The sequence below is a fragment of the Mytilus californianus genome, unplaced genomic scaffold (assembly GCF_021869535.1).
Source record: "Mytilus californianus isolate M0D057914Y unplaced genomic scaffold, xbMytCali1.0.p SCAF_34, whole genome shotgun sequence".
Taxonomy (NCBI): domain Eukaryota; kingdom Metazoa; phylum Mollusca; class Bivalvia; order Mytilida; family Mytilidae; genus Mytilus; species Mytilus californianus.
In genome coordinates this window covers 1,750,548-1,894,726 of record NW_026262684.1, presented here as the reverse complement: position 1 = coordinate 1,894,726, position 144,179 = coordinate 1,750,548, and the positions used below count along the sequence as shown (strand labels likewise).

The following is a 144,179-nucleotide window of genomic DNA, read 5'->3' as shown; positions in this document are numbered from 1 at the left end:
TTGAGAATAAGATTCTGGTTGATTTAACGAACAAAAACAATTAAGATTCTTTTTGAAAAATGTGCATGGCTCTTAAAAGGGCCGTTTTAAACAGATCTGTTGCATAAATTATCTTCAGACTGTACGAATTGTTAGGATAACTCCGTTTTTTTCTTCAAGTGACCGTACTGGCAACTGCCCTGCACTACAGTCTACATGTATACAATAATATAATTATTTCTCCTTTGACTTCATCATGTTCATTAACTGTTACTGGTCTACTGTTCTTTTGAGAAAAGTAAAGTGAACGGCTTTCATTTTCCACATTGTTCTATAAACTGTTTCGGTATCTTAACTTTGTCCGTGTGATGAATTTTTCATCATTTTCATGTCCTGAACTCGGCACTGGAACTCGGGTCATATAAGTTAATCTATAGAAACATTTCACATATAATCCGCTCCAATCAATTGTACGCTAAATGTCAGTGTTTTTGGCATAATTTGAGCAGAAAATTCGTGAAACTGTAGTCTATAATGTTGTTTTTCAACACACATGTTTACATTCATGGAGGCTGCCATTTTTTTCTACCAGACTATATATATAACCGCTGATTTGATTGGATAACTCTATATCCGGGATTTCCGATCGGCCAATCAGATAGTCGTTATCATTAATACACGGAATGTGTTCAAATTTGAAACTAAAAATATTGTACGAGTATGTATCCTGTCCAGCATTGTCCAGCTGTGGTTACATTAATCATGTTAATAATAATTAATACTCAACAACCTTCGATAAATAAAGAAATAGACATTAAAGGCAGAACATTTAGGTATGACATTAGCTGTTGAACCAAGAATTTACGATGAGACGATGTGCTGATGTAGGGCAGACGTACAGCAGATACAGGTAATTTTTAAGAGATTTTACATTTGATTTTTACATCATGAATATTTTTAATTAAAATTAAAAAGAAAAGATATATACCCCCTTTAGTTTTATTCATGGGCTCTGTTAGTTCACACTTTGAGGATGACCATTTGGTGTTCTGAAAGAATTATAGTTATCTCGTACCATTGTAAACTCGTACCAATGTCAACTCGTACCACTAAAAAAAACTCGTACCAATGCAAACTCGTACCACTACTAACTCGTACCACGGTAAATTCATACCATTGTAAACTCGTACCAACTTATTTAAATGCATTCAAATGGTGTTTAATGATGAATATATACTTTAATTTCACTCAATACCTCTTAAGTCTGTAAAATGTATATAATTTGAAATTACAATGACCAATTTGTAGCTAATTTTCCTTGTCTAATTGGATAGAGAAAACCGTGGCAGATTGGCTTTGTTGTCTCCCTTGAATAGACTCTTTTTTAAACTTTTACTGACAACTATTTGACTTAATTTTTAATCATTCCAAATCAGTAACATTGAATAGTATTTTTCTATTGGTTCTAAAAGGAATTTTATTTAATGAAAGAATTTATTTATTGTGTTTTAAAGGTTTAAAATTGTTTATGACCAACAGTTAGAAAGTATGAAATTTATTTTTATACAATATTCAGCACATTTTAGCAGAATATGATCATGCTAATATGATTAAACAAGTTGATTAGTTAATAATCAACCAATAATCACACAATCAAAGGAATTTAATATATGTATAAGCATGGTAATTAAGAATTACATTCGTATTTTTGTCTAAGTTTTCATTAAAATCTGGTATAAAATTCAAAGATATTTTAATTTTTTGTATAAAGCTTTAAAAAAAAAAATAATCATAAAAACATTCGTATTTTTGTCTAAGTTTTCATTAAAATCTGGTATAAAATTCAAAGATATTTTAATTTTTTGTATAAAGCTTAAAAAAAAAATATTCATAAAAACATTCGTATTTTTGTCTAAGTTTTCATTAAAATCTAGTATAAAATTCAAGTAATTCAACTTTTTTTATTTAGTTTACCAAAAAAAAAATCATAAAACATTCGTATTTTTGAATATTTTTAATGGTACGAGTTCTGATTGGTACGACTTCCCAGTGGTACGAGTTTACGTTGGTACGAATTAACTTTTTTGGTACGAGTTTACGTGGTACGAGTTAACAATGGTACGAGTTAACTTGCTTCCTTCTGAAAAGGGGGAGGTGGGAATGTAATAATAATTTTATTATTCAATATTAAATTACATTGTGTGCCTTCACAATCAAGGAAAGATGTTTACAGTTTACTACACAATCTCAGGCACATTCAACTTAATTTTGTCATGTTCTGATTTGGATGGACATGCAACACAAAAAATCCCTAAAGGTTAATATTGTGTTTTAGAGTCTTTATACTTAACTGAAAGAAGCTTCTTAATTATATATGTACATTGTATGATAAATATCAGTAATATATGATGCATACAGGTCATGACCAGAATTAAAAATGATTAATAAAATGTTTTTACATTTTTTTTAGGTTGTCCATATATTAAAAGGGATTGATCATGGTGAAGGTACAAAGCTGCAAAAATGATGACTGTGCATCGATCAATATCCACTCAATAATATGAAAACACGATGAAAACAAACGAACCAGCAGCAGAAAAGAAATTTGAGTATAAGATTATTGAAAGGTACTTATTGAATTATTTTTTCATCCTTCCCACACTTGAAATAAAAATACATTAATCATGTTAATCATTCACATCTATAAGCTGTAAACACATCTCAAAAACATTGATCTGATCATCATGCACAATGGTTAATCATGGCTATTATGTGAACAAAATGAGGTGTCTGGTATGCTTCAACCAGATAGTAAACCAACAACAAACACAACACAAAGGGAAAGATAATATGAGGCTAAATAAAAATATATGCGTGGTTCCAATTACCTTACCTACCTTTTTGTTTAGTCTTAACAATAGCCTACCCTAAAGATTTTTTTGTCATTTTTCAGTAAGTACTGTTTAAGTCAAAATGTTGCTCCCATAGACATGATAGACTCAATGTAAAAAAAAACCATAAAATAAAAAAAATTCTAACTACCCTAATTTTTTTTTAAATATAACTGGAACCACACATACTATTTTATTTGGCTTTGAGAGACACCTGATCCATGAACAATAAAAGTCTATTTTGATAAAAAGAGATGTGTGTTATAAGTCAAAGAGACAGCAACCCAACAACTATAGCCAAAGATATCTAGAGAACACATAGTCTTCAACAATAGACATACATGTGTCTAAATTGCTCTTAGTGTATAAATGTTGTGAATAAATTACACACAAACACAAATAAAATATATATGCCAGTAACATATATTTTTGAATAATTGCAGACATGATAGACTCAATGTAAAAAAAAACCATAAAATAAAAAAAATTCTTACCTACCTACCCTAATTTTTTTTAAATGTAACTGGAACCACACATACTATTTTATTTGGCTTTGAGAGACACCTGATCCATGAACAATAGAAGTCTATTTTGATAAAAAGAGATGTGTGTTATAAGTCTAAGAGACAGCAACCCAACAACTATAGCCAAAGATATCTAGAGAACACATAGTCTTCAACAATAGACATACATGTGTCTAAATTGCTCTTAGTGTATAAATGTTGTGAATAAATTACACACAAACACAAATAAAATATATATGCCAGTAACATATATTTTTGAATAATTGCAGACTGGAGCATGGTATTGTAATGTTATTTTAATTCAAAATTCTATGCATGTTATGATGTATGATTTTTTTTCTTTCAGATTAATCGATGAAGACTTAATGGAACAGGATTGGAATGCAGAAACTTTGGACTTAATTCATGAATAATATCAATGGATGATGAAGAAAACTGACCAAACTGACAAAGTATTTCGTATGCATGTAAACTGGACATTTTTGTTTGGTTAATGCACAATAAACAAATTTGTAAAATTGAAAATTAAAACCATTTGTGAAAGATTTCAAGAGGACCAAAAGTTACCATGGACTTATGAATGATTTAACCAGAAAAATGATTTACATGTACAATTAAGTAAATACATCTTTGACTAAAAAATGATAATTTATCAACGTTAATATTTTAAAGAGGTTGATCTTTTCGTTTAAAAGGTCTTAAATGTGGATGATGTATAAACTGTTGTAATTTCTTTAATTGTTGACTTGCATTAAAATGGTTATTGTCTTATTTCAAGTTTTCTTATTAATTCATTCAAAAATAAGCAGTGCATGCAAAATGATATCTAACATTTCAGTGGAATTGTCAATTTCCATTGAAATATCACTGGTTTTCTTTGGTTGATTGTTACAATTTCCAATGGAATTACCACTGGTATCCCAGTAGAAAACAATAAATGTCCAGTGGGAAAACAATGGTATTCCAACGAAGTTTTCACTGGTATTCCAATGGAATTTCCACTGTATTCCACTCGAGTATTCACCGGAATCCCACTGGATATTCCACTGATATCCCAATGGAAAACAATGAATGTCCAATGAAAATCCCGACCAAATTTCCCAGTGGTAATACAGTGGTATTCCAATGGAACTCTGATGAAACTCCACTGGTATTTTCAGTGAAATCCCACTTTACATTTTCAGTAGGGTATTCAGTGGAAAAAAATATTCCGATGGAATCCCATTAGAATTTCATCCAAAACATCTGGAATATTTTTCACACTGTAATTCCAATGGAAAATCAGTGAAATTTCCAATGAAACTTCCAAAGATTTTCCAATTAATTTCCAGTGGAATATTATTGTTTATATTTCAGTGGAGTTTTGATTTAATGCAAATATTCCAGTGGAATTTTGGACTTAGAAATTTAAAGGAATATATACTTCTAATTTAAATTTTTCAAATAATTAAGTGCATGATTATTATATAAAGGATTTAATTTGTAGCATATAATTTGCTGGCCTGATAAGAAATTAAATATTATAATCATGATAATATAAGGGATGTATTATGAATATTTCATAAACCTACATATATACATGTATATGAAACATTTGTTCAAAAAATGTTACATGGTTAAATGTAATATGAAATCACTTGCCTAGTAACAAATGAAAATAATCATTTGGTCTGAAAGACCCCCCCCCCCCCCCCCCCACACCCATATAAAATAAGTAAAATGGTAGCTCCTCAGATGTAGGGTGAATATAATGCATCACCATATAGCCTATGAGTATGACACATTGAAAGGATACATTTTAACTATTAAGAAATAAAATTAAATGTGCAATAATCAGATAATATAAATAAAGAAATGAATATTTTATATCAAATTGGGTTGAGAATAAGATTCTGGTTGATTTAACGAACAAAAACAATTAAGATTCTTTTTGAAAAATGTGCATGGCTCTTAAAAGGGCCGTTTTAAACAGATCTGTTGCAGAAATTATCTTCAGACTGTACGAATTGTTAGGATAACTCCGTTTTTTTCTTCAAGTGACCGTACTGGCAACTGCCCTGCACTACAGTCTACATGTATACAATAATATAATTATTTCTCCTTTGACTTCATCATGTTCATTAACTGTTACTGGTCTACTGTTCTTTTGAGAAAAGTAAAGTGAACGGCTTTCATTTTCCACATTGTTCTATAAACTGTTTCGGTATCTTAACTTTGTCCGTGTGATGAATTTTTCATCATTTTCATGTCCTGAACTCGGCACTGGAACTCGGGTCATATAAGTTAATCTATAGAAACATTTCACATATAATCCGCTCCAATCAATTGTACGCTAAATGTCAGTGTTTTTGGCATAATTTGAGCAGAAAATTCGTGAAACTGTAGTCTATAATGTTGTTTTTCAACACACATGTTTACATTCATGGAGGCTGCCATTTTTTTCTACCAGACTATATATATAACCGCTGATTTGATTGGATAACTCTATATCCGGGATTTCCGATCGGCCAATCAGATAGTCGTTATCATTAATACACGGAATGTGTTCAAATTTGAAACTAAAAATATTGTACGAGTATGTATCCTGTCCAGCATTGTCCAGCTGTGGTTACATTAATCATGTTAATAATAATTAATACTCAACAACCTTCGATAAATAAAGAAATAGACATTAAAGGCAGAACATTTAGGTATGACATTAGCTGTTGAACCAAGAATTTACGATGAGACGATGTGCTGATGTAGGGCAGACGTACAGCAGATACAGGTAATTTTTAAGAGATTTTACATTTGATTTTTACATCATGAATATTTTTAATTAAAATTAAAAAGAAAAGATATATACCCCCTTTAGTTTTATTCATGGGCTCTGTTAGTTCACACTTTGAGGATGACCATTTGGTGTTCTGAAAAGGGGGAGGTGGGAATGTAATAATAATTTTATTATTCAATATTAAATTACATTGTGTGCCTTCACAATCAAGGAAAGATGTTTACAGTTTACTACACAATCTCAGGCACATTCAACTTAATTTTGTCATGTTCTGATTTGGATGGACATGCAACACAAAAAATCCCTAAAGGTTAATATTGTGTTTTAGAGTCTTTATACTTAACTGAAAGAAGCTTCTTAATTATATATGTACATTGTATGATAAATATCAGTAATATATGATGCATACAGGTCATGACCAGAATTAAAAATGATTAATAAAATGTTTTTACATTTTTTTTAGGTTGTCCATATATTAAAAGGGATTGATCATGGTGAAGGTACAAAGCTGCAAAAATGATGACTGTGCATCGATCAATATCCACTCAATAATATGAAAACACGATGAAAACAAACGAACCAGCAGCAGAAAAGAAATTTGAGTATAAGATTATTGAAAGGTACTTATTGAATTATTTTTTCATCCTTCCCACACTTGAAATAAAAATACATTAATCATGTTAATCATTCACATCTATAAGCTGTAAACACATCTCAAAAACATTGATCTGATCATCATGCACAATGGTTAATCATGGCTATTATGTGAACAAAATGAGGTGTCTGGTATGCTTCAACCAGATAGTAAACCAACAACAAACACAACACAAAGGGAAAGATAATATGAGGCTAAATAAAAATATATGCGTGGTTCCAATTACCTTACCTACCTTTTTGTTTAGTCTTAACAATAGCCTACCCTAAAGATTTTTTTGTCATTTTTCAGTAAGTACTGTTTAAGTCAAAATGTTGCTCCCATAGACATGATAGACTCAATGTAAAAAAAAACCATAAAATAAAAAAAATTCTAACTACCCTAATTTTTTTTTAAATATAACTGGAACCACACATACTATTTTATTTGGCTTTGAGAGACACCTGATCCATGAACAATAAAAGTCTATTTTGATAAAAAGAGATGTGTGTTATAAGTCAAAGAGACAGCAACCCAACAACTATAGCCAAAGATATCTAGAGAACACATAGTCTTCAACAATAGACATACATGTGTCTAAATTGCTCTTAGTGTATAAATGTTGTGAATAAATTACACACAAACACAAATAAAATATATATGCCAGTAACATATATTTTTGAATAATTGCAGACATGATAGACTCAATGTAAAAAAAAACCATAAAATAAAAAAAATTCTTACCTACCTACCCTAATTTTTTTTAAATGTAACTGGAACCACACATACTATTTTATTTGGCTTTGAGAGACACCTGATCCATGAACAATAGAAGTCTATTTTGATAAAAAGAGATGTGTGTTATAAGTCTAAGAGACAGCAACCCAACAACTATAGCCAAAGATATCTAGAGAACACATAGTCTTCAACAATAGACATACATGTGTCTAAATTGCTCTTAGTGTATAAATGTTGTGAATAAATTACACACAAACACAAATAAAATATATATGCCAGTAACATATATTTTTGAATAATTGCAGACTGGAGCATGGTATTGTAATGTTATTTTAATTCAAAATTCTATGCATGTTATGATGTATGATTTTTTTTCTTTCAGATTAATCGATGAAGACTTAATGGAACAGGATTGGAATGCAGAAACTTTGGACTTAATTCATGAATAATATCAATGGATGATGAAGAAAACTGACCAAACTGACAAAGTATTTCGTATGCATGTAAACTGGACATTTTTGTTTGGTTAATGCACAATAAACAAATTTGTAAAATTGAAAATTAAAACCATTTGTGAAAGATTTCAAGAGGACCAAAAGTTACCATGGACTTATGAATGATTTAACCAGAAAAATGATTTACATGTACAATTAAGTAAATACATCTTTGACTAAAAAATGATAATTTATCAACGTTAATATTTTAAAGAGGTTGATCTTTTCGTTTAAAAGGTCTTAAATGTGGATGATGTATAAACTGTTGTAATTTCTTTAATTGTTGACTTGCATTAAAATGGTTATTGTCTTATTTCAAGTTTTCTTATTAATTCATTCAAAAATAAGCAGTGCATGCAAAATGATATCTAACATTTCAGTGGAATTGTCAATTTCCATTGAAATATCACTGGTTTTCTTTGGTTGATTGTTACAATTTCCAATGGAATTACCACTGGTATCCCAGTAGAAAACAATAAATGTCCAGTGGGAAAACAATGGTATTCCAACGAAGTTTTCACTGGTATTCCAATGGAATTTCCACTGTATTCCACTCGAGTATTCACCGGAATCCCACTGGATATTCCACTGATATCCCAATGGAAAACAATGAATGTCCAATGAAAATCCCGACCAAATTTCCCAGTGGTAATACAGTGGTATTCCAATGGAACTCTGATGAAACTCCACTGGTATTTTCAGTGAAATCCCACTTTACATTTTCAGTAGGGTTGTGATAAGTCTGATAAATCAAATGAGTATTCTATTGCTTTAAATACATAAAATGTCATATATTAAGGCATTTAAAATGTATTTTTTTGCAATATTTTAATTTTTAAAGCCCCAAATGTTGATAGTTGAAATTTTTCAATTTTAACGTCAAAATTTAACACGCGAAGTTATATATAGAATTTATCATATTGTCTATAATATATATCCTATTGCCATGAAACTTTGTCAGCAGTCTCATAATTTATTAAGCTTTGGTCATACCAAGTTTTATTAAGATTGGTCAAATTTTTCTATCCTATTAGGTCCGAGTACACAGTTATCGTCCTTTGATTTTCGTTGTCCACGAATAAAGTCCCTAGTGTGGACAGTGTGTTGCTTGCCAATTTTTTTAGTACCCCTTCCAAATGTATTTCTTAATGTTTTATGCCTCAAATAGCAAGTAGGGGGATGAAATTACACTGTAAAAAAATTTGGGTCATGAATTGTAAAGTAAAGTAGTGATTTGGTCCAGCTGAAAAAGGTTAAAAATTAGCACTTCGGAAGCTGTCAAAAGATTTCAAGACCCCCTTAACATAGAATTGTCCATATTTTGAGTTAGAGCCGATGAAGTTTTCTATAATTTTGATATAATTTGTCCCAAAAGTAGTACAACACACTGTAAAAATATTATTGAGAAAGCGCAGGTGGGATTTTTTTTATTTTCATTTATTGTCTAAAAGAAATGCACTACGAAATAACTGTGTACTCGGACCTAAGAGGCGAAATCAGTAAATATTGAATCTGTACTTTGGCAACTTCCCTGAATGATTTAATGGTGTCAATTTGTCAAATAGCATGAAACTAAAGGATTTAAACTTTTATTTGATAGAAATTCTGCAAAAATTACTCATTTTGGCATTATATGGTCAAAATAAGCATTTCAAAGCTTTTTCAATTTTGATGCATAAGTGGCATTCTGACTTTCTATGTGACAGAATTTCCTGTGTCAATATTTGTGTTTCTATGCTTTAACCCAGTTGTATTACTCATTTGTGAACTCTGAATCTACAGAAAATAAGATTATCTCAGACAATATGTGCAAAATGTGTTGTATAAATGACCCTCGTCTAACGGCCTGTTTGGATCAAGTTAAATGTGAGGACCTTGGTACATAAAAGTTGAAGTCCATAATAAAGATTTCACTAAATTTGTATTAAAAGCACTTCACAATGTCTTTTGTACCTGTTTCATTTCACATAGTATCTTTCTTTTCTTATGTTAAATAGCAAGTGGTTCAAATATAAGCCTGTTGAGGCTAAAATTGCATGCAAATTTTTCACTAAAAAGTGAAAAATCTTTGTATCAGACCATACTGTCTGCAAAAAGGTTGAATGCAGGAGTCCTTTTATGCTCAGATTTATTGTATCATGTAACCTGAGTATAGAAATTATAAAAAAGACACAAATTTTTATTTCCTATAGCTTCAGTATGCATTTTTAAATGTAAATATGTGCTACGGCCTAAATTGACCCTAAATTATTTTCAGTCTTACTTGGCTTAAGACCCTTTTATACTAATATGGTATGCTATTTGTAATTTTTCTTTCCATTTAAAGTACATTTAATACATATGTAAGGATTATTTATAACCAAAAAACTCCACAAATTTAAAATTGCTGGAAAATAATACATCTTCATGTAAGGCCCCCCTTCATTGGAAAACCTCCATTTTTTGGCACAGGCTCATATAAATTTGACTTTTAAATAATTGTGATAAGTCTGATAAATCAAATGAGTATTCTATTGCTTTAAATACATAAAATGTCATATATTAAGGCATTTAAAATGTATTTTTTTGCAATATTTTAATTTTTAAAGCCCCAAATGTTGATAGTTGAAATTTTTCAATTTTAACGTCAAAATTTAACACGCGAAGTTATATATAGAATTTATCATATTGTCTATAATATATATCCTATTGCCATGAAACTTTGTCAGCAGTCTCATAATTTATTAAGCTTTGGTCATACCAAGTTTTATTAAGATTGGTCAAATTTTTCTATCCTATTAGGTCCGAGTACACAGTTATCGTCCTTTGATTTTCGTTGTCCACGAATAAAGTCCCTAGTGTGGACAGTGTGTTGCTTGCCAATTTTTTTAGTACCCCTTCCAAATGTATTTCTTAATGTTTTATGCCTCAAATAGCAAGTAGGGGGATGAAATTACACTGTAAAAAAATTTGGGTCATGAATTGTAAAGTAAAGTAGTGATTTGGTCCAGCTGAAAAAGGTTAAAAATTAGCACTTCGGAAGCTGTCAAAAGATTTCAAGACCCCCTTAACATAGAATTGTCCATATTTTGAGTTAGAGCCGATGAAGTTTTCTATAATTTTGATATAATTTGTCCCAAAAGTAGTACAACACACTGTAAAAATATTATTGAGAAAGCGCAGGTGGGATTTTTTTTATTTTCATTTATTGTCTAAAAGAAATGCACTACGAAATAACTGTGTACTCGGACCTAAGAGGCGAAATCAGTAAATATTGAATCTGTACTTTGGCAACTTCCCTGAATGATTTAATGGTGTCAATTTGTCAAATAGCATGAAACTAAAGGATTTAAACTTTTATTTGATAGAAATTCTGCAAAAATTACTCATTTTGGCATTATATGGTCAAAATAAGCATTTCAAAGCTTTTTCAATTTTGATGCATAAGTGGCATTCTGACTTTCTATGTGACAGAATTTCCTGTGTCAATATTTGTGTTTCTATGCTTTAACCCAGTTGTATTACTCATTTGTGAACTCTGAATCTACAGAAAATAAGATTATCTCAGACAATATGTGCAAAATGTGTTGTATAAATGACCCTCGTCTAACGGCCTGTTTGGATCAAGTTAAATGTGAGGACCTTGGTACATAAAAGTTGAAGTCCATAATAAAGATTTCACTAAATTTGTATTAAAAGCACTTCACAATGTCTTTTGTACCTGTTTCATTTCACATAGTATCTTTCTTTTCTTATGTTAAATAGCAAGTGGTTCAAATATAAGCCTGTTGAGGCTAAAATTGCATGCAAATTTTTCACTAAAAAGTGAAAAATCTTTGTATCAGACCATACTGTCTGCAAAAAGGTTGAATGCAGGAGTCCTTTTATGCTCAGATTTATTGTATCATGTAACCTGAGTATAGAAATTATAAAAAAGACACAAATTTTTATTTCCTATAGCTTCAGTATGCATTTTTAAATGTAAATATGTGCTACGGCCTAAATTGACCCTAAATTATTTTCAGTCTTACTTGGCTTAAGACCCTTTTATACTAATATGGTATGCTATTTGTAATTTTTCTTTCCATTTAAAGTACATTTAATACATATGTAAGGATTATTTATAACCAAAAAACTCCACAAATTTAAAATTGCTGGAAAATAATACATCTTCATGTAAGGCCCCCCTTCATTGGAAAACCTCCATTTTTTGGCACAGGCTCATATAAATTTGACTTTTAAATAATTGTGATAAGTCTGATAAATCAAATGAGTATTCTATTGCTTTAAATACATAAAATGTCATATATTAAGGCATTTAAAATGTATTTTTTTGCAATATTTTAATTTTTAAAGCCCCAAATGTTGATAGTTGAAATTTTTCAATTTTAACGTCAAAATTTAACACGCGAAGTTATATATAGAATTTATCATATTGTCTATAATATATATCCTATTGCCATGAAACTTTGTCAGCAGTCTCATAATTTATTAAGCTTTGGTCATACCAAGTTTTATTAAGATTGGTCAAATTTTTCTATCCTATTAGGTCCGAGTACACAGTTATCGTCCTTTGATTTTCGTTGTCCACGAATAAAGTCCCTAGTGTGGACAGTGTGTTGCTTGCCAATTTTTTTAGTACCCCTTCCAAATGTATTTCTTAATGTTTTATGCCTCAAATAGCAAGTAGGGGGATGAAATTACACTGTAAAAAAATTTGGGTCATGAATTGTAAAGTAAAGTAGTGATTTGGTCCAGCTGAAAAAGGTTAAAAATTAGCACTTCGGAAGCTGTCAAAAGATTTCAAGACCCCCTTAACATAGAATTGTCCATATTTTGAGTTAGAGCCGATGAAGTTTTCTATAATTTTGATATAATTTGTCCCAAAAGTAGTACAACACACTGTAAAAATATTATTGAGAAAGCGCAGGTGGGATTTTTTTTATTTTCATTTATTGTCTAAAAGAAATGCACTACGAAATAACTGTGTACTCGGACCTAAGAGGCGAAATCAGTAAATATTGAATCTGTACTTTGGCAACTTCCCTGAATGATTTAATGGTGTCAATTTGTCAAATAGCATGAAACTAAAGGATTTAAACTTTTATTTGATAGAAATTCTGCAAAAATTACTCATTTTGGCATTATATGGTCAAAATAAGCATTTCAAAGCTTTTTCAATTTTGATGCATAAGTGGCATTCTGACTTTCTATGTGACAGAATTTCCTGTGTCAATATTTGTGTTTCTATGCTTTAACCCAGTTGTATTACTCATTTGTGAACTCTGAATCTACAGAAAATAAGATTATCTCAGACAATATGTGCAAAATGTGTTGTATAAATGACCCTCGTCTAACGGCCTGTTTGGATCAAGTTAAATGTGAGGACCTTGGTACATAAAAGTTGAAGTCCATAATAAAGATTTCACTAAATTTGTATTAAAAGCACTTCACAATGTCTTTTGTACCTGTTTCATTTCACATAGTATCTTTCTTTTCTTATGTTAAATAGCAAGTGGTTCAAATATAAGCCTGTTGAGGCTAAAATTGCATGCAAATTTTTCACTAAAAAGTGAAAAATCTTTGTATCAGACCATACTGTCTGCAAAAAGGTTGAATGCAGGAGTCCTTTTATGCTCAGATTTATTGTATCATGTAACCTGAGTATAGAAATTATAAAAAAGACACAAATTTTTATTTCCTATAGCTTCAGTATGCATTTTTAAATGTAAATATGTGCTACGGCCTAAATTGACCCTAAATTATTTTCAGTCTTACTTGGCTTAAGACCCTTTTATACTAATATGGTATGCTATTTGTAATTTTTCTTTCCATTTAAAGTACATTTAATACATATGTAAGGATTATTTATAACCAAAAAACTCCACAAATTTAAAATTGCTGGAAAATAATACATCTTCATGTAAGGCCCCCCTTCATTGGAAAACCTCCATTTTTTGGCACAGGCTCATATAAATTTGACTTTTAAATAATTGTGATAAGTCTGATAAATCAAATGAGTAATCTATTGCTTTAAATACATAAAATGTCATATATTAAGGCATTTAAAATGTATTTTTTTGCAATATTTTAATTTTTAAAGCCCCAAATGTTGATAGTTGAAATTTTTCAATTTTAACGTCAAAATTTAACACGCGAAGTTATATATAGAATTTATCATATTGTCTATAATATATATCCTATTGCCATGAAACTTTGTCAGCAGTCTCATAATTTATTAAGCTTTGGTCATACCAAGTTTTATTAAGATTGGTCAAATTTTTCTATCCTATTAGGTCCGAGTACACAGTTATCGTCCTTTGATTTTCGTTGTCCACGAATAAAGTCCCTAGTGTGGACAGTGTGTTGCTTGCCAATTTTTTTAGTACCCCTTCCAAATGTATTTCTTAATGTTTTATGCCTCAAATAGCAAGTAGGGGGATGAAATTACACTGTAAAAAAATTTGGGTCATGAATTGTAAAGTAAAGTAGTGATTTGGTCCAGCTGAAAAAGGTTAAAAATTAGCACTTCGGAAGCTGTCAAAAGATTTCAAGACCCCCTTAACATAGAATTGTCCATATTTTGAGTTAGAGCCGATGAAGTTTTCTATAATTTTGATATAATTTGTCCCAAAAGTAGTACAACACACTGTAAAAATATTATTGAGAAAGCGCAGGTGGGATTTTTTTTATTTTCATTTATTGTCTAAAAGAAATGCACTACGAAATAACTGTGTACTCGGACCTAAGAGGCGAAATCAGTAAATATTGAATCTGTACTTTGGCAACTTCCCTGAATGATTTAATGGTGTCAATTTGTCAAATAGCATGAAACTAAAGGATTTAAACTTTTATTTGATAGAAATTCTGCAAAAATTACTCATTTTGGCATTATATGGTCAAAATAAGCATTTCAAAGCTTTTTCAATTTTGATGCATAAGTGGCATTCTGACTTTCTATGTGACAGAATTTCCTGTGTCAATATTTGTGTTTCTATGCTTTAACCCAGTTGTATTACTCATTTGTGAACTCTGAATCTACAGAAAATAAGATTATCTCAGACAATATGTGCAAAATGTGTTGTATAAATGACCCTCGTCTAACGGCCTGTTTGGATCAAGTTAAATGTGAGGACCTTGGTACATAAAAGTTGAAGTCCATAATAAAGATTTCACTAAATTTGTATTAAAAGCACTTCACAATGTCTTTTGTACCTGTTTCATTTCACATAGTATCTTTCTTTTCTTATGTTAAATAGCAAGTGGTTCAAATATAAGCCTGTTGAGGCTAAAATTGCATGCAAATTTTTCACTAAAAAGTGAAAAATCTTTGTATCAGACCATACTGTCTGCAAAAAGGTTGAATGCAGGAGTCCTTTTATGCTCAGATTTATTGTATCATGTAACCTGAGTATAGAAATTATAAAAAAGACACAAATTTTTATTTCCTATAGCTTCAGTATGCATTTTTAAATGTAAATATGTGCTACGGCCTAAATTGACCCTAAATTATTTTCAGTCTTACTTGGCTTAAGACCCTTTTATACTAATATGGTATGCTATTTGTAATTTTTCTTTCCATTTAAAGTACATTTAATACATATGTAAGGATTATTTATAACCAAAAAACTCCACAAATTTAAAATTGCTGGAAAATAATACATCTTCATGTAAGGCCCCCCTTCATTGGAAAACCTCCATTTTTTGGCACAGGCTCATATAAATTTGACTTTTAAATAATTGTGATAAGTCTGATAAATCAAATGAGTATTCTATTGCTTTAAATACATAAAATGTCATATATTAAGGCATTTAAAATGTATTTTTTTGCAATATTTTAATTTTTAAAGCCCCAAATGTTGATAGTTGAAATTTTTCAATTTTAACGTCAAAATTTAACACGCGAAGTTATATATAGAATTTATCATATTGTCTATAATATATATCCTATTGCCATGAAACTTTGTCAGCAGTCTCATAATTTATTAAGCTTTGGTCATACCAAGTTTTATTAAGATTGGTCAAATTTTTCTATCCTATTAGGTCCGAGTACACAGTTATCGTCCTTTGATTTTCGTTGTCCACGAATAAAGTCCCTAGTGTGGACAGTGTGTTGCTTGCCAATTTTTTTAGTACCCCTTCCAAATGTATTTCTTAATGTTTTATGCCTCAAATAGCAAGTAGGGGGATGAAATTACACTGTAAAAAAATTTGGGTCATGAATTGTAAAGTAAAGTAGTGATTTGGTCCAGCTGAAAAAGGTTAAAAATTAGCACTTCGGAAGCTGTCAAAAGATTTCAAGACCCCCTTAACATAGAATTGTCCATATTTTGAGTTAGAGCCGATGAAGTTTTCTATAATTTTGATATAATTTGTCCCAAAAGTAGTACAACACACTGTAAAAATATTATTGAGAAAGCGCAGGTGGGATTTTTTTTATTTTCATTTATTGTCTAAAAGAAATGCACTACGAAATAACTGTGTACTCGGACCTAAGAGGCGAAATCAGTAAATATTGAATCTGTACTTTGGCAACTTCCCTGAATGATTTAATGGTGTCAATTTGTCAAATAGCATGAAACTAAAGGATTTAAACTTTTATTTGATAGAAATTCTGCAAAAATTACTCATTTTGGCATTATATGGTCAAAATAAGCATTTCAAAGCTTTTTCAATTTTGATGCATAAGTGGCATTCTGACTTTCTATGTGACAGAATTTCCTGTGTCAATATTTGTGTTTCTATGCTTTAACCCAGTTGTATTACTCATTTGTGAACTCTGAATCTACAGAAAATAAGATTATCTCAGACAATATGTGCAAAATGTGTTGTATAAATGACCCTCGTCTAACGGCCTGTTTGGATCAAGTTAAATGTGAGGACCTTGGTACATAAAAGTTGAAGTCCATAATAAAGATTTCACTAAATTTGTATTAAAAGCACTTCACAATGTCTTTTGTACCTGTTTCATTTCACATAGTATCTTTCTTTTCTTATGTTAAATAGCAAGTGGTTCAAATATAAGCCTGTTGAGGCTAAAATTGCATGCAAATTTTTCACTAAAAAGTGAAAAATCTTTGTATCAGACCATACTGTCTGCAAAAAGGTTGAATGCAGGAGTCCTTTTATGCTCAGATTTATTGTATCATGTAACCTGAGTATAGAAATTATAAAAAAGACACAAATTTTTATTTCCTATAGCTTCAGTATGCATTTTTAAATGTAAATATGTGCTACGGCCTAAATTGACCCTAAATTATTTTCAGTCTTACTTGGCTTAAGACCCTTTTATACTAATATGGTATGCTATTTGTAATTTTTCTTTCCATTTAAAGTACATTTAATACATATGTAAGGATTATTTATAACCAAAAAACTCCACAAATTTAAAATTGCTGGAAAATAATACATCTTCATGTAAGGCCCCCCTTCATTGGAAAACCTCCATTTTTTGGCACAGGCTCATATAAATTTGACTTTTAAATAATTGTGATAAGTCTGATAAATCAAATGAGTATTCTATTGCTTTAAATACATAAAATGTCATATATTAAGGCATTTAAAATGTATTTTTTTGCAATATTTTAATTTTTAAAGCCCCAAATGTTGATAGTTGAAATTTTTCAATTTTAACGTCAAAATTTAACACGCGAAGTTATATATAGAATTTATCATATTGTCTATAATATATATCCTATTGCCATGAAACTTTGTCAGCAGTCTCATAATTTATTAAGCTTTGGTCATACCAAGTTTTATTAAGATTGGTCAAATTTTTCTATCCTATTAGGTCCGAGTACACAGTTATCGTCCTTTGATTTTCGTTGTCCACGAATAAAGTCCCTAGTGTGGACAGTGTGTTGCTTGCCAATTTTTTTAGTACCCCTTCCAAATGTATTTCTTAATGTTTTATGCCTCAAATAGCAAGTAGGGGGATGAAATTACACTGTAAAAAAATTTGGGTCATGAATTGTAAAGTAAAGTAGTGATTTGGTCCAGCTGAAAAAGGTTAAAAATTAGCACTTCGGAAGCTGTCAAAAGATTTCAAGACCCCCTTAACATAGAATTGTCCATATTTTGAGTTAGAGCCGATGAAGTTTTCTATAATTTTGATATAATTTGTCCCAAAAGTAGTACAACACACTGTAAAAATATTATTGAGAAAGCGCAGGTGGGATTTTTTTTATTTTCATTTATTGTCTAAAAGAAATGCACTACGAAATAACTGTGTACTCGGACCTAAGAGGCGAAATCAGTAAATATTGAATCTGTACTTTGGCAACTTCCCTGAATGATTTAATGGTGTCAATTTGTCAAATAGCATGAAACTAAAGGATTTAAACTTTTATTTGATAGAAATTCTGCAAAAATTACTCATTTTGGCATTATATGGTCAAAATAAGCATTTCAAAGCTTTTTCAATTTTGATGCATAAGTGGCATTCTGACTTTCTATGTGACAGAATTTCCTGTGTCAATATTTGTGTTTCTATGCTTTAACCCAGTTGTATTACTCATTTGTGAACTCTGAATCTACAGAAAATAAGATTATCTCAGACAATATGTGCAAAATGTGTTGTATAAATGACCCTCGTCTAACGGCCTGTTTGGATCAAGTTAAATGTGAGGACCTTGGTACATAAAAGTTGAAGTCCATAATAAAGATTTCACTAAATTTGTATTAAAAGCACTTCACAATGTCTTTTGTACCTGTTTCATTTCACATAGTATCTTTCTTTTCTTATGTTAAATAGCAAGTGGTTCAAATATAAGCCTGTTGAGGCTAAAATTGCATGCAAATTTTTCACTAAAAAGTGAAAAATCTTTGTATCAGACCATACTGTCTGCAAAAAGGTTGAATGCAGGAGTCCTTTTATGCTCAGATTTATTGTATCATGTAACCTGAGTATAGAAATTATAAAAAAGACACAAATTTTTATTTCCTATAGCTTCAGTATGCATTTTTAAATGTAAATATGTGCTACGGCCTAAATTGACCCTAAATTATTTTCAGTCTTACTTGGCTTAAGACCCTTTTATACTAATATGGTATGCTATTTGTAATTTTTCTTTCCATTTAAAGTACATTTAATACATATGTAAGGATTATTTATAACCAAAAAACTCCACAAATTTAAAATTGCTGGAAAATAATACATCTTCATGTAAGGCCCCCCTTCATTGGAAAACCTCCATTTTTTGGCACAGGCTCATATAAATTTGACTTTTAAATAATTGTGATAAGTCTGATAAATCAAATGAGTATTCTATTGCTTTAAATACATAAAATGTCATATATTAAGGCATTTAAAATGTATTTTTTTGCAATATTTTAATTTTTAAAGCCCCAAATGTTGATAGTTGAAATTTTTCAATTTTAACGTCAAAATTTAACACGCGAAGTTATATATAGAATTTATCATATTGTCTATAATATATATCCTATTGCCATGAAACTTTGTCAGCAGTCTCATAATTTATTAAGCTTTGGTCATACCAAGTTTTATTAAGATTGGTCAAATTTTTCTATCCTATTAGGTCCGAGTACACAGTTATCGTCCTTTGATTTTCGTTGTCCACGAATAAAGTCCCTAGTGTGGACAGTGTGTTGCTTGCCAATTTTTTTAGTACCCCTTCCAAATGTATTTCTTAATGTTTTATGCCTCAAATAGCAAGTAGGGGGATGAAATTACACTGTAAAAAAATTTGGGTCATGAATTGTAAAGTAAAGTAGTGATTTGGTCCAGCTGAAAAAGGTTAAAAATTAGCACTTCGGAAGCTGTCAAAAGATTTCAAGACCCCCTTAACATAGAATTGTCCATATTTTGAGTTAGAGCCGATGAAGTTTTCTATAATTTTGATATAATTTGTCCCAAAAGTAGTACAACACACTGTAAAAATATTATTGAGAAAGCGCAGGTGGGATTTTTTTTATTTTCATTTATTGTCTAAAAGAAATGCACTACGAAATAACTGTGTACTCGGACCTAAGAGGCGAAATCAGTAAATATTGAATCTGTACTTTGGCAACTTCCCTGAATGATTTAATGGTGTCAATTTGTCAAATAGCATGAAACTAAAGGATTTAAACTTTTATTTGATAGAAATTCTGCAAAAATTACTCATTTTGGCATTATATGGTCAAAATAAGCATTTCAAAGCTTTTTCAATTTTGATGCATAAGTGGCATTCTGACTTTCTATGTGACAGAATTTCCTGTGTCAATATTTGTGTTTCTATGCTTTAACCCAGTTGTATTACTCATTTGTGAACTCTGAATCTACAGAAAATAAGATTATCTCAGACAATATGTGCAAAATGTGTTGTATAAATGACCCTCGTCTAACGGCCTGTTTGGATCAAGTTAAATGTGAGGACCTTGGTACATAAAAGTTGAAGTCCATAATAAAGATTTCACTAAATTTGTATTAAAAGCACTTCACAATGTCTTTTGTACCTGTTTCATTTCACATAGTATCTTTCTTTTCTTATGTTAAATAGCAAGTGGTTCAAATATAAGCCTGTTGAGGCTAAAATTGCATGCAAATTTTTCACTAAAAAGTGAAAAATCTTTGTATCAGACCATACTGTCTGCAAAAAGGTTGAATGCAGGAGTCCTTTTATGCTCAGATTTATTGTATCATGTAACCTGAGTATAGAAATTATAAAAAAGACACAAATTTTTATTTCCTATAGCTTCAGTATGCATTTTTAAATGTAAATATGTGCTACGGCCTAAATTGACCCTAAATTATTTTCAGTCTTACTTGGCTTAAGACCCTTTTATACTAATATGGTATGCTATTTGTAATTTTTCTTTCCATTTAAAGTACATTTAATACATATGTAAGGATTATTTATAACCAAAAAACTCCACAAATTTAAAATTGCTGGAAAATAATACATCTTCATGTAAGGCCCCCCTTCATTGGAAAACCTCCATTTTTTGGCACAGGCTCATATAAATTTGACTTTTAAATAATTGTGATAAGTCTGATAAATCAAATGAGTATTCTATTGCTTTAAATACATAAAATGTCATATATTAAGGCATTTAAAATGTATTTTTTTGCAATATTTTAATTTTTAAAGCCCCAAATGTTGATAGTTGAAATTTTTCAATTTTAACGTCAAAATTTAACACGCGAAGTTATATATAGAATTTATCATATTGTCTATAATATATATCCTATTGCCATGAAACTTTGTCAGCAGTCTCATAATTTATTAAGCTTTGGTCATACCAAGTTTTATTAAGATTGGTCAAATTTTTCTATCCTATTAGGTCCGAGTACACAGTTATCGTCCTTTGATTTTCGTTGTCCACGAATAAAGTCCCTAGTGTGGACAGTGTGTTGCTTGCCAATTTTTTTAGTACCCCTTCCAAATGTATTTCTTAATGTTTTATGCCTCAAATAGCAAGTAGGGGGATGAAATTACACTGTAAAAAAATTTGGGTCATGAATTGTAAAGTAAAGTAGTGATTTGGTCCAGCTGAAAAAGGTTAAAAATTAGCACTTCGGAAGCTGTCAAAAGATTTCAAGACCCCCTTAACATAGAATTGTCCATATTTTGAGTTAGAGCCGATGAAGTTTTCTATAATTTTGATATAATTTGTCCCAAAAGTAGTACAACACACTGTAAAAATATTATTGAGAAAGCGCAGGTGGGATTTTTTTTATTTTCATTTATTGTCTAAAAGAAATGCACTACGAAATAACTGTGTACTCGGACCTAAGAGGCGAAATCAGTAAATATTGAATCTGTACTTTGGCAACTTCCCTGAATGATTTAATGGTGTCAATTTGTCAAATAGCATGAAACTAAAGGATTTAAACTTTTATTTGATAGAAATTCTGCAAAAATTACTCATTTTGGCATTATATGGTCAAAATAAGCATTTCAAAGCTTTTTCAATTTTGATGCATAAGTGGCATTCTGACTTTCTATGTGACAGAATTTCCTGTGTCAATATTTGTGTTTCTATGCTTTAACCCAGTTGTATTACTCATTTGTGAACTCTGAATCTACAGAAAATAAGATTATCTCAGACAATATGTGCAAAATGTGTTGTATAAATGACCCTCGTCTAACGGCCTGTTTGGATCAAGTTAAATGTGAGGACCTTGGTACATAAAAGTTGAAGTCCATAATAAAGATTTCACTAAATTTGTATTAAAAGCACTTCACAATGTCTTTTGTACCTGTTTCATTTCACATAGTATCTTTCTTTTCTTATGTTAAATAGCAAGTGGTTCAAATATAAGCCTGTTGAGGCTAAAATTGCATGCAAATTTTTCACTAAAAAGTGAAAAATCTTTGTATCAGACCATACTGTCTGCAAAAAGGTTGAATGCAGGAGTCCTTTTATGCTCAGATTTATTGTATCATGTAACCTGAGTATAGAAATTATAAAAAAGACACAAATTTTTATTTCCTATAGCTTCAGTATGCATTTTTAAATGTAAATATGTGCTACGGCCTAAATTGACCCTAAATTATTTTCAGTCTTACTTGGCTTAAGACCCTTTTATACTAATATGGTATGCTATTTGTAATTTTTCTTTCCATTTAAAGTACATTTAATACATATGTAAGGATTATTTATAACCAAAAAACTCCACAAATTTAAAATTGCTGGAAAATAATACATCTTCATGTAAGGCCCCCCTTCATTGGAAAACCTCCATTTTTTGGCACAGGCTCATATAAATTTGACTTTTAAATAATTGTGATAAGTCTGATAAATCAAATGAGTATTCTATTGCTTTAAATACATAAAATGTCATATATTAAGGCATTTAAAATGTATTTTTTTGCAATATTTTAATTTTTAAAGCCCCAAATGTTGATAGTTGAAATTTTTCAATTTTAACGTCAAAATTTAACACGCGAAGTTATATATAGAATTTATCATATTGTCTATAATATATATCCTATTGCCATGAAACTTTGTCAGCAGTCTCATAATTTATTAAGCTTTGGTCATACCAAGTTTTATTAAGATTGGTCAAATTTTTCTATCCTATTAGGTCCGAGTACACAGTTATCGTCCTTTGATTTTCGTTGTCCACGAATAAAGTCCCTAGTGTGGACAGTGTGTTGCTTGCCAATTTTTTTAGTACCCCTTCCAAATGTATTTCTTAATGTTTTATGCCTCAAATAGCAAGTAGGGGGATGAAATTACACTGTAAAAAAATTTGGGTCATGAATTGTAAAGTAAAGTAGTGATTTGGTCCAGCTGAAAAAGGTTAAAAATTAGCACTTCGGAAGCTGTCAAAAGATTTCAAGACCCCCTTAACATAGAATTGTCCATATTTTGAGTTAGAGCCGATGAAGTTTTCTATAATTTTGATATAATTTGTCCCAAAAGTAGTACAACACACTGTAAAAATATTATTGAGAAAGCGCAGGTGGGATTTTTTTTATTTTCATTTATTGTCTAAAAGAAATGCACTACGAAATAACTGTGTACTCGGACCAATTAATGTGTTGTTCGGTCACTCGGTGAATATTTTTCTCTATTTGAATTCTTCGATTAGTTATTCTATAAATACTGAACCATGGACAAAACGTTATCGTCAGATATCGAACCATGGACAATAGGTAATCGTCAAATATCGAATCATGGACAATACGTAATCGTCAGATACAAAACTATTAACAATACATAATCGTCAGATAATAAACGAATAACAATACGTTAATGTCAATACCGAATTTTTTGTAACAACATTATCCTCAATACCGAATATTAGTAATCGTCAGAAACAAAAGTATTTAAAACAATTGAAATTCTCAGATTACGAACCATTTCACGATATGTAATCGTCAAAACCGAAGATTTTAAAAATACGCAGTAATCAGATACTGACCATGTGAAAATAAGGATCCGAACCATTTGACAATTATAGTTATACTTAATAGTCAGATTTCCAAACCATTCGACAATTTGTAATGATCAAAATGCAAATACTTTTTTTATAATTAATGGTCAAATCCAAATATTTAAACTATAACTAATCGTCAATAACCTTGTTAATTCTATTTTGCAATACTTAATCAGAAGATACCATACCATTGATAGTTGGCAATAGTCAGATATGATCTAACCATATGTCAAAAGGTGATAGTCAAATACGGAGAAAATTTGACATTATGTAGTCTCTAGACTTCCCAACGGTTTGCCAATACTGAAAACATTTAAAAAAACGCAATAGTTTAAGAGGTATATACTCAGAAATCACTATATTTGATTTAGATCACAAATGAAATAAACACATGTTATTTTATACAGGTCAAAACAAAATTTAGTAATTTACAAATACACGGGTTTAAGCATTCCCGATGAAGAAAAGCGATTCAAAGTTATAAAGTTTTATTTTTAGTATTTGTTATTTACGAAGTCTTTAATGTTAATATGTCTGGTTTCTCTGCATTCAAAATAGCACAAAAATTTGCACATGTGTATGTATTGTTACCAGTACTACAGTATGCGAATGAATGTAAATAGCGAACAACTAATTTATAATTATTGTTCGCCTGTATATACCCAGTTATGGAAAAGTCTAGTCTTTATACCAGTTTGAAATCATACCAATGTAAGTTCACGCATGAAGGAGTTTTCAATTATAATGTACCACAAGCAGAAACCCCGTTTGAATTTCCGAGCAAATTTTGACTTATATATATAGAAATTATCCCTTATATCTGGATTTCAAGTTGGATTACAGTACCGTAAATTTGTAAAAGGCCTTTGAAGGATATGCAAAGTAATTTTCAACTAAGTCACACACATATGATTACATCATGACATGTTGAGGTCAAAGTGAGCTTGTATACATGTATAATCATTTTTTGTCTATGTTATTCATATCCAGAAAAGCCACGATGGATGACAACTAGCACATTCAATTTAAGAAAAGAATGATGAAATACATGCATGCATGACATGTATGTTGGATATTTTACGAGAAAGATCTCATACATTACATGTGATAACAAACATCCAACTTCTGATAAAAAAAATATGATGTTTTAATGATAAACGTACCATGGGGAGAAAATATTAATAGTAAAGGTAAGGAAATGTAGCGAAGCATTAAAAACCTTATTCGAAAACAAACAGAGACTACTACACGTATCAAAGGAAAAAAATACAGGCAAAAGTTAAATAATAGTAAACGAATCTACAGAGAATTATTGAAAAATACGAATCAAACCAAATTCGAAGTGAAATCTTATATTCAGAAAGATCATCCAGTTTTCCCCTCAAATAATGGCGCTTCCTGTAACTCTCGACATGTAAGAGGGTCTGAAAGGGGGGGGGGGGTTCTACATTTCTCTATTGTTTTATTTTATGGACCACTTTTCTGTACTCTTTATTTATTTTGCCCATGATTCTATAATTTGTTATAATTTAGTACCTCATCATCTCTGTTTTAATTTGTTTGCCTATGTTTCTCTTATCTTTAATTTTACCCGTTATTCTGCATGTTTTGCCTATTACATGTATTCTCTGCCTCATCATCTCTGTTTTAATTTGTTTGCCTGTGTTTCTCTTATCTCTAATTTTACGAAAAATTTAGACTGCAACTGGAAAATATGATACGTGCTAAAGGATCAGAGTATGTGGTATCCTACAGATCCTCATCAGTTTTTTTTTACCTGCAAAATGCGCGATGTAGTACACAGGTTCAACGTCTATATTCCGACTTGAAGTTTCTGTGTATTCATACCACCCACACAACCAAATCGGCACTCCTCATCAGCTATGTTCAAGTCAACCGTTATAGATATTGAATGTAGTAAAAATGTTATATAACAATACAAGTTTAAACTTAATAAAAGTTAAACTGATAAAAATATATGAACTAAACTGCGACCCAAACGCACACAATTTGTAACGTGTTATGTTCATTAACTAGCACTTGGTCGGTAACACTGCTGGAAGACTCGAAGTCCCAGTGGGTATCATTCAGCTTATTAGTCGGTTCTTTGGTAATGACACGGTATTTAAAATATTTGTAAAATTTGCCGTTATTAAATTAGGAAATTATGAAGAAACTAAGGTTCCAACTCGCTTAGGCAAAGTTGACCGTAAATGAATTTTGCTGTTATTAGAAGTTTTTGTCATTTAGTTCATAACGTTGCTATGTATTTATGCATCCCTAGCTTTCAAACGGTAAGGTTTGAGCGTTCTTAATGAACTTTAAGGTTAATTAATTTATAAACTGATAAAGTGTTATTTTCTTCATCTGCAAAGCAATCTCAAAAAAGGGCGGTGGGGGCGGGGTTGTTACATAGTTTTTCATTGTTCGTTTTGTTTAGATTTTTTTATTAACTTTTTTTTCTCACTTGTATATACTATTTTCATTCCAAATTGTACTAAACGTATGCATATTTCTAATCCAAAGGACAGTCAAAATGTATGAAAATGTGCAACAAATAACATCATAACCCGATTAAAGATGAACGTCATGAAATTTCCGAAGGCAGGTATAAATAGTCATGAATTTTCCAAATGCAATTAATTTCTGATGCAACATTTTTTTAAATTACAGCATCGCCGGAAAATTCTGATGTAACATATTTTTGAATTTCAGAATCGCCAGAAAATGAAGTTTACTTGAATGTCGTTGTAAAAATGCAGATTGCTCGACATACATGTGCAGTATATATTATTTAACAAATCGTTTTGTTCAAATAGATGTTCAAAGACATTTAAAAGAGCAACACAACGGTGGCTCAATAGAATGAAATGTCTGTAAAGCTTCTTTCAAGCGCAGAAGCTTGTATAAAGCACACCCCTTAAAATGTTCTACAAAGGGAAGTGAATGTGATGGCGGTACAAATAATTTATGAAATTTCATCATGTTTTCACATTTAAGGATGTTAAATTGGAATCACCAGCTAGCAAATGTAGATAATTAGAAAATGACGAACAAGTAAGTAGGCTTATTGGCTTTGAATTGAAATGCGAGTACACTCAGATCTTTAATTAGTGTCTAATTTTTGCGGGATGTATAGATACGCTGCCACGTCTGGTCTATGTTTTCGTTAGATATTTTCTGCTTTGTATCGATCTGATGAGTCTATTAAAGTATTTAATGCTTCATTTTGTAATTTTATTGGGGTAGTGAAAGCGTTGTCTCAGGTTTAAGGGGGGGAGGGGGGGGGGGGGGGTATGGCGCTAGAAAACTTGTTTAACTCCGCCACATTCTATATCAGCGTGTCCAAAGTCGGGAGCCAGTAGTTCAGTGGTTGTCGTTAGTTCATGTCTGTCATATTTATTTTTCGTAAATTGTTTTGTTATAAATTAGACCGTTAGTTTTCTCAATTGAATTGTTTCATAATTTTCTTGTCGGTTCCTTTTATAGCCGACTATACGGTATGGTTTTTTTTACTCATTGTTGAAGGCCGTACGGTTGCCTATAATTGCTTAAATCCACTTCATTTGAACTTTGGTGGATAGTTGTCTCATTGACAATCATACCGCATCTCCTTATTTTTACATTAGATAATTTCACCGCGTCATACGTTATTAAATGTTCTATGTAGAATAAATTTGTAAAATTTAGACACTCATTGGAAAGGGGATAGGAACATAAGGGACCGACCATTTAACTTGAGGGGGTTATGGTTTGCCTAAAAAAAATATTCTGATCCCCAATTTGATGAAAAAAAAATATTGTGATCAAGCAGATGACAAAAAAAAAATATTGTGATCAAGCAGTTGACAAAAAAAAAAAAATATTCTGAATCCAGATTTTCTCCATAACTTATAGTGTTAAATTTTGAAAAAAAAATTCTGACTCGGACAAATAACCATAACCCCCCCCTTAAAGTTAAATGGCTGCTCTCTAACACCATGTCTGTTTGCCAAAACTAAAGAAATCTAAATCAAAATTGAACATAACCTTCAAGTTGGTTTACAGAAAACTTGAATATTTTAAAGGGGCACTAGCTATCAAATTCATGTTCACCGATTTGACTCAAATTCTCATATTTGTTATATAACAATGTAAAACATTTATCCTAGTTATAAAAAATCTGAAATAAACAATTTACAGGGCATAGGGTCGATAATATGTAGCTTCGTTTTGTGTGTTTTTTTAGTCTAGACGCCATCTAATTAACTGTCGAGTTAACCTCCCGAAAACCACCGATGCCCATATAAGGATATAAATATAAATAAAGATAAAAATAGATGGCGCAACTTGTGCAATTGGATTCTTCTAGGTCTATTTAATTTCATTTATAGATTAAAAATATATGTTAATCATCATTTTTACCTGTATAAGAATTATTTTTTTGAGGATCGAATCAGTCAATTAAATGAATTACCTTTGTTTACTTTCAATGTTGACATTATTTTCCTTTAAATAATCAAACATGCACACAATTCATGCGTTATCCAACTCTATCTAAGGGGTTAAATTGAAGTTCACATAAATACGGATTCAATGAGGTCGAATTATTCACTTGCAAGTGAATGATTCATCATCAATATTTATTTGCTTATTTTGACAAAATTAGACAATACTGGCTGCTAAAAGCGAATTATTATTTCACCATTCCACTTTCATTAATGATTAAACAAAAAAATCATATTTTATAATTTTTTTATATCTCGTAGCTTGTGCTCCTTTAATGTAGAATTGTTTGTCATCTTGTGTATTTACCATTTTAAGGGGCCTCGGTGGCCGTGTGATCTAAATAGTTATTTCTGTAATCGCTAACCAGTCAGCACTGATGTTGGGAGTTCGAACCCTGCTCGTGCGACTGCACTCCAATCTTGATTGACTAGGATTGTCAGTTATCCTATCGAAGGTCAATTGTTTTCTCTGGGTACTCCGGTTTCCTCCACCAATGAAAACTGGCTGCCACGAAATAGCCCAAGTGCGCTTAAAATGGCGTTAAAACACCAATAGGCAATCATTATTTACCATTTTGTACAGCCATTACTAGCTTTGATTTTTCTTTTCACTTAATAATAAAATTTACAAATGTAATGTGTAATTCAATGCATTACTTTGCAAAAGTAATTGTAATATAATGCATTACTTTGATAAAGGCATGTAATTGTAATTGTAATTTAATGCATGGTTTTGTCAAAGTAATTGTAATATAATGCATTACATTGCAATGTAATTCGCCCCATGCCTGCTGCTTACTGAAGTGTCCCAAGTACAAATGGTAATTCATTTATCCATCATATAAAAAAGGAAAGATGTGGTATGATTGCCAATGAGAGACAACTCTCCACCAGAGACCAAATGACATAGAAGTGAACAACTATAGGTCACTGTACGGCCTTCAATAATGAGCAAAACCAATACCGCATAGTCAGCTATAAAAGGCCTCATATGACAAATGCAAAACAATTCAAACGAGAAAACTAACGGCCTGATTTATGTATAAAAACAATGAATGAAATACAAATAATACAAAGCTTCTTATCAGAAGTTTTCTCACATATTTAAACACTATGTAAATGGGATGATTATACTTGTGTATTGCGATTTTGAATACCACCCTGAAATAACATATGATTACTTCAGAGGAACTTAATGAAGCCATACTAGAAATAAATATCCACACACAGCGTCTAAAAAAGCATTTGTGCACCTAGGGTGTTCCGCTACTAATTTTGAGTTCTGGTGCTTATCCAAAAAGAAATATCGTCACTAGAGTGGAAAAGTAATTTACCTAAGCTGTATTTGGCAAAACTTTTCCGAATTTTGGGTCCTCAATGCTCTTTTTCTTTGTACTTTACTCGGCCCTTTTACTTTTTAGATTTGGGTGTCATCGAGTAATTTATAGACAAACATAGCGTAGGCTGACAAAAGTCTAGTGTCTGTTGATTTTTTTTTACAATGCAGCCATTTTGGAAATCCATACAAATACAAAATATTGTAACTTCCCCAAATCTTGAACATTATACCTTTGTTTACTTTCAATGTTGACATTATTTTCCTTTAAATAATCAAACATGCACACAATTCATGCGTTATCCAACTCTATCTAAGGGGTTAAATTGAAGTTCACATGAATACGGATTCAATGAGGTCGAATTATATACTTGCAAGTGAATAATTCATCATCAATATTTATTTGCTTATTTTTACAAAATTAGACAATACTGGCTGATAAAAGCGAATTATTATTTCACTACTCCACTTTCATTAATGATTAAACAAAAAAAAATCATATTTTATAATTTTTTTATATCTCGTAGCTAGTGCTCCTTTAATGTAGAATTGTTTGTCATCTTGTGTATTTACCATTTTAAGGGGCCTCGGTGGCCGTGTGATCTAAATAGTTATTTCTGTAATCGCTAACCAGTCAGCACTGATGTTGGGAGTTCGAACCCTGCTCGTGCGACTGCACTCCAATCTTGATTGACTAGGATTGTCAGTTATCCTATCGAAGGTCAATTGTTTTCTCTGGGTACTCCGGTTTCCTCCACCAATGAAAACTGGCTGCCACGAAATAGCCCAAGTGCGCTTAAAGTGGCGTTAAAACACCAATAAGCAATCATCATTTACCATTTTGTACAGCTATTACTAGCTTTGATTTTTCTTTTCACTTAATAATAAAATTTACAAATGTAATGTGTAATTCAATGCATTACTTTGCAAAAGTAATTGTAATATAATGCATTACTTTGATAAAGGCATGTAATTGTAATTGTAATTTAATGCATGGTTTTGTCAAAGTAATTGTAATATGTACATGTTATCTGGATGTGGATATGTAGATATAGAAAAATATCAGCCCGCGAGCCAGAATATGAAGCTAAATGTCGAGTGAGCGTAGCGAACGAGCCATTTAGCTTCATATTCTGTCGAGGGGCTGATATTTTTCAATATCTATACAATCCACATTCAGATAACATTTTTATCATCTTTCAAAGCAATGTTTTTTATCAAAATTTCCTTTTTCAATAATTTCGCGGGAATTGTTATTACCAGAGTGTCTCTGTTATTACTAGGCAACACACGTCATCAAAATATTAAACCGCGGATACACCTTGTGGCCAAAATACGCAGGGTAAAATATTCCCATTAACCAGAGGAAGAAAAATGTTTCGTGTACATGATAATGCATATATGAGAGTATAATATTTGAAGATGATACAAAAAGAAAAGAAAGATTATATTGGAAGATCGTAGTATTTCATATCACCAGAAGAAGAAAATTTCTACTCGCTGACTGCTGAACAGCATACGCTTCATAAAAAAATTCCAGAAACGCATCAAAATGCTGTTTGTTTTCAAGACTAAAAGTACACATATATATTTAAGTAGTCGTAATTCGTAATGGAGAAGTTAATTTGAGAAAGACAGATGTTGGTAAATTGTCCTTCTTGTATGTAAATAGTTATTATTTAAAATGAAATGTTTAATCTAGAGTGTATAATATATGTGCATTTAATTAATCAATTTTTATTATAAGTTTTACTGTGAATTTAAATGTTTTTAATAATTTAAACTGCCACCCCCGCATTTTTTGTGTCATTTTTTCTTCAACTGAAACGACTCTGTTTCCTCCAAAAAGTCATATCAAATGAAACCAAAGCATGCTGTACCTTTTTCCTATAGGATATACATTTAAAAGAGATAATAATCAAAGTATTCTCAATGTAAATTCTTCATAATTTGAAATAAAAAGAAATTGGTTTGCAATCCTTGTATGATTAAACTAAATATAACAATAAATTTTGTCTCATTGATTCCTTATGATGCAAGTTCTACTGAATGGACTCAAATTATAAAAAAAGCCTAAACCAATGGCTTTAAATGGTTTATAATCATGAACTTGCGCATATAATAATTAAGAACGAGAAAGATTCGATTTCATATTTTCCTTTTTCGATTTAAACAAAATAAATAACTATGCATATTAAAAGTCCTTCATAGCAGTTTCTGATTGCTAAGTCAACAATTATGTTTTAGATCACAAGTCATAAGTAAGTCACACTTCATGTAAGTATGAAAATGCTTTGAATAAGAGTGATTAAAATGCAAGTCTGAAAGAGATTGTTTTAAGTTCAAAGGACAACCCTTTTGCAGGATTCCTTGATTCATCACCAAAAAAAAATGATATTCCCAACAATGAATGCGTTTTGTTTTAGTCATCTTAAGGTGGTGCACAGACAGTATAAAATTTCCTTACCTTAGGTTTTAGTTAAGGATGTTCGCTACTCTGTTTTAAAATAACAAGCTTTTTAAAAGACTGTTCTAAATTTATAGTATATAAATAAAGGAACCAAAAAAGCAGAAAAAAATGAAGGGTCCGTGTGCTTGCTTTTGAGATATAAGCCATTGAAAATTTGGCGGGAAATGATTCTCTCTAGATTTTTCATACTTTTAACATTGTCCGCTTTTCTCTTTTAAAAACTATGAAAAAATAACAAGGATTTTATAAGATTTTCAAATATGGCTTTTAAAACTATATGAAATAAAATTATGAAAAGAAAAGTAGGGGTAAGTGGACAAAATTATTTAGTGGCAAAACATGGATAAAATTAGAGGATTCCGAAAATCTGGCAAAATTTCAAAAACAAGAAGAGCGAACATCCTTAACGTCAAACATTTTACTTAAATAGAATAATTAATCCAGTCAAATTTACTACAGTTGAACTCGCCATTGCTTTTTTAAACAAACACACTAAATGACACTAAATATGTGTACATTCTGTTCGGATGCATGTTGACATTGATGTGTAAAACCAAAAAAACTACAATGTCAAAAAATGTCTTTCTTTTGGAATTTAGTTAAAACGGGGTTTCAGAAGGGGTGACAGAACGTTAGACTTGATTTTTTTTTTAACTTTGAGATACGTATTATCAATTTGTTTTATAGTATAGATCTATGATCATCTAGAATCTATATAATCTTTGTTTATCTATGACAAAAGAATAAAAAATAACAGACAATTTCGAATAATTTATTATCGTAATTGTTAAAGGAAGGGCCAATTTAGGCATTATTTTCTTTAATAATAAGACACATGCTTAACATATAGAAAGAAATCTATTTCTGACCCCAATGGCATGTTAGAAATAGAAAATAAAAAAATGTCCAAATTGCCGCAAAAATATTTTTTTCCGCGAAATTAACGCAATTTCAGAATGGCGGGCTTTAATATCAGTCCCATTGTTGTCTTAAGAAAGTAGCAACAACGGTCGTTCCTAAGAGCTTGCTTTCCGACTGCATTGTTGACATTTGTATCGATAGATTGATCTCAATAGAGGTCAGATCAATAGTTCAAATTAGGTCAAATAGTTCAGTTCTGAAAAAAGTAGTCCCGGCAGAACTTATCAAGACTGCCGTCGACACCATTTTATCAACATCTCGTTTTAGAATGTAAAGTAATTTTAGGAAAAAAGAAATGGTTCATTGTAAAATATGTACTGCAAGTGTAATTTATTTTATTTAAAGAATTTATTTGGTGACTTATCACCATTACAATACAAGGCAATATGTTGGGAGAATTTGTTGATAAGTCCTGCTCACTTGATAATGTCTCCTCACTTGCACGCGCTAACTGGATACGAGTTTTACAGATATGTTGAGGAAGCTGATATAGAGGTGGGGAAGGATGATAAAATGAATTACATTGCAATGTAATTCGCCCCATGCCTGCTGCCTACTGAAGTGTCCCAAGTACAAACGGTAATTCATTTATACATCATATAAAAAAGGAAAGATGTGGTATGATTGCCAATGAGAGACAACTCACCACCAGAGACCAAATGACATAGAAGTGAACAACTATAGGTCACTGTACGGCCTTCAATAATGAGCAAAACCAATACCGCATAGTCAGCTATAAAAGGCCTCATATGACAAATGCAAAACAATTCAAACGAGAAAACTAACGGCCTGATTTATGTATAAAAACAATGAACGAAATACAAATAATACAAAGCTTCTTATCAGAAGTTTTCTCACATATTTAAACACTATGTAAATGGAATGATTATACTTGTGTATTGCGATTTTTAATACCACCCTGAAATAACATATGATTACTTCAGAGGAACTTAATGAAGCCATACTAGAAATATCCACACACAGCGCCTAAAAAAGCATATGTGCACCTAGGGTGTTCCGCTACTAATTTTGAGTTCTGGTGCTTATCCAAAAAGAAATATCGTCACTCGAGTGGAAAAGTAATTTACCTAAGCTGTATTTGGCAAAACTTTTCCGAATTTTGGGTCCTCAATGCTTTTCTCCTTTGTACTTTATTCGGCCCTTTTACTTTTTAGATTTGGGTGTCATCGAGTAATTTATAGACGAACATAGCGTAGGCTGACAAAAGTCTAGTGTCTGTTGATTTTGTTTTACAATGCATCCATTTTGGAAATCCATACAAATACAAAAAATTGTAACTTCCCCAAATCTTGAACATTATAATAAAATATTGAAGAAATACTATCATGGTTAGTCATTAACTGCTGCTCAAATTGCCCTGGACAAGTTAATATTTAAAGTTGAAAAATACAGAATTTGTTCTTCATTAACTCTCTTTTTAACACATAATATTCTATTAATAATCCCTGACAATATCGCCAAACTTGCATTTTTTTCAGTATATTCCTTTCTAAACATAAACATAAAAAATGATGGCCCATTAGACTAAAAATCAGTTGTTGACGCATTCTTTTATAAACTATTCAAAATGGACCTGATTATTTAAGGAAAACTACCTGAGTGATACACAAAAATATAGATTGGAGATCACCAAAATACTGTAGAATTTTATTAACCTTGAAAAAAAAAGAAATAAATGAAAACAAAAAGATGCATATATATATTGATTAATAAATTTTAACCTGATAATTATGAGCTTTCTCGAAGTTAAGAACTACTTTATTTAAGGAAACTAAATGCAGAACAATAAAGCATACGTTTTACCACCTTTTTACCGAGGAAAAAAATGCTGTGGCTCAATAAGACCATACATTTTCCAGCAAAAGGCCTCCAAAGGATCAAATAATATCCCCTAACGGGAATCAACTTAAGCATAAAACTAAATTAGCTAATAAAACTCATCCAGCAAAATTTGTCAAAAAGAACAGAAACTTTACACTTAATTAACCAAAGCTTTAAAATAAAAATTACATAAGTTCCATAAAGCAATGGAAATGAACATTGTATAATTATATAAACGATAATAATTGTAAAGATGGAAATAAATAAACATATAATATTGTGAGAAGGAATGTATCAATAGTTAATGTGTTCCACCAGAACCTGACATTAAGTTCGTTTAATTATGGACATTAAAACTTTCCAACAACAAATTATGTTATTTGTGACTTTCATTACTTTTTTGACAAGGAAAACTACTTAAATAAATCGTTAGAAGTATTTTGCGTTTTTGTTTAATAGCATGGGTTTTGCACACTGCTAAAACATTTCTGAGTGCATTTACAACGATCAAATCATTCATTGACTTATTGATAAAATTTTGAGTTAATATCACAACGTTGAAGGTTAATTGCACATTCTTATCAGAATGGGATTAATAATTTCAAGTTTCAGATAAAAAGGGTAAATGCAACATATAAGTGGTGCAATATATAACAACCCTGATGTAGCCCACTAGTGTTTTAATATTTATCTTTTCTTACTGAATTTATAAATATATAAACCTAATAACGATATCTGTATATACTAATCAGTTAAACTTTCTTAAGGAATTTAAATTGAACGATCCTAGAATGACAGATTTATTTAATTCTTAAACATGTATTAAGTACAGAGATTACAAGGAAATTAAAGAATCAGTGTTTGTTTCATATTTGTCAGCATAAAATAAATTAGCAGTTCTTATTGCTAAATATCTAAGAGCTGAAATTGATCTCTAGTTATTCTGACTGATTTATTTCAAAATTTCTGTGTACACGGAAAGTGCTGTTGTTTATTTTTTCAAATCAGAACAAACTGTAAATCTTAACTATTTATATATCTGTGAAAATTAAAACATTCGCCATTGTAACTTTCGGGAAAGAAAAAAAGCTTAATAAATCATGCCCTTACCATCAATTAATTTAATTAGTTTATGTCTAATAACAACTTTGATGGTAATTTATTATTATTATGAAGCGGAAAGTTAAAGGAATTTTACAATGTCGAACAACCGGAAAGTACAATGTCAACACGTTATCCTATGAACTCTAACAAAATAGTTGTGTCAGTTGAAGTGTAAATTTTATGATGTGGAAAAGATTATGTAGTTTTTGACAAATAGGTGTCAGACATAGCTATCGTGTATTGACTATCACATAAATTTGGTGAAAATAAATTTCCATGCATATTTTTGATAAAACATATGTTTTGTTACGCAATGAGCCTAATTAGCAAAAATAACAAATTGGATAAATAGGCGAATGATGGTTGAAGCGATCGCAGAACTTTCCTTGGCTTCCCATCGATACCAACCTGCCATCTAGTTAAAACTCAGGTAAGAAAATTATTAAACTATTAACAGTTGTCACTATAACACATACATTGAATAGATGTTACAGTCAGCTAAAAAGCATATATACGCATATAGTTAGCATGTTTCAGTTAAAGTAAAATGCTAAAAAATAATTATATAAAATATCTAAAAGAATAGTCATGAATATAAAACAAATGAAATACAGAGTACATTTTTCTTGAATATAAGTTTTTAAGAGTAATTAACTATTAATATATGATTGAATCTTTATTCAATAATATTTTGTAATTTCGAATTATGAGGTGCTAAAAAACAATTATTATTTGTCATTATTTGTCATAAAATCAAACACTCACAACTTGAAACATTGTAAAATGACCTTTTATAAAATTTATGGGGCATATTTCTGATCTGAGTTCCCTCTTTGTCAATTGGTTATAATCATGCAATTTATTAATGTCAAAGATGCATGTTATGCGCATACTATTTACAATATAACAGCTCATATGTTTTAAATTACATAATTTCTACTTACATTCATATACGTTTAGTTCTCGATCGAATACAATTGTGTTTCATGTAAACGACCTTATAAAAATGTGCAACCTCTCCAATGTTTTTCCTACTGAGTAAGTTATCTAACACCAAAAACTAGATTTGGTACTTGGATTTTTAATTAAAAGATTGTGAAAAGTGTCACATTGGAAGGACGTCTAAATGCTGGTTTATGTTTGAGGTTAAATGGAAAAGCGTATATTGATAAAAGATAAAAATTTTCCAGACCCATTGTATATATTGTTTAAACAAACCATGACCACCCTTTCCATTACAAGTTCTTATTTATGGATTCATCGGCATTAAAATTTGATTATAAATTTTAATCAAAGACTATGCATGCTTGACTAACTTACATATTCGATTTATAACGTGTGCTTTGTGTTTTTTTTAGGTTTCGTCGTATCTCAAAACATGGCTTTTATCTTGCTTGCAACTGCTGCCATATTGGCTAGCGTAAACGCCGGTATGATGAAAATGATGCCACCACCGATGGAAATGATGCCGATGAAGCCAATGATGATGGAAATGATGCCGATGAAAATGATGGAAATGATGCCGATGATGGAAATGATGAAGATGATGCCAATGATGGAAATGAAAGGTAAAATGGAAATGATGCCGATGATGGAAATGATGAAGATGATGCCAATGATGGAAATGAAAGGTAAAATGGAGATGATGAAAATGATGCCGATGATGGAAATGAAGGGTAAAATGATGGAAATGATGAAAATGAAAGAAATGATGGACATGATGAAAATGAAAGAAATGATGGAGATGAAAGGAAAGATGGAAATGAAAGGAAAGATGATGGAAATGATGAAAATGAAAGAAATGATGGGAATGCCAAAAATGATGGAAATGATGCCAATGAAAATGGAAATGATGCCTAAAATGATGGAAATGATGCCAAAAATGATGGAAATGATGCCTATGAAAATGATGGAAATGATGCCAAAAATGGAAATGATGCCAATGAAAATGATGGAAATGATGCCAATGAAAATGGAAATGATGCCTAAAATGATGCCAATGGAAATGATGAAAGCAATGCCCATGGAAATGATGAAACCAATGCCAATGGAAATGATGAAGCCAATGCCAATGGAAATGATGAAACCAATGCCCATGCCAATGATGAAACCAATGCCAATGGAAATGATGAAACCAATGCCAATGAAAAAAGGAGGTTACTAGACAAACCTTTTGAACTGATGAATATTTACATATTATATAATTTTAAAGCAGATGTAGATAATATTAAAATAAATATAGATTTCATTCATAACATCAGGATTTAAGCTAGAATCTTGAGGGCTTAAGTCACTACTTCGAGATCAGACAAAAAGACTTTTCCTGGGTAGCAGCTTCACATGATAGGACTGAGGTAGTTTTTGCATAGGGTTAAATACATGAAAAAAACATGTGTACCTTCATTTTCTTTTTCTGTATTTCATTAGTATACAAATACAAAGATAACAATAAAGATTAAACAAAACAGCTGTTTTTCTTTAAAAGATTGCATGTGCTGGTTTTGATTGTTATGTCTCAAAACAGGGACTAGTGTGACTAATATAATGATTTTTTGTACGTTCAGTCTTCATAATCAGCTAATGGTCTGTATATGCTACAGAATAGAGAAAATGGTTTAGAACCTAAAATAACGATTAGAGACAAATAGGCAACAAAATGAAAAAGAGAAAATAACGTGTGCTTAAAGATACAAATACAGAAAATTTGGATAAAAAAATAAAGAATACAGAAAATGACGACTTCCCTTTCCCTAACCCTCTGCTAAGACCCTCTTAATTTTACATCATAAATCAAAAGACCCCTTAAACCTACAAGTTCTTAAGTCAGAAGTGTGTAGACAAATCTTAAGTAGGTCTTTCAATACTAGGAAAAACTGGTATAAATAAAGGTATCTTTCTTGGATTAGGGTGTGTTCCTACCTCTTCGGAGAATTGTTTACAGTAGAAGTGAATACAATCAATGGCAACCGTTTTTTTTATTTCTCACCAAAAGTGAGAACAGGCAAAGACAGAATACATCAAAATTTAACAATTTTAACAGAATTCAAATTCATGACTGTTTTTGTCTTTCCGTCAACAACGTTTTCATCATGAAACTACGGTAAACGCTGCAAATTGTGTAGTCGTCTGAAAAATTTCTTAAATTCGAAATGATTAATGGCGACTGACAGATTCTATTTGTATGAATTAGTTTTGATGATCATTAATGACCCATCAGATAAGCGGATTACCTGTAAAAACAAATTATGACACATGTTGTGGTGCTAAACTGTTCATAAACTTGTTGCATTGTAAAATGTCGTACAATTATTATTTATACTTTTATAAATTTCGTTAATGGCAAAAATGACCCGCTGGCGATAATACTGATGACAGAGTGTTATTTACTTGTATCAGTTACTAGATGTACATTGTAAAAAAATGAGAAATATTGAAAGTCACACAAATGGGAATGAAGTAGATTAGCTTCTCTCGCTGAGTGAGCTTAATATTAAAACATCTACCGCTTAAAGATAATTTAAGTCTATGCTCATTCCGGTTGATGAAATAACATTTTACGGTACCAATATATCTGCACCAGGTGCACATTTCGACAAAAAATGTCTCTTCAGTGATGCTCGAGGTCAAAATATTTGAAAACTCAAAGCATATCAAAACAAAGAAAAGCTTATAAACCAAAAAGAACCAAAATAAAAAAAAAAAAAAAAAAAAATTCGGGCAAGGAATCAGAGCTTTGCATAAAATGTTGCATGAGGGAGATATATTCCTTAATTCAAATTAATTTCCAAAGTATTGTAACAGCATATTCTAAAAAACAAAATCCGTATTTTCATGCCAGTAGCAAAGTAATGGCTATTGGGCTGGTGATAACCTCAATGACTAACAGTCCACCATCAGAGGGATCGACCCAGTGGAAGTAGTCACATATAACGGTACACATTTTTCTGCACCAGATGCCCATTTCGACAATGAATGTCTCAAGTTACAAGGTGGATATATTCTGCATATGAGAGAATTATTCATCACTTACAAATTGGGAGTGTAATTTTGGTATCCTCCACATGCTTAAAATGATGTTCGTATTGTCACCTGTGCACTATTTTGTATACTAGGAGTTGTCTGTATGGTTTTTTGTCATCGTGTCGTTTAGCTTTCTTCGAATTATGCTGCTTATATCTTCCCTCGATACCATTTTCCTTAATTAACTCTTATGAAATTAACAAAAAATATAGAATGACTCGACCCGTGGTCAGACATCTTTCAATCACGTTCCATCATTACAATTTATTTGCAATTTAGTTAGATTGGCACATCACCTTTTCTAATTAGTACATATAATATGTATGCTGTATGATTGTCTATATTTGCAAGTTACAATCCACTATATAATGTAGTTTATTCAAGAAACGATACACTTAATACCAGTTTGAGTGTGTTGACTTCAAAATGAAGTGAGTCAATGTGCGTACACAGGGTACTCACATCCTGCTTATATATAAGATAAGAAGCTTTGGTGTGCATGCAAATAAGACAACTATCAACCAAGGACCAGATGACGTACATGCAAATAACTATAATTCAATGTATGGCATTCAAAAATGAGAAAAATCCATACCGTAAAGTAAGCTTTACATTGATTGTACTGATTTGACAAATTGTAAAACAATTCTAACGAGAACAGCCTGCTTTATGTACAAAAAACGAAAAATATATATGACAAACAGCAACCAATAAGAAACTCTGTATTTCAGGCTCCTGACACCGGACAGACAAATACATAATGCTGCGAGGTTTAACATGCTTGGGGATCTCAACCCTACCTCAAGCTTGGGCAGCTGTGTAATAGTACATCATAGGAACAAAATCCAAAATTAAGTTGAAAAAGGCTTATACACAACGTGTATGTAACAACGTATTGTCAAACTTGAACTTAATTTTATCATCGCTACAAGGACGTCATTCGTAAATATAGGTTTACGCGCAGGCATCTTATACGTTCAGGTGTTTCACATCCAATCTTTTATGGTAATATTCTATGCAAAGCGCAAAAATGTCATCATTCACCTCTTAATCTAACCTAACCCTTAAATAGACTTATTCACACAAGGAATATGGTTACGATACTGTTGTCAACTCATTAAGGAAGGCATTTTTTGAAATTTATATTGATTCACTCACAGGGTCTTTGCATCGGAAATAAACACATTTATTCTAAAACCAGTTGTTGACATGATACGAGTTATGTTCTTCTCGTATTACTTTTGATGACATGATACTAAACCCTAACGGGAGGGATTGTGGTTGATTTTCACTTGATGAAGACATAATTGTTTAATCAGTTTAATTGAAGTAAGGAGCTGGCCTGTCAGTAATTGCTAGTAGTGCTTGGTTAAATTATGTTAGCATTGTCATTTTGCTTAGTTTCCCCTGTTACCTATTTTAACATCGGACTCGGACTTCTTTTAAACGGAGTTTTAATGTGTGTTTGTTTATTCCATATATGCTAGAGGTATAGGAGGAGGGTTAAGATCTCACGAAACAGGCGCTGACACATTTTTGCGCCTGTCCAAAGTTAGGAACCTATAGCATTTGTTAATACTAGTCTTGTGTGTGTTTTTTCAAAGTTGATTCATTTGTATGTTCCGGAGTTTAGTTTGGCGTCCATAACGCTGAACTAGTAAACATTATTGTTAAGAGGCCAGTTGAAGCCAAATTTTTCGCTGCATTGAATACCCATTGATGACCTTGAGCTGTTTTCTGTTCTTTGGTCGGGTTATTGTTGCTTTGACGAATTCTCCGTTTCCATTCTTTCTTCTATTGTATCATCAAATCGACATAAAGGAAAATACATCTAATACAAAGACTTCAGACACAAAGAATATATCTAAGAGTATTCGCAGTTTTTAATAACTAGTTGGAAGCATATTATAGCTGATAACTAAATAATGTTTCCTAGACTAAAATATCAATCAGTACACATCCATTGGATTCAGTTTGGAGAAGCAATAACAGTCTAAGAAAAGATGAAACTGTGCAATGCCAAAATATAAGTATCGACAGGAAGTAGGAAGTGTTCATGAATGTATAGAAACACATAGTTAAGTATGTTTTAATTTATCAATAACAAAATTAATCTTAGTACTGATTAAATTTCTCATTACAATGGTAAATTCAAAACCCTTTAGAATAAGTTAATCAAATTGATCGATAAGGCTAAATTGATCGTATCTACATCTATTGGCTCTCGTTTTAAGTAATTCATGGTCACGAAATCCCTGACAGAACAATTTACTAGGGAAAGTAAAATTGTTCTTTCATTGAGATCACTACAAACACGAAAATACAGAACGAGTCATCTGCCATGAAATGGGCACAATTGGAATGCCTTCAACCTGTCGATAAACGTTATTATCGAAACGTACATAAATTTTATCAAGGAATCAATTTTATAGCTTTTATCCTCTCTTCACACTTCTACTAATTATATCATATTTACATTTTTCGTTTAAGATGTTAAAGAAGAAGACTTTAAATGAGTTTCAGAAAATACATTTGCTTTCAATTTTTCAAAGGTCCATTCAAATAAATAGGAAACATTTATTTGATAAGATTGAATGGAAGTGTGGTGTAGCTGTCAATCAAATTGAGCGAACCATTAAACGCACTTAATTATTTAAAACACACACAGAATTGTTCAACCTCCTAAAAAAATTAGTTCCATTACTTTCATATGCATTATAATAATAAAATCTTTTGAAAGAAGTATGGAAAACAGTTAAACACTGTGATGTACTAGAAGACGCGATTAAACGATATTTGACGGCTTGTGGTGTGTAGTGTAGGTATCCAACACATAGTAGGGACATTCAAATGTTCATAGATGGCCTTACATAAAAAAAAAAACACTTGATACATTCATGTAATTCCGTAGATGTGGTTAATAATATGATTGTTCATTATAAGACTCTCTCGGGAGAGAACGGACATGAATGGAAACAATAGTAGAAGAATTCATAATTTCATTCTTTTGAAATTGCTTGGCCAGTATTACGATTTGTTACTTTTGAATAGCAGTATACTACTGTTGTCTTTTGTTTTTTGTTTTATGTGCTACATGCAGAAATATGTGTTATTTCTCGGTTATTACAGTTGTACACTAAAGATGATGGTAGTTAATTCACAAAACGTTGTTAAGGTTTATCCGGTCCATTCACCTATTCCTATTGTTGCGATTACATTATTCTTAATATTATTAAAATACATCTATACATTATGGAAAATATTGTGAACAAAATCAGCCTGTTGTTTTTTTAAGATTTCATGTCCTCTGAGACAGAATAGATCTTCGTAAGTTTATGACATATTTGTTATTTGGTTATTTAGATTAAGTTGTGGCTTCCGTGAAATTAAATATATTTCTTTTGTTTGATTATCTGCGCTAATTAAAACATTACCTTTTGCATTTAAAAAAAAAAAATTTGAAGTGATTTGATGTAAATTTTAAAATATTTTATGTGCAAAAGGCGAGGGCAAAATAATTTACGTATATTTAAAAAAACATAGAGAAGAATCTCTGTTTATATACGTAAGTACAAAATTATCAAGTGTTTTATAATTGATAATTAGAAATAGTTACCTAGCTTTCAATAAACATGTGAATAATTAAAATTATGAAAAAATTAGTGACGATATACCTTTGATAAAGAAATCAACTGTGTAAACTTCCTTTTTTTTAAGGGAAAATTTAAGAAACACCTTGAAGCTCTCTCCGGCGCAGGCAGAGCAGTAACGTAAAGTGAATATCATTTTCGTAGAGTTTTTTGTTATGTTAATATTATACTTTATTCTAATTTCATTATAAATAAAGGCAACAGTCATTGACAGTGGTATACCGCTGTTCAATAGTCACAATCCGAATAAGCATATACAAATCCGGGTAGCAAACTAAAATCGATTAAAAACATCAACTATAAGAGGAAAACAACAGAACAACTGAAACACCGAACTACAACAAAAGCAAACACCAACATACATAGAAACGGACTGTCTGATAACAACTGCCATATTCCTGATTTGGGACAGGACATTTTAAGAAAAAATGGTGGGTTGAACCTGGGAGTATTCTGATTTAAGTGATATCTAGTTTTATACAAGTATCTTTATATACAACGATACCACCACTCAGGATTGTTATGCATTGACCTTCGAAATATGACGTCACAAAAAGAAAACTGTTGGTTGCACTCAAATGAAAACAGGAAGAACATAAAATCGACTGTGGGGGTACACGACAACTCGTACCTTCGCCAATTCGTACTCCACCAACTCGTATCCTATTTTTACCAACTCGTGCCAATTTTTATTATTATTTATATATATTATATTTGTTATTTTCTTCCATATATTATGATAATATAGCAACACACAAGTAAAATAAAATATAACTTTGATTGGTTTTATGATGCAATCATAACTGTTTTAAACCAAAGTAATTAAATGCTAATCATTAGTCATTAGAAATGTTTTATTATATGAAGAACACAAAATCGACTCTGAACATTAGGCTTTAGTTAAATCAACAAATTATTACTTTTTTGTCACCAAAACTTTTCAATAAATTCCAGGAACTCGTATAACGTTGTAATTGAGCAGGCATGCTGACAATACCCTGTTATGCACAAGTCATTTTGAGCCAAAAAAATATGCAATTTTTTATCTATAGCATTGACACATGAGTTTTTCTGTTTTTTTTTTATGTTGACGGGTGTTTTGTAACTCCTATTTTCTCGCAATTAATTGATTGTGTACTGGCAAAAAAAAAATCTAAAACTATGGAACACTCCCACCCCCCTAAAAAAAAACAAAAAACAAAAAACTGACGAAAATGTATCTTTCTGTTTGAAATTTGCAATTTTTTGACGAAGTATTGATATAATGAATTTTAACTTTTACCTAAAACATGCCAAAATCAAAATGATATACTTATCAAAACAATATATCAAAAAGTATCAAAATGGATTGTGTGTATAGCTTTTACCCAAAACATGCCTAAATCAGAATGATATACTTGTACCTCGAAAAGGGACTCAGGAATGTATATTTGTCTTTGCATATTTCAATAGTAGTATCAAAATGGATTTTGTGTCACAGTTTTAAGGAAAATCAATGCGAGAACGTTTCTGTGTCGCGTGTCATTAACTTCTTACCACATGTTTTTGTAACGTACATTCAATAGCCACCCCTTTCTCCATAAAACAAACAACTACATGCACTACCATATTAGTTCTTCCTTGGATTAGAAATTGTTAAATCCTTAATAACAGAGATTAAATATGATGTGGATCAAAAGGCTTTTAATGTAGATAATTACTAGTTAGAACACTTCTACAAAACGTTTACATTTGTATGAATAAATGAGGCTGTGGGAAATATGTCAATGGGATAAAAAGTCAACTAAGAAGCATGTCATCATATGAACTCTTACAAAATATCTGTGTCAATTAAAGTGTTCATGTTTTGGTATGGAAAAGATTATGTATTTTATGACAAACAGGTGTCGGACATGGTTATCGTGTATTGACTATTACATATTTTTGATGAGATATAATGTCGTGGCATATTTTTAATTAAACATATGTTTTATTACGTAATGAGCTTTATTAGCAAAACTTCAGATTGTATAAATAGGCAAATGATGGTTGAACCGATCGCAGAACTTTCCCTGGCTTTCCATCGATACCAACCTGCCACCTAGTTAAAACTCGGGTAAGAAATTAATTTATTGTCAGCCTTCAGTATACAACATTAATTAGATAGGTGTGAATATCGTCTAGAAATAAGTATTGATATGATAAAGTTGGCATATTTTTCTTTGAAAATGAGGTGTTGACAAACCATTATTGAAATATAATTTTGAATAAGACTGATCATTTATTCGTATATAATTGAATATTTATCTTTTTATCTTTTTTTTTAATTGCAAAATGATTATTGTTAGTCATGTAATTAGACCAAACACTCAATACTTAAATCCCTTCAGACAAATTTTTGGGCTAACTTTTATTCAATATCGGATTCTCAACTCGGTTCTATTCTATCTTTATTTTGTGTATTACTTATGCAATTGATTTTATGAAACATGCATGTGTTTCGCGTAATACATAAAATATAACAGTTTATATGTTGTCAAATAACATAATCGATGCATACATTTATAGACGTTTAGTACACTATCTATTACAATTAAATTATTTATAAACGACTTATTCTTTTATGGGGCTTCTGTTTTGGTCACACAATATCTCACGTACTCAGGCACCACTTTATCCTTTGCTTTCAAACTTTTTGTTCTAGATCGTTCCTGATGAAGGTAAATCCAGAAGAGCGCGTCAGATGCATCAATTTAATAACTGTCAAATTCTGATTTTATCATTCCTACTGACTTTATCGTATTATCAGCCTACTGTATACCACATTAAACAGATAGGTGTAAATATTGTCTAGGAAGCAAATGAGTATTAACATGATTAAGTTGGCACATTTTGATAAAAGTAAAATACCATGTTTATGTTTGCTTTGATCTGTTGATAATGCGGTGTTAACAAACCATTATTGAAATACAATTCTAAATAAAACTTATCATTTATTCATATATAATTGAAATATTTATCCTTTTTCATTTTTTATTCAAAATGATTTTGTTTGTCATATAATGAAATCAAACACTCAATACTTAAATCCGTCAGAAATGTTTTTGGGCACACTTTAATTCAATATCGGATTCTTATCTCGGTTTTATTCTATCTTTATTTTGTGTGTGTTAATTAGGCAATTTATTTTATGAAACATGCATGTTTTTCGCGTAATACATACAATATAACACTCTATATGTTGTCAAACAACATAATCTGTACATACATGTATAGACGTTTAGTCCACGATCTATTACAATTATATTTCATACAAACGACTTATTCTTTTACGGAGCTTTTCGGTCATATAACATCTTACGTATTCAGGTATCAATTCATCCTTTGCTTTCAAACGTTTTGTGTTTGATCGTTACTGGTGATGGTAAATCTAGAAAAGCTCTTCGGATGCACCAATTCAATACGTATTAAATTCGTATTTTATCATTCTTATTGATTTTATCATATGACCATTAAAATGTAAGTTGTGTTGGATTAATTGAAAATATATTATTTATATGTGATAGGAGATAAAAAATGCAAAATTCACAACATGGTTATTTACCATGAAAAACATTTTACGATAACCAAAACAAAGGATAAACATAAATAAGTGACCGCTTCAAAATAATATGAAATCTTCACTAGAATATTGAAAGAAAAAAAAACCACTTAATTAATTTCGTACGTCCGATGCGCTTTTCTTGATTTACCTTCATAAGGAATGCCTAAATTCAAACATTTAAAAGCAAAGGATGTATAAGACATAAACACCTAAAGAGTTATATAACCAAAAAAGTAAAATAACAAAAATACCGAACTCCAAAGAAAATTCGAAACGGAAAGTCCCTTAACAAATGGCAAAATGAAAAGCTCAAGCTGATCAAACGAATAGAAAACAACTGTCATATTCCTGACTTGGTACAGGTATTTTCTTATGTAGAAAAAGGTGGATTTGAATTGGTTTTATAGCTAGCAAAACCTCTCACCATCATACCAAAGAGACATAAACATAGCTAAATTCCTCCAATATAAAATTTCCATGATCCATTAACTCAGCAAATGTAAAACTAGTTCAGTAAAAGCAGTAAATGTTTCAAAGGAAGGTTAACATTCTCTAAAGCTGATAGAATAACATTTCTATCATTAGTATTCTTTTATTTTGTGCTTAAGTTTGATATTCTTGCAATGAGAATGAATTATTATTTTGTATTGACATTATAGGTTTTATGCGTTCAGGTAATTTTCATGCAACTGGAATAGTTCTCGATTGGTTAAATGTTAAGTTTTCACTGCGTCATTGAGGGAATTTGTACTTATTTTTACACTTGATAAAGAACAAAAGTTACATTGAAATAAAAACTTTTTAACGAGGACGTATGTCAAAGAATAAATGGAAAAACGTATGTTCAGTTAAAAAATCATAAATCCAGGTTCATTGTAACTTTTTTTACAAACTACTCATTTAATATACATATCCTTATATTCAGATCGTGACCGAAATTTTATCTCCAATTTAAGCAAATTATTTTGGAAAATGCATGTTTGAATAATATATATATATATTCCTGTTATAACGAGAACTGTCTTTTTTTCAGGTTTCGTCGAATCTCAAAATATGGCAACATTTTTCGTGCTTACAACTGTAGCCATATTGGCTGGCGTAAACGCCTATGGCATGAAAAAGATGCCGCCGCCAATGGAAATGATGGGCGGAATGGGCGGCAAAGGTGGCATGATGGAAATGATGCCAATGAAGCCTATGATGCCGATGGAAATGATGGGCGGAATGAGCAATAAAGGTGGTATGATGGAAATGATGCCAATGAAGCCTATGATGCCGATGGAAATGATGGGCGGAATGAGCAATAAAGGTGGTATGATGGAAATGATGCCAATGAAACCTGAGATGCCGATGGAAATGATGGGCGGAATGAGCAATAAAGGTGGCATGATGGAAATGATGCCAATGAAGCCTATGATGCCGATGGAAATGATGGGCGGAATGAGCAATAAAGGTGGTATGATGGAAATGATGCCAATGAAGCCTATGATGCCGATGGAAATGATGGGCGGAATGAGCAATAAAGGTAGCATGATGGAAATGATGCCAATGAAGCCTATGATGATGGAAATGATGCCGATGAAAATGATGGAAATGAAAGGTAAAATGGAAATGATGAAAATGATGCCAATGATGGAAATGAAAGGTAAAATGATGGAAATGATGAAAATGAAAGAAATGATGGACATGATGAAAATGAAAGAAATGATGGAGATGAAAGGAAAGATGGAAATGATGCCTAAAATGGATATGATGCCAATGAAAATGGAAATGATGCCTAAAATGATGGAAATGATGCCAATGAAAATGATGGAAATGATGAAGCCTGATATGCCAATGCCAATGAAAATGATGGACATGATGAAACCTGGTATGCCAATGCCAATGCCAATGCCGATGAAAATGATGGACATGATGAAACCTGATATGCCAATGAAAATGATGGACATGATGAAGCCTGATATGCCAATGAAAATGATGGACATGATGAAGCCTGATATGCCAATGCCAATGAAAATGATGGACATGATGAAACCTGATATGCCAATGCCAATGCCCATGCCAATGAAAATGATGGACATGATGAAGCCTGATATGCCAATGCCCATGCCAATGAAAATGATGGACATGATGAAACCTGATATGCCAATGCCAATGCCCATGCCAATGAAAATGATGGACATGATGAAGCCTGATATGCCAATGCCAATGAAAATGATGGACATGATGAAGCCTGATATGCCAATGCCAATGAAAATGATGGACATGATGAAACCTGATATGCCAATGCCAATGCCTATGCCAATGAAAATGAAAATGATGGAAATGATGCCAATGCCAATGCCCATGCCAATGAAAAAGGGAGGATATTAAACAAACGCTTTTTTTAATACTGATGAATATTTACATATTATATAATTCTAAAACAGTTGTAGATAATTTGCATATAAATGAATATATCATGCATAATAAAGAGTTGTTTACTGTTATCAGTAACTACTTTGTAAAAGAATAACAAATTCGGCAAAGTCGCACAAATGGGAATAAAGTAATTCAGCTTCTCTCTCTGAGTGAGATTAATATTTCGTAAACAACTATTACTAAAATATAAAAATAAGGAGATGTGGTATGATTGCCTATAAAACAACTATCCACCAAAGTTCAAAGGAAGTGGATTTAAGCAATTATTGGCAACCGTACGGCCTTCAACAATGAGAAAACCCATACCGTATAGACGGCTATAAAAGGCCCCGACATGCAAAAATATGAAACAATTCAATTGAGAAAACTAACATAAGAAGAAACTATAACAATCAGTTGAAAAGGGTTTTATTCATCACATCAATACAAAGCAGAAAAGCATCTAGCAAAAACTCATCAGATCAAAACAAAGCCGAAATGCATCTAGCAAAACAAAACCGTACGTGGCAGGATATCTATACATCCCTTACAACAAAAAAGATAGAAAGTAAAATCTGATATTACTCGCAGTTACTGACAGCTAGTTCAAAGCCAATAACAACTAATAAAAGAAATCATGTATCTAAGAATAAAATATCAATCAGTACAAATCCAACATCCAATTTAGTGTAAGTAATCATTAACAGTCAGAGAAAAACATGACCTTGTGCAAAGCCAAAATATAGGTATCGACAGAGTGTAGTACCGTGAATATGCATATGTGTATACAGTACTAATATGCGGTCACTTCAGTCTATGATGATTCAAGTAGTAGCTCTGGAAGAGACACGCATTTGTGAAAGTGGTAAGGTGGATATGTAATGCAAATGAGAGGTTTATATTCGTCACTTTCAAATTAGAGATTTTAATTCTGGTGTGCTCCACATTCACTTTTTTCTATACAGTGGGTTGTTTGCTTTGTTGCCGCGTGTTATTTGCCTTTCTTCGAATGATGCTTTGTTTTTACAAACCCCCGATATCACCAGGTGCGTTGACAGTGTATGCACGTGTACATCCTCCTCATATATAAGATAAGAAACTGTGGTGTGCATGCCAATGAGACAACTATTAACTAGGGACCAGATGACGTACATGCAAGTAACTGTTCTACACCTATCCCAAAGTATTTGTAGCAAAATGATGTTGGATATATCTAAACTCATCATCTGCACCACTAAGGAAAACACAATTTTGTCAAATAAATCTGTCACTCCAACTATAATTTGTTTGTTAATAAATACCACATGTTTATTTTCTCTGCTTCATGGGTGGTAATTATTGCTTAACTTAATTAATATTCAATACCAGCATTAATCCACACTTTATCAAAGTAAATTTATCATCTGCGATTTATGAATATATACATGCAAGGAGAATAAAAGATACAATGTGTTTTTATGTGAAGACACATCAGAAATTGTTGCTTCATTATTTAATTAGATACATAAAAAAAATAAATCTAAAACTGAAAACAACCTATACAAGTCTTAAGATAGGTTATTAAAACATTTGATTGATTATATAGAGAATATCATATGGCTTTTTCAATATCATACCTGTATCAACCCGAGACACCAATATAATCCCAAGAGTTCTGCTCGAGGGATTATAGTGGTTGAGGGTTAATACAGAGTGTGATATTGTAAAAGCCATATCATAAACACTTTATTATATACATTTACCTCAAGTACAACTAATTTAGATGGTTTTTCACGTGACATGACGTAAAACATACATAAGGGGTTTGATGAAGCCCTTGTAACCGTGACAGATGTCAATTACGTAACGTCTTACAGATAAGGGATTTGATAAAGCCTTTGCAACCGTGACTGATATCGATATCATCACTGTTGGCTGATACAGCATGATTACCATCGATTTTATTACACATACAATTTACTTGTCTTTACTACTAAATATATAATAAGAATAAATATCAGATGCATGTAACATTAATATGTGAACAAATCAAGTTCCTTTTCAATTACCTTCATTCTTTTATAGACATACTTTGCATTAATAATCTATGTAAATTGTCCCATCAGCTCATGTGTATGCAGATGTTTTTTTCTGTTTTTGTTTTAAATGGCGATCAGAAAAATCTAAAAGCTCAAAACCTCTATGAAATTTATATACTCAGTTTTTGGTTTTAACATAATATTATCTATGCCTTAGTCATAATGCCATGACAGATTTATGGCCTTTGTTTGACATTTCAAACTAAGAAAAGATTTACATTTTCACTCTAAACGGGTTGAATAACTATAGGTCATTGTACGGCCTTCAACCAGAAACAAAATCTATACCGTATAGCACGCTTTGCAATGCACTCATTTAACAAACTTTAAATCAATTCAAACGAGAAAACCAACGGTCTATTTTATAAACAAAACAATGAACAAAAAATAAATTTAAATTGGCAGCAACCAACAACAACCTCTGAATTACAGGCTCCTGGCTTAGGACGGGCGCATGCAAAATGTTGCAAGGATCAACATGTTTGAGAGCTCTCTATCATTCCCAAAGCTGGAACAGTGGTGTAGAAGTACATTGCACGAACAAACTGTAATATTTAGTTAAAAATGGCTTGTAAAATTACATGAAGCACAAAAATCAACCGATAAAAAAAATCTTATACAAAAAGTGCCAATCTTAGAGTACTCGCAGTTATTGAGAACAAGTTAAAAGCTATTTACAACTAATAATTTAATCATGTTACCTCGATTTAAATACCAATCAATCATCCAATGGATTTAGTTTGGAGACGCAATAAAGAGTCTAAGAAAACATGAAAATGTGTTGTCATTTTAGCGGTATTTTTAACATTGCCATATAAGCGGTAGGTTTGGCTAGCCATAAAACCAGGTTCAACCCACTATTTTTTCTTGAAATTTCCTGTGCCAGGTCAGGAATATGGCAATTGTTAGCAGATAGTCCGTTTCTATGTATATTGGTGTTTGCTTTTGTTGAAGTCAATTGCTTCATTTGTTCCGTTGTTTTCCTCTTGCAGTTGATGTGTTTCCCTCGGCTTTAGTTTGTAACCCGGATATGGTTTTGCTCAATCGAATTATGACTATGGAACAACTCAATGTTAATACTATAATGTACAACTTCCTCATTTATAAACCGGACTGAAAGCAAAATATATGTTGCACAGATTCGGGTCAAAGCAATGACTTCAATAAAACATAAAACCAGAATATATGCTTAGGGTTGCTGTAGGTAGGTAAAATTTATTAAAAAAACAGAATGTCAGACAGAACGTATGTCGTGACGTTTATCAGCATTAGTTTTTATCGATAACATTACCAGTTACTGAATTGAAAATGAATTAACTTTGAATTATGCATAATGAATCCTAATATGGAATTAAATCTTGATGAGATGCTTTAGATGTATGATCACTAACTCGTTCACTGGTAAATTGTTGTTTTATCTGCTCCATGACGATCTATGAGAATCACACGTGAACTACTTCTTGGTAACTCCATTTGTATACTAAAGATACTAAGAATTTACAGAACGACATTAAAGCAAAATTTAATCCGATTCATTCTCAGTCGTTATTGCTATTTTTGTGATTATTCCTCTTTAATTTGATTGAGAGTTTACTTTATTCCAAACCATGAATCGATTCTATTGTCTGAAAAATTAAGACGAGTTAGTGTGTTTTCTGGTAGTCGTACGTGCTATTTAATTTCATAGTCCTGTTATCATGTAATAACAATACAATATATTTCAATGATTCTTTAATATCATGAGTTAAAACATGTATGTAGTTATTCAAATAATTATGTTATTTGCAAAAGAGAGTCAAAATATACCAAAGTCATGAAAGTGATATTCAAACTCATAAGCCGAAAACAAGCTGAAACGCCATGACAAAACAACAAGAAACGAAAAGAAGACAAATAACAATTTACATAACACAACGAGGAAAACTAAAAACCTAATAAAATGAACACAACAAAAATCCGGAAGTGATCTCAGGTGATCCGGAACCCGTAGTGTTACTCCTATAACATTAGCTGCTCAGTAATATCAAGAGATGAGGCATCAGGCAAAAAAAAAAAAATGGTAATTGTTTCTTAACTAACCCTAAGACATCACAAAATTCGTAAACCATCGGTCATGTATAGTTTTCTCACCCTGAAACTTGAACGAGTGTGAGATTTTGAAATTGAAATACGTTTTAATGACAAAGTATGTTATCGGTATAAACAACACAGACATTGAAAAGTTCAAAAACACAAAGAAGGACACTTAAAACGAAGGGAAGATCAACACGAGCACTATTTAAACAAATCTAGGGGTGATCTCAGGGGTGCTCTCTGAAACAGATATTCCATAACGGTTAAAGGTTACAATCAACCATTAAATATTATGTAATCAGAATTAAGAGTATAGCTAATTGATTGGCCGATATGTGTTATATTCTCTGCATTATACCAAAGGCAAAATGATCTATTTTCCTTAACCCTAACGGAACTGAGAAGTCTTTTCTACGCTGTGATGAGACAGGTTTACTTAAGTGTAGAATTGATAGCCATTGGAGATAAGTACAAATTACGTTAAGAAAATCAATGGGAACCTATATTTTTTGGACCAAAAAGTACTGTCCTAATAATTTTTCTTTTAATATAGCAAGGTTTCGTTCTTTAAATCTATTTCCTAAAGTCTGTATCTCGAAAACGGCCCCTATAGTCGTCTATGGGGAAATAATTGTTTTTACAATCTATAAAAACTCATGATGGCGTCTGTATAATACCGGAATTGGTGATTTCAATTTTACACACGGCACTCTTGCTTTCATATAAAAATAAGAAGATGTGGTATGATTGCCAATGAGACAATTCTCCACAAGAGACCTAATGACACAGAAATTAACAACTATAGGTCACCGTACGGCCTTCAACAATAAATAAAACCCATATCGCATAGTCAGCTATAAAAGGCCCCGAAATGACAAATGTAAAACAATTCAAACGAGAAAACTAACGGCCTGATTAATGTACAAAGTAATTAACGAAAAATAAATATGATATACAGCAACAAACGACAACCACTGACTAACAGGCTTCTGCCAAGCACGTATAGAAAATGGCGGGGTTACATTAGTCAATAGTTTCCTTAAGAGCAACAATTCTCTATCAAGAAAATCATGATAGGAAATGTAAGCTCTGGAATATCGTATCAGCTGGGAGACATACACTCCATACGCTGCTGGAATATTGCTACATTGAAATGAAAAGTTCACAATTAGGAAGCTGAAATCATCTCTTTAGTAGTAAAGTTTTTGTTCTTAACCAACCCTCATTGTTAATTTCTAGATGTAAGAAAAGATATGAAGAAGATTTAACAGTTGTATCTTTTATTTCAAGTTCGATGGAATAGTTGCGTTCAACAGAGTCTCAAAACTTTGAATTATTCGGTTAGAAAACATCATCTTTACAACGGAAGTTGAAGTTAAAGGATAATGCTAGATGCTAGCTTATTTTCATTCTTCTTAAGAAGCTCCTGTATGAAGTCAGCCTCTTATGAATAAAGGAACAAGTCAGTACGAAGGGGAAAACAGTTGGTGCTCTTATGAATTCCAATCGTTTGTTGAAAACCAAGATCTTGAATAGTAGCAAATGTGTAGTCAAGCATGTTGATAATGTAAGTTTTAGAGCTTTTTAAACAGAAATAATTTTTTTCCAAAGTACGATTGATTAATCCCTTAGAAAATATTATTATTTCTGCGTTGGTAATTCTTTTTTATGAAACAAAGCACGACCGATTCTTTCAATTTGTCTTTTAGTTTGGAATAGGAATACTTATGTAAAGGTTACAAAAGTCAAATGTTTTAAATATCATTGCAAAGGTGAGGTCAAAAGAGGTGAATTAACGCAAACGTGGTGGGCCTCTGTAATATCCTTTTTCATTTTCATTTCAAATTTACTTTTTCATGAACTAAATACGTGTTTTGTACTACTACGCTCATAACCTCCTTCGACCGGTAAAGTATATCTGCTATGAGACTTGATATGTGTAGGCCCAGAATAAAAAATGACATAGAGAAAAGTCCATGTTTTTTTACGTTATTTGGACAAAAGCATCATGTGTTTTATAATTAATAATAAGAATTAGTTGGTTTAAACCATTTTTATTCAATAAATCAAAGCATGATAATATATATATATATATATATATATATAAGATAACACATTATAAAAAATGTATCCATAAACAAGCAACAGTGCTTACTTTAATCTGTTTCCAAAGAATTAGTAAGTTAGATTTCAGTTAAAACATGTTGAATAATGAAAATGATTTAAAAATTAATATTGATATACTTGTGTTATTTCTAAACAACTATGTACACTTCCTTTTTTGGTAGGAAAAATTAAAAACATTGTTGGAAGCTACTGCTATTTTTATCTGAAATGTGCACGGAACATTACACTTGTTTTTCGCTCGTTCCGTTGATTGATAACGTTTGATTTTGTCAGTTTTTAAGGACTTCTCCTTTTTGGATTTACCTTGGAGTTTTTTTGGCAATGTTTTTATACTTTTATACCTACATACATTGTAGGTATACAAATGATTTGATTTCAAGCTTTCGTAGTTGACAGAGGGCAATTTATGTTATCAATTTCTTTGAGTTGAGCTGTTTTATTATGTTTATAAAATTACACTTTATCTTAATTTCATTATAAACTTGGTTTTTGATTGAAGTGATATCTAGTTTTATACGTCAAGTATTTTTATAAAATATACCACCACTCAGAATTGTTATGCATGGTCCCTACATTATGACCGTAAACAGAAAAATTGATTGAACCCAAAAAAGGAAGGTGACATAAAATCGACTGTGGACACAAAGCTTGAGTTAAATAAACAAATGATGACTTTTCTGACACCAAAACTATTCCATAAATGTTAGGAATTCGTATAACATTGTGGCATAAGCAATTCACCGCAAAGTGATTTTGCTTCAAATACAGAAATACCATCTCTTTAGCATTAACAAGTTTTCTGTTTTTATGATCAGTGACCAGTTATTATAAACCTCCATGTATTGGCAGTTAATTGATTATGTATTGCCTTGCGAATGTTTTGGCATTAATTACAATCAAAATCAACGCCTTTTCTGTCTGCGTGCATTTGTATTGGCACGAAAGCTATCTGAGACTTTTTGTCGTCGATACTTGCTTGATATCATAACAACTTTATCTTGTTTTACCTGCAACTTATAAAAGGCCTATTGAGCACTTTCCAAAATCTATTCTTTTAATTTGAAACGTTTTTTTACGACGAAGTATTGAAACAATGAAAATTTGTATTTCTACCTAAAATAAGTCAAGATAATCCGAAATATCTTGAAAAGTAGGTCATGAATGTATTCCTTTCTTTGCATAGTTCAATAGTTCCTAAAAATAGATTTTGTATCAAAGTTTTAAGATAAACTCAATAAGATAACGTTTCGCATACCAGTAATTTCCTACCACATCGTTCTGTTACGTACATTACAGAGCCACATTTGTCTTCAAACATGTACCGTAAACGACTACATGCACCACTACATTAATTTATCTTTAAATCAGAAATTGTTAAATCCATGACAACAGAGATTTTATATGATGTGGGTCAAATGGCTTTAAATGTAGATAATTACAATTTAAAACATTTTTACACAATGTCTTCATTTGAATGAATGAAGGAAGCTGTCGGCTACATGTCAACGAGATAAAAACTCAATGAAAAAGCATGTTATCTTATGACCACCATCAAAATAGTTGTGTAAATTGAAGTGTTAATTTTATGATGTTGAACAGATGTATTATTTGACAAGTATGTGCAAGACATGGCTATCGTGTATTGACTATTACATAAATTTGATGAAAATAAATGTCGTGGCATATTTTCAATAAGACATATGTCTTATTACGTAATAAGCTTAATGAGCAAAAATAATAGATTGCATAAATAGGCGAATGATGGTTGGAACGATCGCAGAACTTTCCTTGGCTTTCCATCGATACCAACCTGCCACCTAGTTATCTCAGGTAAGAAAATAGTAAATTTGTTTCAGCCTTCAAGTTGGTATATTTCGATTAAATCAAAGTACAAAAAAAAAAAAAAAAAAATAGGATCATATTTTAAAAAGACAAAATGTTATCAAAAAAAGAATAGTAAATGAAATACCGATAACGCATTACATTTTCTAATCTAAAATCTTTCAGACTAATCTTTTATTCAAATTTAATTATTTCAATGCTTTAATAATGTGGTGTTAATCAACCATTATCGTTTTTCAAAACATTGAAATAAAAGTTTGTTAAAGACTTATCATGTGTTCATATATAATTGAATTATTATCCTGTTTCCTTTTTTGATACAAAAATGATATGTCGACCAACCAATTATTTTTTGTTATACAATTAAAGGAAACACTCTATTTTAAAGTCCCTTCGGACATTTTTTTTTCGGCATGGTTTCATTTAATATCGGATTCTCAAATCGATTCTATTCTTTTTTTATATTTTGTGTGTTAATTATGCAATGTATCTATGTCAAAGATACAGGGAACTCGCATGGAAATACATACAATATAACAGTCTATATGTTGTCAAATAACATATTCTGTACATTTCTAGACATTTAGTTCGCGATGTAACATGTCTATTACAATTATATTTCATATAAAAAGTTAAATCACAAAAATGCTGAATTCCGAGGAAAATTCAAAACCGAAAGTCCCTAATCAAATGGCAAAATCAAATGATAAAACACATCAAACGAATGGACAACAACTGTCATATTCCTGACTTGGTACAGGCATTTTCAAATGTAGAAAATGGTGGATTGAACCTGGTTTTATAGCGCTAAACCTCTCACTTGTATGACAGTCGCATCAATTTCCAATATATTTACAACGACGTATTCATTTACTACCCATTTTGGTCATAAACTTACTCACATATCCAGGCATCAATTCATCCTTTGCTTTTAAACGTTTTGTGATTGATCGTTCCTAATGAAGGTAAATCAAGAACAGCGCTACGGATGCACCAATTTAATAACTATTAAACTTTTAATCAATTATATAAATATGCAACTTCTCTGCATTCTTATTCCTATCGAGTCTATCATAAAACTGTAAAATACAAGTAGTTTAATGATTAATTGCACATAGATTTTTTCATATAACTACAAAAATGTCAGTTGTTTTGGGATAATTGATAATTTGATATGGGATAAGAGATCAAAACTGTAAAATTCCCAACATGGTTATTTACCAAATCAATTTATAATTACTAAAGCAACAGATTAACATAAATAAATGATCGCTTCAAAATAGTATGAAATATTGACTAGAATATAAAATGAAAATAACTCTTTATCAATTTTGGTGCGTCCTAGACGCTTTTTTTTTTAATTTACTGTCATAAGGAACGCTCTAACCAAAACATTTGAAAGCGAAGGATGTATAAGACCTAAACCTGTGAAGAGCTATGTAACCAAATAATTTAATTTTGGATGTAACACGTCTTTTGATTTGCTGACAGTGTTTTGTCTATCAGCTCATAGACATAATTTTGTCATGTAACCGTGACGTCATCAACGTTTTTTCACGATTTACCCCGGCTTAAAATGGAATTTAGAATTAAATTATAAGGAATGACTGTAATATTTTTCTGTCTATTCGAAATAACATAAAAAATGTGGTGCACACTTTAAAATATTTATTCAGTGTGCGGCACATTTTTTATGTTATTTCTTCATAGACAGAAAAAATATTACTGTCATTCCTTAAAAGGACATAAAAATAGCTAAATTCCTCAAAAATCGACGTTGCCTGATGCAGACCAATTGTACAAAAACACCCCACAATAACAAATATGCCAATATCTCAATACAAAAATACAATAGTTGTGTGTGTTCTCTAAAAGATTTTAGGAAGGTCACATATATATGTACCGTAGATAGAACATGTTGTTTGTAGCGACTGTTCAAACTGTTAACCGAAAGCAGGCATTTTTTTTAACGAAAAATGAACTTTTCTTAATTTGATAGAAATTTTTTATATTATACGTCCATTTAATGAAATACAATTCATTCACAAATATTTCAGTTCAGCAGTATGTTTAAAGTGTAAGACAAACATTAATACCTTCATTTTAAGACTTTCAACTGTATCAAATAGACACTTAGTAACCAATCAAATATACTATATATTTTTTTTAAGATAAAATATAGTCGACTGTAAAAAAAACTTTGCAATATCTATATGCGCGCCCCCGTGTTGTTAATCATACTAATGTAAAAAAAACTCTTGGCATCTTTCGAGCTAAAAGTTGTATATCAATTACACAAATTAATATTTGCCCAGACAAATATCTTATTTGAATATTATAACATAAAAGGTATTTTCAACATGTGATGATATCCTGCACTCTATGAAAGGTTGTAATTATGCATTGTGGAACCATTTCCGTGAGGTCAGACTAGACATTTGCAATTAAACTTTCTTTTGTTTCTGTTTTGCTTAATGTAGATATTTTTGCAATCAGAATGTTTTATTTTGTGCATGTGTATTATATCTTTTATGCATTCATGTAATTTTTATGCAACTTAAATAGTACTTGATTGGTTAAATGTTATGTTCTCATTACGTCATTGAGGGAATTTATACTTATTTTTACGTTGTACAATATGGTTTGATAAAGAACAAGAGTAACATTGAAAAAAGGACCTTTTAACGAGGATTTATGTCAAAGAATAAATGAAAAACCGTACAAATTACAAATCAAGGTTCATTTTATTTATTTTTTACAAACCACCCCTTTTCATTACATATCATAAAACTTAGATCGAGTCTAAAATGTTATCCGAAATTTTAAGCTAACTCTTTAGAAAAAAAAATGTTTTATATTCCAGTTATAACGATTACTGCTTATTTTTTAGGTTTCGTCGAATCTCAAAACATGGCAACATTTTTGGTGCTTACAACTGTAGCCATATTGGCTGGCGTTAACGCCTATGGGATGAAAAAGATGCCACCGCCAATGGAAATGATGCCAATGAAGCCTATGATGCCGATGGAAATGATGGGCGGAATGGGCGGCAAAGATGGCATGATGGAAATGATGGGTGGAATGGGCGATAAAGGTGGCATGATGGACATGATGCCAATGAAGCCTATGATGCCGATGGAAATGATGGGCGGAATGAGCAATAAAGGTGGCATGATGGAAATGATGCCAATGAAGCCTATGATGGAAATGATGGAAATGAAAGATAAAATGATGGAAATGATGAAAATGAAAGAAATGATGGACATGATGAAAATGAAAGAAATGATGGAGATGAAAGGAAAGATGGAAATGATGCCTAAAATGATGGAAATGATGCCCAAAATGGATATGATGCCAATGAAAATGGATATGATGCCTAAAATGATGGAAATGATGCCAAAAATGGAAATGATGCCTAAAATGATGGAAATGATGCCAATGAAAATGATGGAAATGATGCCTATGAAAATGATGGAAATGATGAAGCCTGATATGCCAATGCCAATGAAAATGAAAATGATGGAAATGATGAAGCCTGATATGCCAATGCCAATGAAAATGAAAATGATGGAAATGATGAAGCCTGATATGCCAATGCCAATGAAAATGATGGAAATGATGCCAATGAAAATGATGGAAATGATGCCAATGAAAATGATGGAAATGATGAAGCCTGATATGCCTATGCCCATGCCAATGAAAATGATGGAAATGATGAAGCCTGATATGCCAATGCCAATGAAAATGATGGAAATGATGAAGCCTGATATGCCAATGCCAATGAAAATGAAAATGATGGAAATGATGAAGCCTGATATGCCAATGCCAATGAAAATGAAAATGATGGAAATGATGAAGCCTGATATGCCAATGCCAATGCCAATGAAGAAAGGAGGATATTAAAACACGATTCTTCAAACTGATGAATATTTACATATTATATTAAATTAAAACAGTTGTAGATAAGTTGCGAAATAAATGTATATATCATTCATAATAAAGTGTTGTTTACTGTTTTCAGTTACTACTTAGTAAACGAATGACAAATTTGGAAAGTCGTACAAATGGAAATAAAATAGATAAGATTACATGGCTAAGTGAGCTTAACATTTCGTAACCATTTACCCCTAACAGGTCACTTCCGTCTATGAACATGCCGGCAGTAGCTCGGGACAAGCGACAGACATTTGTGAAATATATTCTGCAAATGAGAGGTTTATATTCGTCACTAACAAATTGAAAGTTAATTTTGGTGTCCTCCACATGCAATATTTTCTATACTATGGGTTGTCTGTTTTGCCATCGTGTTGTTTGTATTTCTTCGAATTATGTTGTTTTTATATTCCCCCAGTATCATCTTCTCTTGATTGACTTGAAAAATTTGCAAAAATATAGATTGACCTATCCAAAGGCCGTACATCTTTCATATGATTCCTTTTGTTTGCAAAAAGTTAAAAAACTCAAAAGAAAATTCAAAACGGAAAGTCCCTTATCGAATGGCAAAATCAAAAGCTCAAACACATCAAACGAATGGAAAACAACTGTCGTAATCCTGACTTGGTACAGGCATTTCCTTATGTAGAAAATGTGCGACCAAAGCAAACAGACATAGTAGATAAAAATGTCAAAAAATGGGGTCCAGCAGTCAACATAATGTTATAATCTTAATCACTGTAAAATAAATTTATAATCCACAATCTGATTTAGTTGATACAAAGATACACTTAGTACCCATGTACACATTAATTCCAAATGGAGTGAGACAATGTGCCTTGACAAGGCAAACACATCCTGCTACATGTAATATAAAAATGAAAAGCTGTTGTATGCTTGCCAATGAGACAAATATAAACCAGGGACTAGATGAATCACATGCAAGTACCTATTGGTCACTGTACGGCCATCAACAATTAGCAAAACCCATACCGTATAGTAAGCTGTACAAGGCAGCATTGATTTGACAAAATGGAAAACGATTCAAACGAGAAAACCAAAGACCTGTTTTCTGCACAAACAATAAATATGACAGACAGCAACCTGCAAGAAAAGGTCTGAATTACCGGCTCCTGACTTCGGACAGGCATATAACGAATGTTGCTGATTTTAAAATGTTTGAGAGCGTTCACCCCTTTCAAAAGCTGGAACAGTGGAGTTAAAGTACATCATACGAACAAACTGTAAATTGTAGTTGAAAAGGCTTCATCAGATCGACACAAAGCACACAAACAACTAATAAAAGACTTCGGAGACAAAGTATCACATTAAGGGTACACGAAACTGTATAATACACAAGTAATGTAACCATCGACACGAAGTAAGACGTAAATGTTCATAAATGTATAGGAACATATATTTACATATGTTTTAATTTATCAATAAACAAAATCAATTTTAGTACCGATCAAAAAATTTATAACCATGTTAGATTGATAACCCTTTAGAATAAGTTTATTCATGGATCGTATCGAAATTGATGGGCTCTATAAAGAACATCACCGTAAAAATGAGGTTGTGATATCCCCATTGTCATCAGTTTTTCTAGAGGTTCGAAACACAAATTGTGTTGCTATGAAAGAAGTTAGTAAAGTTTTAAAGTAATTCATGGTAGCAGCGAAATCCTTGACGTTATAATTCACCAGTGATACATATGTTACGTTCATTGAAATCTATATATAACGTCACTTCAGATGCTAGAACAGCTAACGAATTGGAATATACAGTTTCTGATTGAAGGGATGCAATTGGAGTGCATAGAATTGTCTTCCATTTGTGTACAAACTTACGTAACTATATAATGTTGTCAAGGAGATATTTATAGTCTTTTTCATTTCTTTACACTTTCAGTAGTTATACCTAGCATATTTACCCTTTTCATTACAAAAGAACGTTTTGTAGTAACCAAAATTTCCATGTGTTGAAGTTGAAATCTTGCCTTCGAAAATTTTACAAACGCCATCACGAGTTGGTGACTGTTATTGAATATCTGTTTCATAGATGACGATGATGTAACCACAATTCGGACCACTATTCCTCGAATGTGACCTACCGAACTAGACTGATCATCGTTTTGTACTTTCATGAGCAACACGTCGGATGCAACATGTGAATGCGGGTTTTTTACCATTCCGGATCGCCAGAGATCACCCCAATTTTTTTGTTGTTGCTCAGTCTGTATTTTTCTATGTATTCTGTTGTTTGTCCTTTCGTCATTTTTCGTCGTTTTGTCTTGACATTGTTAGTTTGTTTTCGACTTATAAGTTTGAACATTTGTTCGTTATTCTTCGCTCTTTTACATGAGTTTCTGAAAATACATTTGCTATCACATTTTTTAGAGGACCATTGAATCAAATAAGAAAAAAGAGTTTGATCAGATTGTATTGGAGTGTAGTGGTGAGAGAGTCATAACTGTCAACCTAACTGAAAGGACGATCAAAATCACATAATTGATCTAAAACACTAAAGAATTTTTCACTCTCCACAGTTCATCATTGTCTGACTAAATACAATAAAAAGAACAGTCGATGTTAAACGAAGGAAAAGCCTGTATTCTATGTTTAAGATTTTTGAATATAAGATGAAATATAACGTATATAAAGTGGATAAACGATGCTGTTATATGTATTTATTATAAGTCATAAAACAATATGGATATATATACATATATACATAGAAACATATGCAAACCTACTTTCAAAATATAAATAATCAAACTGACTAAAAGATTTAACAGGCGACCAGAAGAATGTTATCATGCTGAGTGAAGTACTATTGGAAAAATTCCCGCGAACCATGCCAAAAAGCGGAAAAACCAAAACGTCATCTATACATACAAACAATGAAAACACTCCGGAGAAATAAATTTCATTCTTATTCTCTTTGTTCAACCGAATGAAATTACAAAGATCCTTAATAGAAGTAGGAGAACGAGTTAAAAAGATGGACAAATAAGTTGTACAATACTTACAAGAATCCGAGATTAAACGAGATTTGACGATTTTTGTGTGTAGTTCAGGTAGCTCGCATAGTAGGGCATTCGAATGATCATAGGAGGCCTTTATTTAAAATATAACTTTATAAATGTTGTGCAATTCCTGATATATGGTTAATTGTATATCTGTTCCCTATATAATAATATGATTTATTAATTTCAACATATGCATTTACTGTCAAAATAGCAAAAAGGCGAGACATGTTTCTGTTTGAACATTATTAGTTTCTGAATTAAAGATCTGGCCCGATAAATTATGAATATTGATTAGAAATCAAATCTCTATGAACATCAGGCAAATTTGTGGTTTAATTACAGGTTATTGAATCACATGGAACAAAAATTTGCAAAATACGTATTTCGGTAAACATTCATTGCTATCTGATTTGAACAGAAAAGACAAGAGTCACTTGTTTTGGCTATTATTGAAATACATTTTTACTTTGAGAAGAATCTTGTAACCAAAATCAGCATGTTGTTCTTTCAATATTCATTGTCACCTTGAACAGAACATTTAGTACTTAATCGTAAGTTTATAACATTTTTCATTATGTATTCATTGAGGCTTAGTTGTGGCTTTTGTAAGATTAAATCTTTTCCATTGGTTAAATTTATGAGATAATGACACAGGCCCTTTTGCAATTACAAAACTTGAAGTTATACGCAGATATTCAAAGGCAAGGAATGAAGAAGTTAAGTAACAAACATATGTAAATGAATAATTCAGTCTCATTTCATACATAATTTTGTAATGAACTAAGCATCGCAACGCCGCTAACCACCTTTGACTGGAATAGTAGATATGCTATGAGTTTTGAGATTAAGTGTAGACCAAGAATGAAATTTACACGAAGGAAAGTTTTTGCTTATATACAATATTTGGACAAAAGTACTATGCATTTTATAATTGAAACACTTTCCAAACAAATATCTTTTTGAAATTTTGCTGTTTTTCGAAAAGTATAAAAACAGGTCAAAATCAAACTGAAAGATCTCAAAAGTAAATCATAAATGTATATGTGTCATTATAAAAACAACATGCAAATATATGTGATTGGTCTTTTTTTTTGTCACAGACATGACACTTTATCAAGATAACACTTTTATATGTTAGCTATTAATGTTTACTGATACAATTTATACAGTTTACAGTATGAAATGTTATAAGCGATATCCTTAATGTTTTCTGAAACCCTTGGATATAGCCAGAAATAACTGTTATTTTTTCATATAGTACCTTTCAGACCTTAAATATGACTATAATGCATATCCTTTTTTTATTAGGATTTATCACTATTTATTGCATTTTGATATATACAAACAATTTTTATTAATTAAGAAAGTGTATGTTGGTTTTATAATAAAAATTTAAATAAAAAGAAGAGTCTCATTTTTTTTAAGTCACTGGTGTAACCAAAAGACAAATTGGTTGGGTAAGAGTGATCTTTCTCAAGATTTCAGCATTTACATTAGCTTCTCCCCTAGCAAAAGTACCTGTAAGCATGTAATGCAGACGACAAAAAAAAAATCTGTGTTGAAAATTAGTGAAAAAATCTTTAATGTAAGTAAAAACTGTATCGTAAATGAATTTGGTGTCCATGGTGTACCCTTATAAAAATCATTTTCCAAAAGATTTCCTGAACTTGATTTATGAAAATATATTGGTTGTAGACACATGCACAGGAACAACATATAAAATAGGGGTAGAAAGCACTTAATTGGCAACTAAATCTAAAAATACACCTGTACGACGTTGGTGTTACTGTCAATGGTGAGACCACTTTAATAAAGTAACACCATTGACCAGTTTAGTAACACGTCTGAATATATTATGACAATCAGCATTTTTTTGTGTATTTTGCATGTTTAGCAACGGAAACATCATACTTTTTATGAAATATAATACTTACTTAACAATATTTTAACAATAAAATGTATTGACTATACCAAGTTTTCACAAACTGGTATATGCTGGTAACACATATTAAGTAACACTATTGAATTTTTAGTTATTGATGTTATGTTATATAATTTGGGATGTTTTAGCCTAAGAATTAGTTTTTTTTTTCTTTTCCTTTTGCTTAGTGTTCTTTGTTTTGTGTTCAGTACTTTATATAAAAGTGAAATTTGATTTTGTTGTCAATGGTGATACTTTTGTGTCATTTTAGTTACTAAAGGGTCAGTGGTGTTACTATATACACATGCAATAATTCTTATTTTTTTATAATTAAATACAAGTTTTTTTATGCTGTATACGAAGGATTAGACATTGTCTAATCATTCAGCCTTACACATTTTACATATATTCAGTTTTAGTGTATTATTTAATATTAACAACAACCATAATTAGGACAGCTACGTTTTTTACAATAATTTATTCTGAAATTTATGTTCAATTATAATGCATACCTATAAAAATGATGTCAATAAGTAGTAATTTAAACCTTAACCCAAAAATTGGAACAGTTGTTTGGTACTTAAAAATATTTGTAATAACTTAAAGCTTGTTTTTATATTGGTAACTTCATTGACATGATTCTATCAAAGGATGACCTTAAAATTGTGAAAATTGAAGGGACTCCTAATTTTGTCCATTGCATATTTCTGAATATAGCCTGCTACCATATTTCAGAATAGCAGGACATATTTAAATTTTTAAAACAATATCATCAGTTTTCCGAAACATCCCTAGTCAAAATATGCATGTTTTTTTATAATGACCCATATTTGTCTTTGTGCATTTCAATCTTACTGAAAAAATGGACATATTGTCAATTTTGAAGAATAAACAATGAGAAAACTTTTCTGTATCGTATGCCCTTTTTGTCTTACCACATAGTTTTCAAGAGGGACATATTTGTCTCCATGACATAAACGACTACATGCACCACCACAATAATTGCTCCTTCATGTTAGAAAAGAATATTTCAAATCATTTGCAAAAGAATTTAAGAATGATACGAATCAAATGGCGTTAAATGTAGATATTTACATTTATAACACTTTTACACCATGTACTTTAGTATTCATTTCTATGAATTAAGAAAGCTGTGGGAAATATGTCAATGAATTAAAAACGCAATGAAAAAGCATGTTATCATATGAACCCTAACATAGTAGTTGTATCATCTGTAGTATTCATTTTATGATGTGAAAAAGATTATGTATTATTTGACAAAAAAGGTGTCAGACATAGCTATCGTGTATTGCCTATTACATAATTTTGATGAAAATAAAAGTCGAGGAATATTTTTAATAAAACATATGTTTTATTACGTAATGAGCTTAATTAGCAAAAATTATAGGTTGCATAAATAGGCGAATGTTAATGGAAGCGATCGCAGAACTTTCCTTGGCTTTCCATCGATACAAACTTGCCGCCTAGGGAAAACTCAGGTAAGAAATTACATTTCTCATTATCAACCTTCAGTATACCACATAAATTGGATGGGTGCGACTATCGTCCTGATAAGAGAAAAATACAAAGATATGGGATTTATATTCATATAAAATGGATTTTTGTTCGGTTTTAATAATAATCTAAAGTAATAACACCATTTTTGTTTCAAACTTTAATCAAACGCTCAATACTAAGAAATTTTCAGACAATTTTTGGTCATACATACATAGACATACATAGACCTTTAGTTCACGACCTAATACAATTGTATTCCATACAACATGTACAAAGGACTTATTCGTCATAGTCCCTTTTGGTCCTGTAAATACTCACGTATTCCAGTATCTATTCATCCTGGGATTTCAGAGCATCCTCAGGGTGTTTTTGATTATGTGATTACTTAGCCGTTTTTATAGTGATTATTTGATTACCAGACCAAATATTTCATGATTTTTTTATTATTTGTTAATCTAGGACTGTGTTTTTGATTATTTGAATATCTTGTTTGAAAAAATGATTAATGATTATGTGATTACTTTGACACCCCCATGCGGGGCATCAGGTATCTATTTATCTGCCCTTTGGTCGGGTTGTTGTTTCTTTGACACATTCCTCATTTCCATTCTCAATTTTATACTTGGATTTCAAACGTAAAGGATTGATCTTTCCTAATGACGATACATCCAGAAGGGCGTTTCGGACGCACCAATTTAATGCAACTGTTATTTCATTATAAAAAACCGAAACATTTGAAAGTGTAAAATTTATAACATTGATTTTTACCATGAAAACGTTTTACGACGGATAAACATACTGTAAATTCAGAAATTATTGCGAGGTTTTTATTAATGCGAATAATGCGACTGTGTGAGTATCGCAATAATAAGAACTCGCATTCTGATATCTGATGCATATATCTGTATGCAGCTTTTCCTGAAATTGCAATAATTAATCTTGCATTTATGTCCATTCTTCAAAAATCGCAATAATAAATTCACGCAATAATTTCTGAATTTACAGTAAATAAGTGACTGCTTCAAACTAAAATTAAATCATTATTAGAATATTAAATGAAAATAAAAACTATATTAATTTGGTGCGTCTGACGCGCTTTTTCCATCATGCTGATTTACTTTCATAAGAAACAATCAAACACAAACATTAGAAAGCCAAGAATGTACAAGACCTAATCACATGAAGAGCTACATAACTATAAGGGACCTTAAAAAGCTATTTTTTACAAGATCAAGTTTGCCAGCAGTAGTCAAACAATAACCAATATGCCAATATCTCAAATACAATAAACACAATAGTTGTGTGAACTTTCTAAAAGCATTTAGCAATGTCACATATATTTTCCTGTAAATGAAACATAGTATTTGCAGCAAATGTAAGGACAGTTTTTAACAGCTGAAAGTAGTAAATCTTTAAAGGTAAAGTAAATTTTTCTAAATTTGATAGAATAAACTATTTTTTATGTTATATCTTAATTTAATAAAATATAATTCATACGCTAATATTTCGGTTCAGCAGTATGTTCAAAGTATACGACAGACATTATTATCTCCATTCAAAACTTACAATCGTATCAAACAGACACATGGTTATCAATCGAAAATACTATATAATCTTTAAAGATAAAAAATATTCAGCTGTAAAAAATGACAGTGAAATATCTGTCCATGCCATCCTTCCGTATTTGTTAACCAGACTAATGTACAGAACATTTGGCTACATTCGAGATAAAAATGTATAAACATTTTCTAAAGTTAACATTTGCCGATACAAATGTCGACTTTGAAATCGACATAGGAAAGATATATACACTACATGAACGTAACATTATTCGGCATTCTATTATTAAACCATTGATGTTTGGTCAGCCTAAACAAATCTTCAACTGTTGTTCCAGTTTTTACAATAATCGCTTTTTAAACTAGTCTCTGAAATGCAGTCACTTAATCATGTATAATGTTTCACTTTATTCGTAAAATTTTAAATGCAAATTTGCTTTTTCAATAATATCTGTTCAAGAACGTTTACAGATTTACTTTTGCCGTTTGCAAATTACATTGACTGACAAATTCCACCTTCTGATCTATTAATAATTTGCCTTTTTCGTTCATCGACAGGCCTTTTCAACTACCAACTTGGGTATTCTAATGTCAATTTCATATATGCACGAACATACCATTGCGTTTATGGTAAAATTTCATTTTATATAGAGTTACAATGGTTACAATATATTTTGTATAAATTCCAATTTATAGCGTCAACCGAGTCGTGTCAAAAAAGAGTTAAGTCAGCAAATATCAATTAAAAAATATATATATATCGCAAGCAACTATATCCATGCATATTTGTGAAATAGTGAAACCGGAAGGAAATGATGAAGAAAATTTTAAAACAATTTAATGTCTTGATCGACTTTATGTAAATATTCATATTGAATATAAATATTTAGTGCATTTTCAGTCTTATGTTTTTTCCCATACATATATAAGTACATGTATATGGACATGTTTGACATTAAGTATATATATGCAATAAAGGAGATCGTATACTGTAAGTTGGTAGCGTTGAGGTGAAGATGATTTGTAGATATAATTGACACATTTGTAGGTAAAATGTCGATCCTCAGCATTTTTTTTTTATTCTTTTTTTCGCATATATTAAATAATTTTTGCAATGAGAATGTATCGATCTTGTGTTTGCTTGTAACATGTTTTCCCGTAAAAGAAACATGTTAATTGCAGCAAATGTAAAGACAGTTAACTAGAAGCAGTAAATGTTTCAATGGAAAATTTACTTTTCTAAATTTGATAGAATAAAATACAATAATATTTTATGTTCAGCAGTTTAGTCAAAGTGCTAGGCGGACAGTCTTATCCTCATTGAAAGACCTCCAACCGTATCAAACAGACACATGGTTATCAATCGAAAATACAATATAATCTTTTAAGATCAAATATATTAAGCTATAAAAAAAAAGATTGCAATATCTATCCATGCCACCTTTCAGGTTTGTTAATCAGACTTATGTACAGAACATTTGGCTACTTTCGAGATAAAAAATGTATGGAAATTTCATATCCTAAAACGTAAATCGAAAATAGCTGTTTGGATTATTTATTTATTCTACTAGTGACGTATTCTTTTTGTTTTTCAGGATTCGTCGTGTCTCAAATCATGGCAACTTTAATCGTACTTATAACTGCAGCCATATTGGCTAGCGTAAATGCCTATGCGATGAAAAAGATGCCACCGCCAATGGAAATGATGGGCGGAATGGGCGGCAAAGGTGGCATGATGGAAATGATGCCAATGAAGCCTGAGATGCCGATGGAAATGATGGGCGGAATGGGCGGCAAAGGTGGCATGATGGAAATGATGGGCGGAATGGGTGATAAAGGTGGCATGATGGACATGAAGCAAATGAAGCCTGAGATGCCGATGGAAATGATGGGCGGAATGGACGGCAAAGGTGGCATGATGGAAATGATGCCAATGAAGCCTATGATGATGGAGATGATGCCGATGAAAATGATGGAGATGAATGGTAAAATGGATATGAAAGGCAAAATGATGGAAATGATGAAAATGAAAGAAATGATGGACATGATGAAAATGAAAGAAATGATGGAGATGAAAGGAAAGATGGAAATGATGCCGAAAATGGATATGATGCCAATGAAAATGGAAATGATGCCTATGATGATGGAAATGATGCCACAAATGGACAAAATGCCTAAAATGATGGAAATGATGAAGCCTGATATGCCAATGCCAATGCCCATGCCAATGAAAATGATGGACATGATGAAGTCAGATATGCCAATGCCCATGCCAATGCCAATGAAAATGATGGACATGATGAAGCCTGATATGCCAATGCCCATGCCCATGCCAATGATGAAAATGATGGAAATGATGAAGCCAGATATGCCAATGCCCATGCCAATGCCAATGAAAATGATGGACATGATGAAGCCTGATATGCCAATGCCAATGAAAATGATGGACATGATGAAGCCTGATATGCCAATGCCAATGCAGATGAAAATGATGGACATGATGAAACCTGATATGCCAATGCCAATGACCATGCCAATGAAAATGATGGACATGATGAAGCCTGATATGCCAATGCCAATGAAAATGATGGACATGATGAAGCCTGATATGCCAATGCCAATGAAAATGATGGACATGATGAAGCCGGATATGCCAATGCCCATGCCAATGCCCATGCCAATGCCCATGCCAATGCCAATGAAAATGATGGACATGATGAAGCCTGATATGCCAATGCCAATGAAAATGATGGACATGATGAAGCCAGATATGCCAATGCCCATGCCCATGCCAATGAAAATGATGGACATGATGAAGCCTGATATGCCAATGCCAATGAAAATGATGGACATGATGAAGCCTGATATGCCAATGCCAATGAAAATGATGGACATGATGAAGCCTGATATGCCAATGTCAATGCCAATGCCAATGCCAATGCCCATGCCAATGCCAATGCCAATGCCCATGCCAATGAAAATGATGGACATGATGAAGCCTGATATGCCTATGTCCATGCCAATGAAAATGATGGACATGATGAAGCCTGATATGCCAATGCCCATGCCAATGAAAATGATGGACATGATGAAGCCTGATATGCCTATGTCCATGCCAATGAAAATGATGGACATGATGAAGCCTGGTATGCCAATGCCAATGCCAATGCCAATGATGAAAGGAGGATATTAAAACACGATTCTTTATACTGATGAATATTTACATATTATTAAAATCTAAAACAGTTGTAGATAAGTTTCAAATAAATGCATATCATAACATTGATAACGGATTTTTGTTCACTCTTAAGTCATGTCTTAAAAAATAATCAGTAGAGTCGTACAAGATAAAGTCATTTGAAATATTTGGGCTTTTCTGGTTAAATAGGTTCAATCCCAATTATTGTCACATTAACCAATGATGTCTGTTTTGGTTGCTCTTCCAATTTTTTCACTATAACGGAATTATAAACAGCTGTCATACTAGTGGGAGGTTTAGCTTAATATAGAACTAGGTTTAACCCACCTTTCTTTGCGAAAAAAAGCCTGTAACAACTTAAGAGTATGACAGTTGTTGTCCATTCATTCCATTGGTTTGATATAGTCTAACGTTTGACTTTATCAGTTTTATGGACACCTACTTTCTAAATATACCTTGGAGTTCGGTATTGTAGTTAACAACTTTTAAGATTTTGTCATTATCAACCTCCTCAGTTTGTCGAACCAACGGTACTGATGTTTGACAAACTTTTTCTATTGGCCATGCTGAATTTATCTTCTTCTCTCATAGTGTTTGTCTGCCTCCCTGGATATTATTTCGTTTGAAGCTTATGAAATCTAATGAAAAAAGTAAAACAAAAATACTGAGCTCCAAGGAAAAATTTAAAAAAAAGGAAGTCCATAAAAACTGACTTAACCAAACACTATCAATCAACGGAACAAGTGAAAAGCAACTGCCATATTCCTGACTTGGTACAAGCATTTTCCGAAGAACATGGTAGGTTAAACCTGGTTTAAAGCCAGCTTGCTTGAAATTACATATAATAAGATGTGATAACCTTAACTTAACAAACAAAAAAATATTAATTAAAATTGAGCAACAAAAACCAAACATGGAAATACCTAATTATTAAAATGACTCTAATGCAAAAGAGAGGCGAACGATACCAAAGGGACATCCAAATTCATAAGTCGAAAATAAAATGACTACTCCATGACAAAAAAACAAAGAAAAAGACAAAAAGACGAACAACATCACACAACACACAGCATAAAAAAATAAAGACTGAGCAACACCAACCTCTCAAAAACCGGAACGGTAAGCAGATCCTGCTCCACATGTGGTACCCATTGTGGTGTTCATTCCTTACCAAAGAAAAGTATACGGTTGTTGGTGTGATCAGTTATACTCTCTACGGTGTTTTCTGTTAGAATTGTCATGTAATGATCAGTACGATCAAACAATCTTTTATAAATAAGCATGTTACTAAAAGATTTAAAGACTTTGCATAGGTTTTGAGAGCTATTTTACAGATATTTAAAACAACTCATCAACTTAGCAAGACAACCACAATTTGATTACTGCTTAATGTGTGTAAATTAAAACAACTGCCACCAATACATAGCTAGATACCTATGCAAATAGTTTATTATAAACCCATGCGATATTTCAACGATTGCCACATTATGTTATTTTTTTAACAAGGACTAGCTAATGTTTCAGGAACTTATAACTTCTTCGTATTTCTTGAATAATGGTCATGGAACACCAATTAGACAAAATGTTTAGTGCCAAAAATATAAAACTTTACATAACCTTCATAAATTGTCCGTTTATAAATTGATATATTATCAAGAAACTAAGGTCTCAATTCCACCAGACAAGGTTGACCTTCGATAGATTTGGCTAATATTCTATGTCCGTTTTTTGTCATTAAACTCTTAAACTTTTCCGATTATTAAACTTCCTTAGGTTTCAAAATATTCGAATTAAAGCATTTAAGGTAAATCGAGAAATAGATATAAAACGATGTGGTATGAGTGCCAATGAGACAACTCTCCATCCAAGTCATAATTTATGAAAGTAAACCCTTATAGGTCAAAGTACGGTCTTCAACAAGAAGCCTTGGCTCACACAGAACAGCAAGCTATAAAGGGCCCCAAAAATTACTAGTGTAAAACCATTCAAACGGGAAAACCAACGATCTAATCTATCTTAAAAACGAGAAACGAGAAACACTAATGAACCACATCAACAAACGACAACTAATGAACATCAGATTCCTGACTTAGGACAAGTGCAAACAATTGCAGCGGGTTGTTATGCGTCTAAAAGATATTTAGACACATAACTTTTATGTAGTCTTATTTTCATGTGTTAAAGAGTGCATAAAAACCAGAAGGACTACACAAAACAGCCGCAATTGTCTATTTTCAATATGAAGTTGAAACCTGGGTTTGACCAATAATTACATTGTTCTATTGACTAAACATTTACAAAGAATGTGTATCACTCAAATCATCGACAAAAAATTTACATCTGTCGCGTGCATGTTTCGCAATTATCCATAGAGCATATTAAATGTAGAGTTACGTAGAATGGAGCGGGACGAATATAAACTCGGCGTCATTAATTGACTTGTGACAAAAATACGATAAAGCAAAATATATAAAACATTCGAAAGCATTAAACCCCCAGCGACAAAAATTATATGGTCATCTTTGCCTTGGGAGTGTATTCTTAATTTTAGCTGAATTTCACACTTTTTTTGAACTTGAAAATTATAATGCCTGTTTAAAAGAATTTTCGACATCGTGGATGGTTTCTTCGTGGACCAGAAGTCCACTAGCAGGAGCACGGAATAACAGGCAATTAAAAAAACCCATGATATAATTGATTGGTAATTAACGCCACTTTCAGCGGTATTGGCTACTACATGGCGGTCAGTTTTTTATTGGTGGAAGAAGCTTGTTGCCTGGATAGAACAACCGACCTTTGACAATCCTAGTCAATTAAGATTGGAGTCGAGCGTGTTTTGAACTCACAACTTCAGTGTTGACACGCTGGTGATACAGTTGTTGGACTGCATAGATCACTAGGCCTTCAAGCCACCTCATTATATGAGATCATTAAGCACAACATGTTTGTCCAGACTAGCCTCTCTTTTTTTCGTTATAATAAGGTTGGAATGGAAACAAATTGACGTAAAAGGAACACAAAACACCCCTGTCAAAGCTGATCTGGCTAAAATAAACCTTGCCTTGGTGATTTCCTACCATAGTTTGAGCTCAAATGCACATTTGTTTGAACAGAAAATTTTACAAGTAAACTATCATTAATAAATCAAGCCAGAACCGAATTACTGGTGACTGCGTTGATGGTTCCCCCAGGAAACCAGCAGCGATATTGACAAAGCAGTAGGTATGTGTTTAACCATGTCCATTCTTCCGGTGGTCAATCATTTAAAAAGTACATTAGAGAAGTACTAGCATATCACTAAAACAAACAATATTCTAAAGTCTAGGTACAAGTTAAGTACAAGCAACATCATAAGCTTCAAATCAAATGAAAAACCCTATAAATGATACCAGGCTTATAATTGTGCATGTCAGACGCCAGTTGGTCTACAAAGTACACACCAGTGACACTCAAATCAAAAAAGTTAAAAGGCTGTGAATGTGTAACCTGTTATATATAGGCAGTAAACTTGACAACATCAAGAATAATTTAAGACGGACAAAAAACTGACTTTAGGATCCTTAGCAGAAAGCATATATTATATCAACACTCGTTTTTTTTGGTATGCGTAATGAACGTATCACAACTTAATTTTGTAGTTTTGAACATATAATATGTCTTTCTACGCAAGACTGGGAGGTTGACATTATAAAAACTTACATGTTACATCATCAAATCTGTCCTATTTCATATATGTTTGTCGTTCATCGGAATAAATCTGCGTACATTTTATAAGTTATGAACAGACCATGAAGATTCGTTTGTATCTTTAACATAATTAAGAATTAATGAAAATATGTTTTAATTTTAAACTGCACGAAAAACTTGGGATTATCCTATATCATTATCAGTGCATACTCAGCTGCAAGGCTATAAACTCAAAACTAAAGCCCTACATCTTCAAAGTTTTATGAAGTGTTTTTATCCCGCAGTTTTTATTGAAAAGCTTTTATAATCATACTTAAGGTACATTCGTTGTCAGTACGGATGGTAACCATGCAGCATAAACAGTTGTGGTGTTCTTTGTTCTGTATACATTCAGTTATATAATTAGTTCGCTATCATAAGACATCCAATTAAAGGAAATAAAGACTCACCACCAAATTTACAGGGGTAATACGATAGGTTTAACTAGTTGGGAAGTAATTTTTCATGCTCCATGGGCATGTCAGGAAAATTGATGAAATTTGTGTTGCTAAAACTCTAATTTTCCGTTTTGTTTAGTCAGACTGTGCAGGGTTGTCATAGTGTGTTTCACTTGTAGACACATGGTCTAGACAGGAAGAAGAAGCGAAAAGTGTGGAAAGCTTGTTCAACGTCAACACATTATTTGCTTTTACCAAGCAATGATATCTGCGTTGAATGTTGTTATTCTGTCTTTGTTAAATGGGTGTTTGGATTGCATTGGTGTATGTTATTTTTTGTTTGTTTGACGGATGTTACACTTGTCAGTAATACTGTCATTTTTTTTTTGGTTAATTCCTGTTTCCTTTTGAAAGGGTTTGTTTATATGTCTTGTTGTTTTTTTATTTGACTAAGGTGATCTTTGTCTTTTTGTATAACCACCCCTTCAATCTTCTTTCATTTTACAGATACAAAAGCGAATAATATTACGTGTTTGCAAGTTGTTTTTTTTACTAAAAAATAATAATTTTTGGTCGTGTGAAGTATCTTCTTTCCTTGAAGAAAACTTAACAGGAAGACCTTTCCACTCTACCCCTTTTCAGAAAAAAAATAGACAAGAAAGAAATTTGAAGCTTAAGATGAATCGGTATGTGCACCATTCATTCTTGAAATTAGTTTCTTTTCATCGTAAAATACATTTTCTTATTCACATTCTTTTGCACGCATAGATCCCTTTTCACACTGATCTAAGATTGCTAAGTTGGCTTCTTATAAACCTTTGTATGAATTGTCAATTGGAAGAGGTATATTGTTTTTATAATATAATCTACATAATGTGGTTATTAAAAAAAACATCAGACTAACGAAGGTGACAAATGATATTCTAACTTTTAGAAGTATGACAGTATGGTAAGCGCATGCCAGCAATAACACTAAAGAAAAGATATTTCAAATATGTTATCTGCTATCTGTTTTGTGCTTCATATGCATCAGTTTCCATTAAGCATACTATCATATATACCGATGGAGGAGACTTCTAACATCATCGTCAGCTTAAGACTTTTTGAAATAAGAAACAAATCTATATATGCTGTCAAATCTAACTAAATTTTATTGAAAGACAATACACTCTCTTCTTTATTTTTTGCAAGTGACTTTCGCACCGTTCACATACCATAAGTCGTGGCATGCTCCACAATATACAGGACTGAAAGAAGACAAAAAAGACATTTGTAATCGTGGACAAACATCAGTTTTTTTCATATAATCCTTAAACTATACTAGTACATGTCATTGCCACTACTGCTTATAGTCGAATTGATATGTAAAATGAATTGTAAGATTGAAGGAGGATCTGTTTACCCTTCCGGAGCACCTGAGATCACCCCCAGTTTTTGGTGGGGTCCGTGTTTCTCAATCTTTGGTTTTCTATATAGTTTTGTGTACTGTTGTTTGTTTGTCTTTTTCTTTTTTAACCATGGTGTTGTCAATATAAAAAAGAAGATGTGGTATGATTGCCAATGAGACAACTCTCCACAAAAGACCAAATGACACAAAAATTAAAAACTATAGATCAGCGTTCGGCCTTTAACAATGAGCAAACCCCATACCGCACAGTTCGAAATGACAATGTAAAACAATTAAAACGAGAAAACTAACGGCCTAATTTTTTTACAAAAAATGAACGAAAAACAAATATGTAACACATAAACAAACGACAACCTTTAAATTACAGGCTCCTAACGTGGGACAGGCACATACATACAGATGTACTTTCGATTTATGAGTTTGATTGTCCCTTTAGTATCCTTCGTCTTTCTTTTGAAACGCTCACTTTTACACCAGACGTACATTTCACGTTTGTTTTTTTTCGTTTTATTAATTGTAGCATTAAAAAAAAAGCAGTATTCTAATAAATCAAATGTTGCACACATTAACCTTTGATATATGCGATTGAGTAAACTAATATACGTACAAATTGTTAGTGTGGGAAGCTAGATTCATTTTCTGTATAGCATGTTACCTTTCATAAAATTATATGAATTCTATATCTTGGTAAACAAATAAATAATTCGAAAAACGACGTCAGAATATATAAAAAACGTATCTTGTCAATCCGTCAGTCATACCACTATTGTCGCTCGTGTACTATTTTTATCAATTATTATAATTCCTATTGTGAACGTTAAATGATGGTTTACTTGATTTGAAACCATACATTGATTATATGATAAGAACATTTGGGACCAATTAGTGTGGTTTTATTTGGTCAATACACGTGCTTCTTGAATGCAAAAAGTTAAATCATCATGTAAGAGTAGATATTTTACTTACCAACACTTAGCGTTTGGATAGCCTTTACAGCTTTTAAAACCACATGGATTTACACATTTCACTATACTAACTCCTGGTAAACAGTCAGTGCTATCTGGGCATTGGAATTCTACAGAAAAGACATAAGCGACCTGTTTTTTTAATTATCATTGATAAAGGCAACAGTTGTATACCACTGTTTAATAGTCATAAATCGATTTAACGAAAACACATATAATCCACAAACCAAAACCGAGGAAAACAACGGAACAACTGAAACACGAAACTGCTACAAAATCAAACGCCAACATACATAGAAACAGACTATTTGATAATAACTGCCATATTCCTGACTTGGTACAGGACATTTTTAGAATAAATGGTGGATTGAACCTGGTTTTATGGCTAGTCAAACCTCCCGCTTATAAGGCAATTTTAATAGTACCGCTAAAGTGACAACATTACGTACAAGAATACAGTACAAATAAACACAAGAACACTCAGGACAGAAAAATAGATTAATGAATAATATAATAGTACATTACAACAGGTAAACCACAGATTGACAACGGACACCTCTCATTAATTTACGACAGTTCACATGTAAACCACAAAAGAATTATGAACTCTGCGTCACATGAATGTACCAACGCCACAAAAAGTGACGTCACATGTAAATTTCTAAAAATACAATATAAAATTGAGATTAAGTTTGTAATGGTGTTATTCTATGTATTTTCTAACCATTACAAGAATATTGATATAGAATTGTGTTAGTAATGGTGTAATTATTTTTATTTTCTAACCATGTGTTCTTCTAAATAAAAACTGTGTAAAATACATCTGTATATTAATGAGATTATGTTAACAATTCCGATGACCTCAAGCATACGATAAATTTGAATATCTATTGATTTACTTTTTAGTTTAAGCTTCCCTGAAATTATAAATTTTATTATTTGATTATCTTAACTAATAACATAGACATCTTTGCATTTAAAAAAAAAACCAAAATGATTCAGTGTTTCTTTCAAGTTTTAAACGTGAAATTTCAAAAAATGTTGGATAACTGTGATATTCTTATTATAGATATGAGCCTTATTACTGATAATCGTAATCGATCATTAATCGATCATAAATCGATTACATAATGGATTTTTGTGTAATTGATTACTCTACTTTTTGTATGTAATCGATTACATTACTTCTTAATAACTGTCAATTGCATGCTACAATATAAAAACAGAATGAGAAAGCCAGTTTATTACAAATATGCTGCAAAATGGACATGGACCCTTGCAATCAATCAATTCTTTTTGTTGTAGATCTTTTTTGTTCAATATTTTGCACATATTTACTGAAATACTGACTTAAGCTTTGTGTTTTTTTTTATTCATTATTAACCGACATATTTGAATATATTTCGATCAAACAAGTACGTTATTTAAAGTTTCCTCTGCGATATACAGCTAATTTGATAGAATTAAAATTCAAATTATAATTACACTCATGTGTTTATCTTAGTGTTTTAGTAATCATCTTAATTACAGGTTAAAATAATGTCAATGGAGTAAAAACATGTAACCTTCGGCAATAATTTAGATCTCACACTAATTGGACATAATTGAAATAATAACAAAGTCTGCATGTCATTTCTTAAATATCTTTTATCATCTGATCTGCCTTCTTCATTCATATTTTTTTACTCATTTTTAGATTAACTAATCCCCTCGGTCATACTAGCTGATCTATGCTTTTTGATATCATGTCTAGTGCCCAATTCATTTTATTACTGAAAAAAATTGTTAACCATTGTTGACACATAAAAAGGTTTATTATGAAGGTTCTGTTGAATTGTATCTTTAACACACTTCAACTGTATAAGCACTGTATATCTGTATATCGCACGCGCGAAATATTAAAAACGACAGCAAGTGAGAGGTTTGATTTTATTCATATTGATCTAGTTGTGATTTCATTCAATAACAGATTATGAAAAATATAAAAGCAGATCTTACAACGTTATTTTATAGAAAAAAAACAACACGAAAACTAAGTTAATATGGTACATTAAATGTACATTCCAAAAATAGTTTAATTTTGTTTAGTAGTTGCACGAGCTTTATTGATAACCTACCACATCGCTCTGTTACGTCCATCAAAGAGCTACCACTGTCTTCATACCATAGACGTCTACATGCACCACCACAATAATTGTTCCTTGGAAAAGTAAATTACCATAGACATAGTTTAATCATTGACAACAGCGGCTAAGTAAAATATGAACTAAATGGCCTAAAATGGTCATGTATATTCTAAATTCATAATACTTTTAACTGAAAATAAAATAATATTTTTTTCAAGATACTCATAATTTTCTATCCTTAGGCATGGATGTCCTTAGCTGTATTTGTCACAATCTTAAAGGATTTTTATCTTCTATGCTACTGAACTTCGTACTTGCTTCGGCTTTCCAACTATTTTTATTCGAGCGCCACTAACGAGTTTTATGTAGACGAAACGCAAGACTAAGGTACAAAGCTATCCAAACTGCCAATGACATCAAAATTCTAAAACTAAACAAGCAATGAGGTCTGACATTAAACAAATACCGATAAGGATACAGACTTATAACAGGCGCCGGCATACTAGAACATGGTTGGGTTACATACATTTTTTGTGCCTCTCAGCCGTGCCCTTTAAATGATGGTCTGACGACTATGAAACGATAAATAAAAATCATGGATCAAAATTAGTGCATGTAAAGACCTTGACTCTAAAGTGGTGATATAGTACTCAGTATCTGAAAACAAAACCTCAATAACAAACTAAACAGAAAAAAATATAATTCTGCCTCAAGATTAGTCATGTTATTTAAAGCGAGTCGGGAGTGAATAATCTCTTAACAGATAAAATCATGCAATCCTTTTCTGGAATCTCAATTGCTTTTTAATTCAGGATTTCCTTCAAAAACAAAAATCAATATACAATTTTTCATTTGTTTTATTTTTTTCAAGTTCCATAGAATTTGTAATTGCTTTCACGAAGACCATATCGCCTTTTAATTTTTTACAAAATACCAAGAAGAAAAAAATTACCTGCATACAGCTCCCTCACACTGGTGTCCTTGACACGGGGTTTTTGTACACCGAAAATGAACCACTCCTTCTGGACATACTATGCATCCTGAAATATTTTGACAATGGTAACGTAGATATATTTGAAGTATTCTGATAAATATCATTCATAGAAGACATATTTCTACCATTTTTATTCATTAAAAACCAGTTGTCTGTTGAGAAACAGATTAATGTATTTTTTTTATCGGAAAGTAATAACTAAAGGATTTCAAAATGTTTCACTGTATAAGAATGCATAAATAAAGAAAAATCTTAAAAATCATGCATGACCTTCTGTTTTTGTTTTTAAATACAAATACAACTCTTAAATATGAATTCCAAAATAGACAGATTCAAATAATGAAATACTTACGATAAATGTATTTTAATTCCTTGTACAAGTTAGTTGTAAAATTGGATGAAATTGATAAATTGCCAATAAAAAAAAAAAAAAAAAAAACAAGATGCATTAGATATTATATTTGAGTTGGTCATGGTTGAGTATCAGTAAACTGGATTGTTTCACATATTTTATTCACATTTTTCATAAAACTGTGTAAGGACATTAACTTGTTTGGGACTCCATGAAATGCCCTCCTTGCTCTATTTCATATACTTTTTTTATCATTCAAAATTACTAGTCAAACTGTATCTTACAATGATCACAATTCTGTCAGCTTTGATTAATATTAAATGAACGGGTCACTGACCCCGTTTGATGATGTATTAACAAATGTATTACCTTGTTACTTTTTAAAAATTACGTTTTTTTGTATATCATAAAAAGTAAAATAACAAAAATACCGAACTCCAAGGAAAATTCAAAACGGAAAGTCCTTTATTAAAAAGCAAAATCAAAAGCTCATACGTATCAAACGAATGGAAAACAACTGTCATATTCCTGACTCCGTACAGCCATTTTTGCATGTGTAAAACATGATGGATTCAACCTGATTTTATAGCTAGCCAATCCTCTCACATGTATGACAGTAACTAGAACACACTGACGGTTACCAAAGAAAAAAGAAATATTCTCATTTTACATCATTAAACAAATATTTCCGAGTAGCACCATATCGATTCCTAAATAAAAAATAAATAAATCATGCACTGAGTATATAAAAAGGTTTAAGATATTTTTGACATCAGTTTTGAATTTATTTTACGCACATCCTTAACAATTGTTGAACTTTTTAAAGGATTTTCATTCAATAATATTTTATCAAGTATAACAGTTACAATTAATTTTTTTCAGTTTAGAGTTCAACTTGCCAAGGTTGTTTACAAAATTTTACCATAACCTGTGACATAGCCCGTTTATTGTCTTTTTAATCTTAATAGGAAATCATCTACTTACTTTTAATGCAGATTGTTTACAACGGTTACCATTATCAAATGTTGACAATTTGTTTCATAAGTTTGTATGATATTTCATCATGTTCGTTGAAATAATTTACAACTATTTTCATCATAGCAAATGGCAAACAATCAAATGGAAACGATATGGTACAAATGATAAAAGAAACTGATAATACTAGTGAATAATTCATCAGCGATGTTTCTTATCTTATTTTGACAAAAAAGAACCAAACTGGCTGCTAAAAGCGAGTTATAATTTCACTATTTAGCTTTCATTATTTCTTTTACAAGTTTCAGTTTTTTTTTGTATCTAATGTACCTTTAATGTCGATTATTCTTTAGCCTTAAAATATAATAGGAATATGTTTTACCGCATTTTAACACTTCAAGTCTGTCTATGCGCATTGCTTTTAAAAACATTTAAAAAAAACAGGTATAGTCACAAATAAAAAACAAACGATAAAGTGCACAGTTACAGGTTTAAGTTGACACACTAAACTGCAAACCATCACGTTGTTCACTCGTTCCATTGGTGGATAACGTTTGGTTTTATCAGTTTTTATGGACATACTCCTTTGAAAATGCCTTGGAGTTCGTTGATTTGCTATAATGTTATCTGTATCATGACATATTACATTGGAAACATTGTATGTACTCTAAATGATATTTCGAATTTTTTAGTATCCGCATTTTCACGCCACCTCTAGAATAGGCAGTTTCACAATAACAAGTTATACAACAGACAATAGACAGCCGTATGCGAATAGCAAACAATACGTAATAAAGCTTTGAGCAATATAAATCCAATTGAAACGGGGAATAATATCTCCGGAGAAAAACCAAAAACAAATGTTCCAAACTTTAAATTATCTAGCTTTTATTATCATTAAGAGACATTTATTGTCGAAATGGACATCTGGTCCGATTAGATTTGTACCATGCATTGATATTCCAACATCTGGATCGATATCACTGCATGTGGATTGATAGTCCCCGAAGGTATCACTTAAGACTTCGGCATTGGCATAACGATAATCTAACTGAGTAATTGAAATTTATTGTTTTAAATTTTTTTAGAAATCATTGAAGATTAAGGAGTGTCTTTCTCTAATAAGTAGCTATGGTTCCTTGTCTCATTAGCAATCATACCACACATTCTAATATTGACATGACTTACCTTTTGCAATATAAAGTAGAGAGATAATTGACAAGGTAGTGGTAAGACGCCACATATTTCAATATTTTAAAATATTATGATAAAACGTACATGTATATTGATATTTATATATACGGGATTAAACGACGCATATTTAATGTAAATAACATTTCGTGACATAATGCATTTAAATAGGAAATCAATGTTTCAAACAGTTTTAGTTAAATCGGCGTAGTTTTATTCAAAGGGCATACTGTTTCTACGAAACTTTTCCTTGTACATATAAAATCAACACATAAATGACGTTTTTATATTTAGTAGTGTTCAAAATAAACATATTTAATCACGAACAGATGTCCAACGTCTGAAGTTTGTACTCTACATAACGCGTGTCCATAGACATTGTTGGGAGAGCAAACGAAGTACATATATGACCATATGAGGAGTAAAACAGTATAACAAAAATACTGAACTGAAATACAAGGCAAATTAAAAAAAGAAGGAAGTCTAAAAACTGACAAAATTAAATGCTATTAATCAACACGCGGTACGGAACAAGTGGAAACAATTACAATATTCCTTACTTGGTACATGCATTTTCAGAATAAACAATTGGTGCGTTAAACCTTGTTTTGTAGCTAGCTAAACATCCCACTTGTATGACCGTTGATTAAAGCTCCGTTATAATGCTCATTTCAGTTAAGCAACTTAAACAAGAATAATTGGTTATCTTGACAATAATTTGGACCCAGCATCCAAATCGGTGTAAACATACATCTCAGACATACGACACAACTGACATAAAAATCCAATCGAACATAAAAATAAATCTGACAAAGACACAAACAAAACAAAGTTTTTGTAGTTAATAGTAAATACAGTACAGTAAAAGAAATGGACATATACTGTTTCCCCGACAAAGTAACTAACTTTCTGAGATGGAGTATGAAATATCATATATATGACGCGTAAAATCAAGTCTATAAAATCAAACACACACGCACAAATTAAGTTTCATCCACCAATTATGAAGTCTTAACACCCCCTAACATAATCCCATCCACTCAAAAGTGAAGACAAGAAATAAATGTGAAGTTTCAGCTAAAAAGATATGCACCGTTCAGTCTTAAAATAGTTTTTTTTTTTCGTCTTAAAATAACTAGTTTATTCCACATTCTTCTGTCGGCATATATCCCTTTTTACACTGATCTATAATTGTTATGTTGCCTTCTTGTAACCTTTTAGAAATAGTGTTAATGGAAGTGGTATATTTTGTTTTGGATAAATTATTCATGATGTGATAAAAAGGTTAAAAAAATCAGACTTAAGATAGGGAAAATGATATTAAAATGATGTTATTTATACTGTTAACAAAGACAACGGTAAGCGATTGACAACAATAACATTAAAGACCAGATATCTCCAAATTGTTGTCAGCCATTTTATTTCTGTTTTATATATATCAGTGCCCCTTTAGTTTAGCATTATATATTGCGATTGAGCACACATCTATCAGCGTCGTCAGCAGAAGACTTTTTGGAATAAGAAACAAATCTATATTTGTTGTCAAATCTTACTGAATTTTATTGAAAGACAATACATTCTCTTTGTTATTTTTTGCAAGTGACTTTCTCACCATTCACATACCATAAATCATGACATCCGCCACAAAATACTGGACTGAAAAATACAATACGTACTTGTTATTTTAATTTCACATGTGGAGCAGGATCTGCTAACTCTTCTGGAGCACATGGTAATACCCTCGGTTTTTGGTGGGGTTCTTGTTGCTCAGTCTTTAGTTTTCTGTTGTATTTTTGTGTGCTGTTGTTTGTCTTTCGCTCTTTTTTCTTTCTTTTTTGCCATCGGGTTGTCAGGTTATTTTTGACTTATGAGTTTGAATATTCCTTTGGTATCTTTCGCCTCTCTTTTGTTCATGTTTAATTCCAAATCCTTATTAGAGAATGTCTTAGACACTGTTGCTCAAAGTCAAATCGATATAAAACATGAATTGCAAGCTAGGCTAAATAAGCACAATATTCAGCAGATTTAAATTTCTACCGTTTCAGTCATTGAAGCATTACAAAAAATGAAAACACTAGTATGTTAAGTTAAATAAGTTAAATGTTACAAATTACAAACTTTGATAGAAGACTTATTCTCTATGAGCATGATAAACTTTTGTGCGATATTCACTAATATACATACAAATCGTAGTATATAGTGTTAGATTTATTTTGTCTGGCACATATTAAACCACGAAAATCCACGTACTATATTTTGGTTAATACTTAATAATGTAACCGTAAGATAATCTATTTGTAGAACGACATAAGGAAGTGTAGAAGATTTGTCTTGTCTATCCATCAGTCGTGATTACAATGTACAGTTGTCGCAATCTTACATGAATGAGAGTTTACATTTTTGATTCCATATAAATCTATTTTATTTTTAGAAAATGTGAGACAAATTAGTGTGTTTTGGAGGTAGTTTTACATGGTGTTTTTTGTTTACTACAAAAGTTAAATCATTATGTAAAAAAACAGTTTTTCACTTACCAACATTTAGCGTTGGGATGGCCTTTACAGCTTTTTTCATCACATGGATCTCTTATACACGGCGCTGGAAATACTCCTGGTAAACAATCACTGCCACCTGGACATCGGAATTCTACAGGACAGACATTAGCGACTGATTATTAATTATTATTTAAACCCATTTATATTATAATGAGAATATTTAATCCTTAAGTTATGATATATTTGATTGTATAAACTTCTATGTTTTGATTACGGCTTCCATGAATTAAATATGTTTTCTATTGTTTTATTATCTGAACTTTTAACACAGACACTTTTGCATTTGATACCCCATATCCTTTCCTTTTCTATATGTAGAAATTATTGTACAGTTACCTTTCCCTGTCCATATATATTACATTAAAATTGGTTTTCCTGACGACTCACTATGCGTATTCAAAATTTGTTTTCTCACGATTTACAATTACAACAAATACTTACCACATTTTTTTGTTACATCACTACCACCGTTTGTATACCATAGCCTATTACAACCACCGCAGTAATTTTGCCTTGAACATAAACATTTACACGTATGTATTAACAGATACTGATTAAGGGATATACATGTACATTTTAAAATGTCCACCAAATATCTGAACCTTTTAATATTTAGTTGTTACCAATAATGTCTAGTACATCTCACATAATGTCGTTATCACATTATACAAAAGTTCATAAGATAAGTAAAACAGTCATATTATATAATAGTAAAAGCATGAACATCGTATAGTGATATGTAAACATAATGTTAGGATAGTTGAACGCTATATAATGTCAAGCACACATCATGCAAATCATTTCTTTTTCAATTAAACTGATCGAACGATTATGTCTTCAACATACGAAAATCAACCTTAATCCCTTCCGTTAGGTGTATATTATCATTCCTTCATAAATTATAAGTAACGACCATAACCCTTGTCATGCCAATTGTAAGAAAGAGGTCTTATTGGCGTACATCCTGCTTCGCCTGAAGGTGTCAGACCACCATTTCAAAACAATTATATATTCATCCAAATTTTGCAATTTTCAAAGCTTTCAAAATATTTCACCTCCATAGAAGCCAGGCATATTCTTACTTGTACATGTATCACCTTTCTACATGCCAATTTTTAACTAATGTCTAAAGTATTGTAGTGAAATGCTACCGTCTGGGAGCTAACTACTACTAAACCTAACCCCTAATTTTATGGAAACCTTAAATAAGTATACTGTGGAGCGCATTATTCCTCAATTTTTAAAGCAAACTTATCAGGCTCATAGACAAGTAAATTTTGGCTAAAAAATGGTCAATATTTTTATATTTTTCTTTCACCAACAGTTTCATTCTGCAAATTCATTTGTTAGTTGAAATAAACAATGACATCAAAAGCACAATTTTTTGTCAAGGAAGGGCTACTTTTACGTTTTTATGTTCTAACTTGAAGTGGGTGAATTGGTGGACTGACACCTAAAATTCATACCTTAAAATGCACGAACGGGAAATTTTGTAATTTGTCTCACTTTTTTCGACTATATGTTTTATAATTTTAAATGAAGGCGTCATACAGAACAATTCTCATCTAGTTTTATGTGAATGAAAATTAAAAATGTACATCAATATAATAGTAATAAATTAATTTGTTTGTACATTTAGTTTTAAAGTAAATTGATTTATATATAATAAAGCAAACTACTATACTATAATATTTATTGATCTTAGATTAAACAAATTTAGTCCATGCTCATGGATATCTTTTTCAGTTATTTTGTCTAATTTCAGAAATTACATTTAATTTATATTTGTTGGTCATATTGAATTTAACCAAAAAAAACCATAAAACTAGAGACGATTAATACAAGTGCACGCATATCGTCTTGTCGTTAAGGTGCATGTAAAAGATACTTTTTTTTATTATTATAAAAAAATAGAATTGAAAATACACTTAATAAATCGAGTCTAAAGCGCTTTCGGTTTGTAGTAATTGATCCAATTGGATTTCTTCTCTTATGTTTCGAATCTGTGTTAATATAATTAATATTACCTGCATTTAGCACCCTTGCAATTCTGTCCTCGGCATGGATTTACAAAGCACTTAACCTTCTTGATTCCATTAGGGCATGTCTTGCAACCTTGAAATAAGTCAAGTTAAATATTTCTATGAAAGAAGAATAATTAAGTAGTTAATTATGAATACACACGCTCAAAATATTAAATCAACTTTATTTTGCGAGTATCTGGGTTTGCTTATCAAATGTACACGCTTTCTGGTAAATCAGCTTAAGGTACCAGTCTTGTATTACAACTCCAGTTTCCGGTGCATGTCAAAATATGAAGGTAAATAAAATAGTCAATTTTTTTCTGAATTACTTTCTGGACTCAATATTTTCTGTTTGATTAAAAGTTTATGCTGAATTGAAACATATATATAGATTTTTAAAAATCTTGCATCTTTTTGGGGATATCAATCCAAGAAAGTGGAAGGATATCATGTTTACTAGAAGTGATGCGGCCTAGTAAAAACAGCAAAAAGAAAGTAGAAAAAAATTGTTTTGACTTAAGGGTTACGTAACTTTTTATTCTTCGTGGCATGACCCACTTTTTTTTCGATTAAATCACAATTTCACATTAGTACATACATGATATGAGCATGAAAATTTTTTTCTATGTAGCATTTTTTATTTATTATTTTCAAAGATCAGCTGTTTTGCATGTAAGCCTATGGAGCAGTCAATTACAAAACTGCAACCGTAAGCTGCAAAATTTGAAATTACACTCCAAAATAGTAAAGCAGGTTTTATTTATTGATCTTAGATTAAACAAATTTAGTTCATGCTCATGGATGTCTTTTAAAGTTTTTTGTCTAATTTCAGAAATTACATTTAATTTATATTTGTTGGTCATATTGAATTCAACCAAAAAACATAAAACAGGATCTCAACATTGACGACTTCAAGTCTAAATCTCCTGATTGCACCTGTGCTAGTTCCCAATTCACATATAATCCGGCTGGCCACGTTATTACCGGAGACGTTTGTCAATATTGTCAATAACACTTCCCTGCGAAATTTGTTATCCAAAGGTCCGAAATATCGTGAGCCTAAATCCATCAATTGGAAATACAACTTCAAAATACTGATGGTTTCAGTCGAGGATTATGCCATGCAATGGGCTAAACGCGAGAAAGAAGACGTAGATACTCTTTCCGAATGGATTAAGGCTGTGAGGTCGTTGATACAAATCCGAATTAAGAAACTAAATGGGCATATCAATACCCACGCTACGTCAATTTTTAAAGACCCAAATGTTGCAAAACACTTGTCCTATCTCTATGACAAATATGTTGTTGTCCCCGTAGATAAAGCCCCAAACAACATCGTTTTTGTGTGTAAATATCATTACATAGACTGCTTGATAAATGAATTAGGTATTGACAATTCACTTGGAAACTCAACATATACCCTCACGATACTTACCAAAGAGGAAATCCTGGATAATCATAGGTCTGTTCTATGTTCCTTTGGAATTTCAACCAAAGATGAAGAACTGGATCTTCCATCACTGTATTGCATATCTAAACTACATAAGTGTCCTTACAAACAACGGTATATTGCTCGGTCTTCCAAGTGCTCCACGAAACCTCTTTCTAAATTATTAACATCTATTTTATCAGCAATCCAAGCCGGGCTCCAAAGTTATTGTGAAACTGCCTATTCTAGAGGTGGCGTGATTCAGATGTGGATACTAAAAAATTCCAAATATCTTTTAGAGTACATACAATCTAAGACTCTCTCATCTTTCAATAGTATTAAAACATTCGACTTTTCTACACTTTACACAAGTATTCCCCATTCCAAACTAAAAGACAAAATGAAAGAGTTTGTATTACTTTGTTTCATTAAAAAGAATGGCGAACGTAGATACAGGTATCTTGTTTTGGGGAGGGATAAATCCTACTTTGTAAAGAATCACTCTGATTCAAACACAAAATTCTCTGAAACTGACATTGTCAAGATGCTTGATTTCTTGATTGACAACATATTTGTTACGTTTGGAGGAAGTGTTTTTCAACAGACTGTCGGAATTCCAATGGGAACTAATTGTGCCCCTCTTCTTGCCGACTTGTTTCTTTATTATTATGAGGCTGACTTCATACAGGAACTTCTTAGGAAGAAAGATAAGAAGTTAGCAATATCCTTTAACTCTACGTTTCGCTTTATAGATGATGTTCTCTCACTAAATAATACAAAATTTGGTGACTATGTTGAACGAATCTATCCCATCGAACTAGAGATAAAGGATACTACAGATACAGTTAAGTCTGCCTCATATCTTGACTTACATCTAGAAATTGACAATGAGGGTCGGTTGAAAACAAAACTTTACGACAAAAGAGATGATTTCAGCTTCCCAATTGTGAACTTTCCATTTCTATGTAGCAACATTCCAGCAGCGCCTGCATACGGAGTATACATCTCCCATTTGATACGATATTCCCGGGCTTGTGTTTCCTATCATGATTTCCTTGATAGAGGATTGCTGCTCACAAGGAAGCTATTCAACCAAGAGTTCCAAATGGTCAAGTTGAAGTCATCCCTTCGTAAATTTTACGGACGCCATCACGAGTTGGTTGACCGTTATGGAATAACCGTTTAACAGATGATATCGGATATGTTCCTCATGTCATAACTACAATACCCTCCCTTTTCACGAATGTGATCTACCGAATTAGACTATTTACCGGATTTGTAATAACATAAGCAACACGACGGGTGCCACATGTAGAGCAGGATCTGCTTACCCTTCCGGAGCACCTGAGATCACCCCCGGTTTTTGGTGGGGTTCGTGTTGCTTGGTCTTTGGTTTTCTGTGTTGTGCCATCTGTACTATTATTTGTCTGTTTGTCTTTTTGTTTTTGGCCATGGCGTTGTCAGTTTGTTTTTGATCTGTGAGTTTGACTGTCCCTCTGGTATCTTTCGTCCCTCTTTTATAACCAGTGGGTCGATGTCTCTGCTGGTGGACATTTTTTCCCCGAGGACATCATCCGCCCAGTAGCAAAATTGCATGAATTTACGAAGATCTAACAGGATACTGGCTCGAACGTCGCCCAGTATAAAAAGGTCCGAAACAGACGTCACCATGGACACGGTGTCGTTTGATAAGGCAGGTGTCCCCTCATCACCAGACATGACAAATATCACAAACATGACTCATTCAGATCATCATACTAGTGACAATAGCAATAGTACACATACACAGCCTTGTTCAGTTCTCCTTAAAGACATTTTGGATTTTGATAACTCTGAACAACACTGTCTCATTTCGAAATGTGGAACTAATGGCTGCAAAACTTGTGAAATTTTAATAACAGACGCTCAATTCACTAGCAATTTAACCAAAAAGTCTTACTTTACTAGAAGTTACAATGATCTGAATTGTAAATCTATAAATGTCGTCTACGGATTAGAGTGTAACCTTTGTGGATTGGTTTACGTCGGTGAAACGAAAGGAAGGCTAAACAAACGTATGTGCGGCCATAGATCAGATATCAACCTCAATGCAAACGACATTCTGTACCAGCATTTTAATCAGCCTGATCATTCCATCGTTTCTATGACAGTTCGTATAATCGAAAAAATATACCACAAGACAAACAATCCTCAACTTGCAACGCCTCTCCGTAGACAAAAAGAGGACTACTTGATTCGACAATTGGGAACTGCGACACCATATAGTTGCAATGACAAAATTGATGGTATAGGTATTCTATCTAGTCCTTTCTGTAGCTCGGTGAATGTAATGAATATTTTCAACTCTACTCCTCGACGTAGACGCAGTCATGGTCATCGTCAATATACATCAATTACTTTGCATGATGTCTCTATTAATGACTTGCTGTCATTTATACAAAAGCCGTTAGGCATTCATCACATTCGCACGAAACTGTATTCATTATAACTTTCAAAACTTCATTCTCTGTTTAATTTATGTTTGGAAACCACTGTTACAAACCCTCATTCAAAACCATACAAACTTACAGCTATCATTTCGGATATTGCAAGTCACAGACTTTTCAAACCAGTTCGCATTGGAAAAAGATGAAAAAGAGAAAAGATCTGTTCTTAAACTTTCCTTTGCCAACAAAGGTATTAAAGGCGTCAACTTAGGCAATATCCTTCATCATAAATTAGTTCAGTCGAAAATACCACCTTATTTTAAAGATCAGTCTGTACCAATAATTTCTTATACCTATACCAAACCAATTGCAACTAAAATTTTCAATTACAAACACGTTTTGCAGGATCTCAACATTGACGACTTCAAGTCTAAACCTCCTGATTGCACCTGTGCTAGTTCCCAATTCACATATAATCCGGCTAGTCACGTTATTACCGGAGACCTCAACATTGTCAATAACACTTCCCTGCGAAATTTGTTATCCAAAGGTCCAAATATCGTGATCCTTAATCCATCAATTGGAAATACAACTTCAAAATACTGATGGATTCAGTCGAGGATTATGTCAGGCAATGGACTAAACGCGAGAAAGAATATGACTTACCGAATTAGACTATTTAGCGGATTTGTAATAACATAAGCAACACGACGGGTGCCACATGTGGAGCAGGATCTGCTTACCCTTCCGGAGCACATGAGATCGCCCCCCGTTTTTGGTGGGTTTCGTGTTGCTTGGTCTTTGGTTTTCTGTGTTGTGCCATCTGTACTATTATTTGTCTGTTTGTCATTTTGTTTTTGGCCATGGCGTTGTCAATTTGTTTTCGATCTGTGAGTTTGACTGTCCCTCTGGTATCATTCGTCCCTCCTTTTTTAACACGCCTGAAATTTTATCTTTCTTTGACAATTCCTTTAACTGTATGTCGGTAAAAGCGTTCATAATATCGCTATAATTATAATTCAAATTTTACTTCCATGTCATCACTTTAATGACTTGCAATCGAAGACAATGAATTATCGCTTGCAATGAGCAATTACCGTGTGTCCCTAGTAGAAAAGGCACTGTTAACTATTCCGGAGTACTAGGGTACAACCCGAGTTGTTGTAAGATTCGCATGGTTATGAGTACAGTCAGAAGATACAAAAAGAACCTTAAAATTTCTTAAATCCAAGGGAACTGACAATGGAATGGAAAAATTGAAAGACAACGAAAAGATAAATACGTCCAGAAAACAATACACAAAAAGACTTAAGACTTAGCAACACCAACGCAACCATAAATTTAGAACTGATCTCAGAACCTGTGATATTTGGATTGGAAATTAGTCTGTTGCTGTAGAAACCTTTACATGGACGGGATATCATCTCCATGTGTTTTTGGTTATGTTGTTTATTGTGTCCGTCAATTAAGATACGGTCCATAAAAACTTATGATTCCTTTGTATAACTTATTCTAATTAGACCTTTTCAACTATTGTCTACACCTACAGTTGACAACGACTACGACAGGTATAAGATGTGAGTGGTCGTCTTAAAAGTAATAATGGTTGTATATCATTGTTGTCAATAACTGAATTGAAAGGGAAAAAAAATTTTGTCTATTTGTATTTACCACAATGATATTTTGTCTTGTTTTGGTTATAAACTATTTACTGATTTAAATTTTTTAATTTTATTTTTTAAATGAGTTTGATAAAGAGTCTGGTTGGGGTTTAGAGAATAGACATAAATGGACAAATACTACAGAATCATGCGCAATAAAATAGAAAAAAATAGGCCAACATAATATAGAATAGAGAATACTAAGGTGCTAAATTATAATAAAAAATAGAGAATAAGGGGCAAAATAAAACAGAATAGAGAATAATGGGCAAAATAAAAAACAGAATAGAGAATAATGGGCAAAATAAAAGAAGAATAGAGAAAAATGACTAAACAAAAATTAATACAAAGTTGAGGGACCCCCATTCAGACCCCCATGAATGAATAAAAGGAAAATCTTTAATATTCTATTCTATATTTTTAGAAGATGAGACTTTAGCTACTTTAAGCTAGCAAAATGGAAAAAAATATTAGTCGTAAATATGTAAACAGACAATTATTTTATGTCTATTGACAAGGGCGGCACATGTCTATACAAAGTCCGTTATTATTTGCCTCTAATGCCTTCACTATGTATACTTAGTAACTTTATTTTTTAATTCACTCATGCTATGTTCAACTTAAATGTGTTTTCATTGACAATTTGTACAGAACAATTAGATAAGGCGAATGTCTTGTTTCATATTTTGGGTATATTTTTTAATTCACTCATGCTATGTTCAACTTAAATGTGTTTTCATTGACAATTTGTACAGAACATTTAGATAAGGCGAATGTCTTGTTTCATATTTTGGTTATATTTTTTAATTCAAATGGCACAAAACAGACTTTGACAATAATGAGAAAACGCAGGCACGGACAATGAACACGGCACGAATAAAGCTTAAAATCACACAATGCAACACATAAAACAGACATTTCGAGTTACCGCGTGATCTCCAATACTGTCGGGAAATCAGTACCAAGCCGCGAGATCTGAACAGCTCCGATAATACAAAGAGATAAAATCCGATGCCGCAGCATAATATTGTAAACTAAAAATTCTACCGAGAAAAGAATATACCATTGACCAACATATTCCGGGGTTGGAAAAGGGGCATAACATATGCCGCGGGGGTTTAACTTATATCAAGTCAAGTGTGAAATATGAAAAGACCATTGGGCCGCATAGTAAAACAAGATAAGAGAAGAAAAGAGAAGCATAGATCAACAAAAGAAAAAATTAAAAAAAAAAAATCGGGGATAAGTATAAAGGCTAATTTTCTCATAGAAAACCAAAGTTATATGAGAAAACACTGACTCCGTTAAACTGGGATCAACGCAAGCTTCTTACAACACACTGGACGTGTTTCCCGTGATGAATGTGCCCGGGAACGGAGAAAATGTATCAAAAACAAAGGGACATGGACTTATTTGTTCGGGACGATGACAACTTATAACAGTCAATTATATTCAAGAGAGGCGAAAGATACCAAAAGGAAATTCAAACACATAAGTCGAAAATAAGCTGACAACGCCATGGCTAAAAAAGAAAGGGACCAACATGTACAACAGGTATCGTGAAGATCTTTTGAGACGCAACCTCTACAATGTCCACAAGTGTGTTTCGGACGCGTTACAGACAGACAGACAGTCCCGTTACAATGTCATTTCCGTAACTTTGTTACTATGGGGATAATAAGATTTAGAGTCATAAAATAACATTCCAAAAACGAGTTAACGGCTATTGGCAAGCAAAGCAGTCTTCAATGAAAAATTTGTACAACTAATTTCTTTACAGATTTATAGAATTGAAAGTGAAATGGTTTATAGATTTTTTTTTACATATGATAGGTATAATATGAAAGAAAAGGGAAACACACAGAAAATCCACAATTATAGCTATTTACACAATATCCGTTCTTTTTTTAAAATAAATACCGTTCCAATCGAATATGTAGTACTACGTATATGTTACATGCATGTTATACCTGAATAATTTTCATTTTTGATTCGACCCCTCCACCTGCAAAACCCCCATTTAATCACATACTGTCAGTTGGATTTGCCATATTTAACTTGCACTGAACGAATGAATATTATACTTCGATATTGCAGTCATCGAATAACATTTTCACAGAAATCAGTAGACAGTTATTAATGTTTTACAACATTTTTCAAAATGTAAAATAAAGTTTTGATAATAAACATGGTAAACATACCTTCTGTTAGAACAATAAATAGCAAAAGTGAAAAAAATATTAGATATTTCAACATCTTAAAACACGTCTCACTCCACTCCCGTATACTGTTCCAACAAGATTTCAGGCAACATGTGCTGTGTTTTAAAGCAAAGCTAATGCCATAATTATTGCTTAAAATATAATGTATTCACATTTCTCACAGAAAAAAACTAATTACTCGATATGAATAAGAAATAGAAATTGCAGAATTACCGGATTAGAAATTCTATCTGCTTTACTTTTATTATGCCCATTGAAAAGAACAAATATATATGTAAAACCAGTGACATTTCAAAGCATGAATGGTTTATGTTTTATCTAAACGTCTTGAATTGTTAAATACTATTATATCTATATGTTAATGGCCAATGCAATTTTATTGATACATGTGTTATGTAATTCCATTGAATTACACGGTTAAACAAATTGTTAGTTGTTTCCATATGAATAGTTAAGAAGGATGAAAAGCTTCACGTATAATATATTCTCTAAAAAAACCCTTGTTGATCAAGCTACAGTAGAAATTAGTTCAAACCATTCTTAAAAACTTTTACAATTTTATAGAACTGGCAGAATCAGTTCAAGGGTAAAATGGTCACTAAACCTATCTAAGAAAGAACGGTTTAAAATGCTTTAAACATGATTTAGAACAGGGACGGAAGGCTTAATCTGACCTGTTAGTCAAATTTTAGATAAAAGAGATTTTATTATAAAGATATCAAAATTACTAGATCTATGTTTAAGTTCTGATTGTTTCTCCATGTTTATAATCAAGGCGAAGTATACGTAATGGCATACCACTAGTATAATTCGGGATAAATTATCAGCGTCGTTGGTAACGCAACGTATCTCCCTTACTCCAAGAAAGGAAAAATAAGCGCACAACCGAGAAATGACTTTCAAAGAAATGATCAAAATGACTCCAATCAGAAATCTGAGGATCATCTTGTTAGCTTAACCTCTATAACCGTTTCAGACTCACAACAAAAATATAACCAACTAAACAAACAAACCTGTGACAATTCTGCTTTTATTGATACCAACCAGTAATGACCCTGCATTTTACTTTTGAAAAACTGTAGTTTTATATGTAATACATAGAGTGCTAGCAAAAAATTGTAGGTGACGCATGACCTGATAATATGTGAGTGTGTGTATTGATTTAGAAGGATATTTGCCTGTTTGTTTTCATATCGACACAAAGCTGAATATTAGGTATATGAATGCAATTGAAAGTTTCAGCATATGAGCTGCGTCGGATAGAAACCGACCTTATGCAAATGAATATCAATACACCTGTTAACCTATTTTGGTTGAAAAAAATCTCTATAGAAAGTTTGTAACTTTTTGAAAATTGGGCTGTTATAAGAAAATCTACAAAACAGACCAAAATTCATTTTTTTATTTTGTATTTGAATGTTCCAAAATCAATCAAAGTCTTATACATGTACATGTATACGTGCACTTGCATAAGGTCGTTTTCTATTCGACGAAGCTCATATATTTCATATGTTTAAATGGAAAAATTAAGAGGATACAAAGGTAGTAATCGAAGAATAGGGCAACTTTTACAAGTCGAAGAACAAAGACGACAATAAAAGAACCATCAGAGTCCGTCCAAAAACAACTACATAGACAATTAAAATTAAACACGAACACGACCGAAATTTTTTTTTTTTATTGTGCTGTTGTGTATCATTTAGTAGTAGTGAAAGAAAGTCGCAAATCAATTATTTTTAAAGATAATGAGTTTCAAGAAAAAAATCTGACACTTGTTTACTGCAATTTTAACCCCGTCACGGTAAATGTAGAGTAGTTCAGTTGATATTTGATGTAAAGATGATGAGAGGTGACTCGAGTTCATTTTTATAGATATTTAAAGACTTTCTTTTTTTAATTTAAAAACCGATTTCCTTCAATTTATTTACACTAATACTGCTTATTTTGCTATCGCCTGTCAAAATACAACAAGCCATTATATTAAATCCATCCATTTTCATTATAAGCACAATTCATATAGCACTACACTAGGTTAACTCGTAAAGCATTACACTATTATAAACCATTTCCTTTCATTTACACTAAGTAGGTTGATCTTAAAGTATTGCATTAGGTCTATGTTTTCCTTTTGAATATGCATAAAATATGTGACACGGGAAGATTAACTATAGAAGTCCAATCGGTTCTAATTTGTTAACGTTTTATTTGCGAAATAAACATTTGAGCTTATTACAGTCTTAAACAAATTTAAAATAATACGCAGTTTTTCAGCCGTGCATATGGAACAAATAATTGTTCAACATATATTTTCGTTTGTTACTGCAACACCGTTTATCCTACAAACATTATATCGTGCTTTATCGTGTAACTAAAGAAAAGAGCAAACAATCGAGAGGAAATTTGGTGAAATAAAATTGCTGCCTAAGAGTTATGTCGCATGCATGTGTCATGTGTGTGTACACCAGTCAAAATGAGTTTATATGTAGACTACATTGCGAGTAATATTTCTAATTCATAGCACCAGAAATGGTGCGGATTAAAAGATACAGAAATATTTAGGTTCATTATTCTGTCAACGGCACAAAATCAAAATCGATCAGTCATGTCAGTAACTATAAATATTTGATTCGTAAAAAACAACACAAATCAACCATTACAAAAAGGTACGGACAACTTTTCAACTATGTAAAGATGAAAGTATAATGATGATTGAAATTGACAATTGGAAGCCGACAGTAAATTTCTTTCATCAATTGCAGTGCGTTTTTATGCCGATTTGCATTTTTTTGGGCAGCAAAATTATCCATTAAAAACTTAGACAGTTTATGTTATAATCAATTGAACAGAATACGATTTTGAATTAGCATCAGTAATAAATAGCTAAACTGCTGATACACACTCATGCTCTTCAACGGTGTATTAGCGTTACTTATATATAAATTTATAGGGTAGAAGTTGTGCAGTGTAGACATGGTAGACATCAATACCGTCGACGAATATTTTCATTTTCCCCTTAAGATTAAACTTTCACAGGATATAGCTTATAACTAGCACGGTTCCTAAGTACTTTCTTTACATCAATCGATTAGTCGTTCAGTTTTGAATCATATTTCAATTTTTGAAGAAAAAAAACTTAACACAAATAAAATAGAATATCTTGCTCAGTAAAATTTTGTGCCAAATTTCATGGTTTTCCCTATATAGTTTATGTATTTTTGACATATCATGTTAATTTCAACAGCCCGTATCTCAAAAACGAAAACGGTAAGCCCCTTTCTTTTATTTTCTTGTGTATGTTTAAAAGCAGTATTAATATGTGAAATTAAAAAAAAAAATCTGTCGATAAGTTAATTACGTACACTTCGCCTTAAATTTATTTTTACTTGTTTGTAATAATGCTTAATCGGTGAAAAAATATTTGTCTGATATTTATGTAATTATTATAAAAAATGCAAGTAATATGTTATCTTTGGAGAGACGAAAAAGTAAACGGTTATTTCTGTGAACGATATAATGTGTTTGCAAGTCTCTATTTCACTTGTTCGTTGGTGAAAATACTGTTTTTCGTCATATGAAGTATCATCATCCAAATAGGAAAACTTAAAACTAATAAAATCACTCCAACATACATTAAGCCCATTCAGTTAAGCATTACGAGCCGTCATCTATCAGCGTCCCCAGCTTTTTGAAATAAGAAACAAATCTGTATATGCTGTCAAATCTAACTGAATTTTATTAAAAGAAAATACACTCTCTTCTTTTTTGTTCGCAAGTGACTTTCACACCGTTCGCATACCAGAAGGCATGGCATCCTCCACAATATATCGGACTGAAAAAGACAATTAGATACTTGTTATCTTAATGTCACATGTGGAGATTGATCTGCTTATCTTTATGGAGCACACAAGATCACCCCGGTTTTTGATGGGGTTCCTGTTGTTCAGTTTTTAGTTTTGAGTGTTGTGTTTGTGTGCTGTTGTTTGTCTTTTGTTATTTGCCATTGCGTTGTCAGTTTATTTTCGACTTCGTGATTTGAATGTCTCTTTTGTATCTTTTGCCTCCCTTTTTTGTTCATATTTAATAAAAAAACATTTTAGAGTATGTCTTTTCCACTGTTCCTTAAAGTCAAATTGATAACAAAAACATTAAATGCAAAACTAAATATATTCTACAGGCTTACATTTCTTGTTTTGTCGTTTCAGTAATTGTAGTATTCACAGAAATGAAAAACTAGTCTGATAAGTTAAATGTTGCAAATGAAAAACTTTGATTTATTCTCTACTAGCCTCCTTAACATTTGTGCCATATTCACCAATATACGTGTTCAATGTTAGATTTTTTCTGCTACATATCAACCGATGAACATCTGATGTGTACTTTCTATTACATAATGAATTAATAAATGTAACCGTATGATAATCTATTTATAGATCGACATTAGGAAGTGTAGAAGATTTATTTCGTCAATCTGTCAATTGTGATTACAATGTACAATTGTCGCTTATGCAATATGCTTACAAACATGTCTTATTTGAATGAGAGTTTACTTGTTTGAAACCATACAAATATTCTATTTTTAGAAATTAAGAGACAAATCAGTGAGTTTTGGGGTATTTGTATGCGTTTTGAACGCAAAAGTTCAATCATTATGACAGAAAAGATTTTTTACTTACCATCATTTAGCTTTGGGGTGGCCTTTACAGTTATTTTGATCACATAGATTTCTTCTACATGGCGCTGGAAATACTCCTGGTAAACAATCACTGCTGCCTGGACATCGGAATTCTATAGAAAAGACATTAGTGATTTGCTTTTTATTATTATTAAAATACATTTATATTAAAATGATACGCGGGTACGTTAAAGCAGTTTTTCGATTTTTTTCCCGGAGTTTTTACCAAGTTAATCCCATTCAGCTAAGCATTATATATTGCGATTGAGCACACATCTATCAGCGTCGTCAGCCTAAGACTTTTTGAAATAAAAAACAAATCTGTATATGCTGTCAAATCTAACTAAATTATATTAAAAGACAATACACTCTCTTCTTTATTTTTCGCAAGTGACTTTCATACTGTTCACATACCATAAGGCATAGCATCCTCCACAATATAACGGACTGAAAAAGACAACTACATACTTGTTATCTTAATGTCACATGTGGAGATAGATCTGCTTACCTTTATGGAGCACACGAGATCACCCCGGTTTTTGGTGGGGTTTCTATTGCTCAGTCTTTAGTTTTGTATTTTGTGTTTGTATGCTGTTGTTGGTCTTTTTTTTGTTATTTGTTATTTGCCATTGCGTTGTCAATTTATTTTCGACTTCGTGATTTGCATGTCTCTTTTGTATCTTTGGCCTCCCTTTTTTGTTCATATTTAATTAAAAAACATATTAGAGCATGTATTTTCTACTGGTCCTTTAAGCCAAATTGATAAACAAAATGAAATGCAAAGCTAAATATATTCTACAGACTTATATTTCTTGTTTTATCGTTTCAGTAATTGTAGTATTCACAGAAATGAAAAACTAGTCTGATAAGTTAAACGTTGAAAATGAAAAAAAACTATTCTCTATTAGCATCATCCTTAACATTTGTGGCATGTTCACCAATATACTTACAAATTGTGAGTGTTTAATGTTAGAACCTTTTGTCTGCTACATATTTACCGATGAAAATCTGATGCGTACTATATCTTGGTTAATGCATAATAATGTAACCAGAAGATAATCTATTTATAAAACGATTTATCTCGTCAATCCGTCAGTCGTGATTAAAATGTTCAATTGTCGCTTGTGTAATATTCTTATTTAAATGAAAGTTTACATGTTTGAGACCATAAATCTATTCTATTTTTTTTAAAATAAGAGACAAATCAGTGTGATTTTGGGTATTGTACGCGTTTTGAACGCTTAAGTTCAATCATCAGGTTTTTCACTTACCAACATTTAGCGTTGGGGTGGCCTTTACAGCTATTTGTATCACATGGATTTCGTATACATGGCGCTGGAAATACTCCTGGTAGACAAACACTGCTGCCTGGATATCAGAATTCTACTGGAAAGACATTAGCAATTTGCTTTTTAATTTATTATTAAAATACATTCATATTAAAATGATAATAGTTTATCCACAAGTTATGATATATCTGATTAAATATGTAGGTTTAAATTAGGCTAAATGAATTGAATACTGTAAATTTAGAAATTATTGCGTGAGTTTATTTTTTCGATTTTTGAAGAATAAACAAAAATGCGTGACTAAGTATTGCGATTTTAGAAAAATCTAAATACAGATATATCATGTATTTGTATCATATGTCAGAATGTGAGTTTTCATTAATGCAATAATCACCCAGTCGCATTATTTGTATTAATAAAAAGTTTATTTTCAAAAATAATTTCTGAATTTACAGTATTTTTCTAATGTTTGATTATCAAAACTTTTTAACAAAGACACTTTTGCATTTATATACAACACAAAATTCCTCATGCAGTGTATTTCCCAAGTCAGTTGTCTGTATTCCGTGGTTGTTGTTAGAACATATCTGTCATATCTTTTTGTTTTTCTTTAGTTGTTTTGTTACGTATCAGGTCATTGGTTTTTTTCGTTTGAATTGTTTCACATTTGCTAATATTAGTTCTTTTTAAAGATGACTTTACTCACTGTAAAAGGGCGTACGGTGACCTATAATATTTTACATCACCGTCATTGGACACTGGTGGATAGTTGTCTCATTTGCAATCATTACATATCAAAGTTTGACTTTGACTGTATGTGCATGAGTTTCATTTTGATTTTTCTTCGGGAAAATCGTGCACCAAGTCAAGAATATGAAAGTTTTTTTTTTCGTTCCTTCTGTTGATATAGTCAAGCATTCGATTTTGGCAAGTTTTATGAACTTCTCCTATTTTGGATTTACCTTGGAGATCGGTATTTCTATTTATATATTTTTTTTACATCTTACCACATCGTTCTGTTAAGTCCATTAAGGAGCCACCTCTGTCTTCATACCATAGACGACTACATGCACCTCTACAATAGTTGTTCCTTTGATAAGAAAACTAACCATATACATATAAGCCTGAAATGGTCATGCATTTTAAATAAAGGCTAAAGTAGTATATCGCTATTCGAAATTCATAAATCGATCGAGAAAAAAACAAATCCGGGTTACAAACTAAAACTGAGGGAAACACATCAAATATAGGAGGAGAACAATGACACTACAGAAACTCAACACTAAAATGCAACACACACAGAAACGAACTATAATATAACAATGGCCATTTTCCTGACTTGGTACAGGACATTTTAAGGACATTGTAAGAAAAAATGGTTTTGTGGCTAGCCAAACCTTTTAACACTTTTAACTGAAAGATATAAAATAGTATCTAATTACTTTGCATTTTCTATCCTAATGCAAATACGCTCTTAGCTGTTTTTGTAACAACCTTCAGGGTTTTTTTTTTTTATTTTCAAAGCTCCTCAATGGCGTACCTTATTTATTCCAACTTTATTTATTTTAGCGCCACTGACGAGTCTTATGTAGACGAAACTCGCGTCCGAGGAATAAACTTATAAGCCTGTTAAATTTGGTGAATTTCTACACTATGTTTTCATTTGTAAGAATGAAGAAAGGTGTTGGACATATGAAAATGAGATAACAACACAAGGAAACAATGACTTAAGGCCATATAAAATGCAACATACAGTCTTCAATAACCGACAAGTGTATTCGTTCCGATACTAAAGAGTTGTCTAAGTTGAAGCTATTAAAACTGTCAATAACACCAAAATCCAATACAAAACAAGTAATGATAGCAAACGATAAAGTTACAGATTTGGAACAGATGCGTGCATACTAGTACGTGGTAGGGTACATGTTGTTCTGCATCTCAGCCCTACCCGTTGGCCGATCCAAAGAGTATCAAAAGATACATAAGAACCATGGATTAAAATAAATGCAGGAAAAGTTGGAAAAAAAACCACAAATACTAAAATACAAATTAGAAAAATAAAATATTTCTTCGTTTCAAAGATTGCCCTAAGTTATAAAAAGCAGACTGGAAGTGAATGAATTCCTTCCGCCCCATTCTTTAATATCGATCGCTGTTAAATTCAATGTTTTACTTCAATAACATCATTCACAGTACAGTACGATACAAACTTGATCAATGTACGGAAGAAAATGTACTAAATAGCAAAGCAAAAACCAAAATTAGTATTGCTTCGAAAAAATGACCGTCATTAGCTATATGCAAAAAAAAAAAAATTTTATCCAATCATCATTTTTATATGTACATGATAGTTACAAATTCCAATAAACATTAGAACAACACAATACATTTTTTTATTTGATTTGTGTTTTCAAGTAACATAGAATTTCAGCTTTCTATCCGAAAGACCAAGTCCACTTTTAATTTGTTACTGAAAATACAATATACCAGGGGAAAAAAGTTAACTGCATACAGCTCGCTCACACTAGTGTCCTTGACACGGGATTTTTGTACACCGAAAATGAACCTTCCTGACATACTCTGCAACCTGAAATAATTTACCAATGGAAATGAAGATTTCTTTAAGCATTACGTAAATATCATTCATAAAAGGGATATTTCCATCATTTTTATTCATTAAAGATGTCCACCAGTTTTCTGTTGAGAAACAGATTCGTGCATTTTTTGTATAGAAAACGTAATATCGAAAAGATTTCAAAACGTTTAAATGGTGAAGAATGCGTAAAAGTCGCATATGACCAAAAAACTTGAATACAGGCTCTGTATTTCTCATCAGATTGTTGTGATCTTACCTTATTAACGTTCAAACGAGTTGTTTCATTGGCAAACATACTACATATTCTTATTTCAACATGACTTACCTTCTGCACTATGAAGTAGCGAGATAACCAACAAGGCAATTGTAAGACGCAACATTTTCAATATTTTATAATATTATGATAAAGCGTACATGTTTTTGGAGGTTTGTATACTAAATATAGGTGATCTGTATGTACGTGACCGATAACTCATATTTAATGTAAATAACATGTTGTGATATATTGTATTCCAATAGGAAAACAATTATTCATTCAGTTTTAATTAAGTCGGCGTAGTTTGATTTCAAAGGCATAGTGTTCGTTGAAAATTATCCTGGTACATTCAGGATCATACCTATAAATGACCTTGTTTATTTAACGTAGGTTTTTTTTTAAATAAACATATTAAATCAAACAATTATTCATCAGTTTTAGACATATCGCGTAGTTATATTACAAGGTCATACTCTTTCTCTGAAGCTTTTCCTGGTATAAATATAATCCAACATTAAAATGCCGTTTTTTAGACCATTTAGTTTTGGAAAATAACATAAACATTATCAAATCAGACACAAGTGTTCAACGTCTTAAGGATTTATTCTACATAACGCGTGTCCATGGAGAGTTTTTGGGAGAGTTTATGAACTATTACCACATACAGAAAAACTCACCAAAGATATGATGAATTACTCCAAATGCGCGTATCGACTTAGAATTAACAAGTTATTTAACGGGGAAAATCGTATCAATGATATTCCATGTAAGTTCAGGAGTGCTGCGGAGTTGGCTAGCTAACTTTGCTTGGGCAGGTAAAGTTAAAATTAGCTGTATCTGGCTATTATTTTTAGGTCCATTTTGGCTATATAGATTCTCAACTGGTTCGGGTTTTTAGATTTTTGCGAAAGAACATAAACTCTTAGCGATGACACATTGATGTGGCTACTTTGAAAACATCTTTCGAATTCTGTCATTTCGGTATGGCTCAGCACTATTACGTTTACCTGATTTGAGCCAGCCAATTGATAGCCATATCCAAGTAGTTATGAGGTTAACAATTGTTTAAAAACAGAGATTTGAATCCCTTTACCCGTAATGGTCGTCAAATATATAACGCTTGAAGTTATGTTTATGAAATCTCAAATAAATGAAATCTCATATCTACAAATCTTTTAGTTATGTATAGGAAATCACAAAAGTATGAGGCTTTAAGTGATGTGCAGAACTTTCAAATATATAACACTCAAAGTCTTGTATTGGAAATCCCAAATATATAACGCTGAAAGTCATCTATAGAAAATTTCAAATATAAAACGATTAAAGTCATGTAAAATTTCATACAAGATGAGACTGGATGTAAGTTAATAAAAAGACAACTTTTCATTATAGAAATAAGAGATGTGGTATGATTTCCTATGAGACAACTATCCACCAAAGTTCAAATCAAGTGGATGTAAGCAATTATAGGCAACCGTACGGCCTTCAACAATGAGAAAAACCCATACCGTATGGTCGGCTATAAAAGGCTCCGACATATAAAAATATGAAACAAATCAATTAAGAAAACCAACGGCCTAATCTATAACAAAACAGTTCAGGAAAAACAAACATGAAAGACATGAACCAACGACAACCATTGAACTACAGGCTCCTGACTTGGGACAGGCATATGAAGAATGTGACGGAGTTAAACATGTTTGTGAGCGCTCCTCCTCCCCTACCTGGGTCAGTGGTGTAACAGTACAACATAAGAACAAACTTTAGAAATCAGTTAAAAAAAGGCTTAACGCATCCGATGGATACACTTAGAAATACATTCAACAAAAACACAAAATGGACGTGGATGGATACTTGTACATCCCGAAAAAAAAGATACTACGTACAGATCTGATAGAACTCGCAGTTACTAACAGCTAGTTCAAAGTGGACGTAGATGGGTACTAATACATCCCCCCCCCCCCCCCCCCCCCAAAAAAAAAAAAAAAGACACTAAGTACAGATCTGATAGTACTCGCAGTTACTGACAGCTAGTTCAAAGCCAATAACAACTAATGAAAAAAATCATGAATCTAAGACTAAAGTATCAATCAGTACACATTCAACATCATGCAATGGATTTAGTGTAAAGACGTCATTAACTGTAAGAAGAAAACATTACCTTGTGCAATGTCAAACTATAAGTATCGACAGATTGTAGTACCGCGAAAGTACATATGTGTAACATTTTGTATGGTTTTAATTTACAAAATCAATATTTACACCAATAAAACAATATTCAAAGATTTAAATACAGTGTTGAATAGGTAACCTTTTAGAATAATTTGATGTAAAGGATTGATAAGTTAACCCGGATCGTATCTAAATTTCCGGGCTTGGTTTACAACATCACCGTAAAATTTAGGATGTGCTATTCCGTTTAAAATACGTTTTCTACAGGTACAGCCAAACTTGCAGAGCAAATCTTTGTATCTATGAAAGACTTTAGTAAAGGTTTTAAGTAATTTGTTGTAACGAAATCCCTAACTTCATAATTTACTAGTAATACACAGATTACGCTCATTAAAATCCAAAACGTCACTACAAACCAAGCATAGCGAACGAGTTGGGATATATAAACACTGTAAGACGGTTCCAGAGGAATACCACCGTCCAAAAAGGCAAAATTAACAATAGGGAATGAAAAATCATTCTTTTTGTCGTAAATTTTTGTGTAGAGTTTCTAGTGTAATACTGAAATATCTAACTCTAGGAAAGGACAGTTATTGCTCTTGATATTAGATTTATTTAAAGCAAGTTCCTTTGGGTACATTTCAGCAGTATAGTTAGAAAATTCTTGATTATTGAACGAAACAATATCATCAAGATAACGGTAAGTGTTGTTGAATTTATCAATTAAATGGAATTAAGACGGATCTTTATTGAACACACGAGATAACAACATTATTGCGCGGTCCATGTTGCTCGGTTTTTGTACTTTTATGTCGAGTTTCTTTGTACTGTTTTTGTTTTGTTTGTACTTTGATCGTTTTCCCTTTTTGTCTATTAAAATATCATTGTTTTTCTATAAATAAGTTTAAATGTCCATTAGGTATCTTTCGCTTGTCTTTTATAGTTAACATTTGTATTGTTAATGTAGTAAACAGTCATCACATACTGTGGATTCATTATTATTCGCTAAATACTAATTTTTGTAGATTTCGTGGGTAAAGTTTAACCACGAATTCAAATGTCCAACAAGTACAAATTTTCTCTTGGTTTAATGGAGACATTGGTAAAACCACGAAATCAAATATCCCCGAAAATAGGATTTTCTCTCAATCCATGAAAATTGGTGTACACAAAAATAAGTGAATCAACACTATCTTATTTTCAAATTGTCAAATTTACCCGACCGGAACATAAAGTAACTGTTATCGAATAGGAATTAGAATAATCGGATATAAAACAGACATCACTATGACCAAAAAAGGAAATTACAGAAACTTAAAAAGTTACGAAATGCAACGCAAAAGAATAATAATCACATGTTTGATAAATATATCGACAGTTTTGCATATATCAACAAACCTCTCAAAAATTTCCCGTTCATGAATTTAGAAATTATAAAAGAAACTAAGGTTTCAACTACCTCATCATTTGACCTTTGATGAATTTGGCTATTTTTATATCCTTTTTGGTCATATAGCTCTTCAACTTTTTCGGTTCTAATGCATCCTTGGTTTTCCAATATTCAGCTGTCAGCGTTCCTTGTGAAGGTAAATTCAGAAAAGCGCGTCGAATGCATGACATTGAAATAATGTGTTGTTTTAATTATTTGTTGGACATATTTTCAATAAGGAATGTTTCTCTATCGTGCATAGCTCTGAATCTTTCTCCGGGTGTGGCATTACATTTGTTCTTTTTTCAATAAATCAGCACGTCAACGTTTCTTGAAATTAAAATTTTTTTGAATAGTTTAGCCTCTAGCATCATTGATAAAACAATGACTGTCGAGTTGCGCAACTGGTGCAGTAAAATTAGTGGGATAAGCAAAACAAAGGTTATTTTGAAAGGATCAAAATAAATCCGAAACATGTTACTACTACACAATTTGCGGCTTAATGTCCATAGCTTTTCTTAAATTGCTTTGGTTTCGGCTTTGCTAATCATTTCCACACTGAACAGACAAGGCAAAGGTGAAGATTATCTTCAACGCTAACTTTCGACTCTGTTCAAAGTACCGCTTAAAGAAGATAAGTGATAGTGTCTATGTCTTTACGACTTCCCAAGTTATAGATACACAGAGCTTATTCGAACAGGAGATCATTCATATACATAGTGCCATACATGATCCTGATCCATTAATGGTAAATGTCGCGTTGATAATGGATAGTTGAACATCGGTTATAAATCCCGTTCAAAGATCTCACAATCGATGGAAAGAGGACTGAATTGTGGATAGTAAATAGTGCCGTAGCATTTTATCCGTTATTCCGGGAAAGTGTCTTGCTAATGAGTGAAAATATCTATAAGAAAATAGACTTCATCAACATATATCTCGTGCTTATTGGTAAGTTGTTTCATTCTGTTGATTTTACAGTGTTTCAAATTTTTTGGGCTTTGTTTATGTGATTCCAAAGAGATGCGGATGATGCCAAAAAGATATTTCAACTCTTAAGCCGACGACACATTGACAATGTAAACCATATAGCACGAAACGAAAAACGATGAAAAGACAAACAACAATCTACAAACACAACATAGAAAACTAAACACTGAACAGCACAAACCCAACAAAAAAACGGAATGATTTCAAACTTGGAATAAGAAACGTATTGAAATAAAAGAAAATAATAAAAATAGTGATAATAATAATGATAATAGTAATCCGTATAAATGTAGCATCGTTAATGAATTAACAATCATTTATCATTGGCAAACGTTTATATCATGATATAATGAGGTCAATCAAACGAGCAATGCGAGGTTGATGCTCCCATATTGAGTATGTGAGAAAAACATATCCATGTTCTTAAATATATGTCAAGTATTTGACTTTTTAAAATATCTTCTGTTTCTGGTAGAACATGATCACTGAAATCAGCATCACAGCTTATAATGCATGCTTTAGCAGTGTCAATATGAAAAATATGTAAAAAAAAAACGTCTACATATAAAGTAGGTAAAATTGAGAATGGAAATGGGGAATGTGTCAAAGAGACAACAACCCGACCATAGAACAGACAACAGCAAAAGGTCACCAACAGGTCTTCAATGCAGCGAGAAATCCCCGCACCCGGAGGCGTCCTTCAGCTGGCCCCTAAACAAATATATATACTAGTTCAGTGATAAAGAACGCCATACTAAACTCCAAATTGTACACAAGAAACTAAAATTAAAAATAATACCAGAAAAACAAAGGCTAGAGGCTCCTGACTTGGGACAGGCGCAAAAATGCGGCGGGGTTAAACATGTTACATATTTGTCATCAGATGCATGAAGTATGACAACAATAGACAACCTAATGAAATACACAACTACACAGTTAAATGTAATAAACGGCTCACATGTAACTACACAAGATGCGCATTCGGACAATTATTGTCTCTTTGGTGATGCCTGAGGCGAAACAATTTGGAAATCTAAAAATTAACACAAGCATTGAAAAGCTTATCAAATCAAAAAGGACCTTTAGAATATAAATTCATTAATAAGCTTTACCTTCATCACTCTGTATTACATCTTGTCTTTGTCTAAAACACAATAACAATCAGACTTTCAAGGATATCGATATTGACAGAAAAAAAAATAAAGGCTACGCTGATAAAAATCTTGCATAAAAAAAGAAGAATGATAGAATGTTTTAATCTTTAATCCTTCATATTTAATCTTTAATCCTTTATATTTAAAAAAGTGCACTGTTTTTAAGAACTGATATCAACCCTTTCGATTACACTGTACCGGTTTCCCGTTCTCAAACCACAGAGCTTTACATCCGCCACAGTATGATGGACTGAAAGTAAATTCAGATAGATTGATTTGTTAGAGTAAAAAAAATATGAATTTTATAGAGTAATGTACATGCATTTTTCAACCTGGATGCACAAATATTGAACCTTATTTCGTGACACTAATTGAAATTCTTGTATAAGAAGACAACAGTTCATTGTCTATTTAATATTCTATTTTGAATTATTTATATTTTAAAGAATTTATTTCTTCTTTTTGTAATTCTATTGAGTGTTAAAACGTTGACCGAAGTACATTTATTTTTTATGTATGGAGCGCGGAAGCGCTTTATACTAAAACTGTGCACACGATCAACGCTTTTACAGCCCTATAAGATTACAAAAGAATCATTCAATTTGTGTAACTACATTTCTTTGCTACAACCATACAATTACGAATCATATCAATTTTTTTGTTTTTTCCGCCTATGAATTGTTTTAACGTTTTAACGGGAAGCTCGGGCTGCCATGAATGTTGCATTGAATTGGGAAATAAAATCTTATTTTGAAATGCCTTTTCGATTGTTGTCAGCCAATAGAAAGGACGGATTCTTATGAAACATACCTGTAAGGTTATTATTATTAAATAAATATCAAACGTTTGAAAGTATTAAAATAATGATCAATTGTTTCTTAATATTCATACCAGCATTTTGCATTTGGATGACTTTGGCACGATGATACATCGCACGGATTTGTTTTACATTGTTTGATACTTTGCCCTGGTGCACAATCCGTTGCTCCTGGGCATGGAAACGGTGAACACTTACATTCTACAAAAAAGTCATTTATACTTTAAACAACAATCTAATTCATAATGCAGGATCTTTAAGTAATTAAATGATAACACTGTGTAATTAAAGAATGACTGTAAATTTTTTTCTGTCTATGAAGAAATAACTTTAAAAATGTGGTGCACACTGAATAACCCGCATTTTGAGGTTATTTTGAATAGACAGAAAACATATAAGAGTCAGTTCTTATAACTTAATTCTAAATTCCATTTTCAAGGAGGAAATCATGAAAAACGTTGATGACGTCACAGTCACATGACAAAATTATTTTCTATGAGCTGATAGACCCAAAACTTTCAGCCAATCAGAAGAAGTGTTACATCCAAAATTAAATTATTTATGGATGTAATTTCATTGTATATAAACGATATTTTGTTGTGTACCTTCACCAACGATATGGAAGTTACAGTAAGATAAGGAATTTGTAAAAGTGAAAATTCACTTGTTTTCGAATCCTAATAAAACTGTCGCATTGTAATGTTTATAATAATATTTTCCAAATAATATATTGTTTACACTAAGTTACAGTAAATGGGATAAGTCACAGATTTTGGTAAAATCTTGCATACAACTTTGGCTTGTGAATTTCGAAAAAAAAAATATCTTTTTTTTCTGAATTATTTATCATAACGGAATTTTATGTATTAAAAATACATCATTTTTGAAGAACAATCTATGGATTTGAAATTAGAGATTTGATGATTTTTTGACAAATTTAAGAACGTTTTTCGCCGATTTTATGTTCCTTCAATACAAGTACTAATCTATTTTGAAAGAATTTTGTCTAAAGGAAAAGAATTCAAACGATTGTAGGAATAAGATAATTATGTTGTTCCATTTCGGAAATGTCTTATGACAATGGATGATACAAATCATGAAATAATATCAAATTTTGTAGAATGATTATTAACACATAGCATTCGATATGATAATTAGACATGGGAGATAATCCATGGTAAGTAGAAATCATTGTACATTTATTTTTCTGTTTCCTATATATTTAATTACATGGACATTGATATTACCTGACGACATACTATGCGTAGTCCAAACTACCTTTTTTTTTAAGTTCTAAAATATCAATATTTACAATTGCATCAACATGATCAAATACATACCACATTTTTTTGTTACATCACTACCATCATTTGTATACCATAGCCGATTACAACCGCCGCAGTAATTTGCCCTTAAAATGGACATATACATGTATATATAAACAGGAATTGATTAAGTGATAAAATTTAAAAATGTCCATCAACCATCTTATTTATAACCATTTTATATCAAATTGTTACACATAATGTCAGGTGCCGTTATCACATCGTATATAGACAAAATCACGTAAAATGAAGAAAAAAATCACATCATATAACGGTAAAAGCATACACTTCATATAATGAAACGTACGCATACTTTAAGGATAGCTTCGCGACATATAATGTCTAGTGCAATTCATATAATGACAATTGAAATCATATATTGTCGTTTGCATATCATGTCATGTCGTTTTCACATCGTGTATTGTCTTTTGCACATCATGTAATGTCGTTTCTACATCATGTAATGTCGTTTCTATATCATATTATCTCATTTCTACATCATCGTGTGCATAGTTGTGTCTTTTAACTAATATTTGTCAACTTTCTTGAATAAAATCAAAAGAAGTTTGCTCTATATAAAAATAAGGAGATGTTTGTTAGCGCTCAACCCTCCCCTTCACCTAGGAATTTAGTGTACCATTGCAACATAAGAACAAACATGTCTGTCATATTTGTTTTTCGTAAATTGTTTTGTTATAAATTAGGCCTTTAGTTTTCTCAATTAAATTAGTTCATATTTTTCAGGTCGGGGCCTTTTATAGCCGACCATACGGTATTGATTTTTCTCAATGTTTAAGGCCGTACGGTTGTTTGTAAATGCTTACATTCACTTTATTCGAGCTTTGGTGGATTGTTGTTTCATTGGCAATAATACCACATCTCCTTATTTTGATAAAAAAATCAGTTAAAAAAGGCTTTACTCATCGGATGGATACAAATAGAAATACATCTAACAAAAACACAGAGTGGACGTGGACGGGTACTTATATATTCCAAAATCAAAAACACACTAAGCACAGATCTGAGAGTACTCGCAGTTACTGACAGCTAGTTTAAAGCCAAAAAAAACTACAGAAAAAAATCATGTATCTAAAACTAAAATATCAATCGGTACACATCTTATATCCAATGGATTAAGGATAAAGACGTCATTAACAGTCAGAGAAAAACATGACCATGTGCAATGCCAAACTATAGTATCGACAGATTGTACTACCATAAAAGTACATATGTGTACTATTTAGTATGGTTTAAATTTACTGATAACAAAATCAATATATATACCAATAAAAACAATATTCAAAGATTTAAATACAGTGTTGAATAGGTAACCTTTTAGAATAAGTTTATTAAAAGGATTGATAAGTTTACCCGGATCGTATCTAAGTTTCCGGGCTCGGTTTACAACATCACCGTAAAATTTAGTATGTGCTATTCCGTTTGAAATAAGTTTTCTTCTAGTCTATTTCTCATTTGGAATTCCTAAATGTTTGATACATGAAAATGATTGAAATTGTTCAGGTAGTTACTGAGAGCTAATCCAAAGCTAATAACCGCTAGTTCATGAATCATGTTCCTCCAGTCTAAGCATTTGTAAAAAGAAATAATAGGTACATAAGAAACATGAAAACTTTATAAATTTCATGCGAAATAGATTTACCTTCATCAGGACACTCAAAGCCGAATATTTGTAACCTAAGGATGTATAAGAACCGAAACAGTCGAAGAGCTGTATGGCCGAAAATTACCTAACAATAATAGCCAACTCCATCTAAGGTAATTTTTGCCTTAGGGTTAATCATTTATCAATGTTTTAAGATCGGATTGACCTCTAGATATTTTGTCCGTTTGTTATGTTTTGTAAGATAGATTGATTGATTTATTGATTGATTGACTAGTTTTTAAATGTAGGTTTTCTTAAAGAAACATGTAATTATAATTGTGAGTAATTCATTTGTTTGCAAATTTCAAACCCCCCATCCCCCCCCCCCCCCAAAAAAAAAAAAACGATTATGTATATATCATAATATTTATTGATCTTAAATTAAACACATTGAGACCATGATCATTGATATCTCTTTAACAATATATAAGTTTGTTGATTAATTTTAAAAATAACATTTCCTTTATATTTGTTGGTCATGTTGAATTTTCATTTTCCCAAAAATAATAGAGAACTATGTGCGCACACATATCTTCATCTCGTAAATGTTCATGTAATATATATCTAACATACACAAAATGAAAACAACACTTTATAAATTGTATTCGTCTAAAGCGCAATTGGCTAGTAACAATTGACCTCTTGTTCTCTTAATTACCTGCATTTAGCACCTTTGCACTTCTGTCCTCGACATGGATTAGCAGAGCATTTAACCTTCTTGATTCCTTTAGGGCATGTCCTGCAACCTTGAAATAAGTCAAGTTAAATATTTTGTATGAAAGAAGTATAATATGAAAACACATGCTCATAATATTGAATCAACTATATTTTGGAAGTATCTGGGCTTGCTTGACAAATATAAAGGCTTTCTCTCAATTCAGGCCAAGCTGACAAATTTAAATTCAAGATTATACCCCAAAATAGTTAAGCAGGTTTTGACACGCATGTAATTTTGTCCTTCTTTGGCAATAATTTTTAATTGTATTTCGATCAAAGCGTTCATGATATCTCTATAATTATAACTCAAATTTTACTTCAATGTCATCACGTTAAGACTTAAACTCGAAAGATAACGAAACCAAAAAAAAAAAAAAAAAAAAAAATAAGGTTGCGGTTTTATTGTTCTCCGTACATATCACTTCCCCGAATTTTTGCTTACAATGAGCAATTACCGAGAGTCACTAGTAGAATATGCAGTGTTGACGTTTCCAGAGTACCTGAGTACAACCCTGGAGGTTATGGGATTCGCATGGTTAAGAAAAGAGTCAGAAAATATCAAAGGGACATTAAAAAATCATAGATCATAGAACTGACAAGGCCAAGGCAAAAATTAATGACAACGAAACGATAAATAAGTCCACAAAACAATATACAAAAAAAAAACAAAGGATAAACAACACGAACGCAACCATAAATATAGGACTGATCTCAGAACCTGTGATATTTGGATTGGAAATTAGTCTATTCCTGTAGAATCCTTTACATGGACGGGATATCATCTCAATGTATGTTTGGTTATGTTGTTTATTGAGTCTGTCAACTAAGATACGATCCATGAAAACAGATGATTCCTTTGTATAACTTATTCTTATTGGAAACCAATCCATCACATATACAACTATATAACGCATAACATAATATATATATGATTTGTTGTCACATTTAAGTTTAACTTACATCTACCTTTATTCATAGAAATCTTTTTCTGGATACGATGCGTAATAAATTATAAAATTCAAAACAAATTTTCATAGATAAAACATGAATTACTTTTTATAAAGTAAAACAATGTTAGCAGTAGGGGTAATTTCCCGCTGGAAAACCGCCGTGTAATCACCTACTGCCAGTTGGATTTGCAAAATTTAACTTGCACAGAACAAATGAATATTATACTTCGATATTGCAGTCATCAAATTACATTTTCACAGAAATCAGTAGACAGCTATAAATGTTTTACAACATTTTTCAAAATAGAAAATAAAGTGTTAATAATAAACATGATAAACATACCTTCTGTAACAACAAGAAATAGCAAAAGAGAAAAAAATATTACATATTTCAACATCTTAAAACACGTCTTACTCCACTACCGGATTCTGTTCCTACAAGATTTCAGGCAACATGTGCTGTGTTTTAAAACAAAGCAGGTGGTATATTTATTTGTTAAAACTGTAACATATTCATATTTTCTCACAGAAAAACTAATTACTCGATATGAATTAGAAATAAAATGTGCAGAATTGCCGGATTATTAATTTCCAACTAATTTTTCTTTCATTATGCCCATTGAAAAGAACCAATAAATATGCAAAACCAGTGACATTTCAAAACACGAATGCAATTTTATTTCTACAGGTATTATGTATTTCAATTGAATTACACGGTTAAGCAAATTGTTTGTCGTTTCCATATGAATAGTTGAGAAGGATTAAAAGCTTCAAGTATAATACATTCTCTTAAAACATCCCCTGTATGATCAAGCTACAGTTAAAAATTAGTAATAACCTCTCTTTAAAATTTAAGAATAATCTGTCATTCAACTGTTCGAAACAGTCCTAGAACTGGTTGAATCAGTTTAAAGGTAAAATGGTCAAAAACCCTTTCTAAGATAGAACAGTTTTAAATGCCTTCAATGTGATTTAGAACAGGGACAGTAAGCTGGATCTTACATGTGAGTCAAATATTAGATAAACGATATTTTATTATAAAAATAATAAAATTACTAAATCAATGTTTAAGATCTCTCATTTCTCCATGTTTAAAATCAAGGCAAAGTACACGTAATGGCACGCCTTTAGCGGAATTCGGGATAAATAACGTGCGTCGTTAGTAACGCGACTTATCTCCCCTACTCCAAGAAAGGAAAAATAAGCGCAAAACAAAGAAATGACTTCGTGTGGTTTATGATGAGTCCAAACAAGTAAGCCTGTGCTATCTCAAATTTCAAAAAACATGATAAGAATGACTCCAATCATAAATCTGAGGATCATGTTGTTAGCTTTACCTTTGTTGCCGTTTTAGACTCAACACAAAGGGTACAAAATAAAACTTGTATATCATCAGAAAATGACAATGCTTCATAACAAAAATATAACCAAATAAACAAACAAACTTTGGTACCAAATTTGTTAAAATCCAACCAGTAATGCCCCCCCCCCCCCCCTCATATATTTTTTTGAAAAAATGTAGTTTTATATGAAATACTGACAGTGCTAGCAAAAAACTATAGGTGACCAATTACATGATAATATGTGAGGGTGTGTGTTGATCTAAAGGATGTTTGCCTGTTCGTTTTTATATCGATACAAATCTGAATATTAGGTATATGAATGCAATTTAAAGTTTTAGCACATCTGATACTCATTTACTGCAATTGTAACCCCGTAACGGTAAATGTAGAGTAATTCATTTTATATTTGATGTAATGAAAGGTGAAATGAGTTCAGACTCTTTCATTTTTATAGATATTTAAAGACTTTTGTTTTAATTCAAAAACCAATTTCTTTCAATTTTTCTACACTAATGCTGCTTATTTTGCTATCGCCTGTCAAAATACAACAAGTATTATATTAAATCCATCCATTTTCATTATAAGCACAATTCATTAAGCACAACACTAGGTTAACTCGTAAAGCATTACACTAGGTTAACTCGTAAAGCATTACACTATTATAAAACATATCCTTGCATTTACACTAAGTAAGTCGATCTTAAAGTATTCCATTAAGTCTATGTTTTCCTTTCAAATATGCATAAAATATGTGATACGGGAAGATTAACTATAGAAGTCCAACAAGTTCCATTTTGTTAACATTTTATTTGCGAGATATACATTTGAGCTTATTACAGCCTTAAACAAATTCAAAATAAAACGCAGTTTTTCAGCCGTCCATATGGAACAAATAATTGTTCAACATATATTTTCGCTTGTTACTGCAACATCGTTTATCCAGCAAACATTAAATCGTGCTTTGCCATGTAGCTAAAGAAATTAGCAATCAATCGAGACAGAAAATTTGTGAACTAATATTGCTGAGCAATATCTCTAATTTATAGCACCGGAAATGGTGCGGATTAAAAGATACAGAAATATGTAGGTTCATTATTCTGTCAACGGGACAAAATCAAACTCGATCAGTAAGTATTAATATTTGATTTTTAAAAAATAGCACAAAACAACCATTACAAAAAAGGTACGGACAACGTTTTAATTAAGTAAAAATGAAAGTATAATGATGATTGAAATTGACAATTGGAAGCCGACAGTAACTTTCTATCAGCAATTGCAGTGCGTTTATTATGCCGATTTGCAGTTTTTGGGCAGCAAAATTTTCTATTTAAAACTTAGTCAGCTTATTTTATAATCAATTGAACAGAATAAGCTTTTAAATTAGAATCAGTAATAAAGAGCAAAATTTCTGATAAACACTCATGCTTTTCAACAGTGTATTAGAATTACTTATATTTTGAATTGTATAAGGTAGAAGTTGTGCAATGTAGACATGGTAGACATCATTACCGTCAACGAAACTTTATTTTTCCGCTAAAGATTAAACTTCTACAAGAAATAGCTTGAAAACTAGCACGGTTGCTAAGGACTTTCTTTATATCAATCGATTAGTCGTTCAGTTTTAAATCATATTTAAATTTAAAAAATAAAAACTGTGGACTTATAAAAAAAATATCTTGGTTATGTAAAATTTTGTGCCGAATTTCATGATTTTCCCTATGTAGTCTATGTATTTTTGTCATATCATGTTCTTAATTTTAACTGCCCGTATCTAAAAAATTAAAACAGTTAGCTCTGATTTTGTTTTATTTTCTTGTGTATTTTTTAAAGCAGAATCCATACGTGAAATGTGGAGTAGTTAATTACGTACACTTCACCTTAAAATCATTTTTATTTGTTTGTAATAATGCTTAATATTAGATTAAAAAATATGTCAAAGATTTCCGTAATTATTATAAGAAATGCAATTAATATGTTATCTTTGGAAAGACAAGTACACAACTCGAGGAACACTATCAAGGTGTTTCTTACATATACAATATTTGGCTTATACAGTAACCATATATTTTTTTCTTGGGAAGTGATTTTAGACTCGTTATTACCTGACTTTACAATCTTATGTATTGATACATATATGGTTAAGTGTCATCATGTATATTTTGTTATTTTATTTTTGTTTGATGGGTGTTGTGCTTGTCTGTTATACTGTCAAATAGTTTTGTCGATTCCTGTCATCCTTTGTAAAGGGGTTTACTTATATATCTTGTAATCTTGTAGTCTTTTCTTTTGGCTATGTTGATGGCTGTCTTTTGCATACCCCCATACACTTACTTCTTTCATTTTGAGTAGGCTTTTGAAAGAGTAAACAGTTATTTTTGCGAACGATATAATGTGTTTCCAAGTCTCTATTTCACTTGTTCTTTGGTGAGTAAAACTGTTTTTCGTCATATGAAGTATCATCCTCTAAATAAGAAAATTTAACACCAAAACAAATCACCCCAACATAAGTTAAGCCCATTCAGTTAAGCATCATGAGCGCACATCTATCTGCGTCGTCAGCCTAAGACTTTTTGAAATAAGAGACAAATCTCTATATGCTGTCAAATCTAACTGAATTTTATTGAAAGACAATACACTCTTTTCTTTATTTTTGGCAATTGACTTTCACACCATTCACATACCATAATGCATGGCACCCTCCACAATATACCGGACTGAAAAAGACAATTACATACTTGTTATCTTAATTTGGAGATTGATCTGCTTACCTTTATGGAGCACACGCGATCACCCCGGGTTTTGGTGGGGTTCCTGTTGCTCAGTCTTTTGTTTTGTATGTTGTGTTTGTGTGCTGTTGTTTGTCTTTTGTTTTGTTATTTGCCATGGCGTTGTCAGTTTATTTTCGACTTCGTGATTTGAATGTCTCTTTGGTATCTTTTGTCTCCTTAGCATTTGTGCCATATTCACAAATATACTTCCACATTGTATGTGTTCAATGTTAGAATTTTTTTCTGCTACACATTAACCAATGAAAATTTGATGCGTACTATGTGTTGGTTATTACATAATAATGTAACCGGATGATTATCTATTTATAGAACGATATTAGGGAGTGTAGAAGATTTATCTCGCCAATCCGTCAGTCATGATTACAATGTACAATTGTGCAATGTTCTTATTTGAATGAGAGTTTACATGTTTGAAACCATAAATCTATTCTATTTTTAGAAAATGAGAGACAAATCAGTGTGTTTTGGGGTATTTGTACGCGTTTTGAATTCAAAAGTTCAATCATTATATAAGAACAGGTTTTTCACTTACCAACATTTAGCGTTAGGTTGGCCTATACAGCTAATTGTATCACATGGATTTCTTATACATGGCGTTGGAAATACTCCTGGTAAACAATCACTGCCGCCTGGACATCGGAATTCTACAGGAAAAACATTTGTGATTTGCTTTTTATTTATTATTGAAATACATTCATATTAAAATGATAATAGTTTATCCCCAAGTTATAATGTATCGGATTAAATATCTAGGTTTAAATCAGGCTTCAATGAATTAAATACTGTAAATTCAGAAATAATTGCCTTAATTTGTTATTGCGATTTTTGAAGAATGAACAAAAATGCGTGACTAATTATTGCGATTTCAGAAAAATCTTAATACAGATATATCATGTATATGTATCATTTGTCAGAATGTTAGTTTTCATTATTGCAATAATCACCCAGTCGCATTATGTGTTGATAAAAACCACGTAATGATTTGTGAATTTGCAGTAGTTTTCTATTGTTTGATTATCAGAACTTTTTAACACAGACACTTTTGCATTTATATAGAACACAAAATTCCTCATGCAGGGTCTTTCCTAAGTCAGTTGTCTGTATACCGTGGTTGTCGTTAGAATATGTCTGTCATGTTTTTTGTTTTTTTGTTAGTTGTTTTGTTACTTATCAGGCCGTAGGTTTTTCTTGTTTGAATTGTTTCACATTTGCTAATATTATTTACTCACTGTAAAAGGGCGTACGATGACATATAATTTTTTACATCAACGCATTGGACTCTGGTGGGTAGTTGTCTCATTCGCAATCATTACATATCAAAGTTTGACTTTGACTGTATGTGCATGAGTTTCATTTTGAGTTTTCTTCGGAAAATTCCAATACCAAGTCAAGAATATGAAAGTTTTTTACGTACCTTCTGTTGATATAGTTGTGTATTCGATTTTGGCAGGTTTTATGAACATCCTCTTTTGGGGATTTACCTTGGAGATTGGTATTTTTATTCATACTTTTTTTACATCTTACCACACCGTTCTGTTACGTCCATTAAGGAGCCACCTCTGTTTTCATACCATAGACGACTACATGCACCTCCACAATAGTTGTTCCTTTGATAAGAAAACTAACCATATACATATAAGCATAATGTGAGTCAAATGCCTTAAATGGTCATGCATTTTAACACTTTTAACTGAAAAAAATTTTTAAAAATCGAATAACATTGCATTTTCTATCCTTATGCAAATACACTCTTAGCTGTTTTTGTAACAACCTTCAGGGTTTTTTTTTTAATTTTCAATGCTCCTCAATTGCGTACCTTATTTAGCCTTCCAACGTTATTTATTCTAGCGCCACTAACGAGTCTTATGTAACACTAAACTCCCAAACAAAAAAGTGATGATAGCTACCGATAAATTACAGACTTGGGACATATGCATTCATACTAGAACGTGGTAGGGTTACATGTTTTTTTGCATCTCTGCCCTGCCCTGTGCTCGATCCAAAGACTGTCAAGAGATACAAAAAATGTTGGATTAAAATAAGTGCAAGAAAAGAATTTACCTCTTAAGTAACGGTATAGTATTGGAAAACAAAACCACAAATACTAAAATACAAACCAGAAAAATATAAATAATATTACTCCGCCTCAATGATTTCCCATATTTATAAAAAGCAAACAGGAAGTGAATGAAATCTTTCCGGCCCATTCTTTAATATCGACCGCTGTCAAATTCAAGAGTTTACTTCAATAATCATTAAATGGACAGGACGATACGAACTTGATCAATGCCCGGAAGAAAATGTACTAAATCGCAAAGCAAAAACCAAAAATTAGTACTGCTTCGAAAATAGACTGTGAATAGGTCTATTCGAATTAAGACTAAATTTTATCTATTTATCATTTTTATATGTGCATGAGAGTTACACACTCCTATAATACGTTATGCTCGTGCATGTTCACACTATACGGACTTCATATACAGGAGTGTGCTCCTAACGCAGAAACTGCTCCAACAAAGTTATGAGGAGGACAGATTAAAAATGACACTCCGTAAATTTGACGGACACCATCACGAATTGGTTGATCCATACGATGTGTCTTTGTTCAAACTAACTAAGGACATTTTTACCACGTGTTAGATTGTGGTTTTACATTACGTCGTCTGATCTTTTAATTACCGCACGTGACTTATTCCCGATTGTGACTGTTTTGCTGAGTGTGAATTCGCATTGCTATAAGACATGTCACGGTACCTTTCTATCCAAAATTCATGTATTTAGTTTTGATGTTATATTTGTAATTCTCATCGGATTTTGTCAAATGTCTTATCGTTTGTAGTTGTAAATCTTATTTTTTCTGTTGTATTCGTGTGTTATGGTAAAGATTATTAATCACCCTGTTCGTTAATTAGATTTTAGTTTGGGTCAACTAAATTTATACGATATATTTGGTTTACAGTTTGATTTAGAAGAAACACCGACATAGCTAGATAATACTATTAATTATATTATTACTACCACATTTTATATTAATTAGTATTGTAATTTTCATTGTTATTGATAAATGTTATATGAGTATTATAAACCAAATCTTGAATTCTATCCTAATTCTATCCTATTTTGGGAAATTTCAGAAATTCACCTTTTTTTGGCTAACTCGGCTAAGAATTTTTATGTGCTGGTTTATGTTGTTTTATGTATCTGTTTTTATTCTGTAGTTAGTCACCACTTCGGTGTTATCATGTATATCTATTATATGGTCATTTTTATAAATTTACTGTTTACAAAAGTATGAATTATTCTAAATACTAAGGATTTTCTTATCCCAGACATATAACCTTAGCCGTATTTGGCACAACTTTTTGGTACTTTTGATCCTCAATGCTCTACAACTTTGTACTTGTTTTGGCTTTCGTACTTTTTTGATCTGAGCGTCACTGGTTAGTCTTGTGTGGACGAAACGCGCGTTTTGCGTATTAAATTTTAAACTTGGTACCTTTTGTTAGCTATTATTCGTATGTTTTTCTGTCCTATATGTTCTCCCATTTATTTGTATTGTAGTCCTGTCATGTAATGTTGTCATTTTAACGTTATATTTAACATTACTATAAAAGCGGGAGGTTTGGCTAGCCACAAAACCAGGTTCAACCTACCATTTCTTTCTTAAAATGTCCTGTACCAAGTCAGGAAAATGGCCATTGTTATATTATAGTTCGTTTCTGTGTGTGTTACATTTTAATGTTGTGTTTCTGTTGTGTCGTAGTTCTCCTCTTATATTTGATGTGTTTCCCTCTGTTTTAGTTTGTAACCCGGATTTGTTTTTTTTTTCAATCGATTTATGAATTTTCAACGGTATACTACTGTTGCCTTTATCTATAAACATTAAGAGCCAATCCGCCAGAAAACCATGCAATATTCAGAAAATCGTCCAAATCGACAATCACAACTTGACAAATTTTTATACATCATCTTAATCCTTGACATAAAATAAAAGAATTTGACCACTTAATTTTTCCCAGAATCGTATCTATTTTTAGTAACAGCCTCATTTGCATAATTCTGTTAATTCATAATGAAACCAAGGAAAAATCCAACTTTTTTATGCCTTTTAAGAATGACCCAGAAGCATATTAAATGGGGTAGTTGAGTCTTTAGAGTAATGTCAGCTGAAACTCATCCATTTTACTATGTTATGATCAATACAAATGAAAATTTAAACGATTTGGCACATTGCCAGGAGCAGGGAGACAAAGGCGGGGTTTTTCATACATCAATTTACGTGGTTTTCATTCGCTTCTTTCTTGCAAGACCCATTCCGGATTTGTTTGCAACTTATATCGGTTTTAACTATGGGGTATGTTTTATATCAAAAAAAAATATTAAGCTTGGCAAATGACTATTATATGTTAATTTATGCCTTGGAAGAATGGTGATTTTAGTCCCAAATTGACACATTTTGATTTTGATTTTAATTAAATTCTAAACACAATTGGTACTAAAATGGCTCATAAAATCATTCGAACAAGTAAAATCAGTTTGTTTGAAAAATGAAATAAGACGTATTTGTACTGCAAGTCCAAAAATCAATAAATTGTCTGAAACCAGGGAGTCCATCTTTTATGCTCTTCCATTGACTTATCTCCCTTGGGTAAGATCTCAAACATGTCAGCTCCCAGTGATGGTTTGGCAGACAAATGTTTACAGTGAAGTTTGTGACTTTAATAATCTAGGATGAGCATGTGGGCTATCCCAGCCTTATACATCTACATATTACAAACTATTTAAGATATCTGAATGCACTAAAGACCAAAATAGCATTTCCAAAAAAAAAATAATTACTGGCAATACTGCCAAGAAATTTGACAATCATGATAATAATTTAGTGAATAAACATGATAAATATTGATTGGAAAAATAAGTCCATGAACAGCAAAAAGTGTTTTTAGATTTCAACGAGCAAAACAAAAGTATTCTAAATCATTCTTCGTAAAAAAAAAGTGAGTGAGTGGAACCACCTTGCTCGCACCAAAATTGAGATTGAGAGTGTCAAAACTGCTCTGGCGCACCATCAATAAATCAACGACACTCTCTCTACCATGGTATTGAAACCAGCATTGGTAACCAAACATATTCATACAGATACAGACTACCATTCATCTACATTTAGGAAGTCTGAATAATACTGAAAACTATGGTGTAGAATTTCCAACAGGACTCCTTATTTTATATAAGACAAGGAGTGGTTTATTTTCCTATGGTTGTTACATCATCTTGTCTTTGAATATGCTCGAAGTACAGGGACTTTTATGGAATTCATTGACATGATAGTCAAGCAAGATGTCAACATCTCGTCCAACCCTCTTCCAGCAAAGCCAAAGCTGACCAAGGATCTTCACCCTTTCAAAACAGGCTGTATACAGGACGAGTTATTCCAGTAGGAACAGGTACAAATCTTACAATCAATTTTCATTTGTTCCATATAGTTAATCCTAAATTAGGGGACCAACAATTGATACATTAGCTACATTAAAAAAAGGGGGGTGGGTGGGTGTTGAAGGGCCATTTGAATATTCTTTTACACCTGACCTGTTTCTAAGACATCTTATTTATTTCCTATGGCAAAGTGCAAGCAAATAATATATATCCGTATATACATTGTTCTGTCTTGAGACCATTTGATTAAAAAAGCAAGGGGCAGGGTTAGAATGGTCAAAATATTTATGACCTTGTCAGCTTAGAACAGAATTTTAATTTTCAAGCTATTAACCAGGGTACAATATATATTTATTTTCTGCTTTAAAAAATCAATTTATAGACCAGAATCATGATAATAATCAAAATCTATTTCAACATATTCAACGTTTAGCAGGTCAGGTTTTTATTCTCTTCCCCTAAGTTATATTTTCAGTTCTTACTGGAAGTTGTTCAGCTCTTTGTCTACTAAAAAAACTTTTATTTCGTGGAAAAGCCTCCTACAAATACATGTTTTACATACAACATACTGTACATGTAACACTAGACAACTTTATCCAGAGAATAATATTTTTTTAATGAACTAATAGGCCATGGAGACTAAAAAAATCAAAAGCATTGCAAACTTTTGTAAAGTTCAATTTTAGGACCCTACATGTACATGTATGTAGATTACTTATAGAGCCCTTTTTAAAAGAAAAAACATACATTTAAACTACATGCACAGTGATGCTACATTAGTACACTACCCTACATTTCCTGTCTGATATATTTTATTTCATGTAAAACAAAATTGAAGAATTATTTTATAGTTTAACACTTTTTATTTGTAGGGCTATATATATGCAAGCAATGCTCAATTAAGATGAATTTTTGTAAAAGTGACAATAGCCAGGTCAAACTAAATACATGTGTAGAAGAAGATATTGGTAAGTTATTATTAACTTATACATTAATTTAACAGTTTGTATAACATGGTAATTATACAAAGTATATGTAATCACTTATATAATAACATAATTATACAATTACATGTTATACATTTGTACATCAGTTTTATTAAACAGGTCTTTATTAACTTGCTAATTTTAATTTGTAATTTGTAGTACTATATTGGGCGGCTCCTATAGTTTCCATTCAATAACTAACAATGACTAATGAACTGTTCATACATTCCATTTCAATTTTTTTATTTATTAATACGTATTACTTTTACTGTTAAGTCTGTTTTTTGTGATATCCATTTTATGTGACTCTGTATTTATGTATCCCGTCATACTTTGAACGACAAAATTATTTTATGTCTACCTGTACGAATTTCAAACGCGCGATTTTACGCCAGTACTTAAAACCTTCCATCCTTTATGGGTGGATTTTACATAGATATATAAAATCGTATAATATAAGCAAAATGAGGATGTTAAATTTGATGTATGCCTTTTTGTGCTTCTTCGTTACATTTGTTTGTTTTTAGAGTGATTAAGATGATAACACAATGTTGACTGCTGTACCCCTATTTTTGACAATTTTACCTATTGTGTCTGTTTGTTTTGTTAACGCATCGTTGTCAATATAATGGAATTTGATGCGACTGTCATACAAGTGAGAGGTTTATTATCTAGCCATAAAACCAGGTTCAATCCACCATTTTCTACATAAGAAAATGCCTGTACCAAGTCAGGAATATGACAGTTGTTATCCATTTGTTTGATGTGTTTGAACTTTTGATTTTGCCATTTGATTGGGGACTTTCCTTTTTGAATTTTCCTCGGAGTTCAGTATTTTTGTGATTTTACTTTTTCAAATATAAAAGGGGGAGATTTTTATTGGTACTTTTGAAGATATTTCACCGGTTCGATTAATTGATTGGTTGTTGGTAATGCTAATGTCCAATGGCAAATAGTTCATGCATGTTTATGACAAGAACAAATTTTAAAAAATACATTATTCGGGTTCTTAATATGCTAAATCTAACAATGTATTTAAATAATTTAAGATGTTGCAATTGGGCCCCATTTTAAATTGGTTCACATTGATTTCAAAATGGTCCAAATTTTTTTTTCTTATTTCTACACAACTTGAATTCTTGAGGTTCTTTTGATATACAAAATGCAAATGTTTTATATTTAGATTTTTAATTTTGGTCCGGTTTTCTAATATGTCCACATTTCAAAGTCCAAAGGGTCCAAATTTTAACTTAGTTTAATTTTAACAAAACTTGAACTCTAATTACGATGAATTAGGGTTCTTTGAATGATAAATAGAAATAATCAAATATCCTGAATATAAATATGTACTTAGATTTATGATTTTGGTCCCAGTTTTCAAGTTGGTTCAAATGGGGTCCATAATTTAACTGTGTTTGATTTCAACAATAATTTTAAAGATGCTGATTCAGCCTGAATCTAACCTGTATTTAGTTTTTGGGCCCTATTATGAAATTGGTTTACATTGAGGTCCAAAGGGTCCAAAATTAAACTAAATTTTAAATCTTAATTTGATCTTGGGGTTCTCTGATATGCTGAATCTATTAAACTTTATCTTTATACCATATTTATTCTGTGTTAGAAACCTATTCTTTGTCAAATATTTAATCCCATTACAAATTTAGAGCTGTTATAGCTTGAATGTTCTGTCCAAACTTGCATTTTTTCTTCATCTTCCACAAAATTTGTCCTTTCCTGAGATAACTGGTGTTATCTTTTTAAATGAAACTTTAGTGAAAAGAAAAGCACAATATGTGTATGATTATCCGATGTCAAACATTTTCAAGATGGCCACCAAGGATGGCACAAATTTCAACACTGGTTAATTTAATGAAAATTGTTAATTAGGGATAGTCGTGGTAGTTTGACTTGCTAAACAAAGTAAGGTTGTTTTTTCTTCCAAAATGGCAAACATTTTCAAGATGGCCTTATATGAAAATTGACATTAAGGAATTATAGCACTTTTGACACGCCAACAAAACAATCAAATTATTTTTTAAAGATGGACACAGCAAATAAAAGGGTAAAATTTTCAATTTTATTGAGTTTGATTTTAAAGAATATTGATATTTAGCTGTACTTTGACACAGAGAACAGATATAAAGATGGCCACCATTTCAAAGATTGTCACTAAAAGCGGTCAAATTATCACCATTGTCTGTTTTCAATGAAAAATTATATTGAGAGGTAATTTGACATGCCAAACCAAATGGAGGCAATTTTTATTGTTGTAAAGATGTTAAGGGCTATTTGGACATGCTTAAAAGGAGTGGATAATAAATATTCTGCAAAAATGATTTGGCTTTAGTTGGGAGAATTTTGTAACTGCATCCACTTACAGTAAAAGTTGTCAATTTTATTTCCTGTCAGTGGTATATATGAAATTTAAAAAAAATGTTGTATGATTGCCAATGAGAACAAATGACATAGAAGTAAAGCTATAGGTCTTCATACGCCATATGGCCTTCAACAATGAGCAAGACCTATACTGCATATATATTCAGCCATAAAAGGCCCCAAAATAAGAAAATGAAAAAATATGAAAACTAACAGCCTGATTTATGTATGTATGTTTTGTGGTTTTCAGATCTAGACTCGCAGCTAACCTTTCTGACAGTGTCAACAACAACTGAACTTTCACAGCAGTCAACATCAGATTGGGAGACTGATAATGCTTCTAACAGAAACAATTTCAACCAACCAAACAAGCAACAGAAACTTTCCAACTTTAAACATCAGTTAAATCTTCCATGGGATGATGTCTCAAAAAATAACAGTTCATCATTTATGGAGATTTTAATGTTATGGTTTTTCTTTTACAAGAAAGTTAATGTACACTTGTTTTATAGTAAAACCTATAGCCGTTCAAGTATAAAAAAACACATTCAACTTTATTGAAATTTGAAGATTCATATGACTTATTTTAATTCTGTTATCTCCGAGGATGTGATGTAGAGCATTATAGGTACAGTAATCTTAACAGCTATCCAATTTCATTCAAAATTCTTTATAAACTTTGCACTGGTATATATAGACTAAGTAATTTGTTTTTCGTCTAGTTATGGGATTTTTTTTTAGAAGCATTTATGATTTTCATGTTTGTATTGACCACATTGCAGCAACATAGATATAGGTACCTGGTAAATCTTGCCTTGTTAGCATACTAGGCTCAAAGGGTTATAAAAAGATTTCCATCACTAAGTGTCTGTTAAAATCATCTGTTTACAGTTTTCACTTTTAAACCATCATCTTAATAACTTTAGAAGAAGTGTCGTACATATATATATGTATACAAAATTTTAAAACTTTTCAATATATATATATATATATTGATAAATCTATCAACATGACAAGATCTAAATACCCAAAATTTTTCTGAAAAATTGGACATAACATCTATGAGCTATTGTCCCTGAAATGTGTAAATTTACAAATTTTCACAGTTTTCTGCTACTATCCGACAACTATATCAATATATTATAAGAATAAATTGCAAAAGTGGTCAGAAGAAACTTTTTTTTACAGTCTGAACTTATTCTGAATTGTTTAACTTCTAATTTAAATTGATTGCGTTTGAAATATGTGTTTTTTATCGTTTTAGGTGCACAATTTGTCAATACGATCTATTTCGGCTCCTGGGAGCCTCTAGATTTATAATGAATAATTTGTATTTATGTATGATTATTTTCTTAATGTATTAAATGAAACATTAATTATTCTTTTCCATTTGTTGTTATACTTATTTATAAGTCTAGATCCTATCATATGTCAGTAGTTACAAAATTAGACGGCAAAATTGAGAAAATTTGAATATGCAGGTTACCCCATTTTGTTGTGGCATATACCAGACACCAACATTATTTGCCGAGCTTGATATTTTTTTTGATTGGGTATATATAGTTATACTTTGCAAGTAGATATGTTGTTTTACAATAATAAACGGGTCTTGGAGTATTTTGGCTCTGAAAGATGACCAAAATCAGCCATTTTGGACATGTAGCTAAATAAGACATATTGAAACAGTTAGATTATACATACACTTAATAGACAGCATTGTTAATTCTATGCATTCTTACACTTAAAGTGATGTATTACTAGGAACAACTATCAAAAAATTATAAATGTTACCATATTTTTTTATTTAAACCAGCGAAATATGCCAAAAAAGGCTTATTTTTGCTGTTTTCGAGCAATTTCATCTGTTAAAACATGGAGCTCAAAAAATATCCAGATCGGTTCAATATTTTCCCCAAAAAATTTGTGTGGTTATTTACATTACTAAGGTGCACCAATATGCCAAATTTGAACTCATTTGGAAAAAGTGACATTCGGACGGTTTTGCGTGGTTTTCTGGCAGATTGGCTCTTAAATAATACAATACAATTTTTTATTTGATTTATGTTTTTAAGTACCATAGAATTACACTTTTCTATCCGGAGGACAAAGTCCACTTTTAATTTTGTTCTGAAAATACAATATACCAAGGGAAAAATTACCTACATACAGCTCCCTCACACTGGTGTCCTTGACACGGGGTTTTTGTACACCGAAAAAGATCCACTCCTTCCGGACATACTCTGCAACCTGAAATAATTTACTAATGGTAATAAAGATTTCTTTAAGCATTACGTTAATATCATTTATAAAAGAGATATTTCCATCATTTTCATTCATTAAAGATATCCCCCAGTTTTATGTTGAGAAACAGATTAGTGCATTAATTTGTATCGAAAAGATTACAGAACGTTTCATTGATGAAGAATGCGGAAAAATCGCATATGACCAAAAAGCTTGAACACATGATCTGTATTTCTATCAAATTGGTGTCAGCTTACCTTATTAATGTTCGAACGAGAACGGAGAAAGATACCTTACAAAATAGGTCAGAAATGAATTAAAACAATGTGGCATGATATCAAAGACCATAGACAGATGTTGGGGAATAGTACTATTATAGCAATTTCAGTCCAATTAAAAGCGGTAATGATATTAAGGAAACTTTAAAGTTTCTATTGAGGTAGTATGGGTGTCTCACGCCATATTGGATTTTAAAGATGCAGAACACAATGAATCTAGATTATTTATAAAGTCAGAAAATTTCGATGCAGAAATCCAATTTACTTTTTATAAAATGAACTAACGTTATTGATCATAACTTATAATCAACCATATGTTTACGAAAGTAGAATATATTTGTTTGATTTCAAATTTTTAAAACTTTGCGTATAAAGGGGAGGTAACTCATAAAGTAATCTTCAGGAAATTTTTGTATTTTTTGTTATAGCCGGAAAAAACGTACGGTGACCTCGTTTTTTGTTTTGATATTCTGAAAGCATATTACAAGAACTATCTTCTCATAATTTATTTCGATTCTATCATTAAGTTTATCTTCCATTCAGATCAAGATGACTTTTTTTCTGAATAACTCATCAAAAAGGTTAAATTATGTTGCAACCTGTAGCTTGAAAATAAAGCTCGGTGATCTATTTTTCCAGCATATTTTTGAACTTTTCTCATTATATAATACATGTTGTCAAAGTATTCAACATTTTTCGTTTATTCTCTAATACCACCTTTAGAGACATTTATTGTCGAAATGGGCATTTAGTCCAATAACATTTGAACCATTTATTGTTATTCCTTCTTTTTTATTGTTATTCCTACTTTTTCATCGATTGCACTGCATTTGAAATATTAATCCAAGAAGTCATCACCAGCTCAGTTGCTTAAGACCTCGACATTGGCATACAAATAATGTAACTGTTGAATTGAAATTTAATGTTATAGCATTACAGAAATTGTTTTGAAATGAAGCAGCGTTTCTCCCTCATTAGAAGCTGTGGTCCCATGTCCGGTATTTGGCTATTTCTTTTGTCCATTGTCCTGTTTTTGTTATAGTTTTTGTTCCTTGTCCGGTTTTGGCTATTATTTTTGTACCTTGTCCGGTTTTGTCTATTATCATTGTTCCTTGTCCGGTTTTGGCCTTTTTTTTTGTTCCTTGTCCAATCATGGCTAATATTTTGTCTCTTAGCCGTTTTTTGCTGTTATCTTATGTGTCTTTTGTCCGGTTATGGCTATTGTTTTTGTCCTTTTGGTAATGTTAGCCCTTCAACGTTTGTATACGGTTAGTATTTTAATTTATTTGATTTTATCCTCCACATCTCGTTTCTTGTTAATAGTAGTCTCATCGGCAAACATACAACTCATTCTTATTTTGACATGACTTACCTTCTGCAATATGAAGTAGCGAGATAACAAACAAGGCAATTGTAAGACACCACATATTTCAATATTTTATAATATTATGACAAAGCGTACATATATATGAATGTTTATATACTACATACGTGATATTTGTGTACGTGACCAAATAACTCATATTTAATGTAAAACACATGTTGTGACAAAATGAATTTAAACAGGAAAACAATTTTTCATACAATTTAAGTAATGTCGGCGTTGTTTTATTCCAAGGTCATATTGTTTCTATGAAACTTTAACTGGTACATTGAGATCCATACCTACACATGAACTTGTTTAGATCACGTAGTTTTCAAAATAAACATATTGAATCAAACAAATTTTCATTCAGTTTTTGTTGCTTCGGTGTTGTTTTATTCCAAGGTTATACAATTTTCTTTACATCTTTTCCTGGTACAAATATGATAAGACATTTAAATGATGTTGTTATTATTTGGACTAATATTGTGAAAATAATTGTGAATTTATGGATCTCTTTCCATATAATTGTATGAATTTTAAGATTATAAATATATACGTCACTTTTTGTTGTGTAGATCCATTCATGTGACGCAGTTTGTGGTGTTCGTTGTTATTCTGTGGTTTACATGTTGAAATGTACTATTTTATCATTTATTTATGCATTTCTCTGTGCTGAGTGTTCTTGCGTTTGTTTGTACTGTATTCCTGTCATGTAGTGTTGTCATTTTAGCGATATATTTTTAAACATTGCCATATAAGCGGGAGGTTTGGCTAGCCATAAACCAGGGTTCACCCACCATGTTTCTTAAAATGCCCTGTACCAAGTTATGAATATGGGAGTTGTTATCAAATAGTCCGTTTCTATGTATGTTGGCGTTAGTTTTTGTTGCATTTCAGTGTTTCTATTGTTCTGTTGTTTTCCTCTTATATTTGATGTGTATCCCTTGGTTTTAGTTTGTAACCAGGATTTGTTTTCTCTTAACCGATTTATGACTTTTGAACAGCGGTACACTACTGTTGCCTTTATTAGATCACTTAGTTTTCAAAAGTTATCAAATAAAACACCAATGACCAACATCTAAAGGGTTCATTTTGCATAACGTTTGTCCACGGACAGTTTTTGGGAGAGCAAATGAAGAATAACCACATTGGGAGTAATACAGTACAAACTCACCAAAGATACCGGTTTATGAAGAATTACTCCGGATGCAGGTATCTTCTTTAAAATAAAAAATTATTATACGAAAAATGATCGTATCAAAGATATTCCATGTGAGTTCAGGGGTGTTGCTGAAGTTGCTGAACTTTGCTTAGAGCAGCTTATATCTCAGATTTCTGTGAGGAACATAAATTCCCAACGATGGCGCAATGAAGTAGTTTCTTTTTAAATTGTATGCGGGTTCTGCCAGTTCAGTATTGCTCAGAACTTTTCTTAGTTTTTTTTCTTTTTATTCAGTACTTCTTCTATCTATTACAGTTTGCCGTGTTATGTATCAATTAAAGAATAATATCAATCATCTTTACATCTACCCTACGATTGGTGTATTTAGTTTTACAAATTCTTTTAGAGAACCACTAAATGACCAAAAAGATGTCATAATGCTCAATATGCACGATATAAGAGTACAAAAGTAAGCTTAGGGCGAAGAATTTATCATCGTTTTAAAAAGTATTTAGAAAAATACGAAACTGCAAATCCAATTCAAAAAGCGGGAAATCGATAAAACCGGATAAAATCAAACACTCAGCTATATCAACCAACGGAACAAGTGGAACACAGCCGTCATATTTCTGATTTAGAAGAGGCGTTTTGAGAATGGTTGGTTCAACTGGGTTTTATATATAGCTGAACCTCCCATTTGTATGATAGTTCGTTAATTTGACCAAATTGGGCGAGCAACTGAAACAAAAATAATTGGTTAACGTGACAATCATGACAATATTTGGAATCCAACATCCAAAACGGTGTTAACATACATCACAGACAAGCAATACAACTGACTTAAAGATTCTAAAAAACATACAAATAAATCTGACAAAGACGTGAACACAACAAATGTTTTGCAGTTGATAGTCAATACAGTACAGTATATACTTTCCCGATAAAGTAAACTTTCAGAGATGAAGTATGAAAATAGAATAAATCTCATATGTATAACGATTTAAGTCATGTGTAGGAAATCTCAAATATATAACGTTAAAAGTCATGTATATGGAATCTCAAATACATAACCCTTAGTCATGTATAAAATTTTAAAATATAAAATGAATAAAGTCATGTAAAATTTCAAACAAGCTGAGACTGGATGTCAGTTAATAGAGAATCCACGTTTTGTTGTATTTTATCCTTCCGACGCACATGTGATTATCTTCTGGTTTTATTGTGGGATTCGTATGCTCGGTGTTTGGTTGTTTACGTCGTGCTTTTTTATCCTGTTGTTTGTCTGTTGATGTTTTTTTCTTCGGTTTTTGCCATTGCATTGTCAGTTGATTTTACTATTGAGTTTGAATGTCCGTTTGATAGATTTCGCCTCTGTTTTATAGTAACCATTTGGATTGTAAATGTAGTTAACAGATCATGGTACATCTTTTTTAAGTTTCTAAATGTTTGCGACAGGAACATACGATACGGATATAAAGCAGACATCTCTATGACCAAAAGAGGAAATTACAAATTTAACAAATCACGAAACACTATTCATAAGATAATACTCACATATTTGATAAAAATATCGACAGTTTTGCATATTGCATATCAACTATCATATTATCTTGATAACTACTATTTGGTCGATTTCTACTTTGGTGGACTTTTAGTACCAAACTGTTTCAATAGCCATTTAGTTTGGAACTGAACAAATGGTACTGGTATGCCAATACGTATATTGTTTTATTGGGAGTTTGAAACACGTGAAATCGTTTGAAAATAAGGAATAATTTTCTCTCTCATGTATAGCTCGGAATCGTTGTCAGACTGTGTCACTATATTGGGTCTCTTGATTATATCAGCCCGTTAATGTTTCTATAAAGTGTGATTCTCGCTCATGCATAGCTCTGAATCCTTGTTAGACTTTGGTACTACATTTGGTCCTTTTTGAATATATAAACGCGTCAACGTTTCTATAATATTTTAGTTTTTGAATAGGTGAGCTTCGATCATCACAGAAAAGTTGTTAATTGTCGAGATGAGCAAATGGTGCAGTGAAACTATTTTGATTTGTAAAAAAAAGGTTGTTTTGACAGAATCAAAATAACTTTACAAGTTGTGGCTCAATGTCCACAGCTTTTGTTAAATCACCTTGGTTTTGGTTTTGCTTATTATTTTGAAACTGGATTGTTTCTAACAGTCAAACAAAAGGTGACAATTATCTGTAACGCTAATTGTTGGATCTGTTAAAGAAACTCGTAAAGAATATAGAGTGTCTATGTCTTGAAGACCTCCCAATTAATGGTTACGTACTGAATATTTAAATGGGGGTCGCAGCTTATAGATAAGATTAGATAAATGTCTGAGCTTAATTGTTAAAAAAAACATTTTTTTTCATTTTTTCAAGCCATAGCTCAGGTCAAGGTGAACATACAAACCTAGTTCTAACAGGAGATCTACTTGATACATAATACCATACATGATCCTGACCCACTAATAGTAACCGAAAAAATGTCCCGTTAACGGATCTCACCATCGATGGAAAGTGTGGATAGTGAATAGTGCCGTAGCATTTAGTTGGTATTTGGCTTGTGAATGAAAGGTGTGGAATAAGATAAAATATATCTTGTACTATAAGGTAGGTTGTGTCATATAGTTAATTTTACAATGTTTCAATATTTTTATACACGATGCTCAGTTAATGTGATTCAAAAAAGAGGAGAAAGATAACAAACTGACATCATCAAAGCCATGACAAAAGACAAAAAAAAAAAAAGACGAAAAGACAAACAGCAGTCGTCTTTAAAACAAAACAAAGAAAACTAAAGACCGAGCAAAACAAACGCCACCACAAAATGCTAAAATTTGGTGGTAATCTCTAATTTTGAATATGACACGCATTAAAATAATTATAATAATAATAATTATAATAATAATAATAAAATAATGATAATAATGATAATGATAACAGTGATATGATAAAAATATTAATCAGTTACAACCAGCTTCGTGAACAATCAGTCTGTCTAAATGCTTCCACCTCTAAGACAATATAAATTATGGGTTGTTAATTTTACCTCTCATGTTAGATCGTTTTGTTAATTTCATGACATTAAATATGTTTCAGGTTTATGACTTTCCCAAATGTTTGGTGTTGTAGAAAGTTGTATCAAGTGACATTGTCACTGAAATGAGACACATAGGTTATAATGGAAAAGCAAAAGGATATGGGGTATCCATCCAAGACACAAAATCAGTACATGCACAGCAAAAAAAAAAAAAAAAAAAAAAATCACACAATTAGCAAAGGAACAGCGCTGTTCGTCATCTCAAAGTCACAGTGAGGCCTTCAACAATGAGCAAAAAAAAAAAACTTTCACCTCATTGCAAGTTTAAGACGGCCCCTAGCACCGGCTTCAGCGAAATTCTTTGCGAAAAAAAAATTAGATAGACTTTGTAAGATGTAACACCACATTATCGGGTCTGGTAAAAAAAGAACATACTGGAAAGTAATACATATTTAAAACGAGCGGAATTCTATGCACAAACAAATTGGGAATAGGTTTTATAAGATGGAACACCTCATAATCGGGCCTGGTAAAAAAAAGCATACTCGAAAGTAGTACATATTTTAAACAAAAAAGTTTATATGCATAGGTGTAAATCTAAAAATATGTAGCATATATTTTAGTTATTAAGGTATCAGATGAATGGTGAAGGACTGGTTATCCTTGTAGAGCACATAATTACTGATAGTTTTAAATTATTCAAAAATGTATGTATGAATTCTAAAATTGAGGGCATATATTGCCTGTTTCTCAGATATTAAGTGCCTGGTTTGGTTTATACAAATTCCGGTAAACAGTGCAGTACGGTTTGATGTATAAATACAGGTATATTGATCCCGCTTCCATGAAATGTTTTTAAGTGAAAAATTTGACGTTAGTGTGGTGTGCGTTTTATCAAAAATTTAGTACACAAACTGGCCTAAAATTGAGAGAATGATGTGGCTCACTTAAGATAATGTATCTCAAGAATAAGTACACCATAACTTTAAAATTACAGAAGAGCTTACATATCAAGCACATATAGTGCATGTTTTTGTATCAGTATAAGAAATATGATATAAAATGCTTCCATCGAAAGTAGCTGCATTCTTGTCATCAGATGCACGAAGAGTGACAACTCTTTGTAGTTGCTAGTCATATTAAGATATCGGAAAAAAAATCAATTTTTATAAACGCAATTTGACTACATCAGATACGCATTCCGACAATTAATGATTCATCAATGATGCTCGAGGCCAAAACTTTTGGAAATCTCAAAACCTTATACAATTAATAAAGAGTTTATAAAACCAAAAAGGACATTAAAGATAAATATTGAATAAAATGTTTTACCTCCATCTATCTATATTACAATCGATCTGGTCATAAACGTAATATCAATCAGAATATCAAAATTATCAACGTAAATATGCAAAGGTAATACACACAAAAACTTAAAAAAAATATAAAAAAGAAAAATTATAGAAAATAACTCCTTCTAATGACAGTGATTTTTTTAATCTTTAATCTTTCATAACAAGTAATGTATCTTTAATAAGTGCACTGCTATCAACGCCTACTAATACACAATACTGGTTTCCCGTCTACAAACCACAGAGCTTTGCATCCTCTACAATATGACGGACTGAAAGTAAATAATACAATTAAAATGCATTGGTTTGTTAATTTAAAAAAGTTATGAATTTTACAGAGTTATGTATTACATGTATTTTTAAACCTGGATTCACAATTATTGAACGCTAGTACGTGACACTGTATCAAAATCTTGTATCGAGAGACAACAGTTTATTGTGTATTTAGCATTCTATTTTAAATTGTTTATATATTTAAGAATGAGTTTCTTCATTCTGAAATCTATTGGATGTAAAAGCATAGACCGTAGCACATATTGTATGAAACGCGGAAGCTCGTGCTGTCATGAATGTTGCATTTCATTGGGAAAAAAAATCTAATTTTGAAATGCCTTTCTATTCTTATCTGTCAATCCTAAGTACGGATTCTTATGAAACATACATGTTAAAACGTTTAAACCCGCTGCATTTGTTTGCACCTGTCCTAAGTCAGGAACCTATTGTTCAGTGGTTGTCCTTTGTTGATGTGGTTCATAAGTGTTTCTCGTTTCTTGTTTTTTATATAGATTAGACCGTTGGTCTTCTTGTTTGAATTGTGTTACACTAGTCATTGGGTCCTTTATAACTTGCTTTTGGGTGTGAGCCATGGCTCCGTGATGAAGGCCGTACTTTGACCTATAATTGTTTATTTTGTGACTTGAATGGAGAGTTGTCTCGTTGTACTCATACCACATCTTCTTATTTCTATGTAATGTAATTATTATTGATCAGATGTCAAATATTTGAAAGTATAAAAACAATGATCAATTTTTCCATAATTTTCATACCAGCATTTTGCATTCGGATGATTACCACACGATGAAACATCGCATGGATTAGTTTTACATTGATGAATAATCTCCCATGGTGCACAATTCGTTGACCCTGGACACTGGAACGATGAACATTTACATTCTACAAAAAGTCATTTGAACTTAAAACATCAATATAATGGTAAATACAGGTTATTTTAGTTTACTATTTCACAGATAACTGAAAATCGAAATAATGCATTTATCTCTTTTACAAAACGGAAATTCATGTATAAATAATATATCAATTGATAAGAAAAAACTATGATTTGAAATATGAGATTTAATGATTTTAAGACAAATTTGTTGACGTTTTTTGCCTATTTAATGTGCTTCGTATACAAATTCTAATCTATATTGATAACATTCAGTAAAATATCAAAAAAGAAACGAGATAAATGCATTCTTCTGTCGAATTTTAGCTATTATATAAAGTTCAGCAAACCAAGATGTATGTAAAAGTTTACAAAAACTTGTGAGATCATAGACATAGCGCATTATTTGTATCTTGACCTGAAAGTACCATATATTATGGAAAAGACAAATGAATAACATTAAGTGATAAATAATGCATATAATGCTAACACTACGCTGAATTCTGAAAACTTGGAGATCTTCACTATTAAATGATTGTTTTATGATGTTGTTTAACTCTCTGGAAAACATGTTATCATATAATCTTCAGTCATTCCAACTTTTGTGAGTAAAAAAACAGATTTGATTTATGCGTTAAGGGTGTTCCCTATAAATTGCCTTAGGCAAAAAATCACAATGGATGATACAAAACGTAAACACTTACTAATAAATTTAATTCGATATGATAATCAGAGGTGGTAGATAATACATGTTAAGCAGAAATCATTGTACACTTATTTTTCTACTCCTATATCAAAATGTAAATACTTATTGCATTGACATTCGAATTACCTGACGACACAATATGCGTAGTTCATACTTATTTTTGTTTTAGTTATAAAATATCAAGATCTACAATTCCATCAAATACATACCACATTTTTTTGTTACATCAGTACCATCTTTTGTATACCATAGCCGATTACAACCGCCGCAGTAATTTGCCCTTACAAATAGACATATACATGTATTTATAAAAAGATATGGATTGCCGGTAAGTCTTAAGATTTAAAATGTCCAGCAAATATCTTAACCATGATATATCAGGTTGTTACCTATCATGTCCAGTTTACATCAAATAATGTCGTTATCACATTATATGATGACAAAAGCACATAAATTAGGAAGAAGTCATATCATACATTGTTAACGGCATGCACATCAAATAATGAAATGTAGACATAATTAACTGGTAGTTGCACGTCATATAATGACAAAATAATAGGCAAATCCATTTTATGTCAATTTTGCCTGAGGGTTTATCATTTTTCGTTTTTATTTGAAGATCTTTTTTCCCTTTTCCTTAATTTGTTTATCTTTATTCAGCACTTTTTGCCAATCATTTTCTATTCTGAAAAAAAACCAATCTAGACTCTCATATTTTGTCTGTTTGTTATAATGCTAGGATAGAGACCTCATTGACGCACATCCAGCTTCTCCTTTCATTAAAATCTCAAAAGGCGGGAAACGGGACAAATTTTTAAATTCTAAGTTAATTTTTGCAATTTTGTCTCACCTGGAGCACCTGAGATCACCCCCAGTTTTTGATGGGGTTCGTGTTGCTCAGTATTTGGTTTTCTATGTTGTGTTTTGTGTACTGTTGTTTTTCTGTTTGTCTTTTTCTTTTCTTAGCCATGACAGTTTATTTCCGACTTATGAGTTTGAATGTCCCTTTGGTATCCTTCGACTCTTTTTTTGTCTCACTTGTCCTCATCATATGTTTTATATTTCAAATTAAAGCATTAGATAGAACCAATTCTCATCTAGTTTTTAAATTAATGTTTACTTGAAATGTAAATGTAAATATGATAGTGAGTTATTCATGTGTTTGTTCATTAAAAAAAGGAGAATGTATATATCATTAAGCAAACTACAAAACTATTTATTGATCGTAAATTTATCAAAATAGGGTCATTCATCACCGATATCTCTTACAATTTGTTGTCTAATTTCAGAAATTACATTTCAACTTTGTCTGTGGTGATGTGAAATTTACATTTTCGACAAAATTGTAGAGACGATTGATATTTTCATATGAATTCACACATATCTTCTCCTCGTAAATATTGATGTTATGTATAGTTAACAAACACAAAATAAAAACATATTCGACTTAAATGCTTTTGTTTGTAATAATTGATCTCATTGACTTATTGTTCTTGTTAATTTTGAATCTGTTCCAATATCTTTAATATTACCTGCATCTAGCACCCTTGCACTTCTGTCCTTTGCATGGATTTTCAAAGCAATTAACCTTTCTGATTCCTTTTGGGCATCTCCTGCATCCTTGCAATAAGTCAACATATATATTGTGTATGCAAAAAGAACAATTTAGTAGTAAATTATGAATTAAATCAACTATATTTTGCGAATATCTAGGGTTGCTTATCAAATATAAACGCTTTCTCTTAGTTCAGGCTAAGCTGACAAATCAAATTCAAAATTACACTCTAAAATAGATTATCAGGTTTTGACACGCTTGTTATTCTATCCTTCTTTGAAAATTCTTTTAAATTGTTTTTCGGTCAATGCGATCACGATATTGCTATAAATATAATTAAATTTTATTCCAATGTCTTCACTTTAATGACTCGCTATCGATGGATAATAAAACGAAAAAAGGTGGCGGTTTTTCTTGTAATCCATATATTTCACATCATCGAATCTTTGCTTGCAATGAGGAATTGGCCGTATCAGAAACTATGTGTTATTCAATTGTTCGTACTTCAAAATGAAAATAACGTCACGTCAATGGTTGAATTTCAATTGTTTAGAAATTTTTTTTACCAATCACAATGTTTTGGTGTAGACATTTGAAAATATTATCCAGAATGCATTGTATTCAAAACGGTTAATTATCAGGGGTCACTAGTAAAATATGCACTATTGACCATTCCTGAGTGCCAGAGTACAAAAAAAGTAAAATAATAAGAAAACCGAACTCCGAGGAACATTCAAAAAGAAAAACCCTCTTATCAAATGGCAAAATTAAAAGCTCAAACGAATAGAAAACAAGGCAAAAATGAAAGACAACAAAAAGACATTACACCAAACAATACATAAAAAGTTAAGACTCTGCAACATAACGGAACCAAAAATCTGGTGCTGATCTAGAAGC

General features: G+C 31.6%; 6 protein-coding genes and 1 long non-coding RNA gene across 11 annotated transcripts in view; 5 read left to right on the top strand and 2 right to left on the bottom strand.

The window, feature by feature from the left end:
• The window catches only part of LOC127736622 (uncharacterized), an 8,536-nt gene extending 190 nt beyond the window's left edge, over positions 1–8,346 (top strand). Inside the window, exons 1-3 of one of the 4 annotated variants that reach the window (XR_007999083.1) lie at positions 1–889; positions 2,450–2,606; positions 7,922–8,346. The exon at positions 1–889 is cut by the window's left edge and continues 190 nt beyond it. This is a non-coding gene — a long non-coding RNA (uncharacterized LOC127736622). The other 3 variants (XR_007999084.1, XR_007999082.1, XR_007999085.1) reach the window with 3 other exon arrangements.
• Positions 8,347–36,448: 28,102 nt separating this feature from the next.
• LOC127736604 (uncharacterized) lies at positions 36,449–38,510 on the top strand. Its single transcript, XM_052247161.1, has 2 exons — positions 36,449–36,491; positions 37,420–38,510. The coding sequence occupies exon 2, from the start codon at positions 37,440–37,442 to the stop codon at positions 38,223–38,225; it is 786 nt and encodes a 261-aa protein (XP_052103121.1). The 5' UTR covers positions 36,449–36,491; positions 37,420–37,439; the 3' UTR covers positions 38,226–38,510.
• A 7,260-nt stretch (positions 38,511–45,770) lies between these two features.
• On the top strand, positions 45,771–49,275 carry LOC127736589 (uncharacterized). The gene is made up of 3 exons (XM_052247153.1): positions 45,771–45,826; positions 48,348–49,184; positions 49,271–49,275. The coding sequence occupies exons 2-3, from the start codon at positions 48,368–48,370 to the stop codon at positions 49,273–49,275; spliced, it is 822 nt and encodes a 273-aa protein (XP_052103113.1). The 5' UTR covers positions 45,771–45,826; positions 48,348–48,367.
• Positions 49,276–57,777: 8,502 nt separating this feature from the next.
• LOC127736603 (uncharacterized) lies at positions 57,778–61,818 on the top strand. The gene is made up of 2 exons (XM_052247160.1): positions 57,778–57,822; positions 60,725–61,818. Exon 2 carries the CDS (start codon positions 60,745–60,747, stop codon positions 61,735–61,737), a length of 993 nt encoding a protein of 330 aa, XP_052103120.1. The 5' UTR covers positions 57,778–57,822; positions 60,725–60,744; the 3' UTR covers positions 61,738–61,818.
• A 6,350-nt stretch (positions 61,819–68,168) lies between these two features.
• Positions 68,169–72,989, top strand: LOC127736587 (uncharacterized). Its single transcript, XM_052247152.1, has 2 exons — positions 68,169–68,218; positions 71,392–72,989. Exon 2 carries the CDS (start codon positions 71,412–71,414, stop codon positions 72,987–72,989), a length of 1,578 nt encoding a protein of 525 aa, XP_052103112.1. The 5' UTR covers positions 68,169–68,218; positions 71,392–71,411.
• A 5,256-nt stretch (positions 72,990–78,245) lies between these two features.
• Positions 78,246–141,956, bottom strand: LOC127736620 (uncharacterized). Of its 2 annotated transcripts, none has more exons than XM_052247179.1 (7): positions 141,937–141,956; positions 87,665–87,776; positions 86,754–86,786; positions 82,571–82,658; positions 81,610–81,692; positions 79,494–79,602; positions 78,246–78,366 (listed from the first exon to the last, which is right to left on the bottom strand). In XM_052247179.1, exons 2-7 carry the CDS (start codon positions 87,702–87,704, stop codon positions 78,297–78,299), a joined length of 423 nt encoding a protein of 140 aa, XP_052103139.1. In that variant the 5' UTR covers positions 87,705–87,776; positions 141,937–141,956; the 3' UTR covers positions 78,246–78,296. The 2 variants fall into 2 exon arrangements, with proteins under 2 accessions (XP_052103139.1, XP_052103138.1); XM_052247178.1 differs by lacking the exon at positions 141,937–141,956 and adding an exon at positions 88,127–88,199.
• Positions 121,416–134,365, bottom strand: LOC127736621 (uncharacterized). Its single transcript, XM_052247180.1, has 5 exons — positions 134,296–134,365; positions 132,564–132,651; positions 123,134–123,216; positions 122,142–122,253; positions 121,416–121,534 (listed from the first exon to the last, which is right to left on the bottom strand). The coding sequence occupies exons 1-5, from the start codon at positions 134,348–134,350 to the stop codon at positions 121,465–121,467; spliced, it is 408 nt and encodes a 135-aa protein (XP_052103140.1). The 5' UTR covers positions 134,351–134,365; the 3' UTR covers positions 121,416–121,464.
• Positions 141,957–144,179: the final 2,223 nt, after the last annotated feature.

What these genes read in the sequence shown, in the direction of transcription:
- LOC127736604 (XM_052247161.1), top strand. Translation starts at nt 37,440, where the DNA reads ATGGCTTTTATCTTGCTTGCAACTGCTGCCATATTGGCTAGCGTAAAC.
- LOC127736589 (XM_052247153.1), top strand. Translation starts at nt 48,368, where the DNA reads ATGGCAACATTTTTCGTGCTTACAACTGTAGCCATATTGGCTGGCGTA.
- LOC127736603 (XM_052247160.1), top strand. Translation starts at nt 60,745, where the DNA reads ATGGCAACATTTTTGGTGCTTACAACTGTAGCCATATTGGCTGGCGTT.
- LOC127736587 (XM_052247152.1), top strand. Translation starts at nt 71,412, where the DNA reads ATGGCAACTTTAATCGTACTTATAACTGCAGCCATATTGGCTAGCGTA.
- LOC127736620 (XM_052247179.1), bottom strand. Translation starts at nt 87,704, where the DNA reads ATGAAAAAAGCTGTAAAGGCCATCCCAACGCTAAATGTTG. An exon ending in CATCCCAACGCTAAATGTTG is followed by an intron (nt 86,787 to 87,664) that starts GTAAGTGAAAAA and finishes TGTATTTTTCAG; the next exon opens with TCCAGTATTTTGTGGCGGAT. An exon ending in GGACGTAACAGAGCGATGTG is followed by an intron (nt 79,603 to 81,609) that starts GTAGGTTATCAA and finishes TCTTTTCTGTAG; the next exon opens with AATTCCAATGCCCAGATAGC.
- LOC127736621 (XM_052247180.1), bottom strand. Translation starts at nt 134,350, where the DNA reads ATGTGGTGTCTTACAATTGCCTTGTTTGTTATCTCGCTACTTCATATT. An exon ending in GCTACTTCATATTGCAGAAG is followed by an intron (nt 132,652 to 134,295) that starts GTAAGTCATGTC and finishes AAATTATTTCAG; the next exon opens with GTTGCAGAGTATGTCCGGAA. An exon ending in GGACGTAACAGAACGGTGTG is followed by an intron (nt 122,254 to 123,133) that starts GTAAGATGTAAA and finishes TTTTTCCTGTAG; the next exon opens with AATTCCGATGTCCAGGCGGC.